General features: G+C 38.2%; 3 protein-coding genes and 2 long non-coding RNA genes across 10 annotated transcripts in view; 3 read left to right on the top strand and 2 right to left on the bottom strand.

The window, feature by feature from the left end:
- Positions 1-19121, top strand: part of LOC132101326 (uncharacterized) — a 963607-nt gene extending 944486 nt beyond the window's left edge. The window contains exon 6 of the long non-coding RNA XR_009423158.1: positions 18817-19121. This is a non-coding gene — a long non-coding RNA (uncharacterized LOC132101326). The remainder of the gene's footprint in view (positions 1-18816) is intronic.
- Positions 19122-67950: 48829 nt separating this feature from the next.
- Positions 67951-78416, top strand: LOC132101320 (hepatocyte nuclear factor 6-like). Of its 2 annotated transcripts, none has more exons than XM_059506192.1 (2): positions 67951-69275; positions 73177-78416. In XM_059506192.1, the coding sequence occupies exons 1-2, from the start codon at positions 68201-68203 to the stop codon at positions 73467-73469; spliced, it is 1368 nt and encodes a 455-aa protein (XP_059362175.1). In that variant the 5' UTR covers positions 67951-68200; the 3' UTR covers positions 73470-78416. The 2 variants fall into 2 exon arrangements, with proteins under 2 accessions (XP_059362175.1, XP_059362173.1); XM_059506190.1 differs by having other exon boundaries at positions 67951-69290.
- A 4224-nt stretch (positions 78417-82640) lies between these two features.
- LOC132101319 (atos homolog protein A-like) lies at positions 82641-114365 on the top strand. Of its 4 annotated transcripts, XM_059506189.1 has the most exons (13): positions 82641-83435; positions 106846-107030; positions 107390-107592; positions 107678-107803; positions 108711-109894; positions 109928-110277; positions 110415-110531; positions 111394-111482; positions 111672-111768; positions 112013-112171; positions 112376-112444; positions 113059-113249; positions 113542-114365. In XM_059506189.1, exons 1-13 carry the CDS (start codon positions 83324-83326, stop codon positions 113693-113695), a joined length of 3036 nt encoding a protein of 1011 aa, XP_059362172.1. In that variant the 5' UTR covers positions 82641-83323; the 3' UTR covers positions 113696-114365. The 4 variants fall into 4 exon arrangements, with proteins under 4 accessions (XP_059362172.1, XP_059362171.1, XP_059362170.1 ...); XM_059506188.1 differs by having other exon boundaries at positions 106852-107030; positions 108711-110277; XM_059506187.1 differs by having other exon boundaries at positions 106849-107030; positions 108711-110277.
- A 3322-nt stretch (positions 114366-117687) lies between these two features.
- LOC132101881 (uncharacterized) lies at positions 117688-118976 on the bottom strand. 2 transcript variants are annotated; one of them, XM_059507109.1, is made up of 2 exons: positions 118894-118976; positions 117688-118789 (listed from the first exon to the last, which is right to left on the bottom strand). In XM_059507109.1, exons 1-2 carry the CDS (start codon positions 118904-118906, stop codon positions 117882-117884), a joined length of 921 nt encoding a protein of 306 aa, XP_059363092.1. In that variant the 5' UTR covers positions 118907-118976; the 3' UTR covers positions 117688-117881. The 2 variants fall into 2 exon arrangements, with proteins under 2 accessions (XP_059363092.1, XP_059363093.1); XM_059507110.1 differs by having other exon boundaries at positions 117688-118786.
- Positions 118977-129334: 10358 nt separating this feature from the next.
- LOC132101880 (uncharacterized) lies at positions 129335-130454 on the bottom strand. The gene is made up of 3 exons (XR_009423227.1): positions 129710-130454; positions 129466-129667; positions 129335-129366 (listed from the first exon to the last, which is right to left on the bottom strand). It is a non-coding gene; the product is annotated as an uncharacterized LOC132101880 (long non-coding RNA).
- Between the last annotated feature and the right edge of the window lie 6199 nt (positions 130455-136653).

Genomic DNA, 136653 nt, shown 5'->3' with positions numbered 1-136653 from the left:
AAGAATCAGTTCGTTCTTGAGTCAGACACTGCTTCTGCGTGTCAGAGCATGTGATATATTATAAGATGTATCCATATGTTTTATGAAATGTAGCGAAGTAAAGAGTACGAGCTTATGCTTTGGAATGTAGTGAAGTAAAAGTAAAAGTTACTAAAGATAAACAACTCCATTAAAGTACAGATACTTGAACAATTTACTTAAGTACAGTAGCGAGGTAAAGCTACTCCATTATTGTCCACCATTGTTCAGAAGCATAAGGACTATTTGAAATGCTGACATGTTCTAAACATTCGGTTGTTTAGGTGATGTGAGTCTCAACAACTCTAATGTGTTGTAATAGCACAGATGTGTCTGTGCATTCATATGTGTGTGTGTCTGCCCTTTTAAACTACTTTGACTGGGGTCCATATTTAGCAGCTCTGATTGTTGGAAGGGTTTAAAGCTTTTTGATGAAAGTTTGATCAAAGCAACAGCTCAGTGTATCAGAGCAGAGCGTTATGCCATTCAGTCAATCTGTACTGCACACACACGTCTACACATACATGACCATATTAAAGGCCACGTTCACTGCATGGACATTCTCACTCCAAATACTAATTATAATGGCTTATATTATTGCAGAATAAAGACATGATGCAAATTATGCAAAAAGTGCAGACTATTCTAACTGTTTACTACTAGGGCCACAGGGAATGTTTTGTAAACTGAGTGAAGTGTAACTGTTTAATTCTTAACAAAATCATCAAAGACTGATATTATCTAATTAACTATAATTACTGAAGCACAAGCTGACAGTCAGTTAAAATTTACAATAAACATTAATTTAATGTTTTCAGACACTTAATTGCATGTTAATTGCAATTCAATAAAATTATATTATAGCTTAAATTTATATTAAATGTATAAATTTCTTTTTTCTGTTTCTTTTTTGAAAATACTTAAGTACATCTTAAGTAAATCTTTATATTTCATAATTACTTCTATTGTCTTAGAAACATTGTGTGGTTTGAGTGCACTGCCAAATGTCATTTTATTGAATTATGAAAAGCTGAAATAGACTTAAATGCCATTTATATTCAAACTTGTATTTCATGCATTTAAATATATTTGTAATTACACATTTTTAATGGTTAAGTTGCAATTCATTTTACAATTCTGAATCTGTAAAAGCATTTCTCTGTGGATGTTTCTCTCTGTGTGTGTGTGTGTGTGTGTGTGTGTTGTGTGTGTGTGTGTGTGTGTGTGTGTGTGTGTGTGTGTGTGTGTGTGTGTGTGTGTGTGTGTGTGTGTGTGTGTGTGTGTGTGTGTGTGTGTGTGTGTGTCTCACTCACACATGCACAGTTTTGTCTCCCTCTTCTAACATTAGTCGGCTTGTTATATATAGCAGCCTATAATCAGATAATCTCTCATTAGTGTTAAGCTGATTATTTCATTTATCTTAGTAACAGTGACAACAAAGGCTGCTTTTAATTAAGCAGATTGCCAATTAGTTGTTATTTTATTGGCTGCTTTAAATGTGTCCTAACGAATAAGCAGTGCAACGCTGTAATGGAGATCTGATGAAGAGAGAAGCTACAGCACTGCCCATGGTGTGTTCTACAGCCTTCTGTATGAGTCTGTTGCTTTTTCATGATAGAAAGCAGAATAGATAGCAAAATTGGGAACTTATAAAGATTTACGTAGTAGTGTGACATTAGCTCAGATGGTTTTTAAAATATCCCAATAAACTCTCAAGAGATTTTGAAACTGATTGCATTTTAGCAAATTTGTACCATGTAGCAGTAACGGTTCATGCTCTCATTTTTGTTATAACCAGGAATGAATACAATACAAATTTTATAAAATTGCAACTTTATGTTTTATCATGAGATCAACTTAACTTTTCCAATATGTTCATTTGGATCCATGGAACACAGAATATATTTAGTTATATTGCATTAATGTTTTATTTAATTCTGCATTGTTTTATTACTATCTGAGTTATACATTTATTTGAAAGGATACTAAAATATATTGCTTCATAAAAATCAACGTTGCCAAATGATTGAATTATGCAATTATGAAATATATTTCTATATGAACTGAAACTATATTCACATTTATTGTCTTTTTACCATATTGTTGTTGTCACCACTTTTAAGTAAAGCTAAAAATTCACTCAAGGCCTGGCTTTGCATTGATTTTAATACAGTCTGCTTGCTGTCATGCCTAACAAATCCCCTTAACCATAGTAAGATCTCTGTTACACGCAGCTTATTGAGTCTTATTACTTGACTCTCATACTTCTATATTTACATAAGGACTTCAAAAGAACCCACAAACATATTGCTTGCCTTAGCTATATGTGGTTTTAACCAGTCAGCAGTCTTTGATGTAGCGTGTGGCACATTGTATTAGTAATTAATTGTTGATTTTACAGAGTCTTTTAAAAATAGTTGAACTTTGACCCTTAAACAAGGGAGGCAATGCAGCATGACCTCTCAAAAAGAAGGGGGATGGATGATTCTATTGCAAACATTATTGTGTGAATTAGGCACACACTTTGCAGCCTTAAGAAAAAAAAAAAAACTAAAAACTATCATCAAAAAGAAGCAGTTCACAGGAGAAATTGGTGGGATTAAGTTACAATACACTTTTTAAAAATTGTATGTTAAAGTTTTAATTTAAAATATATATTTGAAATAGCTGATCTAAGCTATAACTTTAATTTGATAGATTTTCATTTAGGTATTCATTGCTGTTGATACATTTCTTGACACATTTATTTATTTTATCTACTGATAGACTCACACTTCTTTGATAATCAAAATGACAAGTTTTTTTCCCCACCTGAAAATCAAAATGAAAATAATTTTCCCCGGAAAATAACATGGAAATTAATCCTGCTAACCCTTTAAATCTGAATATTGCTCAAACCCTCCTCACTAAAAGAATAATGACTTGTATAGTGCATAGCAATCTTTTGAACACGATTGCAACATGTTTGAGTAGATTTCAACAAAAGGAATCCCCATTTAAAAAAAAATGGTATTTCAAGCTTACCTGTAGAAAATGTTGGTAACACTTTATTTTAAGGTCCAATTCTCACTATTAACAAACCATTAAGTACAACTTTTGTCTCAATAAACTCATAATTTGCTGCTTATTAATAGCAAGTAAGGTAATTGTTAAATGTATGTATTGGGTACGATTTGGGATGGAGAATATGGTCATACAGAGTATGTGCTCTAAGTAGGCCTACAAGTATTAGCTATACAAGTATTAGTATAAGCACTAATAAACAGCCAATATGTGACTTTGGACTACAAAACCAGTCATAAGGGTCAATTATTTTAAAATTGAGATTTAGCTATTTTATGGAAGCTAAATAAATACAGTTTTCATTGATGTATGGGTTGTTAGGATAGGATAATATTTGGCCGAGATACAACTATTTGAAAATCTGGAATCTGAGGGTGCAAATAAAAAAAAACTGTAGAGAAAATCAAATTTAAAGGTAGGGTTAGTGATTTCTGGTAGCCAATGTTGATATTTCAAATCACCAAAAAAAAAAAACACCCCTACCCCACAAGGGTATCGCCCCTATTTTGATAGCTTTGCCCCACACATACATGCAACCCAGCCAACGATATGATACACGGTATGATGTCATCAGTAAGTGAAAGCAATGTGTGTTACAATGGTAATACAGGTCAAATGTTTTGGTAGTAATGTGTGTTTTAACATGCATATATGTGTTTTAACAACATATATTAGTTCTGTGAAACAAAGCAAAACCAATCACTCACCTATCAAGAAGAAACAAAGCAACTTCAGCATCCGATCACAGGCCTTCCTGCTCCTTGAGTTCAGGGGCGGAGCCAGGGGTTGGCCAGTAAAATTATTACTCAAAATAATTTTTTGCAGTTTTTGTCCCTTTTTTTCCAGACAAGAAATGCATTTATTAAGATGCGGAACTGCCGTATCTCTTTATGACCACATCAACAGGAAGAATTTTCAGACGCGCACTTCAGCTTCACCTCAGCATCAGGCGTGAGTCAGCATGAGCTTCACTAGAACAACTGTGAACTGCGAAGAGTTGTTGTTAGACTATATATCAGTAAAACACACTTTCTTGTCCCATCAACCATTTTCCTGTGCTCACGCCACACACTCTTCAACGGTACGCAAATATGTGGCACACGCTCTATGTCACTTCATCATAAATAACCCGCACAAGAAACTATGAGCATACCTACCTAGTTCTGTCATCAGCTAATTAATGAAATCACCAAAATGGTGATTAAAGCTGAAAACTGTGCATGTATACGCAGCACACAAGAACATCTCTCAAATGCATGTACTAAAATACAAACCCGATTCCAAAAAACTTGGGACTCTGGACAAATTGTGATTAAAAAATGACTGGAATAATTTACAAATCTCATAAACTTACATTTGATTCACAATAGAATATTGATAACATATCAAATGTTGATAGTGAGACATTTTGAAAATGTCATGCTAAATATTGGCTCATTTTGGATTCATGAGAGCTACACATTCCAAAAAAGTTGGGTCAGGTAACAATAACAGTCCAGAAAAGTTAAATGTACATATAAGGAACAGCTGGAGAACCAATTTGCAACTTATTAGGTCAATTGGCAACATGATTGGGTATAAAAAGAGCCCATCAGAGTGGCAGTATCCCTCATAAGTCAAGGTGGGCAGAGGATGACCAATTCCCCCAATGTTGCGCCGAAAAATAGTGGAGCAATATCAGAAAAGAGTTTATCAGAGAAAAGAGTTTGAAGTTATCATCATCTACAATAAAATCACAACATGGGCTCAGGAATACTTCCAGAAAACATTGTCAGTGAACACAATTCACCATGCCATTTGCTGTTGCCAGCTAAATCTCTATAGATCAAAAAAGAAGCCATATCTAAACACGTTTCAGAAGCCCAAGCGTTTTCTATGGGCCAAGGCTCATTTAAAATGGACTGTGGCAAAGTGGAAAACCATGTCATCCAGACTAAAAAGGACAAGGACAACCCAAGTTGTTATCAGCACTCAGTTCAGAAACCTGCATCTCTGATGGTATGGGGTTGCATGAATGCGTGTGGCATGGGCAGCTTACACATCTGGAAAGGCACAATCAATGCTGAAAGGTATATCCAAGTTCTAGAACAACAAACTGTATGCTCCCATCCAGACATCGTCTCTTTCAGGGAAGACCTTGCATTTTCCAACATTACAATGCCAGACCACATATTGCATCAATTACAACATCATGGCTGCATAGAAGAAGGATCCGGGTACTGAAATGGCCAGCCTGCAGTCCAAATCTTTCGCCCATAGAAACCATTTGGCACATCATAAAGAGGAAGATGCGACAAATAACACCTAAGACAGTTGAGCAACTAGAAGCCTGTCTTAGACAAGAATGGGACAACATTCCTATTCCTAAACTTGAGCAACTTGTCTCCTCAGTCCCCGGACGTTTGCAGACTGTAATAAAAAGAAGAGGGAATGCCACATAGCCACACATGGCCTTGTCCCAACTTTTTTGAGATGTGTTGATGCCATGAATTTAAAGTCAACTTTTTTTTTTCCCTTAAAATTATACATTTTCTCAGTTTAAACATTTGACATGTCATCTATGTTGTCTTCTAAATAAAATATTGAAATTAGAAATTTCTACAGCATTGCATTCTGTTTTTATTCACAATTTGTACAGTGTCACAACTTTTTTGGAATCCGGTTTTTATATTCTGCAATTCAAGATCACAATATAAGGCACAAGCTGATATGTATTTTTTTATTTGTAATTATGCACAAATAAATGTGAGCACAGTGCACTGATACTAGAAAATATGTGAAAATTAAACCATTTAAATGCATATAATAATTTTATATTCTGGCATTTATGTCTACTGTTGACTTCCGGACTTTTACACATTTTTATCACTATCTGCATGTCTCATCCATGAGTATACAATGTTGGAGAGCAGCCATTTGGAAGTTTTGAGAAGCTGAATGAGCAATAACGCTATACAAAAACTGTCATGTTCACTAAGTATTACTTGATCTAATTCACAAATATCTCAATTACAGTTAAGTAGAAATTAATTGTACTCATTTGTGTTTTAGGCACTAAAACATTCCAGTAAATTATAATCAAACATATTTTTATATTAAAATAATGAAGATTTTTGTGCCACCCCGGACTGGTTGCGGGCCCCTCCCTGGCTAGCCATATGAAAACATCCTGGCTCTGCCACTGCATGAGTTCTCTCCAGCGCTGGAAAGCTGACGCAGTATTTACAAGGTTCCCACTTCTTGCCTTTTTGTAAGCCTTCTTTTGTTCCATAGATATTTTCCTATTTTGTTTTTTATCCGCCATCTCTATCTCTATAATGTCCATCCTGTGCACTGAACGCTCTATGCTTCACATCGTGAGTGCACATGCCCCTTACTGCTGATTGGCTACTTAGCCCAACTCAGTTTTCTCAAGGGTTTTTGAAAAAATACATACCCCACCTTTAAAGTTGTCCCAATGAAGTTGTATTGCTACAAATATACCCATATGACTTAAGACTTAATATTTTTTTTTTTTTTTTTTCACAAGGTTTTATGGTCCAGGGTCACATATGTTAATAATAGGCATGTTTTTTAAGCAACTGGTAATTGGTCCCTATACTAAAATGTTACCAAAATTGTATTTATAGATTTTTATATGTGTGTACTTGGAGCTTGAAAATTATGATTTATGAGTCTACCCCAAACAATTGTCTATACCATTGAAAATATCCATGCATTTCATAGAATGGGCTTAAACAGCTTACATATTCCTGCAAATTTCATTTACAAATCACGTACAGTTAAGACCCAAATATGATTTTCATTTGCATAATTGAGTATAAAAATTCCGCATTATAGTAACTTTCTTCATTACTTTGGATCACTGAATATGTGAATTTCTGACATAAGAACATCTACAATAGGTTCATCTATCTATCTATCTATCTATCTATCTGTCTGTCTGTCTGTCTGTCTGTCTGTCTGTCTGTCCGTCTGTGTCTGTCTATTTAAATGAACTGATTAAATTGACAGTTCTGTTTTTGTTAGGGTCTTCTAATCTGTTCATGTGTTCTGAATAAAAAGAGAGTAGAACAGTTGTGTAGTGTAAACCACAGTTTAACCTTTTCTCCCAAAATGGGGTTTGAGAAAGTATTTTAAAATCCAAAGCATTGCACCTTTAAATTAACCAGAGCATTGGAAAATACTTTTCTAACTGAATATCTCCACTGTAATTCCATTGAGAGCACCAGCATGAAAGACAGTCTTCAGTTTGTAGTTTCTCTCTATTTGTGTCTTACGATTTGGAAGGAGTAATTTCTCACAGACAGACACACTGTTTGGGTTTTCTGTCTTTCTGACCTTAAACAACATGATTTCAATTGGCATCCACTCAACCCTTGTGTATGATGTGATTTCGTTATAAATGTGTGTTATTGTGTTAGCAAAGTATGCGCTGTTTCTCTTTAAACTCCAGCTGAACTCTACATCAATGGGGCCTGTAGTTTTAAACACTGACAGGTAGGAGCCTGAAATTATAATGAAAAAGGTCTAATTAAAACATTATTCAATAAACAGTTGCTTTATTGAGAAATATGTTGGCCGAGGGAACTGTTTACAGTTATTTTCTCTTGTTGTATAATGAAATCTATTTACTGTAAGACATATGGTGAGTCACTGGAAATATACAATATAAACACAACGTTTGCATTAATTCAATGGGCTAGTTTGACAGTGTCTTCTGTGTATCATCCCTAAAACAACCATATATTTTTGTAATATTGTATTAACCTATTGGAAAGTTCATATTTAATACTTGTAGGAACAATAATGCTTAAAGAATCTGAACAAATTCATTGCGGCATTTACGAAACCAATTAAATTAACCCCACGGTGAAGGCGCACTACTATGACATTGTGACCAAGTCAGAGACATATAGAAAGATAGATAGAGAGATAGAGAGAGAAGCTTCCTGAATGTTCGGACAGGAAATTCAATTAGAAAAGCTTTTGAATCCAAATTCCCACTCAGTACTCTATATGTCCTTTGTGCCCCTGTCTAAGAAGGTTAGCGAAACGTAACGGGAATGTTTGGACGTGCAGGTCTAACATAATTCTGACAAACAGCATCTGTGCGAATCACCAGGACACACAACTGAACCGCTGAATGATCTTCTTCACCTTTTGTGTATTTAAGAAACCAAATTGTTACTACATATATATCTCAGTATGTACACAGAAATGACAGGGATACATAAGGACTTCAGGCTCCAAAAACGACATAAAACAGCATAAAAGGATAATAACATTGCTCATTGAGCAATATAATCCAAGTCCTCTGAAGTCATAACATAAATTTGTGTGAGAAATTTATTCAATGACAATCTCCCCTTCCAGTGAGCAGTTAGCTATGATGGCTCAATGTGTACAGTAAATGTTGTGACGAGTCAGCTGCCTCCTCCCTGATTGACATCGGCACCTCGTCCTAAATCGCCGCCCTTCACCAGGCTCCCGACTGGAGTGGGTGTGTGAGAGGATGGGTGCTAGACGAGTCAGGGCTGGCGGCGTGTGATGGGGCACACCTGAAGGAAATGGAGCCTCATCACCGCCGCTGTCATCCTGGCCCGTCGGCCGTATAAACGGGTGCGGTTCTCATCCGGATCGCGGGTCCGGCAGCTCAGGTCTCTGGTGGCGCGGGAGTCCCTCAACACACTCTTCCTGGACCCACGAGGACACCAGTATGCATGCACGGGGAAGAGACCGGTCTCCCAAGGAGAGGCGCGTTGGGCTTTTAAACAGCGGTACGGGGTGCCGATGATAATCAGGAAGGAGGCAGCTGACTCATCACATTGTACATAAATAGGAGCATCCTTAATTTAAGCATATCCAACCGGAACTAGATGTTGTAGGCGGAAGAGATGGTATATCGTATATTCTGACTCTTTCTCTACCCCAAAATGCAGACAAAATGCTCATTTCATACGTAAGAGAACGTTTCCCACTGACATTTTGGAATAATCTGTGGGTTTTAATAATTCAGTATTACAAATCTCATAGAACTCTCTAAGTGGAAAACATGGATGTGCACGTTTTTGGTGTCACCACAGGGAAATAACTTAAAATGATTTTAGATAAATATCAGTGTATTTGGGTGCATGTAAACATCCTCAATGATCATTTCAATTTATGAATAAATCTTTCAGACAGGTTTTGTGAACTATCCATCCATCCATCCATCCATCTTCTTCCGCTTATCCGGGGCCGGGTCACGGGGGCAGCAGTCTAAGCAGAGAACCCCAGACTTCCCTCTCCCTAGACACTTCCTCCAGCTCTTCTGGGGGGACACCGAGGTGTTCCCAGGCCAGCCGGGAGACATAGTCTCTCCAGCGTGTCCTAGGTCTTCCCCGGGGTCTCCTCCCAGTGGGACGTGCCCGGAACACCTTCCCGGGAAGGCGTCCAGGAGGCATCCGGAACAGATGCCCGAGAACAGATGCCCGAAAACAGATGTTTGCTCCTTCTGCCACATTGGTGGAGAATGCAGGCAAGGTGGAACCTAGACAGCACAGTTGGGCAACACCTGATGACATCATCCCCTCTATCTCGTAAAAGTTTGGGAAAACCGACACTGGGATGGAGGAATGATGGAAATAGCCTACCAGCCACAAAAGGGGTAAGTGATATTTCTTCTACTGTCACTTACCCTGTGGTTGGTTGAGGCTGTCGACTAAAACCCACTTTCTCTGTCCCTGTTTCTGCGTGATGTGAGAGCTTCCAGGAGAGGCATCCCGGCCCCGCCCACTCCGACAACTGGAGCCTAGTCAAGGAAGGTAGCACTCCCGTGTAGATGGCTGCCGTATGATTGGGATGATGCTTGGGGGAGGATGTGACAAGTCAACTGCCCCCTCTGTAATTATAATCATCACATTGGCCCTTGAGGAGGGGCGCAGAATAAACTTGTTCTGGCGGCATGTGATGAGGCAAAACTGAAGCAAATGAAGCCTAATCATCACCGCTGTTGAAATGCTGAGCACTCCTCTCCTCGAGAGAACATTCTTTTCCCCCGTGCATGTACGCTGATGTCCTCATGGGTCCAAGAAGGGAGAGCTGAGGCATCTACGTGCCAAAAAAAGAGGCAAGGCGCCGGACCCTTGGTCTGGACGAAAACTGCATGGCCATTGGGCCAGGATGCACCCTGGGCAAAGAAGGATGATGCCGCTGGAAGAAGCTTTCACACCTTGCACCCTGGGCCGGAAATGGGAGCACGAGCGCCCACTGGACTCCGCTCCTTACCTGGACCCTTCCTTCCCAAAAACTGCCCCACCTTCACGAACCCCGCAGTACAACAAGGACACCAGATCCCCTGTTTATTTTGAACACTATTTCCCCTTTGGACTCTTTATTCCAGGTTTTGGACATTTTATGTTGATTTTCTGTTAATAAAAGCCTCTCTGAGGACACTGTGTCTGTCATTTGCATCTCCCGCCATACAAGACATTATTCAGGTTGATGTCCTCAATACTTTTTTTTTGTAGAATTAATTTCTTATGCATCTCATCCAACATCTCCTGATTCCAAAATGACATTTTAGACCTAGTAACAAAGGCTTGAGCCGTTGATCGCAGACTAATGCAGTGATTAATGAAATTGTTAGATAGAGAGAGAGCAGTCTCTCAACTAACAGCGAAACTGTAAGTTTAATTGCTCCAACAACAGAGGCAAAAAGTATGTGCTTTTTAAAGGGAGAGAGCGAGAGTAAAAGAGTATGTGCTTTTCATATAAAATAAAATGTAATTTTGTGGCAAAAACATGAAAATAATTTGTAATTTTTAACCGATTTTTCATTATATTAATTTGCTTGTTCAGTTTTGTTGTAGGTTTTGGGGTTTTGGTTATTTTGTTGAATGAGGCTGTAAGGACTTTTGAAATAACTGATTTTTATTTTATTTTTTTGGCAATGAGGTCAAGACCTGTCTGGAACCATTAATTTGACCATTAACTTCAGAAGTCATATAGCCCACATTTATGATACTTTTATGGTGCTGTGTGGGCTTTTTGAAGCTTTAAAGATGCAATCTTCATTCATTGCAACTGCATAAAAAAGAGCAACCATCACATTTATTCAAAATACTTATGTTGTGTTCCTTTTGGATCGACATGAGGGAGAGTAAATGTTGATATAATGTTCAGTTTTGGGTGAACTATTCCTTTAATGATGACTGTAGCTGGTGAAATTCAAGCGGTTTGTGTCAGCGACGTGAAGTCTGTTAGGCTTTTGTGAACAGATGTCACCCATGGCTGCACCAAACTAAAAGCAATTCAGTTATTGATCATCTGAAAAATAACTCTTGCCGAGCTCACCGAAAAAACCCGGAGGATTTGAGATAATATACATAAATTTGATGAGCTAATGACATTCTAAAGTATTTATTATATTATTAGTAGCATGGTCCAGCGTGAGGCCATGGAGATGGTCAGATGGAGGACAAAGGGGTCAGGCAGATTATTAAGATACAGCACCTCAAGACACATCAGCGAGACAACAACATTTATCCATCATAAAAAATCTGACTAGTACTAAACACACAGCAAGCACACATACTCACACACATACTCCACATGACCACACCTGCAGGAATAGTCCCATTGATCGGACAGCTTTTAAAAGGCTGACCTTTAAAGAAGGGCTTTGCTTTTCGGTGATAAATCTGAAATATGGAGCCATCTGTGGAGCAGAGGAGATTGGCAGGTGGACAGAGTGCAAGATATTTGGCCACTGCCAGGGTACCAGAGGGACTGTGCGGCCCGTGACCTTATGGCAGGCGCAGGGTCGTGCCTCTCTGTAACATGAGAAAGCGCAGGGGCTAGGGCGGGGTCGTCTGTCCGTCTCCGTGGCGACTGGAGCCTGGTCGTCACAGCGACCCCTGTGCATACTGGTCGATGGACAGGCTGGGATGTGGAGGGATGCCACTCCTGGGGATGAAACCAAAGACCAGCTCACACACATACATAAACAATGTAGACTCTGAGTCACAAGCTTTGTGTCTGTCCTTATCTGTGTGATTCAACCCTCATCCACCTCGCTATTTATTTATGCAATAGCTTTTCATTTGGACTGTGTATATGCGAGTCTGTGCATATTTTAATTACAGTGATTATAGTGTCGTAGGATACACCAGTACATTCCCAATATTGAGTAAAATTATCAATAACGAACTAAATGAAAATGGTCACACTTTAGCTTGGTGACTACATGTCACTTTTGAAGGGTTAGTTCACACTAAAATTAAAATTCATCCATGTTTTTCTCACCCTCAAGGATTAGGTGTATATGACTTTCTTCTTTCAGATGAATCCAATTGGAGTTATATAAAAATGTGTCCTTGCTCTTCCAAGCTTTAGGATGGCAGTGGGCAGAGAATGGCTTCTGCGTATGACAGTTAGTGGAAGTGTGAAAAAAGTGTTTGTGATATTTTAAATGTTTTTTTTTTACAAAAATGCATCAATTCACTACATTTTACCCCCTTTAGGCACATTAGGTGCGGTTTTATTATGGATGAATGTGCTTTATTTGACATCTTTTGGACTGTTGAAAGATAATTTTACTACACTTTTATTATTAACTATGACTTTTGCCTCAATAAACTCCAAATTACACCTTATTAATAGTTAGTAATGTAATTGTCAAGTTTAGGTATTATGGTCTTGCAGAATATGGCAAAAATATGTGCTTTAGAAGTACTAATAAACAGCCAATATGCTAGTAATATGCATGTTAAGAAGCAACTAGTTAATACCGAGAATTTGTCCCCAAACTAAGGTGTTGCCATGAAAACTGATCCTCAATTTCTGATGAGTTATCTTTCCTTGTATTCAACAGAGAAAAAGGTTTATTATATATTGACATAAATTTAATTCTGCTATTTGCATAAATACAATATATAACTTAAAGGTGGCATAGAATGCATTGAGACAATATTTTAAATTGTTCTCTGTTGTCCCCAGAGTGTGTATGTGAAGTTTTACCTCAAAATACCCCACAGATAAATTTGTATAGCTTGTTGAAATTGACATTTTTAGGGTATGAGCCAAAACGCGTTATTTCTGTTTGTCCCCTTTAAATGAAAATGAGCTGCTTCTCCCGCCTCCCTTTTCTGATGAGTGGAGCTTCAGTGTTGCCAAGTCCATGGTTTTCCTGTGGGTTTAAGTGACCCCAATAACGTGATATTACCACATTCCTATTTATGAGCATTCTGTTAGCACATAAAGGCAGCATTGGTGAAAACGGGCAGAGACAATGGTAGCTTTAGCAACATTAGCCTTACAGAGAGCCAAGAGGCTCTTTTGAAAAACAAAATATGATGCATAAATTACTTTGTCTATAGTCTGTATGTTTGCGCACAAAGCTTTGGTACACTTAAAAAAATGCTGGGTTGTTTTTTCAACCCAAATGCTGGGTTGAGACCGCTGGGTAGGATGTTGGGTTGTTTTAACCCAAATTTGGGTTGATAATTGGTCTCGATTATAACCCAGCGGCGCTGTGTTGGGAACACGGACGTGAAGGAGAGCATGCATGTCACGTTAAAATCGTACGTCTCCAGTGCGAGAAGCTGCCATTTTCTCACCGTGAAAGAAGCGAGAAGTGAGTGAAAGACATTATGGTAAGTAAAGATTCAAAATGTAAAGTAATCATTCATTGTTTATGTCCGGGAGTATTTTGAGGTATCGTGAAAGGCAGAAATAAAAGTGGTTATATTGTAAAATACGCAGACGCGGTTTTTGCCTCAGAAATGGAGGTCTTAACGGCCTCTTTTACTAAACGGAAGAGGTAACGTTAACATTAATTTTAATATAACATCTGTGAGTATTACTAAGACTTATGTCATATTTACATTTAGATTTTACAATATCTGCACTTTTTGAGGTGTTAATAGATGGTTGTGGTTACAGTTACACTCATGGTAATTTGTTATCTTATTTTTAACTGAATGTACTTTAGTTTCCTAAAGGAAACGGCGTTGTGTAATAAACACTAGCCTAATTATTTTGAGGCTGTTGAAGTGGTAATTGGTAAAAGTATATTTCACATGTAATATTTCAGACTCTCTCACGCCGAGAGTTAAAGACACAGAAGCCTGCTTGTGTGAGGAGGAGGCAGTGTGATCAGCTTTTTCAGAAGAGAGGGAAAGACAGTTTAAATTAAATTTAAATTAAATAAAAAAAAATTTAAATTAAGTTTTAAATTTATGCATTTAGCAGACGCTTTTATCCAAAGCGACTTACAGTGCATTCAGGCTATCAATTTTAACCTATCATGTGTTCCCAGGGAATCAAACCCCCAACCTTGCGCTTGATAACGCATTGCTCTACCAACTGAGCTACAGGAACACTTTTTTTTCAGTTTAAGGCAAGTAATGTTAAACTTCAGAATTCCAACATGTTATCATTTTTTTTTACTAAGACTAAAGGAATGTTTGTTTTTGTAGATGTTGAAATCCAGAGACAAGATAACTTCATTCTTTTGAGACTGATATGAGTTATTTTTAGAAAATAAATGTTTCTGTTGTTTTCTGCCTGTTTACTTCATTTTGATGCAACAACAGTATAATTAAATGTCCATATTTTAACTATTGATGTCCCTTCTTTCTTAGCAGAACTTAAACTAACTGTGGAGTTAAGGACATAGAAGCCTGCTTGTGTGAGGAAGATATTTTCTCAGCTTCTTTGGAAGAGATGGAGAGACAGTTTAAGGCAAGTGAACTTAGGGTTGGGTAACAAAACCCGGTGCCAATATGGCACCCATGCACCGAACCCAATCAGAACGCAGATTTCGGTGCCTCATATCGGTGTCACTTAATGCCTGAGCGATCGACTGAAATATTTGTCTGGTTCTCCAAAAAGCGGGGCTAAAGCAATTAGCTCCATAAACTGTATACAAATTTGTGATTGCCCCAGAGTCAGTCACTTAATTTCATATGAAAGTGCATCAAACTTCATCTCCTCACTGTCTTTAAGCATGCTCTTCAATCCGCAGAGATTAGAAACAGAAGTAGAAAGGACATAATTTGTGGGTTTATTACGGTTAAGATTATAATATCTGTATCTGTGCAGTTCTTTTTCATGAATAAAGGTCAAAAGGTCATGAGGGAGCAGTCAGTTTCCCATCTACTGTAAAGTTTTCAATGTGTTCTCGTCCCATATTTAATGGTAAAATTATGCATTTTGTCCTGTATTTTACAAAGGCCAACACATATTTTAATAAACAAAAAGTATTCTGCACTGTTTATAATACTAATAACAATTATAATGAAATCAGTTTCATAAGAAGAGAATCTCATTTGTGCGTGATTTTGGTGTCTTTGTTTCCATATCGACGGAGTCTCCCGAGCCCGTGCTGTTAATACCCTTTCACACAAGCGCAGCATCCGGTAAACATACCTGCACAGTTTAAAACATGTAGAGGTCACATCTGCCCTTTGAACACAAAAATCTCCAGATGTAGGACTGAATGGGAAAGTTATCAATTTGCTGAAGGTTGGCAACCCTATGCTCATCACACCAATGCTGTTTCTTCCTCCAGCGAAAATTTAGCCCTTAACACATATGAACGCATACTTTATAAAACGATCATGTTGGTATTTTCATTTGAAATTGCAATATTTAATATAAAACGTTTCTAGGTTACGTATGTAACCCTAGTTCCTCGAGGGAACGAGACGCTGCGTCAATGCGCTTTGGGGAACGCACCCAGCGTGAGCAACTCTGAATATTGTGTGTAATCAGTCCAATGGAAGAGCGTGACGTCACAGGCGGGGTGATGTAAGTGAACAGGAAGCTATAAAAGCACGTGCCGCGCAGCTGGCGTCAGCTTCGAGTACCAGCAAGAGCCAGCAGGGGTGCTGGGGGTATGGCTCCGAGACGCAGCATCTCGTTCCCTCGAGGAACTAGGGTTACATACGTAACCTAGAGGCGTTCCTCTTCAGGAACTCGAGCTGCATCAAATGCGCTTTGGGGAACGAGTACCAACGCCGCCAGACTATCAAACCCCTGCCTAGTGTGTATCCGAAGAGCACAGCTTAGGATGAGAGGACAGAAGCGCCTGGAGTGACTGGCATGTCTAGGCCATAGAATTAAACAAACGTAGAAGGCGTGGACCACCCCGCAGCATTGCAGATGTCCAGCATGGATACACCTGCTAGGAAGGCCTTGGAGGCCGCCATACCCCGAGTAGAGTGAGCCTTTGCTCCCGACAGCGGGGGACGACCAGAGGACTCATATGTGGCGTTGATAGCCTTGACTATCCAACGACTAGTCTGCTTAGAAGCAGGAGAACCCCTTTTGGGGGGACCGTAGCATACAAGCAATTGGTCAGTTTTTCTCCACAGGGCAGCTCTGTGGACGTATGTGTCCAGCGCTCGAACTGGACACATACAATTTAGCTTCGCTTGGTCGGGCTCCCGAAAGGGAGGAGGACAGAAGGTCTGCAGCAGGTCGTGGTGTAACAGAGAGAACCTTAGGAACATATCCCGCTCGAGGGTATATGAACGCTTCGGTCATGCCAGGTGCAAACTCAAGATAAGTGGGGGCCACAGAGAGGGCCTGAAGATCTCCTACTCTCTGCAGAGAGGTGATAGCCAACAGAAAGGAGGTTTTAAGTGTAAGATGTCTGTCTGAAATATCTTGAATAGGTTCAAACGGGGGTTTGCACATTGCCTCTAACATCACAACCAAGGTCGACGGGAGAATACGGGACCGTACTGGAGGTCTCAGCCTCAGCGCACCGCGGAGGAAACGTGTAACTAGGGGGTGTCTTCCCAAAGACTGGCCATCGAGAAGGGCGTGGTAGGCCGCAATGGCCGCCACGTAGACCTTCAGCGTGGAGTGGGTCAACCCTGCAGAGAGCCTAGCCTGTAGAAACTCCAGAACTGTATCAACTGGGCAGTTTGCTGGGTCTAACTGGCGGTCTCTGCACCATGAGGTGAAGAGTTTCCACCTCAGGGCGTACAGTTTTCTCGTTGAGGGAGCTCTGGATTGGAGGAGGGTCTCAACAACCTTGGTTGAGAGACCAGCTGCTAACAGTTGTGCCCCCTCAGGGGCCACATCCACAGCTTCCACAACTCCGGGCGAGGGTGAATTATCGTACCCTGTGCCTGTGAGTGTAGGTCTGTCCTGATCGGTATCTCCCACGGAGAGCCGTCGAGGAGCGAGACTAGATCTGCAAACCATACTCGGCCCGGCCAGAACAGGGCTACTAACAACAGATGGACCCCGCCCCGGCGTACTCTCGCCAGAACTCCCGGGAGCAGAGCAATAGGGGGAAAGGCGTACAGACGAAGCCTCGGCCAGGTCTGTACCATAGCGTCCAGTCCCAGAGGAGCTGGATGAACAGAGAGAACCAAAGGGGACATTGTGATGTCTCTTGAGTCGCAAATAGGTCTACTTGAGCCCTGCCAAATACTCTCCATATCTGCTTCACCACCTCTGGGTGAAGTCTCCATTCCCCGGGCCTCGGCCCCTGCCTCGACAGTATGTCTGCTCCCACAGTATGTCTGCTCCCACATTTAGTTTCCCAGGAATATATACTGCTCTTAATGAGAGGAGTTTGCTCTGGGACCACACCAGGATCTGGTGTGCCAGCTTGTACAAAGGGCGCGAACGCAGACCTCCCTGGTGGTTGATGTAAGAGACCACCGATGTGTTGTCGGTGTGCACCAACACATGGTGACCCCTTAGGTCTGGGAGGAAGTGCTTCAGTGCACGATAAACTGCTAGCATTTCTAGACAAATGATATGCCATGTTATATGGCGACCACTCCACAGACCACGGGCAGGGTAGCCACTCATAACTGCACCCCAGCCGGTGAGAGATGCGTCCGTCACTAGTATTACACGGCTACAAGGAGCTCCCAGCACCGGGCCCTGATTCAAGAACCAAGGTTTCTTCCACATGTCTAAGGCACAGAGGCAGCGCCGCGTGACCTTGATAGTGCGAAGTAGATTGCCCCTCTGGGAAAATCCCTTGATCTTGAGCCACCACTGTAGGGGTCTCATGTACAGCAGGCCAAGAGGTATCACGTTGGACGCAGCTGCCATCAGACCCAACAATTGTTTGACATTGAGTGACTGGCCTACTCTGACTCTCTCGACTGAGATGAGGATCGACTCGATACGAGCAGGGGTCAATCGTGCCTGCATCGCGGTCGAATCCCATACTACGCCTAGATAGGTGGTTCTCTGAACCGGAGAAAGCACACTCTTCCTGGCGTTCAGTCTCAAACCCAGCTCCCCCATATGTGCGAGAACGACATCTCGATGCCGAGCCGCAACCTGAGGACAAAAATTAAGAGAATATTTAATATACTTATTTGTGTTCCAAAAATTAGCAGAGTTTGTATGGGTCTGGAACAACATGGGGGAGAGTAAATTATGACAATTTTAATTTTTTGGTGAACTAACCCTTTAGCAGCCCTCCACATAAATGAACATTTGTGAGGTATGTGAATGTCATGCCTGTTTTAATGTTTCAGTAAAGAAGTAGCTTTCTGAAAGCAATATATTCATTCAAACAATATCACATGCCCTCACACTAGTGCTGCCATTATAGCATTCTAGAGCGCTGTGGTGGACTGAGACATTAAACAAAAACAAAGTGTTGAAATTATAAAACAGACCTATCCTTACTGATGTGAATACACCTCTATCTGAAAATGGATAGTTCAATTAAATGTTTTCTCTCTTCAAATGTGTTTCTCTTTTTAGGCCACTGATGAAGAGCAGGTGGTGTCTGGGATGAATGCTGGTCAAAGAAGAGAATATCCTTTCCCCTAAACTGATGCACCAGTGGTTTTAAAGGAGGACGCTGCCCTGGATGATGTAGAAGATGTCACATGCTGTGCTGATGGGGCTTCTTCATGACTTCATCAGTTTTGGTAAAGAGATGATGAAAATTGACAGTGATGCATGATCTGTATTCATGGACTATGAAACAAGCTGTAAGTGTTTAATTTGTAAAAACAAAATGTTAAATGCTTGTTCTGTGTTGTTTGGTAGAAATGGAGTGTACTCTGTCATTCATACACATGCTCAACTCTGTAGCTGTTAATGCCATACTTTTCTGCATTTCTTCTTACATACATGTTACTTTTTGACTGTTTTTAATAAATATTTACCTTTTGATAGTTATTATTTGTGTGTAAAAGTGGTTTTAAAATGAACAAGATTTGTAGGTTTAATGCCTAGCTTAATTTGGGTTCATTTTAGTCTAGAAATGTAGTAATTTTACACCATTAAAAAAGCAACCCAGCATTCTGGGTTAAACATAGTAACCCAACTGGTTGGGTTAAAATAACCCAGCATTGGGTTGGTCCCTTTTTGACCCAGCGCTGGGTTGCCAAAATAACCCAAATTGGGTTGTTTTCAACCCAGCAGTTTTTAGAGTGTATCAATCCCTATTTCATAAACAATTTTTGCACAACTCCAGTGCTGAACTAACCCTCGTTTGTGAGGCAGTCCGGTGTAAAATGTTAGCACAAATGTATAGGACTTTTCCATTTTTTTTCCAGGACATTTCCTTCGAAAATGAATGTTAACCACCGTGTCCTCAGTGGACTATGGAGACTCCTATGTTCGTTGGTACATCCCAACACACAACATTTTTAATGGCTCTTTGGTGCTGGCATTTTAGCTCTTGCAGCTAAAGCAAGAAAACAGTAATGGCGGACCGCAGCTTCTCACTCAGGGCTGTGTATATGCAAATAGGGCATAGAGCGTCACAAATGGGCGAGACATTAACCGACTATGTCGTCATAGTAGTGAGAAACCAAGAATGGTCTGGCTGCAGACTTGCACTTGCACTTTCAGCTACAGACTTGCAATGCATTCTTGAACTTGCACTCTCGGACACTTGCACTTCCACTAGTGACATTACTTAAAGTCTTTTTTTTTTGTTTTATTTTATTTTGAATCTCTCAATATTTTACCACAGAAGCCAGGTGGTGAAAACAAGAAAAAAGAAACTAAATTACAACATCACTTGCAATCGACACAAATCGTGCGTGTTGCCAATGAAGACAAGATGCCGTGGTGGTGATTAAATTATTAAAACTAATTTAGTACTATAATGTACAGGGTCCTGCAAGAAAAAGGCAAGACCCACAAATCCGCGGCCACAGAATGTCAGAATATGAACGCAATGCACAAAGTCTCTCAGAAGCGTTTTCCTCCTGTAGAAAAACATAAACACTTAATATGGATTAATATATTAAGATAGGCATACATTAAGTGCAATTAAAAGATCAAATTTGATATATAGTTACTATTTAATGTACTACAAGGCAAGCAGATGGCCATCAACACAATGCGCAAAATGTCCTCCCATACAGAAAAATGCTTAATGTGGCATAATAACGGACTAAGAGATTCAGTCAAAAAGTAATCAATAAACAGAACAAAAAAAAAAAAGACTGTGAGTGATGTCACTAGCAGAAGCGCAAGTGTCTGAGGGTGCAAATCTGAGGATGCAAGTCTGAAAGTGCAACTGCAAGTCTGCAGCCAGACCCTCTTGGAGGAACCTGTAACTGCTAGTGTGGAGAGACTGTTAATGAATTATTGGGATTATAAAACAATGAGTGGGTGGATTTTGACTATTATAGGCTGTTTGTTTTTTTTGTGGGTGTGTTTTTTTTTTTTTTTTTTTTTTTTTTTACACACTGCGGCCACACAACTGTGTTCAAACACCTTATAAAATTGATTTTTGTATTCGATTTTGTATTCTATTCAGAACCTTTCAGGAAAACTTAGAATATGGAGCCATATGGACCAGTTTCTGTCCATTCATAATAACCGAATGGAAAATAGAAAGCAGTAACACTTCAAAATAACTCCTTCAGTGTACAATAATAAATTGAAAATCATATGGGTTTAGAATAAACTGAGGTTGAGTAAATGACAAAAATGGAGAGTGATCTGTTGCTGCAAGAAGTGTTTTGGTATATACTGTACTATTAAACGATGTTAATCAATATCAAATGCTAAACAAAATATGTTGACTGAGGACAAGCAACACTTGATTTATACAAAAATATTTATCAGACAATTTTGTGTGCTTTGTATTTTATTAAATTATCATGTTGCTATCTTAGCATCATGCTAATGTTGAACTCTAATGAAATCAATTGTAGAGTCGATTTGTATGACGTCTATGTAGAGCATTCCAAATTAGTCACTTATAAGGTTATATTGCATTCAAGATGCTGGATTAGAGGGTAGCTGCCTATTTGAACCAAAGAAAGTAACTAGAACCAAGCTAAAAAGTGAGTGACAGAAATTACTTTCTTGATTTTTCACAAAACGAGCTGTAAAATCTTTTGCTCATTATTCCAGCTTATTCAGTCCATTTAGCCATGTGGTTGATGTTTTGGAAGAGCCCTGTGCCACTACTAGCTGGAAGGACTGGAGTTTATAACATCTAAAGGGTAATTTAATGGGGCATCAATAAAAGCACTTAATTGCACAATCACTATTGACATCACATTTAAACAGCCCCGCGTACTGCCGAATTACCTAATGGAGATTGGATTGGCCAGCTTGCCACTTTTCAGAGTATAAATTGTGTCTGCTATTGACAGCTCATCACTCCGAACACAGAACAGAGGAAGAGTTTCACCCACATGTGGTTTGAGCCCCCTGGTTATATATTCTTAAACATAATGCTTCTTATTAAAACTAATCAATTTGTAGACTTTTGTTTTGTTTTGGCATACTAGTGATAGCTCATCTAATTTATTCAGTTTTGGAAACTTGTAATGTGACCATATACCCATAGGTCATAAAAAACATCAAAGTAGTGAGTACTTTGTTTATGGAATAGTTCACACACACACACACACACACGCGCGCGTTTGTTTCTGTGAATTTTGGATAATTTCCATAGTCTTATATTACTTTATACTGACTTATATTTACTAAATTATATTTTTATCCCCTTACAACCCTAACCCTAAACCTACCCCTTACAGGAAACCTGTTTTCATTGTTACACATACCCCCCATGTCTAAAATTTCATGTTTTACTGTCCTTGTGGGGACATTTGGTCCCCACAATGTAGCATAAACAAGTACACACACACAAATTGTCATTATTTACTCATCCCCTTCAGGTTAGATATCAATGGCGAGACGGATTAGAGTGATGTCTGATGTTATGGACCATTTGAGAGCTATGTTCAATAGTTTCATGGTTCCAAGCTAAACTTTTTTAGAATTTTTGGCATTAATTTTGATGGTTTTGATATTGTATGGTTTAAAAGGGCTTATATATATATATATATATAAATACTTTTATAGGGTTTTTTTGTTTTTATTTTATTTTTTTAAGCTTGACAGCCCTTGGTCACTGTACACTGTTGCTATGTAGAAAGAACTTTATGAGAATGAGTAATTGATTACAGACTTTTTGGTACAGTTTAATTTTATATTCCCTTTCTATATGTTTGTACTATGTACTCATTACTACTTACTTATGTACTTATTAGTACTTACATGCAGTAAAAGATACTAACCCTGAACCTAAATTTAAACAACCTTAACTCATATTAAGTTCATTATCTAATATTACTCAGTACTTTCATGCGCAAGTACACTGTACTGTAAGTACTTGTGTTGTCTTTGTGATGTCTTTTTATTGTGATTTTGAACTTTTACCCAATATTTAATGTAAACTGTAGAACCTTGCTGGAAAAACCAACTGCACTTCTGAACATAAAGCATTTTGAATGTCCTTAAATGGAGGCTTGTTAATGTGCCATCATTTCTCTCAGGTCTGGTAAAGAGGGCCATTATACCGATAACTACAGCAACCACAGCTGAACCAATCACAGTGAGTGGAGGTGAAGCACCAAGTCACAATAGTCAGTTATAGGAAAACGGTAATCCATACCATGCTTTGAGGAGCTGCTGTATGTTCCAGAATGATTCTAAAGACTCATTCCTGGCCAGGTGTCATCAAACCAACCACAAAGAGCAGAATACTAAAACAGTCAATAATGCATTGATCCAACAGGGTGTCCAGACTGTACGATTAAATATAGAATGATAGCGTGTGTGTGTGTGTGTGTGTGTGTGTGTGTGTGTGTGTGTGTGTGTGTGTGTGTGTGTGTGTGTGTGTGTGTGTGTGCGTGTGTGTGTCTGTGTCTGTGTCTGCGTGTGTGTGTGTGTGTGTGTGTGTGTGTCTGATGACATTTAAGTATGTTACTTTGCAACATTACAACAATTAAAAAGTCAATAAAATTGTACTAATGTACTGCATAATTTTTGTTTATACCCTTGTGAAAAAGAAATGCGCATAATTGTATTAAATGTGCATTTGTTGTGGACTTTGAATCTTAAAAGTGTATTAAATATATAAAAAAACACATTAAAAAGTACATAAAGTGCAATTGTTCAACTAATTGCATTTAATATACATTTAACCCATAACACATTCTTATTTAATTGTAAATAACATTCAGTTAAGTGTCTGAAAATATTGAATTTAGTTTGCACTTATAAGGTTTATGCTTTTAAATTTGATTATTTCCATAAGTGCTCCTTAGAAAGGTATGCTAAAGTGTACTATTTCACAAAGGTGGCACACTGTGTGGAAACAAGTTACTTTATAAGTTGAGTGCAAGGGGTTTGTTCAAATTGGTAATGGCAACTTTTTTCTGCCATTAATAAAAAAACTGCGCTCTTCATCTTTATTTGATTGTACATTTCATTAGTTTTGCTTTTTTGATCTTTGGGCTATTCAATCTTGCATTATGTGAATGTTTAATGCTCTGCAGGGACAATGAATTAAACACAAACAAAAATAACAGTTAACAACATAAAAGGTTTAATTGATTGCCTCCTGGAAAACAACCGGCCTATTGAGATGAATCATTAGTTATGGTTGTGAAGAAGTGTGTGTGTGTGTGTGTGTGTGTGTGTGTTCTTAATCTTAAAAAGACTTCAAAACTATTACACTTGCCACTGCATGGCTCACACATTCAAACACACACACACACACACACACACATACACGTTATGACTATTCTCAACCCTACTCCTGATAAATAAATAAATAAAAAATAATATATTTTTTTAGAAAAAAAATATTTTGTTATTATTATTATTATTATTTACCTATTATTTACCTTTTGAATCATCGTCAGCATATGTGTGAATCACGAAAAGATAAGCTTATCTGTGAAGCAATTGTGCGTTTATTTTCTCACCTGTCCAGTTTGTTTGTTTTTCCTGTTTATCTCCACAATGACGTAACATTGGTTGTTCTCATTGGAATCTGTCAACAATGTTGTGATTATTTAAGGATCTTCAAAGGAAAGATAATTGTGGAGTAATCTGGCCCCAAAAAGTGTTTTATCTTTCCAGGTAAAAATTCCACAATGTTAAACATTCCATGGCCAACACTAATACAAACAAACAAAAAAAGCTTTGTAAAGCACATGCGCTCTTTATTTAATTTAACAACAAATCAGAGAAGGGTCGTAACTTAAGTATGCATTGCTTTATTTCTATTTCATTCAAGCCAACCCTTACAATTTATTTCCTGAAAAACCAAAATTCCCTGAAGCACTTTTGGCTTTTTTTTCTTTTTACTCCACACACAATATCCCAGTAGTTGTACATGACCTTGAATGTCATTGGATGATGAGTCTTGACTGACAGCTGCCAGCATTGGTCAACAACCCCAGCCCAAACATACACGCCTTAAATGATCATCTTTCCGGACAGTTTCACAATTTTCTCCGTCTGAGTGACACCCTGTGTGTTAGTGTGTGTCTCTTTGTGTAAATGTGTCCAGGGCCTGTCTGGTTGTTTGTGTCGCCAGTACCACTTCTGCCCTAGTCAGGGGGGCTAGGGGGCAGTCGGCCTCATGTTGCCACTTGGGGGTCTTTGAATAGAGTCGATAGAACATTTCTGTCCTGTCTGCATGCAGACAGCCACTAGCAGACAGACAGTTCAGCTCTCTTTATCTCACATGGCAACCATAGTCGATCATTGAAGCTTGTTGTAAATATTAAGTAACATTAATATTTCCGTTTCCCTTTTGGTGTTTCATAAATACTGAATGATGTTACCCTGGTGTGTCAATAACATTGATGTCATGTCAATAACACAACTTGCCCTATTAAGAGGGAATAAAGAATGTTTTAACTGGTGCTGCTTCTGATTTGAGTGATCGATGAAAATGATTTGTATTGCTGTATACATTACATGATGCACAGAAGTGACTCTATTGATCCCTTTATGAGTTGCTTATGTTGTAATGTTAGTTATTAGATATACCAGCCGATAGAACACAACTCATAATTTGTTATTACTACAGTACTTCTGCTTTATTAATAGTTTATTACATTGTACTGTTATTTAATTATTATATTGTTATTATCACAAAATCTGTGTAATAACAACAATGTAATTCTTAGAAATTTAAGTAGGAATGTTGAGTGACCATCACACTCAAGGTAATAGTATTCCAGTATTGACATAACTTGTTGTCTGTTTGACTTTTTTTCTCGTTAAAATTTCAGTTCATATGTATGATTTATATTTATCAACAGAACCAATTTCCAGCATTTAAGCAGAATGATTTAGACGGTGAACAGTTTTTAAGATCATGAAAAGAGCGTTGCCATTAGCTTTTAACAGTGCAAAATTAAACAAGGAACTCATAATCTAAAGGCAAATAGCCGAATGTAGGATTCTGCTTGAGGGAGAAGAAGGGGATAGAGAGGAGAGCAAATGAGGGAATCCGCTCTAAGATGACGGGACCAATCAGGCCGTAAATGAGATTTACCGCAAAACACTTCTCCCAGATTTCCACACATGAGAGAGGGGAAAAAAAATCTCAGACTAAGCTCATGAACTTTCACCTTTCACCCCTCTGCTGACTGAACCAATGAACAGATTGTGAAAAATCAATATGTCCAATCAATAGGAGAATTTTTTTTTAGTCTCTAACTGGGTAATCTGCTGTAAGATGGTCTCTACGCCGGCCGTACAAAAGAGCAATTGCAGAAAATATTTATTGCAAAGAGTGAAAATAACATTTGCTTTATTGGTCCTCTGTGCAAATGTTAATCATCATTTACTGCATCCAGCTTCGGCATAACAGATCACACTCGGGTGAGGAGACCATTTTGAAGAGGTTTCTGCTGTACTATTTCAGATACAATACAAAATGGAGTCTGTTTCATAGTGCAGAGATTTGTTACTAGGTCTGTGGATATATTCTGCATATTAGTTATTCATTTTTTTGTATGTGTTATTGATTTACCTTTTTTTATTTCTTTTGTTGGAGCATTTTGTTTTTATTTTTAAGTTATTTTTATTGATATACTCATCTTGCGACCCTACACAGAGTGGTGAAAATGTGGTGAATGGACGATATGTTCATAGTGTTGTGTTTCTGGTTCATTGGCATGTAGATTATTCATGAACTCGGCAGGTCCTCTGACAAACAGTGTGTTCATATCCCAGACAAAAACATTAAATCATTTTTCAATTACTAGCAGAAATACAGTAAGGAAGCAAGTAAGGAAAGGTCTGTAAGAAGTGTAAAGGTCACTCCTCTCTTTAGCTCGTCTCGGGTAGTTAGTCATGTTCTTAAAGATAATCAAGACTAATGATTGTACTAGATGCTGGACCCAGACTAAAGGCTTTCTGATGATGAAAAATGTCTCAGACAGTACAGTCGAGACACCAGCAAATGTTTTTATCACTTTTGCACTAAATCAGTGAGGATGGATGATTTTAATGTAAAAAAATGCAGTTACATGCATGTCGTATTCACATGGGTCACAGGCATTTGTGATCTTCTGATAATTTGATAAAAAAAAAAATTCATAATTTACATTGTCAAAATCATAGTGTAAGTAATATTTTATGGTATTTACTTGAGATAGAGTTCTCCCAAATAGTAACACTCTGTCACCACTTACATGTGGTTACAAACACATAAGCACAAAAAAATAAAAAATAAACTCAACTTTTTATCTGTATTATGAAAGTAAGTGAGTAAATGACTTTCATTTTGGAGGGATTGTTCCTTTATATGCCTCATAACTTAAGTTATATTATTTGCTACATTTCAAGAAAAATATTCTGATTTGTGTAATCAAATAAAATGGTTTCTATTATCTATTATTGTATACATTACGCAAGTGACCCTATTGGTCACTTTATCAGATGATTATGTTGTAATACCAGTTATTTGACATTTAATAATTTATATATATATATATATATATATATATATATACTCTAATACACCATCCAAAAGAAATTAGGACTCACCATCAATTATTTTATAATTGTTACTACTATATTACTACTTTATTTCTATTTTGTTACTAAATTATATTATTGCTATATAATTTATTATTATTACATCAAATCTGTGAAATAACACAAATAAATGGTATTTAACATATATATATATATTATTGTTTTCCGCAGAGGAAAGAAAATCGCACAGGTTTGGAACAAAATGGGTGAGTAAATTATATTTATTTTTGGAGGAACTGTCCCTTTAAATTCCTGCTAATTGATGCTATAATATTTCAAGAATGTGTTTATTTAAAATAAACTAGAGATGTGTAGTCGTTTATACAAACTGAGCAGAAAGTCTCAGCACAGGCTGAAAGCGATTTGCTCTGTGCAAAGGAGAGAGAAATGAATGTGTGTTTAAATTCGATTGAAAAGTGCATCTCTCCTCTGCTCTGATGTCATGCATCTTAATTATGAGGATGCAGGGGTCGGCCCCGTGTGGACCGCCAGCCCTGTTATCGCTGATCTAATGAACACACTCCAGGGCCCTTCTCTCACCCACACATTCACACAGACATCTCTCCGTTTTTACTCAAACTATAGGGTTTCCATTTGCTGAAGACTTGACTCTGTAAGGGGCATTAATTTGGACTGAAATAAATTAGATGAAAATGAAATCCTAAGTGAGCATTCTCATGTCTTATTTTTTACAACAACAGTTTGCCAAAGCAGCCATCATGTCTGAAATCACTACACAAGTGTATTCTACATTAATCAAAGGTCTATACATGGTTTATGAAAACCAACATGCTGTACCACTTAAAGAAAGATGCTACTAACATCATCTAAAAAATTTGTTTGTAATCAGTGATGTGTTTGCATATATGTTCAGGCCTTTACAATTGCTTTGTACCCTCTGTATTACCTCACTGAAATGAGTGGTGGTACAATTACTGAATATGTATATACTGTAAAACAGAAAAAAATGAACTATATATATATATATATATATATATATATATATATATATATATATATATATATATATATATAGAATGCATTTTTTTCTGTTTTTTTCTGTTTTACAGTTCATATTCACACCACAGTTTTTCCAATTTACTTCCAGTTGCTAAACATACAATTTAAATTGAAATAAATGTTGTATTTACATAAACTCCAGATTCTTTGCTATTTCTTTGCTAAACTAAATGATGGCAATAAGACAAAAGAAATCTAATTTAATATGGATATATTAAAATTAAATGGGCATTGTAATATGTGCATGAACATTTACAGCCTTCAAATGATGGTCTTTAATTGTTTATTTGTTTGTGTATTTATTTGTTTGTTTATGTTCTTATTATTTGTAACAATGTGGAATGTTTATGTGCAAATAAAGCAATTGTAACACATAATAAGATTGTACAAGTAAATTCCAGCCCCATCTGCACTGCAGGACTGTGCTGTAAACAAAGGGAAGGCCTTGAGAAACATCAGACCGCTGTGCTAATTTATCTGCCTCCTTAGCAGAAGGAGAGAGCCAGAGACAGAGACAGAGGGCCCAGCGGCAGGCTGAGGAGCCCAGAGCGAAAGAATCGATGCGGCCGCAGGGGGAGGCGTTCAGAAAGCTGGACGCAGCCTGAGCTGCCCCACTGAGCCCCTGCCTCAATGGGTCAGCCACAGAGAACAGCAGGCGCAGAGCTCACCACTACCAGCCCTACAGCCACTGAGAGAGACAGACACGCAGAGAGAGAGACAGACAGAGACAGACAGTCAAATCTGAAAAAAAAGAGACTTCGGTGAGGGAAGGGAATTATTGAGAAAGACGAATAGAAATGAGGAAAAGAGACTGGGAGGGTGAAAACAACATGAAAGGAAAATGTGGAATTAGGAACGGATGGGTCAGAGGGAAAAGAGAGAGAGAAGGAGGAGATTTAGAGAGATTAAGTACAGATTGGAGCAGCGGCGTATGTTTCATTTGAATTGAACATTTCTTCCAAATTCTTGAAGAACGATGAAACCATGGAGTAGCAGCACATGTGTCGTTGGAACATGCATCAAATATCATTTCATTGACGTTAGAGACCTCTGGTTATTTATGTTCACATATGGAAACTGTGAAAGCCAACATTCAGTTCATCTTTTAAACAATCTGTCCGGTCTGTTATGCTGTACTGGGACTGTCAAGAGACTTAAATCAGCTGCTTTAACCCTGCATAGCCTAACATATGAAATAATATCTATTTTTAATAATAATTAAACAGTTTTTTTAAACCCTGATACAAAAGAAAAGAAAAGAAAATAAAATAAACTAAAAACGTTTGCGTATGTTTTTGTAAAGTGTATAGGCATTTATGACTCTTATAGTATGATGTGGAGCACATTATCAGGAAAGGGGGAAAAACAAGTTTTTCCAGCAAAGTTTTTGTTTATAATTTAGAGAAACTTTAGAAAATGTGTATAAAAAGCAGGCTTTCTAGGGTTGCTGGCTTTTGTGAATTACAATGTATAATTGTACAATGTATAATAACTATAATGCACAGAAAACTGGATTGCAGGTTGTTAAGTTAAATAAAACATTGTGAAATAGCATTTGGACAGGTTTTCATGAAATGACAGTTTCGAAATATTCAGTGCAATGTTTATTGACGTACTATAGATTTTTGCATGTCTTGCTTAATTGTCTATGTCTATTAATGTCTTAAACCCAACACTTGTTCAATATTAACCCCTTGATGTGCCATCATATCAAGTTCAACATCGCCTGCATGACATGACTCTAAAAGTTCCTCTGGAAGGAACATTGTAACAGTCATCATTTTCTGTCATCTCACAATCCGTTCTTTTTTTACATTGATTTAAAAAAAAAACAACAACAACAACAACAAAAAACATACAAATTATTATAGGAGACAATCCAAAATGTGGGTATGTGATAGGTAGGAGTTTGAGAAAAAGATATTCTCTCTTCCAGAGAAAAGATGGACTGACAGAGAATGGAGAGAGATAAAGGCGGTCTTCAAAGCGGAATATCATGGTCTATGCTCCCTCCATCATAAAGTGTTCTCACTGTGTACTGAAGGTGAGGCTGACCTCTGACCTCTCATCTGACTGCCATCCCTCCATCCATACATCTGCAGCCCGCCTCCCTGTTCTCTCTGCAACCAACCAACATTTCTTATTGATTTATTGATTGCTGTCGGCCCATGGAAGCCAACCAGCGCAGACTCGATGTGCTCCGGCTGCTCGGCTGCATAGATTTTTCTCCTCTCATCTCAAGCTGAGGGAGCAGAACAGGCCTGGACTGGAATTAGACCAAGCGGGAGCCCAATTTGCCAGGAGAGATCACCAACTCTCACTGCCACTCCTCCCTCCTATATCTGCCTCTCTGTGTTTGTTGTTCACTCTCTGTCCCATGTTTTCCTGTTTTCCTTCACTGAGTTTGAATGTTGAATAGAGTGCTTATAGAGTGCGAATAGAGAGTTCTCTGGTCTGCATAGTTCTGAATTATTCAAGTTCCCAGGCATTATGACACTGCTCTGTTGCAGGGTTAGTATCTAAATCCAAAACACAAAAATTTAATTGCTGAATAAAATGAAAAAACTTATTTAAACATCCAAAGGAAACATTTCTAATTTTCACTTAGTTGCATTTAGTCAATAATAATACACATTTAAAATAGAATATTTAAAAATGACAAAATGGAAATGCAGTACGTGTAAAAAATAAAAACTGCTTCAAGCTAATAATACAAACTATAATTGTTACTAAAATAGCATTGTTCTCTTGATGTTACTTTTATGATTTGTTTTCATCTTTTGCTTCACACAAATGTAATGTTATTTAATTATGAAGAATTTTTTTTTTTTTTTTTTTAACAGTTCAACTAACGAATTGTTAATAATTAATTTTAAATAATATTACATAATTTAGATGCCTAAATTGATGCATTCATCTGCTTAATGTCCAGTCATACTTTTATAATTTCAGTAAGTCTGTTTTTTATATTTTAACAATGTTATATAGATTCCTTACAATGAATTCTCACCATGTAAAATCAAACTGACAGTATGTAATTTGCTGTATGTCTATTTAGATTTATAGAAGGAATTATAGAAGAAACATCTAAGAAAGTTTAAATAAAGTATTAGCGAGAACTCTCCTGAGCTTCTAAGTTTCATGTCCATAGCAAAGTTCCTCATCCATGTTGAAATTCTGGTTTGAACTCCTTTATGCTGATGGTTGTTGATATTTTCACACACTCACATCTCAAAGAAGGCATCTGCAGGTCCAGAAAATTGGATCAGGAGGATGGATCTGTGGCCACCTCTGGTCATGCTGACGGCAAGAGTGATGGATCAATAAAAAACACAACACACGCAGGGTTCCAGCGAAACGATTCTCTCTCAGAGTGACGCCTCCAAACTCCCTCATACACTGTCTTTTACTGAAGAGCTTTACTCCGCTCCTCATATTCACCCAGAGAAAGCTATATGTAATTTACCACTGCTTCAACTCCACTGACCAGACCATCTGACTGACAGTCCTATCAGAGGAGCCGGCAGGACAAAGACAAAGGGCTTCTGAAAGTCAAGGTGAAATCCAAATTCACTTTACTTTCTTTAAAACTGTTCCTGGTCTTTCCGTGCACAGTTCATCAGTAGGTGTTATTTCAGAATCGTTCATCAATGTACAACTTATGCCTGTAAAATTACTTCATGTTAAATCAAAGCCATGCAGACTGTGGAAAAAATTATGTCTTAGAGGAATGTTGTATTGCTCAGCTGATGGAGGTCTCAGTCATTTGTGTTAGATGTTAAAAAGAAACAAATGAGTAACTCAACGGCTATAAAATAAATGTGGATATCACAGCTCAGATCATTTGGTCTTGGAAGAATTGGGCAAGAAATTTACTGAGTTTAATGAAATCTACTTTCATTGAAGACTTTGGGATGATGGATAATCTGCAGTTTGAGACATTGTTGGCATCTCTTCTGAAACTCTAGAGGAGATACAAAGTTTCTGAGGGCAACTCAAAAGTGTTTATTTAAAAAAGTTTTTCCTCCCATCTCATTTTTTTGGCACCATCTCCCTAAAGAGATCTCATTTGTGATTGTTTTCTTTCCCGCAACATTACCTAAAAATAACACCTTTTACGGTTGAATCCCAAATGAAAACGTAACAAATTTCACACTCAATATTGCTTCACTCACAAATGTGTCACAATCAACTGTGTGGCAGATGCAGTTTTATGAAACCGACTGATAAAGTTTATAAAGCTACACAGTATCTTTTGTTTGAGGTGGTACATGTGAATCGTGCCTAAAATGAAACACTACCAAAAACACTTACATATTGAGTTATGCGGTAAACATCTTTTGCACACAGTGTTAATGTGAGTTTTAGAAAAGCCTGCAGCCTCAGCACTGCGGTGGCTCTGTTAAGGTGCTGCGGTCTACAGGGAGAGCACACCTTTCTCTCAAGTACACGGAGGTTTGTACGGATCACTCAAGCGTGGGGTGGCACAGTTTTCAGCTTTCTCACAGTAATGCATGTACGCAGGAAGACAGGAAGCCCAACCCTGTCCACAGAGACCAAGCGGCATTCAGAGGTGTGAGGTGTTTGGCAAAAGCTCAGAACTCACAATTTATTTTGCATCTCTTCTCCAAAAAAGTCCAGCATTTCCAGAGTTTTTGAGATGACATCATGCCGTAATGTGTTCGTTCAACTATAATTGCTTTTTAATGTAATATCTTTTGCTCCCTCTAGACTTTTACCTTAATGGTTCCAGCATAGCAAATCTAATCTTCTCTCCACAACACCAACTTCAAACAAAGTCTAATCGCAATCTTACCAAAAAGTATGTGTTTTATGTTCTTTTGAACTCAGTTACAGGAAAGGAAAAAGTAATGATTCCACAGGAAAATGTATATATTACCTTTGATTCTGTCTGTTTTCCTGCAATATGGGATGCTTTAGTGGGATAAAAATTGATTTTTAAGCTTTTTGTGCATTAGCTTTTACGTTTGAAATTTTATTTGCCGGGGCCATTTCTGATCAATGAGCAAAACCCGAATTTATAACACTGATGCAATAAGAGCCAACCGCTATGATCGAAAGAGATGGAGAGAGAGAGAGACAGAGAGAGATGGTGGGGGAGAGATTGCAGCATCTGATGCCAAGAAAAATGTTAGTTTTGCTTTTTATCTATAAAATCGTGCCTTTTTTCTATGTTTTAAAATAGATGGTTTTTAAATTTCCTCAAAATCTTAAATTGGATTTTTATGACATTTTCCAGTACCATAAAAACACCATTTGGCTTTTTGAATAAGGTCTAAAATGTTTAAATGTTTCATTTTCAAAAATGTTGTTAAATACCAAATGATGTTAAATGCTGTTAGAATTGCAACAACAACAACAATAATAATAATAATAATAATTATATATATATATATATATATATATAAAGTGTATAATGAAATGTGCACTAAATAAATAAAAAAATATATTAATAATGACAATTTCTTGCATGTATTACTCAAAATAATTTATCTCATGGATCCTGCTGACTGTTGTAAAATATTTTAGATAACTATTCAAATGTATATAAATATTAATAATCCTGAAATCTTATTCTGAACATGTACTTTGTGTCTGGAGTCAGAAGTTTTGATGTTGAATGTAGAACATGCTGACTCTCCTTCTGTATGAATTCCTCACCCTCGCTTCTGACTTCCCATGAGTCTTAGCGAATACAAAGATTCCTGTTCATGAGCTCAGCTAAAATCCTTCTTATTCATCTTTTGTGGTGAATGTTAAAAAAGATGTTACTGTGAGAAAATATTTCCAAATATTTGGCAGAGCTGTAATTTTATATTCACATTAGCTCATAGTTCTGTAAAGTTACTGTATCTCAACAGTTTGCACATTCACGTCTCATTTTTCCTGAACGAGCAAATAAACATCTGCGAAGTTGGTGATTAAATGAAGCATAAGTGAGAATGAATTCTTCTGAGCTATGAAAGAGCAGTAACATTTTTTGCTCCAGCCATACTGAGCCATACAATGGATTGAATTTCTTCATAGAGAAAAACTTAAATAAATATTGATTCTTCATATCTGTATCTAAAGATTTACTGTCCATTTTGTTGCCTGTTCCCAGTCTTCAAGAGTTCAGAGATCTTACACAGAAGTGACATGAGCAACCATCCTTTCTAAAAGCATATACAGAGTCTTCCTGTTCTTTGCACAGAAACTTTTCCATCAGGAAGAACAGAGATATTCGGAAACAGGCCATTTCCCTCTCATCCCTCCATCCAAATCTGCTTCCTTTAATGAAAGAGAGTTTCTTAATGCTCTAGTCTCACATTATGTCTGTGTCATGAGCTGAAGGGCTCTTCAGAAGGACGTGGAGAAAGGGGCGGATGAATGCTGTCTTCGATTTTCTTCTTTTTTGTACCGCTGCATTTCTGCTGCATTGACTCTGAAGCCTTGGAGAAGGATGAAGACTCGTCTTAAAAGCCTGAAGGAGCGTTTGGAGAGGGGGAGAGGATGGAAAGATGTGTGGAGAGGGACTGAAAGAGACAGCGAGAAAGACGGACGAGTGTTTTGAGAGGCGAGGAGACGAGATAAGAGACCTAATGGCTCTTAGCTGCCTGAGATGAAGAGTCCTGAACAGAAGAGCGCTCTTCACATGCCTGTAAGGCCTTTGCGTACCTGTTTGCTTTTATCATTAGAGCTGTTGGCAAAGTTTTACTGAATGTGTGAATTTGTTCACCAACACCAAAACCTGTGTTGTGGCTGTGCTTTAAGTTGTGAAAGACTTTTTTTGAGATTCCAGACTTGAGAGGGTCAGTGTGGAGTATTGATACTAAGCCAAGAGAAATCCAAAATGGTACTAGTTTTCAGTGTTTCCACACCTGATGTATACTTGTTATAAGGACAAGACCTTTGACAGAGCTTAACAAATGAATTAACTTCATCAAGACCTTTTTTTTTTGGTTTGAGGTAGAGAAAAAAAAAACTTAAGAAACTTTACATATTTACACCTACTAACAATATACAATGCACTACGGATTGATGAGCTGCTGGGTTCATGAATATTAATCACGTTGTCTGATTTGCTGAAATCAAAACAGCCAATGAAATTTCCATTTGCACATTAGCTCCGCCCACTACTGGAGAAACCGGCATATCTTCTGCTTGTTCTAAAAAGCTGAATAATTCCAAATGAACTCCATTATTGTGACAGAAAGAGACAACAATGAATATAGTTTACATGTAGCACAAGTGATTTACTCGCTCTCTTTGCATGTGTGAGAAACAGAGATCAATTGAGATGAATTGAAAAAGTACAGATTGCTTGATGGAGAGCGAAACTCTGAAGCGCTCAGTCAATGTATAGCGAGTGAAAAAATATATATGTCCTAAACATATAATAGCTTTGAACACACACACTGGCGAGTAAAATCTAAGATTTTATTAGCCAATGGCTAACAATAGACATCATTTAGTCACCCAGAGTAAAATTTAGTCTCCTATGATGTGAAAATCCTTTGCGTTTAAAGCAGCTTCTGCCCTAAGTGCACTTGCACATAGTTTTTCAGGTATACTTTGAAGGTAGTTCTCTCGAAGCGTCTTCAATTTTGTTGTATTGTGGAGATTTCATTATGTTGTGCAATACTGGGCCACCAAAAGCATTGGTCCATGGCGATTAAGTAATAGGTAGGTTTGTGCTGTGGCTTCACCTTCTTTGACATAAAAAAGTTCTCCACCTCAAAATGAAAATTTTGTCATTAATCACGCAAGCAGCTTATGCTCTTCTGAGTCAGCTGTGACACAAGGATACATTTTCTATGCGTATTTACACTTGGATTTGAATGAAAACAGTGCATCTGTGCAGCGTGCAGTGTCTACTTACACAGAAGAGCATACGCTGCTTATGCTCAGCGGATATTCTCCAAAATGGTGCTACAGTAATGCGGAGAGACACAGAGGAGACAAATTGTTGAATAAAGTAATTACTTTTGTTTTCTTCACATACAAAAAGTATTTTCGTCACTTCATAACGTTATGGTTGAACCACTGATGGCTGATGGACTATTCTGATGATCTTTCATACTTTTCTGGACCTTGACAGTGTAAGTTAAAAGACAGTCAATGTGAATGTCACAAGCCTCCCGGTTTTCATCCAAAATATCTTAAATTGTGTTCCAAAGATGAACATAGCTTTTACTGGTTTGGAATAACATGGGGGTAAGTGATTAATTACAAAATTTTCATTTTCATTTTGAATTGGAGAACTGTTTTATAGAAGAAATAAAGAAAATAATAAATTTTAAAAAATTATTCTGAAAGTGACAGTGATATGTTGACATGGATATTGCTACCCAGACAGCAACCAGTGTCAGCCCAGATCCGGCCCACATCTGGCCTGCATGGATTTCACGTGGGCCAAATATGGACCTGATCTGGGCCAATACTATGTTGCTGTCTGTGTATGATGCTTTCTTAACTGCTGTTTTCTCACTGCTGTCATTTCTGTTGTGTTTATTCTTTTATTTAGAGGAAAGCTTGCAACACATTTTTGCTTATTCATCTAAACACATTCATCATGGACAGCACTGGGATATTTACTGTATACCACTGCTCATGTTCCTTAAGGGGTTAGTTCACCCTAAAACGAAAATTAGACTGTGTTTTACTCACCCACGAGGCATCCTACGTGTAAATGACTTTCATCTTTCAGACGAATCCAGTGTGAGTTATATTAAAAAATGTCTTTCAGCATTCAAGCTCTATTAGTCTCTTCGCTTACAACAGTGAGCGCAAGCTAGATTCAATTGATTATTACATTTTGAATATGGATATTTTTCTTGCAAAAACACATCTATTCACTACAGGAGGACTTTGTTCACCCCCTAGAGCCATGTGAGACACTTGTTTTATGGATGGGCGCTTTTTATTTAACTTCTTTTGGACTGAAGCAATGCAACGACCGCTGAGTGCAATGATAGATCTTGAAAGAAAAAAGACCATTTTTAATATAACTCTGATTGGATTTGACTGAAAGATGAAAGTCATATACACCTAGGATGCCTCAGGAGTGTGTACAGCACAGCCTAAATATCATTTTTGGGTAAACTAACCTTTTAAATTACTATTTGTCTCCATGTGAAGAATGAAAAATAACTTTGCTGTAAAAATAATAAAGAAGAACATAATAAAGCATAAACAGTTAACATATAAAGTACCTTTTGGGGTCCACCAACATACCATCAGGTAAAGTACAAATGGAAGAAATGCAAGACCACTGTTGATGTGTCCAACAAAAACACTCCAAGAGCAAGACATTTAATATTCCAGGAGATTACAAAGAACCCCAGTGTGAAATGTAACAATCTGCAGGCATACCTTTCATTTGTTTAGGTTTTCATGAGTCCACCATTAGACAAACACTTAATGAGAATGATGTGCACTGCAGGACAACAAAAAGGAAGCCACAGTTTTCCAAGAAGTACATTGCTTCCTGTATGAAGTCTTCCAAAGACCACACGGATGAGCCAGAAGACTATTGGAAGAATTGTTTGTTGATGGATGAGTCCCCAAACATTTTAGGTTTAAATGAGAACATTACATTTGCACTAGAAACAGAATACACTTTCATTCACAGCATTTGGTTTAATAAACAATTGAAAAGGCAAATGAAGTGTGAAAACGTACTCAGTTACTAAACGTAACCTCGGTTCTCTCTAGAAGAGCGAACGAGTACTGCGTCTTAGCTAAGACGCTACGGGAAAAGTCTCTTTTCACGAAATACTGAAGCAAAAAATTATCCTTAATTTTGTATTTTTGTAAAGCGCATTTGCAGCAGTACACAGCCATAGGCGAGACGGCTCGTTCGCTCATTGGCTTGTTCTGCGGCAACTGCACAGCCTATCGAGCGCAGGCTGATGCAACATCAGACCAATGAGGGTGCTTCGCGCCCTTCTTGCCACTTACCGCCGAAACGGGTGTGGCCCAACCTATAAAAGGAGCTCGAAAAGGCTGACTCACCTGATTTATTTCATCGCCGAAGCGAACCAGAGCGAATCGTACGCACGGCAGAGAACGCAGTACTCGTTCGCTCTTCTAGAGAGAACCGAGGTTACGTTTAGTAACCGAGTACGTTCTCTTACGAGAGCTCTCTCGTACTGCGTCTTAGCTAAGACGCTACGGGAACCCAATGTAAAACGCCGTGCGCGCAGGGATCACACACCAATAAACCTGAAGCAACGCCCACGCCTGTCTGGACCCAGATTCTGCAGTCCAGGCACATGCACTGTACTCAGCGAGCGCACGTTGCGCTGAGCCCAAACCAGGAGGCGTTCCGTCAGCCAGCACAGGTTTCGGGACCCGAGACCGCCCTGGCGATTTATGTAGGACACCACGGACATGTTGTCCGAACGGACAACGACGTGGTGATCCTTGATATGGGGACAAAAGCGCGTCAGCGCGTTCTCCACTGCCAGCATTTCCAGGCAGTTGATATGATGGAGCTTTTCCCGTTCTGACCATAGGCCAAAGGACGGTCTGCCTTCGAGCAGCGCTCCCCATCCCGAAGTGGAGGCGTCCGTCGACACCATTTTTACACTCGGGGAAGTCCCCAGGCTTACACCTGATCGGTACCAGCCGTTCGCTGTCCAAGGTGCTAGAGCCGCAACACAGCTCTGATCGACCTTGAAATGCAGCCGGCCAGACACCCACGCTCTGCGCGGCACCCGAGCCTTCAGCCAGAACTGCAGGGGGCGCATGCGGAGCAGGCCCAGCCGCAGAACCGGAGATGCTGAGGCCATGAGACCCAGCATCTTTTGACAGTGTTTGAGCGACACAGTCGCGCCGCAGCGGAAAGAACCCGCTGCGCGCTGAATGCCCATCGCGCGCTGTGGTGACAGCCGCGCCGTCATGGAACACGAGTTCAGAACTATACCCAGAAACAGGATCGTCTGACTGGGGTTCAGCGAACTCTTTGCCCAATTGACACTGAGGCCGAGCTTCTCGAGGTGATCGAGTAAAACGGCCCTGTGGTCCACGAGCTCCGCTCGTGATCGGGCCAGAACCAGCCAGTCGTCCAAATAATTCAGCACTCGTATGCCTCTGAGTCTGAGAGGAGCGAGCGCTGCATCCATGCACCTCGTAAACGTACGAGGAGCTACGGACAAGCCGAATGGTAGGACTGTAAACTGTTATGCCTGGCCCTCGAAGGCGAATCTCAAATATCGCCTGTGGTTTGACGCTATCTGTATTTGAAAATACGCGTCCTTCAGATCTGTTGACATGAACCAGTCCCCTCTGCGAATCTGCGCGAGGAGCTTCCTGGTCGTGAGCATTTTGAAACTGCGTTTCATCAATGCCTTGTTCAGCTGTTATGGGCCTTAGACCCCCGTCTCTCTTGGGCACCAGAAAGTATCTGCTGTACAGCCCCCCCTCGCTTTGAGCTTCAGACACAGGCTCTACAGCCCCTTTGCTCAACAGTTTTGATATTTCGGCACGAAGTATGTGTGCTACTTCTGTTTTGACCGTAGTTTCGACGCGCGCTGATAAGCGCGGTGGGCGTCGAGAAAACTGTAGCGAGTAGCCTCTCTTTATAATGCCTAGCACCCAATCCGAAACCCCTGGAAGCGCTGACCATGCATCTGCATGAATGGCTAAGGGCTGGATGCGAAATGCGCTCTGTTGACTGGGCAACGGCGGCGCTCGAGTGTGCTGCGCATCTGAGGCGGGGAGCGCGCTGATCACAGCGGGCAGATCGCTCTTCCTCGACCCTGTTCCGGCGCTTAACCGACTGGGGGGAGGCTGAGCGGGTCCCGTGGGACTCGATATATCTGCGAGTAACCGTGGGCTGCATGTGTGCACATTTACCACCTTCAACTCGCTGTCTGCCTGTGCATAATGTACGTGCACGGGCCTCGTTTTTACAGAAGCCCCGCGCCGTATGTGACATAGTGTATGTGGGCACTGGGAAGTGGGCACGTTTACTATGCGGCGCGCTCGACCGATCTGTGTCGATCTTATGTGCGCTAGCCCTGTGTGCAGGGCTGTGCTTACATGTGGAGATGGGCACTGGGTAGTGGGCATCGTCACTGCATTTATAGCACCATCAGCCGTGGCCGGACGAGCGTGCACGGGTTTCGTTTTTACAGAAACCACATGACGCGTGTGACACAGGAATTGAGGGCACTGGGGGTGGGCACGCTTACTATGCAGTGTGCGCGACCGACTTGAGTCGACATTATGGGCGCAGGCCCTGTGTGCAGGGCTGTGCTTACATGTGGAGATGGGCACTGAGGAGTGGGCATCGTCACAACATTTATAGCACCGTCGGCCGTGGCCGGAACACCAGAAAAAACTCTCTTTTTGTGAATTATCTGGGTAGCCGTGATAACGGCTTTTGTGTGCAGGCAAGCGGGCACTCGTGCAGGCTTGCGCATTGCAGAAGACACTGAGGCAGTCACAACTCTTGGAACTGCAACATCGGCGCGCTTGGGTGAGAGCTCGGCCGCAGCGGAACTCGAACACCGGCGCTTTCCCAGCAGTGCTAGGATGCTTTCGGGGCTTTTGGCTTCACCGCAATCCTCTGCCGCGGCTCCCGCGGCGCGGGGCGACGGCTTGAAGAGTGAGAACGGGGTCCCGAGCTGCGTTGCTGACGCTGTCGCGATGACGCAGCAGGAGGTGGTGGGCGTGACTGAGAGCTCTGTGGGGCCGGTCTAGAGCGGCTAGCTGCAGAACTGGAGCGCTTCGGCAAGAAGTGCTTGAACGCCTTCGAAGCTTTCTAGTCCTCGGCGAATCTCTCCACAAACTCGTTGACGGAAGATCCGAAGAGGCCGGCAGGAGTTAGCGGCGCGTCAAGTAACGCAGCGCGCTCAGACTCCTTGATGTCAGAAAGCGTCAGCCACAAATGCCTCTCAGCCACCGTAGCGGAGGCCATAACCCGTCCCATGGCCTGCGCAGCGGACTTAGTAGCGCGGAGGGAGAGATCCGAAGCACTCCTCAGATCCGCAAGACAGATCGCTTCAGGTCCCATCTCATCCAGCTTGCGGAGAAGATCGCCCTGGAAAATCTGTAGCGTAGCCATGGTGTGTAACGCAGACGCAGCCTGCCCAGCAGCAGAGAATATCCGTGCGAGCAGCGATGACGTCATGCGGCAGGCTTTGGATGGCAATGCCGCCTTAGTCCGCCGTCCAGCAGAGGGCGGGCAAAGGTGCGCTGCTATAGCCTGTTCCACCGGCGGAAGTGACAGGTAGCCTCTGTTCTTAGCACCGTCCAGTGTGGAGAATGCTGGCGAAACAGATGAGCGGATTCTCGCCGAGAATGGAGCGTCCCAAGCTTTCGCCACTTCTTCGTGAAGCTCAGGAAGAAAAGGGGCATGCTTTGAGCTTGAGGTAGAGCGCTCATCCGGAAGATAGCTACCATCCAGCCGGGAACGTGAAGGGGGCGCTGGTGCAGACCACTCGAGGCTGAGGCTCGCCGCGGCCAGCAAGAGTACACGCATCAGCTCCTTATCGATATCACCCCGTCTGCTGGGCCTCTGAGCGGCGCTTCTTACGGCGCTGCGGCGCAGGGGATGATGCAGGCTTCGAGAAGGATGCCAGGCGAGTCCTCAGAGTCACCATAGGCATACACTCGCAATGAGGGCATCCGCCGTCAACGAGCGCGAGTGCTGCATGGTCCTCACCCAGACAGGAGACGCAGATGACGTGACGATCTCCTTCGCTGAGCGGGGCTCTGCACAAGCCGCACGAGGGCATCTTTAAAAAGACGCAGCTCTTTTGTGAATGTGCATCGCAGGGCGAACACACACACAGGATATAACAGAACAAGGATGTAAAGGATATGGGCGCCGGATAGCGCAGCAGGAACGGCGGTGGAAGGCGGCGATGCCAGCGGCTTCAGGATGGCTCGTCCTGCTGATATGCTCTTCCAGACGGCGCTTGCTTCCTCGTGATCCAGCGATGCGTGAGCTTCGCTGAAGAGATGAAAAATCAGGTGAGTCAGCCTTTTCGAGCTCCTTTTATAGGTTGGGCCACACCCGTTTCGGCGGTAAGTGGCAAGAAGGGCGCGAAGCGCCCTCATTGGTCTGATGTTGCATCAGCCTGCGCTCGATAGGCTGTGCAGTTGCCGCAGAACAAGCCAATGAGCGAACGAGCCGTCTCGCCTATGGCTGTGTACTGCTGCAAATGCGCTTTACAAAATTACAAAATTAAGGATAATTTTTTGCTTCAGTATTTCGTGAAAAGAGACTTTTCCCGTAGCGTCTTAGCTAAGACGCAGTACGAGAGAGCTCTCGTAAGAGAACCATAGGTAAATGGAATCCTATGTTATCTTGTTTTATGTTTCACACTGTTCATTCTTTGCCTGGGGTTAAAAATTAAACCTAAGTATTCATACGTTGGCTTTTTACACTGTATATTCCAAAACATTGAGTTAACATTATTTGTATATTTGTGGTGTTAGTACTATTGACTGATTACATAATGACAAATTCTGTAAAGTTTACGTACACATAAAATGAAAAGACAGACGTGTCACAAGGTGACGATCTTTAGGGGCGGAACCAAAATTCGGGAAGTTTGGTTCCGCCCGGAAGCGTTTCCGCCCGGACCGGAAAAACAGGACACCGGAACTTCCGGTGGCGCCGTAAGAAGGAAAATCAGGGAATTCGATGCACCTGTGCCTAGTTAGGGACAGCGGTTGGTGATTGGAGGATACGCTGGACAAGGCAGTACTTAAGGCCAAGTTATTTCCCAGTCTGGGAAGCTCTTTTTGGTGTGTGTGAAGCACTGGGTTGTGCCCGTCTTGGTACGCTGCTGGTAGCTGTCTAACTCTCTCTCTCCCTCAGGCTGGAATTGTATGATTGTGAAGACATCGCGAACCTTAAAGGTTGAGAAGTGAACAGATTATACGGCGAACTGAGACGACGTGAAAAAGGGGATTGGAAGTGGCATTGATGTGAGTACTAAGAGCCAGTCGAAAGTGCCCTGTATATTGACCTGGCGTTGTGTAGATCTCTCCAGGAGGAGGAGGGCGGCCCTACCCCTAATATAGTGTGGTGGGAGAGCCGAAGGAATACTTATTGAAGTAGTCACAACGACGACATCACTAGCTAGGCCGCATATTCCATCGCCAGATCCGAACCAAGCGAAGTGAAGGAAGACGGGTGTCCTTTCCGTACACTGAGTGTGGTGGGTGAGTCTTCGTGCTGTGAAAACCTATAATTTTGACGTGGTGCTGTATATTGCTGTGGGCTGCTGTGTATTGCCGTGTGTCCTGTCAGATAAACCCCCGCCTTCACGCACTTCGGCGTGGGAGGACAAGGAGATTGCTGGTCCTAGCCTAGTTCAGTACAGTATATGTTGTGAGCGTGCTTCAGATCTCCGGAGATAGCACGGTACGCTGTGTCCAGCCCAGAGGTGAAAGCCATCCAAAGCAGAGTAACTGTGTTTTGTGTCCAAGTTGATACCTGTGGAGAGGAAAGGAAAGAGAGTGAGTAACACAAGGAGAAACAGAGGAAACCTGTACTTACAGTGCGCTGTGTTCAGCCCAGAGGTGAGAGCCATTCAAAGCAAACTAACGGTGCTATTGTGCCCAAGTTGATATCTGTGGAGAGAAAAGGAGAGAGAGGGAATAACACGAGGAGGAATAGAGCGAACCCTGTACTTACAGTACGCTGTGTCCAGCCCAGAGGTGAGAGCCATTTAAAGCAAACTAACTGTGCTATTGTGCCCAAGTTGATACCTGTGGAGAGAGAAAAGGAGAGAGAGGTGAATAACACGAGGAGGAATAGAGCGAACCCTGTACTTACAGTACGCTGTGTCCAGCCCAGAGGTGAGAGCCATTCAAAGCAAACTAACTGTGCTATTGTGCCCAAGTTGATACCTGTGGAGAGAAAAGGAGAGAGAGAGTGAATAACACGAGGAGGAATAGAGCGAACCCTGTACTTACAGTACGCTGTGTCCAGCCCAGAGGTGAGAGCCATTCAAAGCAAACTAACTGTGCTATTGTGCCCAAGTTGATACCTGTGGAGAGAAAAGGAGAGAGAGTGGGTAACACGAGGAGAGACTGAGGAAACCTGTACTTACGCCGCTGCCTGTGGAGAAAGAGAAAGCGAGTGAGCACCCAAGGAACGAACTGTGTGAACCAGTACTTACTGTGAGCTGTAATCAGCGAAGAGGTGAGAGCAGAACCAAGCTGAACTAACTGTGCCTGTGTGTCCCAGCCGTTGCCTGTGGAGAAAGAGAAAGCGAGTGAGCACCCAAGGAACGAACTGTGTGAACCAGTACTTACTGTGAGCTGTAATCAGCGAAGAGGTGAGAGCAAAACCAAGCTGAATTAACTGTGCCTGTGTGTCCCAGCCGTTGCCTGTGGAGAAAGAGAAAGAGCCCGTTGCCTGTGGAGGAAGAGAAAGAGAGTGAGCACCTCGAGAACGAACTGTGTGAACCAGTACTTACCGTGAGCTGTATTCAGCGAAGAGGAGGAAGAAGGAGGGCGCTACGGATACCTAAGACTCAGGCCGGGGCCCGAGTCCCACGCCCCGGATCCCCGTGGCCCCCTTGCTCCCTGACCTCTTCCCGGCCATAGCCCATCTGGAGGGCCGAGTCAGAGTTTAGTTTTAATTGCCCTTTCCCTATTCCCCAAGCTATTTTTAGATATTTAAATAAAGATTGTTTTATCACTTACTTGTTCTCGTGTTGTTTGGCCATTGGGTCGGGTTTGGGGACCTCCTCGAGGTGGAAGTTGAGAAGGGGTGTGGCTTAGTTAAAGCATAGCCAGCCCCTGGGTGTGACAGACGTGTGTGTGATATTGGCCCTTGGGCAGACACAGTGATTTAGACAGGTGATGCCACAAAAGATTGATCATTCTTCCCTAACTTACACACACACACACACATAGGGTATGCATGTCATTTTGTCAGTGTGAACAGTAACATGTTTCTACATTTATCTGCCCTTCCCTTCACTTTTTGCTCTATATTTCTTTTATTCTTCTTGTGTTCCTCTCTTTTTCCTTCTTCCTCTTTCTGTCTCACTGGCTAGAGGCGCACATTGTTGTATGGAGAGCGATTGATTTTTCCTCCCTTTCCTTCTCTCGCTGGGATTTTGACAGAGTCATAGCTCTATGGAAACAAAGAAAACTGCTCTTTGACAACAGAGGGGGAGGGAGAGCAAAATCTTTCATATATGTTGTGGCAAACGCTGGTGGAGAAGCTACAATAGAATTCATAATCACAGTCTCACAGCTCAAGGTCCAGCCATGCAGGACTAAGTCACACCACAATGGACTCGGTTGGTCAGATCTCTTCATACCTCAGAAACTGACCTAACCTAAACTATACCTATAACTAGCCTTTGAAAAGGGAAAATATGATGTATAAAAGTGGTTGGCTTAAGTTGCCTTTAAAATCATTGATACATGGATGGTTAGAGACTAGAATTTAACTTCAGCTTCTTATCTGTCTTAATGAATCAAATCAAACTTTGTGTTTCTTAGCATTCTCACAATAAGATGTGTGAAGTATTTTGGTTCTTCCTGCAAGATATGTTTTATTGATTGGTTGTGGTTTCGTTTTCCCAGCCTCAATAACTGGAAACTAACCTATGACCTGGGGAACTTGCCTACCTAAACCAGACGTGCTTGTATTTTTGATGTTTGATTGATTGACTGATTGATTGATTGATTGATTTTATCCTTTTAATACTCGTTATGTTATTTTTTTTAAAGACTGAAAGTCTCAGAAATGGCCTTGTGTTGAATTTATGAATTATTTTGTTAAAGGTAAACTCCAACCAAAAAGTACTGTAACATTCCAAAGAAGATATTTTGAGTTTATTTTTATATATATACACACACATACCAAATGCTGAGTGAGAATTTCACACACTTTAAAAATATCACCCATGAATAATAAATTCTTCATCCAGTACTTTATATCACTCAGCTGAGTTTAATATCTTCTTATCAATATTGAAATCATGTAAGAATTTAAATCAATAGCATCTCCAACCACATGGGAGGGTTTTGAAGTTGCCAGATTGTGCCTTTGTGTAATTCATACCCAGAGCCAGTTTGCAGACTTAATTTTCATTGAATTGTTGCTGTAATTTGAATACTGTGGGTGGGTAACATGGCACATGGCAGAACAACGCGGGAACTTCTGAAACGAGACACGAACATTTGACTGGCAGCTCACTCATTAAGTAAAAAATGAAAATAGCACAATTAACATTGTCTTATAATATGAGCTAGCAAATAACTGCTAAATATGTGAGCTTTCTGAAGCAGAGACATATACTTCCTGTCATATTAAAAGGAATATAGATGAATTTACAGGAGTTCACATCCTTTAGCTAGTGAACAAATGGTAGGTTTGTGCCATGATCATCCTGCAGCCATCCAGTAACATTTCCATGTCTCAAGGACAGAAATCAATAGTAATAATTTCTAAGGTCTCTCTGACACACACACACACACACACACACATACGTGCTTCATTGTCCTCCATCTTCCTCCTCTTTGTTCACACTGCTCTTCATGTTATATATTTATAGTTTTATACATCTATCCCAAATAAACAGTGGAGTTAATAATCAGAATTAAATACCAATTGAATTAAATACCAAATTAAATACCAAATGACTACACTGATTAATATATACATAAAATAATAATAATAATAATAATAATAATAATAATAATAATAATAATAATAGTAATAATAATATCTTGTTAAATGGATTCCCCACCCAAAAACTAAAATTAAAAAGAAAAAAAAATGTATTTAGAACAATGCTGCTCATTTTTGTTCACAAAATAAATAATAATAATAAAAACAATATTTTCATGGAAGAAATCAAGTCATATAGTTTGGAACAATATACAGTACAACAACATTTTAATTTTGGGGTGTAGTATACATTTAAAATTGTATTAACCCCCAGGGTTTTACATTTTTCTGGTTTAGAATTTCACTTTATCTTATTTATTTATTTATTTATTTATGTATTTATTTATTTAGTCCTTTATTCTCTCATCCTGTACTCTTCAAAAAATGCTCCAACACCATTTCTGAGAGAATCTGAAGTCTTCATCTTCCAAATGGCAGGCTGGCATTTTGCACTGTATGTATCCCATCATCCCCCTCTCCTGGTCCAAATGTTAATTGTTTTGTGCTATTGAATGTTGAGGGAAGAATCAAACTGATCAATGGTTCCACTGCCACTGTTTCTGTATTAGCTAATCAATCTATCTATACTCTATCGCTACTGTAGTCAATCAGCTGAGTCAAGCACGGATCTACTGCTGCGGGACGGCGTGTGCATGTGTGTGTGTGTGTGTGTGTGTTCATAATCTTCTTTGCAGTATTGTTTTCAAGATGTAAGTGTAAATCTTTTGTGATTACTGTTGATTATTCATTGGCGTATGACTGCTATATGATGGAATGATAATGTTCTAAGGACTACTCGCAGCTCTCAACACATCGAGAATTGCTGCCAGCATGCTTTCTCTCTCTCTACAATACACACTGACTTCACAGACCCCATTACACTGATGAAATCCCACATCTTACCAGCCTAATGTTCAAACCAGCCATCACAGACTGTACTGTACGACTGAAATCAGCACAGCAGCAGAGCCAAAACATATCGCATAAACATCTTTCAGTACCCAGGGTGCTTGTAATTGCACCTACAGTATACTTTGAAACAGTATCTTTCAAGGACCAGAAAGAACTGTGATAGATAGACAGACAGACAGACAGACAGACAGACAGACAAACAGACAGACAGACAGACAGAGATATATAAATAGATAGCAAAAAAATAGAGCATCAGTTACGCAATTTGATTTTGTACACAACCAACACAAAATATTGATTTGAAAACATTCTGTTTTAAATTACGAATTGTTTATTTTCAGATAAAAATTTAGCAGCACACTACATCTGTTCATGGTCACACTGCCGTTGGTCAGTGTGTGTGCATTTGTGTGTCCTTACTGGTCCTATGGTCTGGTCAGTGACCTTGATCCCGGAGGTCATTGGGCAGCAGGGTGACCAGCTGTCCATTTTAAAGATGCTATCGTAAGAGCAAAAGTTATTTTATCTCTACACACACACTTACATACATATAGGCAAACGTATATATAACAATTCACTAATGGCATACACAAACATATCCAATTCGATTTATTTATGTTTCTTTTTTGCTTAATCTTATTTTATGGCTTGTTTAATATTGTGGTGTATGTATTTTATAATGGTTAGTATAAGATTGTAAAGTGTAATAAAAAGATAATTTTGTGTAGAAAGATTTAGTAAAAGACTTGCATCTCTTGGGTACTTCTGAGCAAGTATATATCTCTCTCTCTCATATGCGCGTGCTCTCTGTTTCCCCCCATCTTTTTCTCACTCTCTGATTGCACATAATGTTTTCTCATTTCTCTCTGGGTCGCTATAAATGCAGCAGATTACTGTAGCATGCCCCTTGAGCATCTCTGAGCACAGCAATGATTTAATTTCACTGTGTGAGGACCAGAAAGAGTCAGTCACATAGGCCTGATTCTTTTCACTCAAGCTTGTTTTCTAATGCTGTCCTTCTATACCTTCATTCACTCACTCAGCTTCAGCTAATGACTTATAATAATAATGAATTTTATGAAGGGAAAAAATGGCAAATCTAGTGCCCTTTTTATTTCTTTGTTTATTTGCAGGGTCGCAGAGGGATAAAGCCTATTTCATCATCTTGAGCCACAGGCAAACTCCACACAGAAAGTTCTCCTGGCTGTGGGACTCTGAGGACACTCTTGATTTGGGCCAACACTGCCACAGAGTGCCACTCAGTCACCGTGCTGCCAGATTTGGCAATGCAAGAATTTAATGTATACATAAATATCTGAACTGGAATTGAGCTGAGTCAAGAATTTCCCCACCATTGGAGCTGAGGACACATGAGAACATTCTGAACATGTTAACACTCTCAGCTCGCTCTCGGGGAGGTGGAGCAAAGAGGTCACAACCCTGATTTCAACGTCACACTACACTGATAAGAGCTCATCCCTACAGAGGTGGAAGAGAGGAGATGAGAACCTGCTCCTCAACACACAAACACACTGAATTGACTTTAATTGGACAGTCCCCAGACTCTTGAACAAAACAATATATTGTCCACTATGATGCACAGTGTTTTTAAAGGTGCCATGTATATTTTTCAATGTAAATATACTTTCTTCTTTCTCTGATTAATGTGAAGGCAACTTAATTCAACCACACACTACACTACTCAAGCTTGTCACAGCTTGATGTTTTGAGTTGTTGATTAGAATGACAGGTCCAGGATTGATGCTCCAATTCTGCAGCCATGTAGTGTGTGCACCAACACGACTGCAAAAAATGTTGATCACTGTGTGCTAGATGATGGTCTTCAGTGCTGTAATGTTCACTAGCCTATGCTAAGACATATATATATGCTTCTTCCAGAAGAATGTTATCACTACGATTGTGACACTATGAAAACCTTGCTCTGTATATTTAAGCAGTTTATCATATTAACTCTTTCTTCACCACTGACAGATTTTTCCATCATTAAGGACACAACACATTCTTCTGGCTTTTTCACTGTTATGTAGTAGGAGGCACTTACACATCTTCTCTGTCTCAAATGCAAGTGTAGAAAAAGCAGAAACAATCTTGCAATCTTGTATGTAGAGATGCATATGTAAAATAATGTGATCATAAAACATAATTCAACATATAAATCAAAATACCTAACATTACCTGATGAAATAACAACCCAGGAAGTGGTATATGACTTTGGACGTGATCTACTCCATCTGTGTTCTGATCATCGTTCTATCCTTTCCTAATGTTGTCTCTGACAAAAGCTTTTTGTTCTAAATGTTGCTTTTTTAATGGAACTGACCCACATTCAAGTGTTGATTAAAAAACAAAACAATGAATGAAGCTAGAATAAATCTAACTTTGTCACATTCAGTGCATGAGTTTGAGATGGGACTACCTTTTCTCCAAACAATGGAAAAGGGGAACGTGTTCAGGAGACCTATTTGGCCACTATTGGACATTTTCCCCATTTTGTTTTGGTGATGCTAATGTCACAGAAATTTTTTTTTTAAGCAACTTAAAACTCAACATGAAATGCCTTTCACAACCCATTTTACTTATTTCAAAAACAGGATTTTAAATGATAAAAATATTTATACAATAACATCCAACCAGTCAAAGTAACACCACTAAAAAGTTAATAAAGGCAAATGTGAATTTTATTTATTCTTTTTTATCTAAAAGTAAATATACACTCACTGTCCACTTTATTAGATACACATTGCTAGTACCGGGTTGGACCCCCTCTTGCCTTGAGAACTGCCTTAATTCTTCATAGATTCAACGAGGTGGTGGAAACATTCCTCAGAGATTTGGTATACACTGACATGATATCATCATGCAGTTGCTGCAGATTTGTCAACTGCACATCAATGATGCTAATCTCCCGTTCCAAAACTTGAAAAACCCAAATCAAAGCTGCTGTGTTGGATTGAGATCTGGTGACTGTGGAGGCCATTTGAGTAAAGTGAACTCACTGTCATGTTCAAGAAACCAGTCTGAGATGGTGACTGTGGAGGCCATTTGAGTAAAGTGAACTCACTGTCATGTTCAAGAAACCAGTCTGAGATGATTTGAGCTTTTTGACATGGTGCATTATCCTGCTGGAAGTAGCCATCAGAAGATGGGTACACTGTAGTCATAAAGGGATGGACATGGTCAGCAACAATACTCAGGTTGGTTGTGGCATTTAATCAATGCTCAAGTGATACTAAGGGGCCCAAAGTGTGCCAAGAAAATATTCTCCACACCATTCCACCAGCCTGAACCATTGAGACAAGGCAGGATGAATCCATGCTTTCATGTTCTTTATGACAAATTCTGACCCTAACATCTGAATGTCACAACAAAAATCGAGACTCATCAGATCAGGCAATGTTTTTCCAGTCTTCTATTGTACAATTTTGTTGAACCTGTGTGAATTGCAGCCTCTGTTTCCTGTTCTTAGCTGACAGGAGCGGCACCCGGTGTGGTCTTCTGCTGCTGTAGCCCATCTTTTTCAGGGTTCAACATGTGCATTCAGATGGTATTCTGCATACCTTGGTTGTAACGAGTGGTTATTTGAGTTACTGTTGCCTTTCTATCATCTCTAACCAGTCTGCCCATTCTCCTCTGACCTCTGACATCAACAAGGCATTTTCATCCACACAACTGGCACTCACTGGATATTTTCTCTTTCTCTTTAAAGCCTAGAGATGGTTGTGCATGAAAATCCCAGTAGATCAGCAGTTTTTGAAATACTCAGACCAGCCCGTCTGGCACCAACAAAAATGAAGTAATGCTGTTTTTAGGTTCAGGTTGTGTTTTAAGCATGATCATTTGCAATTCCAGCTTCTTCCTCTGGTGGAGATAGCAGGCTATCCCAAGACTTGAGATGTAAAGAGTTGCTGTGAAGAACTGAATTGTTCTAGAACTTTCAGAGATTAGCATTTCTGGAGTGCTGTTAGATGTGTAATTGTGTAATCGGAAGGAAGCGCTCTGTTGGCAGGAAGACTGAGCACCGCAGGGACAGCAGGAAATAGATGGGCTTCTTCAACCCGCTCAGCATTTCAGTGTGTGTTTTGCCTTTTTATTGGCCATGGCATCATGATAGATAATCACAAAGGGGGTTACATGGACTTTTTGTGAGAGATTTATTTGTTGTTCCTGGTGTAGTTGCATCAGGGCCACAATAAATGATGCTGCACTAACAAACAAACAAATGGGTTGGTAAAGAAATGCCGCAGGCTGGTCATTCTGATGATTAATGCAGTTTTTTCGACAGATGGATATCTTTTCTCATCTATTCTGAACTTCATTTACAAACAATATTGTTAAAGTATATGCCAAACCCAACAGACACTCGTAAACAATTCCATATTTCCCCTCCATAAATATTGGAACAGTAAAGACCAAATTGCATTCTCTGCTGTGGAGTCAAGACATTTGCAAATATGATTAAAAGATGAATATGCAACAAAACTACAGAATGTCACATTTTATTATTAGGTCTTTCAACACATACATGTTTTACCAAATAAAAAGGACAGCACTTTTAGAGTCCATCCCACTATTTGATATGAGCATAACTATTGGAACAGTTGAATTTAAGGCAGATGTAAGAGATTAAAAGCTAATATTTAGCTAATAAGCAGATCCCTTGCATCCAATCAGAGCAGTGAGTCTGCAACCCATAGACATCACTAGACTCTTGGTCTTATGCTTTGAAATGCTTTTCCCCAGCCTTTAATACAGCCAGATCCAACTATTGCTTGTTTTGGGAAGTTTCTGTTTTTAGTTTCCTCTTCAGCTGGAGAAATTAATGTTCAATCGGATTTAAATCTGGAGATTGATTTGGGCAATCTAAGAATGTACATTTCTTTGCCCTGATAAAGTCCTTGACTGAACTGACAGGGTGTTTTAGGTCATTGTCCTGATCCAATATGAAGTGCTTTCTAATGAGTTAGGTGGCATTTTCTTGAATATTGTTAGCCAAGATGATTTTGTACCTTCCCAAATTCATTCTGCTACTGCCATCATACATTAAGTCATCATTAAAATTAAGAGGTCCTCTTCTAGAGACAGCCATGCATGCCCATGCCATGACATCACCTCCACCAAGTTTTACAGATGAGGTTGTACGCTTAGAATCATTTGTAGTTCCCTTTTTTCTCCACACTTTTGCTTTCCCATCACTTAGATAAAGGTTAATCTTTGTCTCATTGGTCCATCAACTCTACTGGCTCACATTTGCCTTTCTTTTTTTGGTGCTAATCAGAGGTTTGCATCTTGCTGTGTAGCTTCTGTTATTCTGTGTCAAATTCTCCTGTGGACTGTAGATTGACACAGCATCACTTCAGCTTTCTGGAGGTTGTTGGTGATTTTACAGACATGTATTTTAGGGTTCATTTTCACAGTTTTTATGATTTGTCTGTCATCAACTACTGTTGTATTTCTCAGCCAATCTGGTCATTGTTGGTTGTTGATGTCGCCGGTAGTTTCCAAACTCTTCATTTCTCCATGCCCTTTGTTTTTCCTATAGTTCTAATTGACTTCCTCTTTTCTTTAAGCATGCAAATTGCTTGCTTTTCTTTCAGAGCCAGCTTACTTGTCTTCATCCTGGTTTGTGTGTGTCATTATTGAATGCAAGACTTAGAATGCAAAAGCAATGTTTAATATCTGAAGAATAAATGCAATAGGACAGCTGAACACTTAAAAAGACCCGTGAGGCAACTGTTCCAAGACTTATGCTCACATCAGAATGGGACATTAAACACCAAAAGTGCTGATCTTCTTAGCTGGTAAAACATCTTTGTGTTGAATCACCCAATAATACAGTTTTTTTACAATCACTTTGCTACTATTTTCAGAACCTTGATGTAATTTTTCAAAACTCTAGACACAAAACTCAAAACGGTTATCACTTGTAACACAGGCTGTCTAATGTTCAAAACATTGCCTTGCGCGTTCACATCTTTAAAGAAATCTTGCACTTGCACAATCATTGGTTCAAAACACAACTTTACTGTGAAATACCATTGAAACATAACTATAGATCACCCACACACAAGCAACCGATAGTTTCACTGTGTCATTGTTCGTACAATCATTAAATATTGTAGAACAAAATAGGTGATACAGGTTTCATTATGGTACTACATGTACAGTAAATACATCTCTGTAAAAGTACTGCAGTAGTAGAGAGAATACTACAGACACAGTGGAATCATTGAACAAAGTTTGTAATATATTGATGCAAAACACTACAGTACTGTACAATTACAACATAGGTTTATTTGAATCAAAGCAAAAATGATTAGCTATGAAATTGAAACCCACCACACCATCTTCTGATATAGCCGCACACATGGTAATGTTAGCCCCACGTTGTCCAGGTACTTGGATGGTTTCCCGCTGGCCAATGAAATTCCGACCTGTCCTCCTTGTCTTGGCCAGATTAAAACCAGCCTCATCCAAATATATGAATTTGTGATGGTCATCATCAGCATCCAGCTCCATCACCCTCTAAAAGTACATTTTGGAAAGAGATTTAGAGATTACTGTACAATGTAGAATTTTTGGGAATGTTTTTACAACAGCCATCTTGAAACTGAACTTACCTGAACATACTCAGTCCTCAGTTGCTTAACTCTGTCTGCATTTCTTTCAAAAGGCACACGGTATAGTTGTTTTATAGATACCTGGTGCCTTTTCAGTATGCGTGCAATAGTCGGCAAACTTATGGATCCCACATTGTTGAACATGTCTTCATTGTCCAAGATATGCTGGCGAATTTCTGTAAGGCGAATATCATTTCTGGCCCGAACCAAATCGACCACAGCCTGCTCTTGTTGGTCAGTTAGAATTCTGCCTCTGCCTCCACTATTTGGCCTGGTCACAAAAGTACTGTCAATCCTGTAAATAGTCTGAAAAGGTGGTACAGTATTTGGGGCCATAGACACAGTGTCTGATGAAGCATTATGATAAAAGATTAGGCTACATCCATGGATATTGTAGTCTAATTGGTTCATGCTCCGCGCTAACTGGTCACAATGAATCTCGTTATCTTGAAACGTTCATGATTTACAGTAAACATGGAAGATTGTTTGTGTGTTTCCATACTAAGAGTAATGCAACAGTTACTTATCATTTTGAGCAGTTGTATCAATTGATAGTTAGAACATTGTAAGGAAATGAATAGACACTCATTTGAAATGTAATGTGTGAATTGCCTTTTGAAATAGTAGCACTTTGATGTTAAGTTGTGTCATATTGAACAGGTGATTTTTGTTGAATGAACAAATGATCTAAGTTTCATGTGTATTGTATCCAAGCAATTGAGAAAAGGGTTAGAGTTTTGAAAAATGTGCATTTTGATAATTGGTTGTGAGTTTTGTGTCTAGAGTTGTGAAAAATGACATCAAGGTTCTGAAAATAGTAACAAAGTGATTGTAAAAAACTGTAAAATGTGACATTCTGTAGTTTTGTCTCATATTCATCTTTTATTTACAGATTTCTTAACTCCACAGCAAACAGAACCATTTTGCCTTTACTGTTCCAATAAATCAGGATAATTTCCAATAATTTCCAAGTATTCCAATTTCCAATACTTATGGAGAACACTGTGTGTGTGTGTGTGTGTGTGTGTGTGTGTGTGTGTGTGTGTGTGTGTGTGTGTGTGTGTGTGTGTGTGTGTGTGAGTATTGTGTGTGTGTGTGTGTGTGTGTGTGTGTGTGTGTGTGTGTGTGTGTGTGTGTGTGTGTGTGTGTGTGTGTGTGTGTGTGTGTGTGTGTGTGTGTGTTAGTATAAGTTTATCTCAAACGTATACTGAACTAATCCCAAGGCTATCCAAAAATTTTATCTCAAATACCCTACCCCAACTCCACCTCAAACACATCCAAAACAAACCTCAAACTCCATCCATTCTCCTAATGCATGATTGTTTTACCACATTTACCTCAAACTCAAAATGAATATCAAAAACAAAAATTATCCTGATTTAAGTTGAATTTATCCCAACCTTATATCAAACTTGTCTTGAAACTATCCAAAAACCAGAGCTATTCAAAACTCACTCATCCCAGACTTCTTAACAAAAATATATTCACAGTACTAACCAAAATAGATGCATTCATTCCAATTAAAATTTTCTTATTACATATTTAGTGTAATCACTACTTCAAATAACAGCCCAAAGGCTTCTGAGAACCAGGTATATTTAAAAAAAGATAATAATAATGAAAAAAATTATTTAAAAAATTTACCTGCAATCAAGTGTTGCAGTCTGACCATACTGAAAAATTAGAAGCAAAAGTAACTTTAATTCAGTAATTTTAATTCAATAAACTGAAAGTCAGCAAACAATCTTGCACTTTGTTGGTTATTGGTATAGGAACCAACTTTGCCATTCTAAAAATGGGTTAATAAATTATTTCTGCTTCATGCCATTTTTTGTTTAATGTAAAGGTTTTGTGATTTTTCTTCATTGGAATGTTTTACAGTGCTGCCTATGTTACCGCGTTGATCCAGACATGCTGGTCCACCTCGATATTCCAGTGGACTCTAGACTGAATGCCTGCAGGCTGGTATGCGTGTATTGATCGCTTTATCATCCCTTCTGGGAAAAATAACATCTCTGTGGCACAAAGACACACAAGCTGTGCATGTGCGCCTTAATCTCAGAAAGCAACATACATCTATCTGTCTCACAGGAACGCAGGACATGCAGTATCATTTAACTCTGTTCACACTATTCTATAGTTTATTTTAAAATGAAACGTTGAATCTCTGATGGTGATTTTACATCTGACAATGCATTGTGTCATAATCTGTCCAACACTGAATGCAGAAGCAAACATTAACAAAGAGCAGGAAAAGTAAAAGCTAATTGCTTTACTTACCCTCATGTCATTCCAAATCTGTATGATGCTATTTTTCAATTAAACAAAAGGAGAACTTTTCAAGAAACTTCATGGAACACTTCACCTTCAATCCTCATTTGAGAAACAGACAAAAATTTAAAAAGTGAAATTAAAGTAAATATTCGTCCACTTTAAAACATAGACATTTAGCATATGGCTTCAGCAGACAGTTAGGCTATGTAATGATGAGCCGCTGGAGCTTAACAGCATCCCACATTTTCCAATGTATTTCTGTGGTGAGAAATGGATGCATCAGCCCTAATTGAGCGCCGTGGGGGCAGAACTATACATTACCTTACATTAACCTTCCGGACCCGTCAACCTGCTTCAACAACAAGTCTGCATCAGTTCAGCAGCTAATTAGTCAGATTTTGAACACATCTGTTCATCTTTAACAGGGGCAGGAGGATAGCTGTGGAACTAATTTAAAATCATTTAATTTGAATGTGCTAATTGTGAATAGCCTTAAAATCTATTCACGATGTGTTTGTTTAATAGTTATTTCGACAATCATTATTGGTTTCTTTTCATCTCCCAAATTTCTTCACAACTTCCAGCATTTTAAATCAACAAAATTAAATACTAAAGCATTGTGAAACCCAATTTCATATTTTGCCACACAGTATGGCACTCATAAATAACATATTTAAAAACAGCTACAGAATTTGGCCCATAAATGTTCTTTCTTATGCTCAAATAGTGTTTATACAAATTTATATTTCAGCCAATGCCCACTTTCAGTCTTAAGCGTGCATTTCAGGACTTTGGCTGGCAACCAGCTTGCAATCACAGCTACTATGGAATTTGTGCCAAATACCCACACTTGCAGTCTTGGCTGCTTGAAAGCGTGTGTACGACAGGTAGTAAGAGCGCAAGACTGTCGCAGGTTTTAAAATATATTTAAAAAATAATTTTGTGGAAAAACAAAATGCTGCACATTTTATTGGTGATAAGATGAGTAGCGGTGATATTTATTTTGTACATTTGCAACTGCTTTTCATCACTTAATTAGAAGCACCACAAATTAAATTGTGTTTAGGAACTAAATGTTATAGGAACTACTGAACAGATATTTTAAACGCAATGTATTTAAAATAAAAATGAAGTTATGGAAACACTTGCATTTTTACAGCACTAAGTGTGTCCCATCAGATAATGAACAGTTCTACACACACTTGTGGTCTTCATGCTCATTTGAACACTTGGGCCAAATACAGCAAATATGTCATATAACTAGTCAAGTTGTCAAGTGCAAAGATTACAAGTTTGGGTATTTGGACAAGGGGTGGCTGTTTTACTTAGTCGGTGGGACTTTTTCCTCCTTATTTTCTCCCATCCATAGTAATATGAGTGTTTCATCTTGGTTCTCCGAAAGTCTTTGGCTGTGTCCCAATTCAGAGACTGCATCTTTCAAAGGATGTGGTCTTCAGGAGTCTGTGAATGCGCACAGTTAACATCTGAACTGCTTTAAAGTTTGTTTGTTTTTTTAAGTAAGTTGAAACCCAGCATCTAAGTGTAATGCTCAATTTTCTGTCATTATTGGCAAGCAATGAGTCTTGGGATCATCTGGGCTGTGAAGGATCCAATAGTTGCATCCTTTGTGGCCCGGGAAATGAAGGATGTATTTCAAGGCTGCAACTGAAGGGACCTTTGAAATGGGACAGTCTTTGTCGTGATGCTGTGATGGTCTTCAAACGCAGCCTTCGAAGGATGGAGCCTTTGAATTGGCACGCAGCTTTTTATCAAAGATGATTTTTCAAACAGTTAACTCTGTACTCTCAGCTTGCATGTTCCTTTATCTTTCTTCACTAATCAGTTGTCCAAAAGTTGGCAACACATTCCGTGTTGTTTATAGAATGTCCTCATCTTTAATGCAACTCTTAAATGAAGTATAGTGTAGTTAGACAATCAGTTTGACACTGTGACTTTTTGGTTACAGGATTCACAAGCACCTAGTTCCATAATTACCATATTCATTTGGATGACTTAAATTTCAGTCCAAATGTTTTCTCAGACAAAGCTGTCATCATGTAGTGCAGAAATGTATTATAATAACAGTTTTAGTAACATAATTACCATTAATTTACATTAAGGTTCCCTTTGTAAAGGCTTTAGAAATGTGTCCATAAATGACTAATAACTTATTTACAAATGAATTATAAATCACTGATAAGAATTTATAAATGCATGAATAAAAATGGTGGTTTTAATGAAATTCCTTTTAATTTGGGCGAATACTTTTTGGTACAATATTCTTTTTTTCTGAATTGTTTAATGAAAGTTTACTTGTATAAGCCACTTTCCATGTTAAGTTATGTTGTTTTAAGTTTAAAGTTGTGTTTACTGATATATTTCATCAACAATAAAATAAATTTCACTGAAAAAAAATGTATATATGCATTCATTAACATTTATGTGTGTCCACTTTAACATGCACTTTTACAGGTTATTAATGTTCATGACTCATTAATAAATGGTTCACAGCTGTCCACTTTACATTTAGGTTTACTTTCACAAGTTATTGATGTTTATAACTCATTAATTAATGGTTCACAGGTGTCAGGTTACATTAAGGTTCACGGATAACTAATATTGGAATTCAAATTTTCACTGTTGATATTTGATTAAGTCATTGTTGTGCTTTTATGTCCGCGCCACTAGTGCCTGCCACTAGTTGTTTTAGTAATGCTTTAACCACCACACAGATTAGTTGAACAATGGAAAACAATGAATGCTGTGATAGCAGCATTTAACAGGGTGTGCTCAGAGACACCTGTGGGCAGAGCTGAACACTCACATAAATTTGAGGATGTGTGCTGCCGATGACAGATCCATCAGAGTCTCGTTTTCTCAGCAGTAAAGTTTTTGCATGCAGGCGAGCGACCGAGTGATAATTTATCTCCAGGGTTTTGTAGGTAATTGTTTGGAAAGCTGATTTTCTAAACACTTTCGGTTCACAGGAATACTCTGTGGTTTCCGAGTGCTCTGCTGTGAGAGGGAATGAAAAATGTCCTTAATCACTTTGTCAAAAACAATAAATTCTTCCTCTTGTCCTTTTTTTGTGCGTTTATAATTTGACTTTTAATTGCATACTTAGATATCCTGACATATATGAGCACTGGTTAATGTTAGAATAAGATTATAAGATTTCTAGAGGCAATGTGAGATTTTACAAGCTAGGAAATTAAGCATTTGCTCTTTTTGTCACGTTATAACTACAATGTAACTTGTAATTAATCCAGGAAATAAGTCTGATTTACAGGAAATGCAGCAAATCAAACAGATTTATCGATATAGGTATGTGCGTAAGTACAGAATGTGTGTGTGTTATACCTCTGACACATTACACATAGCTCACAGCAGTGGCTGAGATAGCGTCTTCACTAATGAAGGTTATACTAAACAGAGATCTATACTCTGTGTGTGTCAATATGTCTATAAATGGCAGTCAGGTGGCTTTGAAAGCCCTTCAGTCTCTTTTTAACAGACATTGTGTGCATCTGAGCACCATATTCACTCACCTGAGGCCATGCTTTTCAAAATAACCTTCTCAATGTTACCAAAAATATTTTCCACACTATAGTGACCCTTAGCAGTTAACAGATCAACAAGTATCTATCTATTTATCTATCTATCATCTATCTATCTATCTATCTAACACAATTAATAATATAGTTCAGGCATTTATGTAAAAGTTCTTGAACATTGCCACTGACTGTAAGGCTGGACAGAGCTGCTAAATTAAGTCTCTGTACAGCTCAGGCACCAAGCTGTCTCCTGTTAATTAAATATTAATGATGAAAGATTATCATGGCCAAAGCCTTATTTATCAACAAGCTCTGGTCTGCTCGGAAACCGCACTGTGGTTCAGAAACAGCACCGGTATCAGCTCTGTGACCAAATCTGAATAATTCAAACATTGTTCAGTGTGAGTGGGCTATAAATTTCCCCTAAATCCAAATTTGGATGCTACCTCAATCCTTGCATGCAGTAGGATTGTGAAATTGCTGTGTTAGTGATTAACATGTAGTGTATTCATATGAATGATTTAGTAAAACAAGCTAACTTTTAAGATGACCATCAGCATTAAATTAAGCAGAATTGGGGACTCGGGTCCAATGGAGTGACCATTAGTTGCCATTTGAACCCTGCTAGTGACCCTTGACCCATCATCCTCAAACCCATCTCAATGGCAGATGGCCTGCAATTCCAAGATGAAGCTCAAATGCATGTAACAGTTCAATGTTGGGTTGGACTCTGTGTGTTTGTTAGTCATATCAGTCCTCAAATGCCATCCACTCACATCAAAAAATCAAAAAAAGAAAAAAGAAAATCAAAAAAGTACAATTTATTACAATATTATAAATGCATGATACATTATGGCCAGGGGCATCACACTATTTAGATTGCTGCATGTTTCCAATGCATTCAGCAAACTTAGAATATATATATATATATATATATATATATATATATATATATATATATATATTAAATGTAAACATATTTATTCTTATTTATTGTGATGCACAAAATGTATGCATTACAATCACATTTTTCCTTTTAATAAAGAAGCTAAATAAATAGATAGACATATTATTCACACAGTATTTGATTATATAGGGGCAGATGGCCTCTTCTGAAATATAGGGGTTATATATAAATCTAATCAAATTTTGAAAATGATTTTTAAAAAGGACATCAGAAATAATCTATATAAAACATTTTTTGCTGTGCAGGTGAAAATTCATCGTATTGCTTGTTTGTTTTATGTGTTTCTTAACAAATGAGTGGATTGTAACAGAAAACACCAAGAATATAATTATGTTATCTGGTGTATGGGATAGATTGTATAATTGAAAACGAGGCTAAATGTATTGTTTTGTTGTTCTTGTGCGTGTACGTGCTCTGTTTTACAATAATCTGTTTGCATATTTTTGAGTCTTTGCTGTACCATTCTCCTTATAATACGTTAAATAATAAATATATGATTAGATGATGTCTTTAAATATTTAAATACGTTTAAAACACACATTCTAAAGCAGAACGAGTCATTTCAGCCAGCATTTTATTTTAATCAATAGTACGTTGACAGATTTGTGTTTTGTTTGTTTGTTTGTTTGTTTGTTTGTTTTTAGTATACAGCCAATATTTAAAATGTTTATTTAAACACACACACACACACACACTGTTATGTTCAGAGAAATATGCTTTAAGAGGGCTATGAATGTGAAAGAGAGAGAGAGCGAGTGAGAGGCTAGTGCGCAGATCACAGATCGAACATTTCGATTGTTACTGAAATAATTTGCATACTGATTCCCTTTCAGCCCGAGCCGGATCCATAACTGCTCGCGCGGCTATTCAAATGCACGCGCATCTTTAAATGCACGGATAAGGCAGAATCAAGAGCCCAGAGACAAGCAAACAACGCCGACCGAAACGGAGTTTTTGCCCGTGGATGCTGTGACTCGATCATGGAAACGGTGGAAAAGCGATTATCCTGCTGGACGAGACCCGCCGGATGGATGCGGGATGCGCCGTGCATGCGGAGCTGAACACTGAACAAATTACGCACTAAAGCAAACGATTGCTTTCAATGACAAACTGTGGATAACACAGAGAACTTACAGGTACATGTCTGTGCATGGTTTGGCAATGATAATATATTTAGCGACGGAACTGGAATCCTATTGTAAAGAGCGCGTCGTGTCGGTTGAAATGGACGGTGCGTGCGTGTGTGTGTGTGTGTGTGTGTGTGTGGAGAGAGAGAGATAGAGTGAGAAAGCAAAGTATCACTGCATGATGAGTGTATATGTTGTTTTACTGGATGCAGTGACATTTGGCGTCCTGCGGAGTTTACTGAACTTGAAAACAAGGTTAAAGTCATGGGTCACTTTTATGCACTGTCAAATTGCCCCAGTGCTGTAAATCATATGCCATGTCATGATTCCCATAAACTTGAATGAAAATTATGACAGTATAATCATGTCAACATTATATTTAGCACTGCATTCATGCATAGAATTGTGTTTGCGTACTGTATTGGGTGTATCCGCAATGTGGCACACACAATACGTATCTGTTCTTTCATATGGGGTAGCCTACTTTAATATGTTTATGTTTCACTGCCCCCTTATAATTAGATCATAAACAGCATGATGCTACCCTCAAAATATCTGACGCACTGAAGGTCAACTGTTATTCTAATTAATTATTTGAATTAATTATTAAGTGAAAGTTCGTGTGTTTATGTAGGCTCTATGATTGGATGCAGGGCTGTCTTTCCCCGCCCATTTTACGCTATCATGGTGACCTTACTGTAAGTTTCATAAAGTAGTTAAGAGTTTACTTGAATTATTTTCTTAATGCAGAATGACCATCATCGTTGCTGATCCTCCTCAGTTATGCTTCCCAAATTTAATAAACTCATTTAACAGTATTTTTTTATTTTTTTATTTTTATTTTTTTGCCACATATTGTCGAACAAAATATATTTCGAGCTTGAAAGGTGAACAAGCCCTTTCTACAATCTATCCTCTTCTATAAATATTATGACATGAAATAATCATAATGTATGTGCTGCTAGTGTTATCACAGTCGCTCTTTGGCTCTTTAAATCACACACACGTGTATTTATTTAATTTATTATTTTTCAATGAAAGGCTAACCATAGTCCTATAAATAAAATCGCATATTTAAATGGCATAATTACAATTATAAACATTAAAACAGTAAAACATTATGTATCAATAATTTTACATTGACGACACAAGTTTTGTTTAAATGTTAAACCCCAAAGTAAACCTGCTGATGCTCACAAATAGAAACTATTTGAATAAGCTGGAAAGTGGGCTCAAATTCAGTTCTTATATAATCATGAACGATAACTAGTCTCTGGTCATTGTAAGAAATTATACATTTGCTGTAGAAATGTTCAATCAAGTGCAAATAGGGGTTTTGTCTGTTTTTAATTAATCGGTTAATGGTTTTAACATGATTACAGCAGTCAGTCATCTTAACAATTGTTTAATTCATTTTTTCTGTTATTTACGGATCAATTAAATAATAAGTCCAAATTTAGTCCTTAAGACAGAGCAATGAGAAATTCTATGGCGTTACATTTTATGAGACTCTTTGGCTTTTTAAAAGCAACCCGACTTTTATAGATGTTATACATATAGGCTATATGTAATACAAATATAATTTTTAAAAACTATTATTCATTTTATAAAACGTAGGCCAAATGCTATTACAGGCAACATCTCGACTTCCTGTTGTTGCGTACTTGGCTTAACACTTGGAAATGGAATAAACATTTTAATCGATTTATTGATCCCACGCGTGCAGAAATTGGTGTGTGTGTGTGTGTGTGTGTGTGTGGTGGGGGGGGGGGTCCTAAATTAAAATCGGCATGCTGGATTTGTTACTGCTTTGGTGGACACACTACTTTTTAAATTATATCCAACTGATCTTCTTAAAACAATCAATTAACACTTTTAAGCTACATATTTCATCCTAAGTGTAACTGTATCTTTTCACTCTACTTTCAGTTTCAGAAAGAAACTGATCCGCTAATGTTATCCAGAATCGATTGTTGCATATTTCAATCATCCCCTGCGCAGAACGCTCTGAGATCGGTAAGTCTTTGATAATAATAATAATAATAATAATAATAATCTATTTCTTAGTCAATATCTGAGGCCTTTTCTGAGGTTTGCCTGAAAGGTCATAAAGTACATTAATTCGTTTATTTTTATGATTTTATGACAAATCTATTTCGGCATTAAACAACATTCTTAGGCTATGTATAGTAATATATCCGTTCATAAACGTTTGAGATCCAGAATTCTGGAGCAGGGATAATATTATTCGAAAAATGGTAATAATTATTATAATTATAATAGGCCTACATATTTCAAAATAAAATAATATTTTATTTAGATCTGTTTAAACAGTTGCATTTTAACCAAAACAGCTTTTACAAATGTATGCCTGCATAATTGAAAATTGGATAACACGGTAGGCTATTTGGGAGATATTTTAAAATAGCTACTATAAGAGAGTATCGTCACTCACGTAAGATCACATTTATATTCTTCACATTTTACAGTATATGATATTTTAAAACCTTACATCTGATTACATAAATTTTTTCTGCTTCTGCTGCTGCTGCTTCTTTTTTTTTCTTTCTTTTTTTCTTTTTATCGAACCATGTTATTTTGGGTAAACATTTAAATCGCTGGTTTATTACTGAAATGTCGTTGAAAACAAACTGCAATTCTGATTATTTATAAATTACCATCAACCCGTCGTGTTAATATTTGACTCTGCATTGATCTGTGCTTCGTTTCAAATAGTGGCATTAGTGCTGAGGTTTGCCTTTGATTCACGTCTCAAGTAAAAAGGTTCTAAAACTCTTCTCCACATATAAAAACACAGTTGCCCAATTAACGATTTGAGGTAAAGTTCAGGGGCAAAAGTCTTTAAATAATTGAATATTCTCTTTTGCTACCTTTGTATGCTTCAATGAGAGTAAAATGCATACAAAACAAAACTTATGAAATCTTACTTTGAGAATTGAAATTAGTTTTATTTGTATTTCTTTTTATTTTATTTTGCAGATTACTTTGCATATACTTTTTTATGAATTGTACTTTTATGCGTTTAATGAATTACTTATCAGTTTCACATGTAATTCTAGGTAAAACAATTATTTATAACAAAATATAATTTGATATTTATACATTTAGATGACTGTAGTTTACATGTTCCCATGCGCATTTTTGTGACATAGATTTCTACGCGTTGCTTTTATAATGTTAACTATCTTTCCACCACTGCTGTATATAGTTTAAAGATAAACAAACTGGTTTTATAGGCAAGGAGAGACGCCTAGGTAGGCCTCAACCGAAAACCCCTCCATAACCCCCCACATACACACACACACACACACCGCTGCGCACGTCACGGAGACAAGAGTGCGAATGAAAAATATCGACCACTATGAGAATGTGCGCAGATGTGGCTGGCTGCTAAATTTCGTGCTTGAATACGATCTTTTTTCATCACATTAATGGTCGATGGTGATAACGCAAAGTCTGTGACCTGCAGTGTATGGCTTGCCGTTTTTTGTTTATGTGAAAATAAATTATAACGTGAGCCAGAGAGTTTGTTACCACTGTAAATTCATGAATTCATAATGAGCTGTAAAATATGTATTGTTTTGCATGTGATTTTTATTATTATTATTATTATTATTATTATTTCTTGTTATATTTCAGCTGACATTTTCACTTCTGGTTATTTTAATTACGAATGCTTTCAGCAGTTAACAACAACAATAACAATATGACTATTGGTATTGGTACTATTATTATCATTAAAAGTATTATTATTAATATTACTCATCTCTTGTTTCGTTAACCACTTGTCAAATCCTCACAAGTGATCCGAGTTGACTTCTAATTTGTCATAACTTAACTTGCTCATTTGTTTCTGTTCTTCTTAACTTGTTAATCCGGATGGCATTGTTCTTGACCATGACAGATGTATGTGTGTTTTGTCACTAAGCAGGTCGCTAAGAAACAAGGAAAAGTCTGAAAAAGTTAATCTCTCTCCCTCCCCCGCAGCTGTTAGCTTCAGGAGTCTTGAAGCGTCACCTTTGACATGTCCCCTATATGCGCACGAGCGGGGGCCCAGGGCTGGGGGCCCCAGGACTGACCACTGCAAGCTGTCAAGCTGTCGCCCCACCCGGGCTTGGACGCTTTCGCCGGGCTCCTAACAGTCCAGTTATCCCGTTCTCTCGCTTGACTGGACATGAAACTGACTTTTTGGAGTCGATTTTTAACTATAAACAATGTGAAGTCGTGCAAAGTGATATCTCTTTAATGTATGTGTGGGGGGTGTGGTGGGGGATCTTGTAACTGCCTTGGTAATTTTTGTCTTGCCATCCAAAAAAAAATATATATATATTGGTTCTTTTTGTTCTTTTAAAAACGTCTGTGTGCAAATTCAGCATGGACTAATTGTGTTAGATTTTGATCTGCCTCCTATCTTTTACACAATCTGCATTCATTGTGTTTATATAGATTTAATTTGTAAACTGTAGGATGTCGGATTGAAACTTTTTTTTAAGTCGTCAGTAAAATCATTAACTGTACATCCCAAAAAAAACGTATTTTTGTAACTTTGATTTGGCATAGAAATGGGTTTTGCCTATTCATTTGTGTGCAGAATGAAGTTCACCCATGAAACCTAGTGTGCTCTGTCATTATACTGCCAGGCCGCGGAAGTGGGACACACTCCTGATGGCTTGGTTCGTTACTCTTAATAGCACAACAATAGAAACATCTGTCCCGCCTTTCTCTGCCTATTACCCGTCCGTCTGTCGTTGATCGCAAAAAACTGCTCTGCATGGTACAGGATGACTTACATTCAGCAATCTGTATACTTTTTTTTTTTTTTCATTAAAAAAAAAAATTTTTTTTTTTTTTTACTCTGTGTGTCAGACCTTTCTTATTTCAACTGAATGTCATGACGATTTTTAGCCTATATAAATTATATTGATATATCTGCAGTTATATGTGCATGCATAAACATTTCTCTGAGTTTGGAGCAGGAACTAATGTAGGGTATATGTATATTAATGCAAGCAGAAGCCCCCAGGTGAACCCGGATGTTTCACACAACCATTGCATTAAGGGGGCTCTGCAAAACTAATTGTATTTATTCATGAATTATTCACGCGTATTATGAGACTTAATATGGTCCTCTGTTGGAATTGTTGTAATACAGCATCAACGGTATAACACGTTATTCCATTAAATTCCTTCATTTTATTAGTATCATTGTTATTTTCGGTATAACAGTTGCGTGAGGTTGGTCATGCTATACATCCAGAAAGAGGCATTCCTGATTAATAGCAATGGGGTGCAACTTCCTTAAAAAGTGACGTCAAAGGAGCCGCGATCAGCGCGCATGCGCGGCAAGCAGAGCGGCAGCCGCAGCGCGGAGCAGTGCGCGAAACAACAGCAGACATGGCAAGAGATGGCGAGGGACGCGAGCACACTGACACCATGCACTGCTGAAGGGACGGGGGCCTTAATATTTCAAAAAAATTACAAAACTTTATAAAACATAGAAAAAGGGAAGAAAACAAATCAGGAAAGAACGCAAAGAAAAAATACTCAAGATAACAGCAGAACTTTTCCAATGAGAGCACTTCTGTGGACACTGCTCCGCTATATCAGATAGATGATTTGTCCACACGCTTGCACGTATAATGAACGCCCAGCTGTCGATGGAGAACATTGGCGATCTGCACGGAGTGAGCCATGAACCCAGCGCGGCGGATCTCATGATCGGGGACAGCGCTCATCACAGGAGCCATCGGAGCAGTCTGTCAGCCCATGCGCGCTCCATGGGCATGGCATCAATCCTGGACAGCGGCGACTATCATCATCACCGGCCCCCGGAGCACCCCGGGCTCGCCACGCACCTGCACCCGGCCATGAGCATGGCGTGCGAGGCTCCCCCCGGGATGAGCATGAGCAGCACATACACCACACTCACCCCGCTGCAGCCCTTACCGCCCATCTCCACCGTCTCCGACAAATTCCCGCACCACCATCATCACCATCACCACCACCACCACCATCACCCACACCAGCGGATCCCGGGGAACGTCAGCGGGAGCTTCACCTTGATGAGGGACGATAGGGGTCTGGCCCCGATGAACAACCTCTACTCTCCTTATCACAAGGACGTGACCAGCATGGGACAGAGCCTTTCGCCCCTGTCTGGATCCGGGCTTAGCGGCATTCACAACTCCCAGCAGGGACTGCCGCCGTACGCGCATCCCGGGGCCACCATGCCCGCCGAGAAGATGCTCACACCGAACGGATTCGAGGCACACCACCCCGCGATGTTGGCTCGACACGGGGAGCAGCACATGAGCGCGTCCTCGGCGAGCATGGTGCAGATCAACGGCATCCACCATCACCCGCACGGCCATCTCAACGCCCAGGGTCACGGTCAGGTGCTGGGCTCCACTAGGGAGCAGAACCACTCCTCTGTGCTCGGATCGCAGCTTAACAACGGCAGCAGCTCGGGACAGATGGAAGAGGTCAATACCAAAGAAGTGGCCCAAAGAATCACCACGGAACTGAAAAGATATAGCATCCCGCAGGCTATCTTCGCCCAGAGGGTGCTGTGCCGCTCGCAAGGGACGCTTTCGGACCTGCTTCGGAACCCTAAGCCCTGGAGCAAGCTCAAGTCTGGCCGGGAAACCTTCCGCAGGATGTGGAAATGGTTGCAGGAGCCTGAGTTCCAGAGAATGTCCGCGCTCAGGCTCGCAGGTGAGAGAACAATAGGTAATACACTTCTTCTCTTCTCCTCAGTATATCACTCTCATTTCATTTCCTTCAAATGCATTTCACGAGTGACCAGCATTCGAAGTTTTTTGCGCTTTTTGGAGGTTTCCAACTAAGCTTACTTTTTTGTTGTGGTTGTGCGATTTTATTCTGCGCTCCTTGTGCTACTTTGATTTACACTGATACCTTCAAACTTGAGGTTGCGTTCTCGATGTATAATATTGACCGCCTAGGTAAAGTGATCCAGCACAATGGATTTGTTTTGTTCGGCTTGTTTGTTTTTGGGCTATTTGATTGAGCAATTTGTTATCTTCAGACTAAGTTACATGGAACCAACAGAAATAGTCTGATCCAAAATATCTCTAAGCCTCGGTAGCCACAGTCCCATTTTGTCATGCGAAAATGGATGCAGTATCCCAGTGTCCACTTGCCTTTGCAACACGTTTATGACCACTGATCTACATTTTATTTTAGAACATTACCACATGCTGTAGTGAAACACGGTCACGTGTATCGTGGAGATATTTTGTTTTTGAACTAGTGCGCGTAAATATGTTGCCGTGTTCGATGCGGACTACAGAAATGGACGCTGAATAAGTGTCGCAATGTGTGTTTGGGTTTGTAAGAAAGGGTCACGATTTTCTTCTTCAGTCTCCTCCAGTGACGTGTTCTCTGTGTAGGTTTTCTTAATTAACTGATTGGGGCTCCATTAATTTGCCTCACGAGAATTAGAATCAATTGGCGCGCGGCTTTGGAGGCCACTGATCCGTTCAAAGCCAGCAGTGAGGGGAAAAAGAGAGAGCATCTCAAATGCGAGTGTCTCTCTTTTAAACCAGTTCATCATACATTTTATCACAACTATCAATAATTCATTTATGCACCTGAGGGGGAAAGTACTTTGAAACAAACGTTCTTTCCTGAAAATATTTTTTCATGGCAAAAATCATTTAAATGAGAAATAAATATTTTTGTCGATTTTATATTTAAGCTCTCTTTGTGTGTCACTAGTCTTGTACCCTCAAAGCAGTTTACTTTTATTTTACCCTCTTACGCCCGATTTCTTTTTTCCTGTATCGAAGTTTCGTTTTTATTATTAATATCAGGGTATTATGCAGTCATACATGTACAGTATGCTGATGTTTGGCTGGTGTTTGTTTGGTTTTGTTTGGTTCAGACTCGGCCTTGCTTTTTTGCTCCACGTTTTTGTATTATTCATCATCAAATATGAATTTGCATCATACCATTTTATTTCCGCGAGTTTCTGCAAAGAACAGGATAAAATGGAATATGTATACGTATTTTTTTATTTTTTTTTTCATATCGTGTAGGCTATTCGTTTTTCTTTTGGTTGACATAAACTAAAAAGAAATCCAGAGAATGTTTGGATCTTTATGATTATTTTTATTACAATATTATAAACTACTGCAATTCTAATTATGACAGTTAGATTTAGCTTATTTTGGTTTAGTGAGATTATTTTCTTATTCAGTTAAAGGATATTGAAATTAGTGAAGGTTTCAGACACAGTGATGTATATTATTGATTGAGTGCACATGGTTGAGGGTATGTGATCGGCCTACTGAGAGGTATATATAGAATTGGTATATTGATTATTCAAATTCAGTTCCCTTCTCCTTTTCCTTAGTAATGTAAGACAGTAGACCATTCAGCAGTCTTGCACAACACTGCTCTTTTACACCTTTTACACACTCGTGGTTTTTATGCCGTAAATTTGCCATGCTCGCGAATTTTGTCTCAGCTCTTTATATTTATATTTCAGCATATGGTTTCTTATGAGGAGGGCTTAATATGTTGTTTGTTGAAAAGTTATCGTCTAATTTTAATAGAAAAGAAAAAGAAAACTAGAAGAAGAAACAAACAAAGAAGCAAACAAAAACTGTCATTCGCTGTTTGTTTGTTTGTTTATTTTTATTATTATTATTATTCTTATTATTATTATTATACCTAAATAAGTAGTATTTGCGTAATTTTGTAATAAGGTAATAAATTAAAATAACCTTTTACTTTGATCAAAGCGACATGCTTTAAGCTGTTTGTCCATAATTGTTAATCATTTTGCGATTGACATTATTTTGGGAAGAAATTACTGTACTATTATAAAAAATAATAATAAAAATTGTTGATATGGAAGTATATATACAAATAATATATTACAGATTGTCTAATTGTACATCTAAAATGTCATATAAAAAGCTAAGAGACATTTTGTTCAGGTATATATAGTCATTTCAAACTATATCTGAACCCAAATGCGGCTTAGCTAAACTTCATAACATTAGGCTAAATCAATAACTGATAAATTATTATTAGGCTAAATCACAAAACGCGTAACAGACCAGTAGTTGATGTACCTCTAAATAGGAATGTAACGAAACGGAATTTTCATAGGCTGTCTATTCATATTCTATAACCGATAGCATGTGTAAACTAAATTCCTTATATGTTATTATATATTAGAATATTTTATAGGCTCTATATAACTATATGGTAGCCTGAATAATGCTAAAGTCTTTTTGGCCTGAGCGTAGATTAGGTTCTGTTTTGTTGCTGCATGGAGCCAGTGTGAAATGAGTGACCGTGGGCGAGCCCTGGCCTCGTGTGCGCGCTTATCTGGCGCCTGTCTAATGATTTGCAGACAAACAGTACCTATGTGATGATCAAATGTGCTGAAGGATAAAGAGGTTCGCACTTATTTCCCTGGGAATCTGCGTGGATCTCGTCACAGTGGCCTTGTGCGTGGACACAGTTTTAATTTATGACACATGATAGCGAGCTCATTTGCCTTTTGTTAATATTTACCCAAAGTTTCAAACCCTGTGCATAGTTTCGTTCTTCTTTTACACGAATGAACTTGCGTGTACATTAAAGGTTTATTCACGTTATACCTCTTTACATTATAAAAACGACACTAGGCTATTGGCTTAAAACTCTTAGGATATTTATAATTTAATTAAATACATATATAATTTGTTTAAATATGATAAATAATATTCAAAATTTACGCTTAATACATTTCAATCTTAAATATTAAAATACGTTTTTATGGTGTGCTACTGCATGTGAAACGGCAATGTGCTATATAATTGGCGATAGAACTTAGACGCAGAACTGTGCTTGACATATCAATGATATGAGCCGGTTTATTTAAGAAAAATAAGTTAGCTGGTAACGAATCGTGCGCGCGTGTGCATGCGTGTTACGGTTAAAGTAAATACCTGCTTCAAGCGGTTTCGCACCGTCTTTTTGCGCCCTCTTGTGGTTTCTTAATACCAGAAATGCCGCCCACTAGGATTTTTCACAAAGACATAAAACACAGGCCTTTTTATTTAAATACTGCTTAGTTTTGTTAAACAATTGTTGTTGTTGTTGTTGTTTTATTCATTGGCTGGCAGTAAGTGATTCTATTTGTTGTGATAGTGTATCTGCAATGCATGTGGTTGGATTTAAGCACCACGGACAGTTCCAGAGACTTCATTTGTATAGTGAACATATAGTGAAATTTACAGTACAAACCCTCCGAAAAGCATCAGTGTTTCTATTTTGTTTTGTCTGTTTCATGTTTTTAACTGATTTGCTTTGAAAACAATTTCAGAAACACTACTTTAATGTGTCCTTGTTACATTGTAATTATACATTTAATAAAAAGTATTTATTAGGGTTAGGAATAGGGTTCAGTTTAGGGTCAGTTCCATGTAATTATGCATAATTTACTCTTAAGGATACAGTAAGTGCATGTAGCATGGACACTGTAAAATAAAGTGTTTATCAAAAACTCATACTGTGTCGTGACAAATAAGTCTGTTTCTTTTACATGTTACATGGCATTTATCTCTCACTGTTTCATGTGAATCTTTTGTTCTTTCAGCGTGCAAGAGAAAGGAGCAGGAGCATGGTAAATGTGAGAGAGGGAGCATCTCCAAGAAGCCCCGGCTGGTCTTCACTGATGTCCAGCGTCGGACTTTACATGCAATATTCAAAGAGAACAAGCGCCCGTCCAAAGAGTTACAAATCACCATCTCTCAGCAGCTCGGCCTGGAGCTCGCCACCGTTAGCAACTTCTTCATGAACGCACGTCGACGGAGCCTTGATAAGTGGCTGGATGACGGCAGCTCCAACTCGGCCAACTCCTCCTCCTCCAGCACTTGTACCAAAGCATGATGGAGTAGTGGCTGCATTATAGGAAAAGAAAAAAAAACTTCGGTGGAAAAGCTTTAAACAAAGAAAACTTAACAAGAGACAATTTTAGACAGCGTTTGCCCTTAAAACTTGTACAGTACCGATATTTATAATATCCAAAGAAAAACACCAAAGACTGCTTTGATCCCCATTTAGGAATTTCTTCGTTTATGTCTGACATTCTGCAAAAAAAAAAAAAAAAAAAAAAAAAAAAAAAAAGTTACACTCCAATCACTGGCCGTTCCTCATCTCAACACACTCCCCTAACTGGAGTCTTTCTTTCTCATGTGATTGGTTGCTTTCAAAGACTTTTTCTCATCAATGATTGGTCATTAACGTTGAGTGATTGTTATTCACTCTGATGTCAGATTCCAGATTTTGCGACGTCAGTGAGGGGCTTGATCAGCAGGTGTAAAGCCTGACGTCACACATTCACCTCTATAGTCATCCCAGATGTTGCCAGGGATGCCAAATATAACTAGATAGTGTAGAATCTTGACAAAAGTTGCCTGAATGTAACCCTCAGGATAGTGCTTTCTTCCTAATTGCTGGAAAAGTTACATAGAAACCTAAAAAATACATGTGAACTTGCCATCTTCACTACTTGTCAATCGCAGATGGTAAAACCAAAGAAACACATGTATTTTTTTAAGAATCAGAATAATCTATATTTATTCCTCTTAACAAGACCCCATGTGACCGTCCTAATCAGGTGACTCAGTAAATTTATCATGGGCTGTGGTTTCCATAGCCATTTAATGTATAATTCATTCTCTTGTTTGTCCTAAAACAACCTCAATCACTAGCCAAACATGTCTCTGTGTGGACACAGCTGTACCCGCACCCCATTCCTGCCTCAGTCCTTTCTTGTGATTATTTCAGGGAGATTTTTGCTAGCTTTAACCTGCCTTTTTTTTAACCTGTATTTTAAATATTTCAATGCCAGTTGCTGTAAACCAAAGACAAACTTACACAAACCAGCACCCTGTCACTGTTTCATACCCACATCTATCATTCAAACACAGCTTATTTAACTTAGTTTCGCAGACTCTCATCTAATGAGGCTGAAGAGACTTCTCGTTTATCATTATTAGCTTTGTCTGGGGCTAATGCACACGCTTTTTAATTGTCATTAGAGGAAGCAGGAGGAAATTCAGGTTGTTTTGTGTGACATTTCATTTCAAACTTTCATTGCATATGAACAGCTTTCTCATGCTCAAAATGATAATGTACAGAAGAAAAAAAAGTTCGATTGACCGGTGGCTGTCAGGATGCTTTCACAAACCCATAAGCCATGCACCGTCATATTAGATTCATTGGGTTCATTTCCCATTTAGCTCTTGATAGAAGGCTATTTCATTGTCTAATGCATTATTTTCATGGCATTGACCATCAACACCACCGCAGAGTCCCCATTCGGGCCCGAACCCAATACCCCAGTAAGAGAGAGGGAGCGCATTCTATGCATTTCACAACTAGGAAGAAAGCATTATGGAGACTGAAGCAAGGTGATGTGTTCGCTTCATATAACAGACTCACTCAAACTCACAAGATATCTGGCCTTGTTGTCTCTTGTGATGTGTTTTAGCTTTAAAAATGTATTTGGTATTTACGACTATTACAACATCGAAGCATATATAAAAGAGCGCTGCTTGCTCATGTAGAAAAGAAGACAAAAAATGACAAAAAAAAACATGTTTAGACCTGCTGATATTTTAGTGTGAACCAAAGATGCTACCTCAGTCCGTTTCCATTTGTGATTTCTATCAACATAATGATACCAAAGAATACCAAAGATTTGTTCTCTTTGCACGGCCTAAATGAATGATAAGGTGGATGGATAGATGGCGTGTTGCCCCTTTTTCTTCCTCTCCTTCACTCTAATGCTCTCTACCACTCATCCGTGCTTATGTAACAGCGCCCTCGGCAGACATGTGTTAAAATCACAGGACGAGTGCCTTGCTTGAACCAAAGTGTTAAACCGCCGTTGACCTCTTGACTCCCACCTTTTAACTCTCGGAATACCTCAGCCTGTGGAAGGGCCACTGATGAAGAAAAAAAATGGAATATTTCTTCTCTCTCACCGTGGTGCTTTTGCCAGTGCAACCATGCAATGAAAACATACCAAAGGAATTTCTCTTGCTTTCTCCAACTCTTGCTGATAAACCAAAGCTCCTGCCACCTCGCTTTGAAAGGCCCTGCCAAATCTGCCACTTGCCCCGACCCCTCGCCACGTCGCCCATGGGTGCATCCACCGATTAGGCCGTGCACGTCTTTATCAATATCTAAATACCTCATAGTAATAAATTTTCACAGTTCTGTTGTATAGAGAGTTTATGTGATTAAGGCAGAACTGAACTAGTTTGGTAATCGTTGATGTGACTTCGGGGAAAAAAAAGCTTTATGAGTATTTATTTTGACGGCTTTGGCTAAAGTGCTCCGTTTTGGTTACCAAAGGCGAGTTTCTGTGATAGCAGACTGAAACTTGCAGGAAGGAAAAAAAGCGTATTTTTTATTAAAGCCTTGTGTTATTCCGATACTCTAAGGATGTTTGACTATTGTTTTTTACAGGGTAAAACCAACTGCTGTGATTCTGTGTCTATTCGTTCACTTTCTTCTATTACTGTGTTGTGATTTACGTTAATTTAATAGCATTTTTGTATCGCTTAACCTATGTTTTAATTTATGTATTTGTAGAAAATATAGATTTGTACATAGTAGGTTTTTTGGAAAAAAACAAAACAATAACAAAACAAAAAAAAGTGGACATTCGTTTTATTTTACAGCTTTATGTCTGAAGTGTAGATATATTGATGAATTTCAATTCCTCTGTGTTTGTATGTTAGATGCCACTTTGGTCCATGTACTAATACATTGCCAGAGATCCGAATGGTCCTACAGAGACCTGCGAAGAAAAGCAGTGTATGATGTTTTTATTTGCCCTTTTTTTATGTTATTTAACTGTCCAGAATGATTTTGTCCTTTGTATTTCAAATCATTGTTTTTATGGGTATTGCTGCACATCCAAAGATTTTCTAACCAAACCAAAAAGTGGGAAGGGGGGGAGGTGGGGACGAAAGAAAGTAGTGTAATTTTTGCATAAGCACTGGCGTCTGTGAGGTCTTTTGCTGTCTGCACGGGTATGAACATAGTGGGACAATGTAGACGAGCTTAGTTAAACTCATTGGAGGCATATACTGCTAAACAGTACAATCTGTGGCTTTTGGGACGGAGGGCTACAAGTCCTGCTCACTTTCCTGTTTCGGACACTGAGTGGGTGGAGCGTGGGCGGGGCAGCAGGTCTGCCATGGGCGGGGCCACGTCGCTGGGTTGGTTTTTAATTGACGTGGCACTGCTGCCTAGATCCATCTAATATGTCAATTTTGGTTTTCGAACATGTGTACTGACTATGAGCAAAGGCGAATAAATCTGTAAAGAAAACAGGAATTGGTCTGTGCATGTATGGGGAGGGCAGAAGTTTGAGTCTAATGGTGACAGTTTCATTTCTGGTCCATTAGCGATAACAAACAGAATTGCTGAATGGTTTTCAAACAACTTTAAAACACTTCCATAATTGCCAATCTGCCATAGTTCAGATTAACGACTATGGGATTCTAAATTAGTTTGGTTATTGGCAAAACGTGCAATCATATCATGACAATTTTACCACTTATATGTTGTTTTGTCAGAATGTGCACCTACTTTTAAACTATATTTGAATTTTGCATAAGGCCACACTGTTGAATCTGGACCCCCTGCTTCAAAATCACAGCATTGTTTGAAGCTGTATTATTTCACCAAACTGATTCCCTTATTGTTTGATGCTGCAAATGGCTCGGACATTATTGGCTCAAATTGGGTGCTTTGTGTGTCTTGATTGGAAACACCATGACAAGAATGATGCAGTCCCTTAGCAGGATTAAAGAGAAGGCCCATGACAGCAGAGGTTTTTGTCTCGCTATGCTGTACAATCAGAGTTGTTTCTTGCATTAGGTTTGCTGGCTGTGGGATTCCTGTGGTTCACATATGGGACGTCAGATAGATGATCCAGGTGCAATGTTTAGGATTTGTTTTGTATGGCAGCATAGACTGGCATAAATCTAGCCCTACTGCCCAGAATCCCTCCTACATCACAGCGTAAGCTCTCTGCATCAGAATTCTCACCCCTTTTCTTCCCAAACCCTGCGCTCCGTCTCGACCCACCCCTCTAATGTAGTTTCTAGCTTAGATAGCTCGATGTATGTGAATGTTGGGATTGCTCTAATCATTAATTCCTATCCCAGTTGGTTGTCGTGGAAAAGGAGTTCCTATTTGATAGAAAGGCTTGGCTCTGTGTGCCGTATAATACTGAGAGCGCCTAAGACAATCAGCTGGAAAACAAAATCATGTTTTTCATTTTTTTATATTTATTTTTTTGTAGGTCCAAGAGGGACTACTTCCAGCGATGATTATTATAAAGAAGGAGGAAGGTTTTGATAAACTGAAAAATAAACTTGCTGACATTTTCTTTCACAAACATATGGCTTGTTTCCATTTCGAACAGTGCATCTTGAATCAAGCTGGTTCTGTTTTTACACTTTTCTTTTTTCTTCTCTTTTTCTCTTGACCTGTTTTCTCTGTATGTTGTGTCTGTTTCAGTGGAGGAATGCAGTAGGTATTACTCTCAGGTTGTAATGCGTCATGCTTTTCATTTTCAAATCTGATCTACAATTTTTTTTTCATTCATTCTTCTTTCCTGATAGCTACTGTTCTCTATGCCGTGCAATATCATCTTCTGTGTTTGCTACGCAAGAAAAAAAAAAAGGAAAAAAAAAGACGCAAGTGATGATGTCACCATGCTTTTTTCAGTGTTAAAATGTTTCAGCATTTCTGTAGTCACAAAAATGTAGAAAATAAAAAGGTTGGGTTTTCCAGCACATCACAACCAGATTTATTGGCTTTCTTGTCTTTTATTCAATCTTTACATGATATTCAACAAAATGTGGTAACAAATGTAGCTATCAGTCAACAAGAAATCAAAACATTCTAATGTTTTTGAATGAGTGCTTACGTGCCAACCAAGCAACTGCCATTCAGATAAATGATAATTCTGATGGACAGTTTTCCCAGGTATTACACACCTCAATGGAATCTATGCAATGCCCAAAATAAACATTTACATTGACCAAAATGTGCACCATATATATCATAGACAATACTGTACACCACAATGCAAAGCACCTGAATCTTGTTAAATGCTGCACAGCATATACTTTATAAACTGTGCAGTAAGATTTAATAAAGTTGTATTTCAAATATATTTCAAAAAGTAATGTTACACTGTTATCACATGACCTAACATGTTGTGCAATTTAATCTTTAAATTAAATATATGGTTATTTTGCATTATTATTTTGATTTAAAATGTAAAATATATTGCAGACAATGTTTAAACTGCATACTGCAAAACTAATACAAAGAATATGGTGAGTTTAAAATCCTTTGATTGTAGGAAATGGCATCATACTTTGGATTAGAAATTCATAAGTGAAATATTAAACATGATTTATTGTAAAGCTACAGAATTAGATTTTGAATGAGAAAAAAAAAATAATTTGTACAAATACACAATACTACTGTGACAACTCGAAATCGAATTATTCTGCTAATTATTTTCTTCCCTAAGTAAAAAATTAAATAAATAAAATAATAATAATAATATATTATTTTAATAAGATGTTTAGATATTGTATTGGTAAACAAGACCAAAGATACTATTTTGTGGTTAAATATTTAATATGCTATAACTTTACTGATGATTCATGATAAATTCTCATTTTTGCTGATCGAACAAGAATGAAGTAAAAAAAAATGTTAACAACATTTTTATGTAAAACTTATTATTGGCTTTTGAGTAAAAGTAAAAATACTGTTGGTTTGACTTTTTTTTTTTTTTTTTTTTTTTTGTATAAAACCACTCTCAGAAAAAAAAATACAAAATTGTCACTGGGGTACTTGTCACCTTTGGTACTTATATGTACCATGTACGTAGTTACTAATATGCACCTTTGCGCGTGTCTTAATATTTTTTTCATTGGTTAATTTTTGTACCGTTTATTTGCTGCAACAATCACACAGTTAATTATACTGCCAATTAGCTGATTAATCACTGAACACAATATTATATGTTCTCTAAAGCAATTAAATAAATGTTCTGTATTACAGAGAAGACCGCACACCACTCCAAGCTGTGATTCTAAATAAAGACCACTAGATGGCACAATACAACTGTTAATATTGAATCTGCGCCTCTTGTGTCAAGTAAAAACACTTCAACCACAAGAGGTTTTGTAAATCTGGCCTTATTTGGCTAAGCAGGATAGATCTCGACATGTTTTGACTGAAATGCTCTTGGTACTCTTCCTGTTTGTCATTGTACATAGTTATTCGTGACTAAAAATCAAAAGACAAATTATGTCAATATTTGATTGGTGGGCTCTTTCTAAGGTAATATTTTTAAAACATGAGAAAGTGTGTTAAATCACATGAGGGTGTGTGTAAATCATAAGTCTCCTTATATCCTTATATGTCATGTGCTTCAAAAAGAAAAAAAAGAAAAGAAAATGAAGGTCAGCTTGATCCTCTGAGTATTCATTTGTTCTTTTATGCAAGGAAGCTCTATTCCATCAATCAACCATGACCTGTGTGCCCTTATCTAATAACGTGAAAAGACAGTGGAGAGTTTTATAATGAGGCCTGCACCTCTGGGAGAGATTAAATTTAATAGAGATTAAACATGGTAACATTCAGCTGGTATTCACTTGAGTCTAAATCCACTTGTACTAATTATTACTTACTAAATAGTGGAAAGACGAAATAGAGCATTCAACAAATTGTTGAAAAATGAGTATGAATTTAAATTTGTTGTTTTCTTGGGCAAAACTTGATGATTTTTTTTTTCTTTTTTTTTTCAGAAATCTAAATTTTTACATAATTTAAATTCTAAAACCTATTCTCAAAGTGGTCTCTGCATGTATTTTATATAGACATTTATATAAATTAAATAAATAAATAAAATATTTTGAAATTTATATTACATTAATTCTATAAAATTATTTAATCTCATAATCATTTTTAATTGATAACTTTTTACAAATAAATTGCTTTAGCAAATAGCAAATAGCTTCCCTTACGAGAGAGAGAGAGAGAGAGAGAGATAGAAAGAGAGAGAGAATGCAATGCACCTGACTTGACACTATCTTACATCTTGCTAAATGCTGCACAGTATCTACTTTATAAAATTTGCAGTAACATTTAATACAGTAATATATTAACTATATTTTACATTTTCTTTATTCATATACAATTAAAGTCAATGCAAATACTTAATTTTTTTGCAGTTGTGTGTATTATTTTTGCACTTTAAGCATGCACTGGGGAAAACTGTCAGTGAATTGGATTGGGTATTGGTATTTTATTGAACACATAATGCAAATTAGGTGGTGCATGAACAACAGGTGAATGATCCCTGTGGTCAGTTCTATCTGCAGTCGCCTCTGTGATGGACTGGCCATCCTTCCAAGGATTCCCTGACCTGAAATACTGATTTAGAGGATGGGTAGACATACTTAAAGTGAAAAATAATATATAAACAGTAGGTATGATTTTAGGTTCAAGATAGATTGCAATAGCCTATACTTGTGATACAAAAACTAAAAAGTATATTAAACAAAAAATACAAATACATAATAAATAAAATAAAATAAATACTAAAAAACTAGTAAATTAAGCATTTAGATTTGTCCTACCAGTTGTGTCCTCAAAATGTACTATTGAAACGTACACAAGTAGCCTATAGCAGGGGTCTCCAACCTTTTTGTGAGTGAGGGCTCCCTGAAGGGATAAAATAGTCTTGAGGGCTACTTGTTTGATATAGGCACACACACGCGCACACGCGCACACACACACACACACACACAAAGTTTCAAGTTTTGAAAAATACAACAACAAACAGTAATATTGTTAAATATTATGACAATTGAATATATAATTACCGTACCCGACTTTAAGACAAGTTTTTTTGTCCTAAAAATAGGCTGAAAAATGGGGGGGTCGTCTTATATTCGCAATATGGACAAAATCACGGGGGGAAAGGGAGAAAGAACAACGGCATAAATATGAAATAGTGACTGAATGATTTCGGCTATACTTGCATGTAAAATTAGAAAAGCAACATAATATCTGTGTTTAACTAAATTAAAACGCTGCTCCTCTGCCGCGCGATACGCAGAGAGAACAAGAGAGGTGCGCGCACGAGACGCAGAGCGAGACGCAGAGCGAGAGAGAGACAGAGACAGAGAAGCGCGCGCGCGAGACGAAGAGCGAGCGAGAGAGAGAGAGAGAGAGAGAGAGAGAGAGAGAGACGTGCAGATTCTAAATATTTTTAATTATTGAATTATTTTATTATGTTTTAATGGTATATGAGATGTCACCAATAGTTATTTTCTAATTTTATGCTATTATCATAAAAACAAAACAAAAATGAAAGATTACAATTCAGGCTATTTATAGAACGTGCTCGGCGGGCGACTCAGAGACTCCACCCGCGGGCACCATGTTGGAGACCACTGGGCCTATAGCCTACTCTCCTAAACATTTTAGTCCCAAGCATACATAAAATATACCACTAGTACATTGATACTGTACTTTACTTTGAAAGTATACCTATATAATAAAATGATGGCTACCGCTAATATACATATATATATGTTTTTTTTTTTGAGAGTAACTTACTCTCACTAGCCTATGGACTGTAAAAGTCTGATGTAACAAGACATGCAAACTTGATAGCTAGATAGATTTTATTTTTATTTTGTGTAAAGGTACAATAAACTGACTTCAGTAAAGGTTAAATAAATTAATTTATGCATAAATTAACTTTTACGGGTTAATTTATGCATTAAAACAAGTTTCAGACATAAACAAAAGTGGGCTACAATAGACTTGATAAAGCTGAAAGTGTTAAGATAAGTGGGTTGCGCTCATGCGTTGCTGCGGTAACGAGTTCAAGCCAGTGCCGCGGCGCGGAAGTGACGTCTACCCTGGGGGCGGGACCGGGACGAGCTGTTGTTGGGACACATGACTTTAGAGGCTGTCCTCCTGCATTTGTTTTGACAAGCAAAGAGAGAGAGAGAGAGAGAGGAGGAGAACATGAGCTTTGTCCCTGCTGATAATTTAATCTCCGAGATATCGTTTAGACAGCTCGAACACCTCGGTGTGGAGGTTGTCATCGTTAGGTTAGGACAGTCGCTTCGTGTAGATAGTTTGCAGAACTAGTTCATTCAGTCCTTCCGTCTCCAGTGTTTTTATGCGGAGGGTTTATGAGCCAGTGGTCGAAAAGGGGGTTTAGAGCTATGAGCCACTTCTTGCCGGCTAAAGTCAGATTTATCACAGCCACGTAACATTTCTCCAGGAGGAGATGCTGTTGGTGGTTCTTTGGTAGTGTCTGATCTGCCTGTCGGTAGGTTTGGTGATGATGATCCAGGGGATCCCGATGCGTCTCGTGTGGCTTTAATTCGAGCAGATCAGTGGCACTGATTTGAGCAGAGACTGGTGTGTTGGCACTGGAGCTCGTTTGGCATCGGCAATGAGTCCACAAACAGCGGGGGTTTGGGATATTTAGCTAGATCGAGACGAGAGATGCTCATTGCTTGCTTGTTTAGGTAGAACTCTGGTGGTGTTTCGATGGACTAGTTCATCAGACCGCCGGTCTATAACACACAGTCGCGTGTAGATCTACGTTTGATCATAGAGCTCTCAGATCAGTAATGGCTGTGTGCCAGATCGATAGCTAACCGATGTCTAAGGGACGAGTTTTAAAGTCTAAACAAAGCTCGGAAGACGGAAGACGGACCGCAGGCATCCTGGAGGGGATCACGGTGTCTGTGACCAACATGAAACCTGACAGAGGTAAAATAAAAAAAGAGAAAATGCGTGATTACATGAGTGTTTGAATGCCATCGGTCCCTTGCTCGTGACATCACGGCGCTGCAGTGTGTTTGTTTCATTGTTTCATGCATGTGTTTTGATAATGTTCAGATGATATATTGCAACACGGTCTTATTGTTGCTTTTAACGCATTGGTTGTCGCTTTCTGAGTGGAACAAAGCGTCGTAGTTCAGCTGTGTGTGTGCTGTATGTTGTGTTTGTGTATGTGTTTTTTGTTTTCGCAGACATACACAATACACTATCTTTAGAATTGTCCGCTCTATTATATAAGAGCGTGCTCTATATTCACTACAGTTACTGTAACGCGATTGTACGTACATGTTACTTTGTTACGTGTTGATGTTTTTTGCAGGCACAGATTTAATTTCGTTGGATATGGGTTTGAATTGGTTGGGTATAGTTTGTTTTTGTTGGGTATGGGTATGTGTCTTTGTTGGGGTTTGGGTTTGTTTTGGTCACTTTTTGTGTCAGGTACATATTTGCTTTTGTTGTGTATTTGGGTTTATGTTGTGTACATGTGTGTTTTGTTTGGCTACATATGTTTTAGTTGGATACATTTTTTGGGGGGGGGGGTAGGGCTGTTAAAGCAGTTAAAGCAAAACCATTATGTCAGTTACTCATCTGATTTATTCATTCTTCGGAAATAAATAACTCAGGAAAGAACAGCTGAAAAAGTGAATAGCATTACAGTAGTGACTAGGTATTCAGCCTAGATTTGCATGACATTACCTGTCCTCACTCCCTCCCCCAGGCATGTCAACTCTTTGTCCCTCTTATTTCAGATAAAAGATAAGAAATGTATTGCATACCGCCCTCAAAGGTTACTTGTAACTGCACATTTTAAGATCGCTACTATGTCTAGATGAAAGATATTTCTAACTGCTGTACTCTTCTAAGCTTCCATGTTTGGACAGGCTGAAGACATGTTTGGATGTAATTTGGCCCCTGTGACTGTGGTTTGCCCTACTGCCACTGCCAATTTACAAAAGCCAACAAACAGGCCTGACTAGCCAGATATATTTTTGTTGGAACACAAAAATTAACTTTAAAGTGGAATGAACTGGTTGCATTGCTTAGGTGCTTTCAGATTCATTTCCTTCTATTGGATTTATCTTCATGGATTAGAGACCTCTTGGTCTGTCTGGCTTTTAGAGTGAGAGTTGATTACCGACAAAAGACTGTTATGGAGTAAATATGACATCCCTTCTGTGCTATTGTTATTTGGAACATACTGTTCTATTGATGGTAATAGCAGGTTGTTCACTTCCACTAGCGCTCTCTTACTTTCTTTCCCTTTTTACTCTGGAACTTAAAACAATGCACCAAAATAGTTCCATATTATTTGGAATATCTCTTTAAAGAGCTCTCTTTTTAAAGGTGACGTTTTTGAGCAGGGATTCTGAGATTCTCTCTTGTTTCTGGCACTAGGGTGACACTCGTAATAAACTCAGACATGTAACAGGATCATGTGGCTTCCTCTGGACTCTATTGCGGCTGAAAATCAATTAGTCTGGAGCTGACACCAATAAACATCTCTTGTTTGACCTGTTTCCTTTTTAATCTTCGCTCACCATTATTGATTCAGCACTGATCTTTAGTTGTTTTGATCAGTTTGATTTGACTGTTTAAGGCATGGCTGGCTCAAGAAATGCTGTCATCACTTACTCACAACAGTATAATTCTGATCCATATCACTTTCTTTTGTGAAACACATTGGTTTTGAAGTTTAATAATTCTGCTACTCTGAAAGTGTTTTTTTTTTTTTTTTTTGAGAAAGTCTCAGAAACAGATTTCAAAAATTTCTTGGGTGGGTTATTATTTTTTAAGAGATCATGCTGGATCTCAACCACGATTAAAAATCCATTCCATCTCATACAAGAGATTAATGGTATAAATTATTCAGATGTTCATCCTGAGATTTCTTGATCCATTATGTCATGAGGTGGAAAGCTGCTTGTAGATCCAGGAACTTTGAGTTGTGAAGGCCATGTGGAAACATGTTCTCTGGAGAAATGGTGTCATATGTTTGTCAGTGTTCTGGAATAACCAGTTGGAGCAGGTCTTCTGCAGTCAGCTGGGAGAGTTTGGAGTGTCTCGCCTTGAAGTTGAACAGCTGTTGATTATGACACAGTTTCCCTAGAGCAGGGCGGTGCATGGATGTGTGTATACACCCTATGCAATGGGAAATTATGTGTGTTAATAGTTTCTAGCTTGCACATTGTTTGCATCTTTGTTTTGGCTTACCAGAGGTTGGATTATCACCAACCAGTTTTGAAATCCTTCGTAAGAGCAGTAGCGTTGTTTGAAAAGTTTTTAGGCAGGTTTCGCTAGAAGCCAAATTATGCACGACACATCTAAACCTAGAAAACTTGTCCAGGTCACATTCCAACCAAAACTTAAAAGGAAAAACAAAATTGGCATAAAGAAAAGAAGAAGCATTGTATGTTTCAGCACCAGTAGCTGCACCCAACAACAGTGCTGCCCACTTTTACCATGGGTTTGTTACCAAAAGGATTCCAATAATAAGGTGAATTGCAACATTACAAACTTTAATTTGAAGCAAGAAAAAGTATAAAAAAAATTGGACCAAAACATTCAAGACTTGTACTTGAATGGCTTTTATGAGGAATCCCCATGAAACATAAAAAATTGCATAATCTATTTAAATGTAAACATTTTTCATTGAGCTTTGTTTTGTATATATATAAATAATATAGTTTAAATATATATATATACATATTATACACTCACAGACACCCAGACATTTATTTATTTTAAAAGCATATCAAGGCCAAATTGACTTTCATAATTTTTGGTGTATGAGAGTAGGCATGCCAAGGTCTTTTAGCTCAGTTTGCCCGCCATGACTCTGATTGTTGGAATTTTTTTCACAGCATCGTGAGTAATGTAGTTTGTCAACACAAAGACTGCAGTTTTTACACGATTCTTTAAAAAATAATTGAAATAATGTGAAATGACTTTGCTCACAACACACATCTCTTTAAAGATTTTTAAAGAGTTAAAAGTTATTAGTTAAAAATTATTGATAAAAATGACCCTGTGGATATAATTAATATAATTTTTGTTTCCAATGACCTGACTGTTGCAATCTGTGCTATACTAAAATCTAAATTAGTGGCAGTACAAGAAATTATTTTATTTATTTTTGAATTGCATTGCATTACAGTAAATTAATTGTGTGTTATAATGCAAATAATGTCACAATGAAAAAAAAAAATATATATATATATTAAAAACTTATTTTTCTTTTAGCAATATGTAAACATGAGAGCCTATATAGTTCCTTTAATTTTAGGCGAAATATGATTCGAACATGTCCTTAACAGGTTTTGTGAGATTGACCCAAGTGAGCCATATTTCTGCTGTTCTCCACAGTATCAGACTTTGTAGTGTGAAAACAGTCAGAAGACTTGCATAACCTCTCTCTCACATGGCCATTTGCTCTTTCAGCTGAGGGGCAGGCAGGTCCGATGACATCAGTTCCTGTGTGCCTGTGATCTTTAGTGACGACAACTATGGCTCAGCTCACTCTGACCGCGTGAAGGACAGGTTCAGGAAAGTCAGACTCAGAACTGTTTCTAGACCAGTGCTCTCACTCAAATAGCTGCACACACAGAAGACCCAGTGTGAAGAGAGGGGGCCATCTGGACCTGTAGCTTTTCTCTCTGTTGCTGTAAACACTCACCGTCGGCGTTTCTATTATTGGAATATGTACAAGCTGTATGCGTAAACACAACCCGACCACACCTGAGCACCTCGAGTGAGCTAATAACTCAACAAGTTGTTCCTGTATGGACAGAAGAGCAGCTATGCAAATAAAACAAGTGGCATCTCATTTGCATTTGCAGTGGCATCTCGTTTGCATTTTTGAGTTCTGTCATGAATTGCATGAACTTTTGAGAAACACTGGACCCGTCACACTTGTTACTAATAACTGTCTAGCAGTGCTGATATGATCATAAACTTTGATTCTTTTTAACACCATATTGTATCAGTATATTAGATCCAGTAATTCACTTATTTTTATTTATTCACAGTGTACATAATGAAGTTTCTAAACAAACTAAATCTAAAAATTAAAAATAGACTGATCACGCAAACTGAATCTCTGTTGGACAAGTTGGGTCATTTTTGTGTATTTGCTGCAGTCCAAGTATGATTTCATGATGCCTCATAGTATGAATCATAACACGTGTCGTGATGAGTAGAATATTATTAGGTGTTTGGCAAAACCCAGCCTTATTCTTTGTCATTCACTTTTTTATATAGGGATGAATGCATGTGATATGCACTGGTCATCAGCCAGTCATGTAAAATTGCAAAAAAAAAAAAAATTTTTATTGGTGTAGATTTTAGTATTTAACCTATTGGTACAGACCAGAAGTTTAATATCATTAAAAAAAAACAATGTGGTTTACTATAACTAAAATAAAATACATTAATGCCTTTAAAACCCTCAAAAATTGTTTTATGAGTTCAGTTTTCCTTTTTTTTTGGTTATGTGTTTCCAAATTAAAAAGGCCATTTTTAACCTTATATCACAGTCTTAACTATTATTTGTTATTTGCTCTAACTATTTAAGTATTCGTAGGAGGGACATTGTCATTCTAGAGAGGATTTGCTTGGTCAGCTGGATACTATTGTTCTATACAACCAAACAAGATAATCAATATCAGTGGTCCATTTTGAAACAAAGGCTACTCTTTTGGAATGTATATATCTACTAAAAGTCTGTTTGTTAACCTTTAGGACTGCATAAGCATATAGATTGTTAAATCTAACAGACATGGATTAAACGCTTCAAAATACTTTTCAAATTGGTTTTCAGGGGTCCTTAAAAGCTCTCAACCTTTTATTAACTTGGCAAACCCTTCATTATAACCTTAACATGATTTAATACTGCATTTAAATGAAGCAGTATTTTGAAAGCAGAGAATCCGTTTAATGTTCATTTTTCAGCTCAGTGAGTGCTTTTTGGTAAACATCTTTGGTTTACGGTGAGATTTTCCACCCTCTGCTACACTTCTGTTGCTCTCGTTTGAAATAAGCTGGCGTGAAGCAGACGGGGGAGCATGTTAAGAATAAGTGTGAGGTTGTCTTTCAGGCATCCTGAAATTCATCTGTGATGAGCTCTTGTGTGTTCAAAACATTGCCTTAGATCTGCTGGATTAGAGTTTAGAGATTAAAAAAGCTCCTTTTTTTTTTTGGCAAATATAGAGCTCTAAACCTGTCCTGTCACTGAACACAGATTGGGATCCCTAAGTATCCCTATCACACATGTGGTTCACCATCTTGGCTGTTTTTCTCCCATTCTGTGGACCTGAGGGTATATCTCCTTTCTCAAATGACCAACAAGTGATCATCCTCTGATACTCAGTGCTGCAAAACACCGTAAAAGCTGATCCGCACTGCTCTGTTCACAGTGTTTACATTTCCTCTGTTGCTATTGACGACAAGGATCAGTTGCACTGGTGGCCTGGTTTGTCCACATCTCAAATACTCACTCCAATCAGCTGATCAAGTGCTCTGGAAAATATACACTTGCTCCCTTGACAATGGGTCACTTTAAGTGTGCCAATATGTGGCAGGATATTTCAACACAAAGCATAAATGTGGACATGCATGTTTTAGCCAATAGTTTTGAGTGTAGTTTCAGGCACATATTAAAAGTCTGATCCAGCGCTCTGTGGTTTTCATATTAAATAGGTTGTTATTAATTATTTGATGCTTTTTGGTTTTGTTAACCTGAAGTCCTTCACTGCTCAGCTTTCTAACGTGAAATCAGAACTGAACGTTTACTTTCTTGAAACATGTTCCTGTTATTGTGAATTGATTAATTTATGCATTTCAAAAAATATATATTGTTTAATCTTTCAACAAATTTCTCAGCTTCTGAAACATCCAGACCAAGCTAGCTATTGGTTAATGTTACCCAATAGCCAAATAGTTTATACATAATTTAATAGCAGTTAAAGCAACACTATGTAAATTCTGGCACTCTAGCGGTTAATAAACAGAACGTATTTTGAACACAGAAAATGTTACATTGTGTTGCTTTGATGATAATAATGCTATAATAGCAAATAACACTAGATTTAAAAAAATCACCGCCATTGGGATGTTTTGAGATGCTTTAACAAAAAGTTTTCTCAAAGGTAGAAACTTTCCATGATCCAGTCAGTTCCCAGTGGATAAAACAAACCCCCACCCTGTACTTTTTTGCTAAAAAAAATAGGTCAAATGCCATTCCATATTGACTTTAAAGCCAAGACCTTTTAAAGTCCAGTATTGACCAAGTTTCAAAACTGATCATTATTTGTTTTGATTTCCTATCAATTTTGAATTAAGGGCAGATTTTAGAGGGCATAGTTCAGTTGTCACTGTTGGTGAAACAGGCTTCTGTTTTTCATAGCTGCACGAAGCATTTGTGTGTCTGAGGACAGGTGTGTGTGATCTGCTGTAAAGCTCCGTGTAAGCTGATGGGTCCTGCAGGCTGTTTAAGGATTGAGTTCAGGAGTTTGGTGTGTTTTTTGAGCTCATACTGATTTGGGGCATGTTTGACCTTCAAAACTCTAGGGCTTCACGTGTGGGTACCTGCTGTACAGTTCAGATATTTAACACATCAATGTAAACCGTCTCTCTGAGAGCGACTGGAAGAGAGGGGCGGGGTCAGCAGAGCTCATTAACATTTAAGGGAAAATGATACAAATAATGCATACAAAGTTTATGATAGCTGATGTGCTTAATTTCTATACTATATGTGAACCTTTCATTTCATCATATGAAGTAATAATTTCTCATTAAGAATACTTGATTTAACTTTAGATTACTATTTAGATTACTTATTACATTCATACAGATTACTTTTATGTTTTATGAAACATTTGAATGAAGGGTTAATAAATGCTCAATGGAGAGACCGAAATCTCTGAGATTTCATTAAAAGTATCTCCATTTGCATTCTGAATATGAATTGAAGTATATTGAAGAATATTAAGTAATTTGTTTTAGAATTACATGAGGGTGACTAAATGGTGACAGAATTTTCATTTTTGGTGAGCTATCCTTCTAACTGTGAAGTCGAGATCCAAACCATATTTAGGGAGCAGTGATTAAGGTTTTTTTTTTTTCTCTTGACATACACAGCCACCTAGCAACCACCTAGAGCACCTTAGCAACTGTTTAGTTTCATCCTGGCTGTCACAGGCTACCACCACTTACATCTTGTGTAGAAACCTTCTGCATTTCAGTGTCTTTTTTTGGGTTTAGGTTACTTAAGCCCAACGACTCAACTGAGTTCAACAGTTTCATCACTCCCCTTGCATTTATCAGTCACACAATGAAGTTTGTGTCATCTTCCTCAGGCACTCTTTGTCTCATACCCACAGCTTTTGTGTGTTTTCTTTTGTCTGGGTTTTGTTGTTGTCAGTAAGTGTGTTGTTGATTGATCCTGTTACAAACCCAGCGCATGAAAGATGTGATTCATTGTGGTATCTCACACAAGCCCTCAGACTGCGACGCTTGTCTCCATTGTCTCTTTCTCACCTCACGTTTTCACATGGCAGGGTCACGCATCCACTCAAACTCTAAATGCATGAACAAGTTCTCACAAAAGCGTCTTTGAACGCTACAGCTGGCCTCACTGACTCAAGGTTAATGTCTGAAAACAGATAAAAGCAGTGTAATATATATTAGAGTTCAAATGTAGTCAGATGGTGTTTTACATGTTACACATCACATGTTGGGGTCGATGATTGTTTTTCAGATTCCTGCCTTTGTGGAGACCGTTAAAGCCCTGGCAAAAGGCCATTACATGTGCTTACATTTTTCTGTTCCTTAATAGGGTAGTTCACAAGTGGAATTTTGGGTAAACTCCTGTTATATTCTTAAGATTTCCTCTGTATCACCTCCTGAGTGGAAGTCTTTGGGTTCTTTGTGTACTGGCTGTTCTTTGATCCACAGAATTGTTCAATTATGTAAATAAAATTGTGCGGTCCTCAGAACCCTGTACGTAATGTCCCTGCCGACTGTTTGCAAGCATGATTAAAAGCTCAGGTTAAATAGCTATGGTAGAGAACAAATTGTTTTCAGCTCACTGTAAGTACACAATAAATCTTAGTGTGTTTGCAGCCATGTTTTGATGTGTTTGTATGAGTTTATGGAGCTTTTTTTTTTCGGTTCACTCTAGCCCACACCCAAAAGTTTAACATATGTGCTCAAAGTATACATTGAGAAACCGCTGGGTTGCAATCATCTACACAAAGCCTCCGCATCTTTCCAAAACAGAGTGTGTGTGTTTGCTTTCTCGCACACAGACACTCTCTGGCCCAGAGACAGGAAACTGTATTCACGGCTTGGCAGGAAGCCACCGTCCAATCACAGCACAAGGCTTGTTGCTATGTGAGTTTGGAGTCTGCCCTCACTGAACTCTGAGAGGAAAGTTTAGTGAGGTAAATCTGAGGGGTAAAGGTTCCTTATGCACGTGTTGAGGTGATTTTTAGTGTTTGCTAGAAAAACAAGACTTAACTGCAGGTTTCTCAACTGAAAAGTGGGACGAGGCAGGATATTTGTGGCAGACTGCAACCATTCAACAGACAAAAACAGAAGTAAAGACAACATTTCAGCTCCCATGAGAAATAAGGCCAAGTAAATAGTCAGACTTCTGATATTTGTGTAGGATTTGGTATACAGGGTGGATTGGTGAAAAGCAGGCGTGGAGAGAGTGCAGAAGGCTGAATGGATAAAGTCTCTTTGTACTTACAACAGAGAACAAAGACGCCATGGCAGGCATGGGAAAAAACTGCCCTGACAATTACAACACACTGACATCCATCCTTCACACACACTAACTCTGTCCCAAAACCTTTTGAACTGCCTATTTAGGATAATTCAGAGAGCATATTTATTTTAGCTTCTAAGATACCTATCATCTAAAGTAGCCCCATAATGCAAGTCCCATAATGCAAGATTGCAGTGAAAAAATGCATCCATAATTGCGGACAGACAAATAGTTCAAAGTAAAGATGTTGATTAACTTAAATGGATTAAAATTCTGTTTGTTTTATGTTAGCATGTTGCTAAGCTAACAACATGATTCTCGTAAAAACACTCTTACAAAAATTAACAATTTAAACAAAAACAAAAAACATGGTTGCTACACTTTTACTACAATAAAACCATGGTTAATTTTCATAAGGCCTGAGTACACTAATATTAGGGATAGTTCAACAATGTAATTTTGGTTATCATTTATTCACATTCATGTTGTTTCAGAACTCTATTACTTTTTTATTCGGTGGAACATGTTTAAGATATTTTGAGAAATGTCTTGTGCATTTTTGTCATTGGCCATCAAAACAGTTTACCAATATGCTTCTAAATAACTTAGTTTGTTTTTTCTACAGAAGAAAACGGCGGTAAGGGTGAGTGAATAATAACAGAATTGTAATTTTAGGTAAGTGTTTCATGCTGTTAGCTTTAGCAACATGCTCAAATTATTTTGGAATCATTTTCAGTGAGCTTCAAGTGAGGTGTGCTATTTGTGTGACAGAGTTGCAGCCATGTAGAGTATTACAAATCAGTCACAAGGTTCATGCTGCCTTTGAAGGTAGCTGCGTGTGTAGGCAGTAGACAGCATGGCAGCTCACTAGGGTTTATAAAAAAAAGAGGCTCTGTTTCTCAGACTGCTGTAAAGAACATCATGGTGTGGTCGGCTTCTATTCATGGCCTGTTATAGGAGGTAATTATGGGGATGCATTTAGATCAGCAAGTGAAGTTGACCTGTCTGTCTACCGTCTTGTCTTTCTTTCTCTTTCCATTTCTGTCTGGTCATTTACTGCATCAGGCAAAATGTACCATGATGCTACCAAATTTTTTTGCACATTTGTATGCTTTTGTACAATCTTTCTATAGACAGTTCAGTGCCACCAATGTAAATTCCACATCAATATGTAGGATTATTTAATATCATATATATATATAATATATATATATATATATATATATATATATATGAAATGACCATCTGATACCATCATTGTTCACTGTTGGAGTAAAAATGGCTATATAAGGCTAAAACTTGCATCCATATTGTTTCATCATAGCTGTGGGTTTTTGAGAAATTATTTTTGTGGAACCTGATTGCCCTTCACACCCTGGCATCCAGACTCTTAAAAGGCCCCTGCCGTCCATCTAGAGCATTTATTAACAATGTACTTCAGACAAATTACTTCATTTAAAATGTTATTTTATGTCTTAAGGTCAGTGAAGTCTAAAGCAATGCCACTTTGTGCCAGTCAGATCAGTGCCAGCGTCCTTTAACGTCTCCCATGGGTGACACACACTGCAGTACTCCTCATCTGTTCCCCACTCACACTAAACTGACATCATCCTCTTCTTCTGTCCCCTCCCAGCCTTTCCCCCCTCTACATGATGGATTCCTCTTGTCTTCTGTTCTGACCAACAGATGCAGTATTGACTAAAGTCACTTGCATCACTGAGACATTAAGAAAGACAAATCTCTATGAAGGGTCTGTTCTGCTTTTAAGAACAACATCCCTCAGAGAATGAAGATGCCATGCTCAACTCTCACAGTTTTGATGTGATACTGGTATCTAGACCAAAGCTTTATAATTCTCAGCCGAATGGGCCTAAATGTCCCAGGATGTAAATGAGTACGGCTGCTTTGATCACGATCGGCCGATCGTTATGCGCATCTCGTCAGTAAAGCCGGTTCTCTAATCAGCGGTAAATTCCCTCAGGTGCGTGATTTCACATTTTCTTTTCATGGCTTAAATTATAAGGACATTCTAACTGTATTTATTAATTCTAACAGGCTTCATTGCGAAGTGGATGCAAATATGTGAATAAAATATTGGCTCATGTGATTTGAAATTCCTTTAGTTTTCATTTTATTAAAATTTAAAAAACGTCCCAACTTTTCCGGAATTCGGGTTGTATAATAAAGAAATACTGATAACAGATAGAATAGAAAAGGAATAGAGCAAGCTAGAGTTAGAGGTCTTTTTTGCCTTTGTTAATTGTATAATAAAAAGAAAACCGATAGAATACAAAAGATTAGAAAGCTTAATATTATTCTTTTTTTTTTTAAGAATAGTGAGTGTTAAAGTTAGAAGGTCAAATACATTTGGAAGAGATGTGTTTTAAGCTGATTATTGAAGATGATGGATAAGGATTGAGTACAGACAATCCAGTAAAGATTTACCCAAACGAAGGTCTGAGACTACAGAATATCCTCAATGCAGAAAGCACTCTCCTTCACACACACACACACACACATACACACACACACACACACAGTATCAATTTTAGTGATGTGGTGGAGAACAAATAGTTTATCATATGTTTTAAACATTATATATTTATTAGCCTACTTATTTATGTTATATATATATATATATATATATATATATATATATATACTACTTATATAATATATGAAAATACAGGTGTTTAGATTATAATTCAGGTTTATGTTTTATTATTTTTACAAAATATAGCTTTTAAAATGTCTCAATACATATAGCCTATATTGATTGCAGAAAAAAGTTAACCATGCATTCATAAATTTGTAATAGGCAATTATTTATAATTTTACTGAAATATTTTAATAAAAGTAAAAAATACACTGTACACCTTTCTGAATATTTAAATATAATATCTAAATATTCTTTTGGATGCACTATAGAAGTCACTTTAATTGTAATATTCGGTCTCTACTCTCTACATTATGAGAGAGTCAGTGGTCCACTGCGTGAGGAAAGTGAGTCGCCAGCTGAGGAAAGAGAGTCGTTCGCTGCTAGAGGAAAGTGAGTCGCCAGCTGAGGAAAGTGAGTCGTTCGCTGCTTGAGGAAAGTGAGTCGCCATCTGAGGAAAGTGATTTGTGAGGAAAGTGAGTCGTTCGCTGCTAGAGGAAAGTGAGTCGCCATCTGAGGAAAGTGAATTGTGAGGAAAGTGAGTCGTTCGCTGCTTGAGAAAAGCGAGTCTGTGAGTGTGTATACTGATGCACCGCCGGCCTATCAGTGGTAAACTCAGTGGCTACTGGCAATTGTATGGTGAATTCCAGCGACAAGTCTGTAACCTTATTTTAGAACTGGACCGCACGCCATCCTAGACGGGACCGCCTTGTGGCCAGAAATCTGTGCATCCTCTGTTTGCGTATCCTGTGCGCTTTTGTCATTGGCGGAGCAGTCGGTCAATCCCACCTTTCCAGTAAATACGTCTTGTGATTGGACTGTACGTCAGCAGACAGCAAAGCATTGGCCAAGAGCAGAAGGCCCTCCCTCCAAGCTTTTTTTTAGTTGCGAGGTTGCGAAGCTTCATTTTCGCTCAGTCTGAGTTTCAGAGCAGAGCTGCGTGACAACGCTGCCACAAATCACGTGAGTCGCAAGCTCGCAACTGTGTGGGCATATCTCCACAAAGTGGGTGTTGTAAACTCAGCTCTGAAAAAATAGTCTGCAATAGGAGTGCAAATGTAATGTAATAAGTTTCGCCCTTTCGAACCTCAGTTTTCAGAGTTTCAAAACTTTTTTTCACCTATTGGCACACCAGTTTTCAGATCACTATTTACAAGGTTTCAAATCTTGAAAACAAACTATACACTGGGAGAACAGTGACAAATTAGAAACTCTGAAAAAATGATTGCACAACACCATTAAAAAGAGTGTTGCACTTCTGAAGAGGGAAAACTCAAAAACAAAATTATGTTTGAAGAGATGTAATTTTTTTTACCACTTGCAAAGCTCTGTTTTCAGAACAGTGACAAATTTGAAACTCTGAAAAATTCTTTGCGCAACATCGTAAAAAAATGTTGCAGTTCTGAAGAAGGAAATCTCAAAAACAACATAATGTTTGCAGAGATATTTGTATTTTTTTTACATTTTGCAAGCTTGCAAATCTTATTTTTCGATCTTGCAAAACTTTTTTTGTTAGATTTTGAGTTTTCGAACACTTAGTTTCAATCTTTCAGAACTGTATTTTCAGTTTTGAATCATGGCAGGATTTAAATCCCATAGAGAACCGGCTTTACTGACGAGATGTGCATTAACGATCGGCCGATCGTGATCGGAGCACCCCTATAAATGAGACATTCACATCACTTTATGGAAGCAAAATAAATTGCAATTTCTATTTCATGTTGTTTTAAAGGTACTGCCTGTCCAAAGAAAAAGTGTGTGTGTGTGTGTGTGTGTGTGTGTGTGTGTGTGTGTGTGTGTGTGTGTGTGTGTGTGTACCAAATGTTGTGGTACCAAATCAGGCAGTGAGCTCCTTTTCACCCCCACCAATGTGTCCTGACAAGACAAATTTAGACTCTTGACCCCACAAAAACCCAGCCAACATCAGATCTCTCACCTCTCTGTGTGTTTATGTGGCAATGTTTGGGTGCATGTGTGTTTTTGTTTTTATTTGTGTGCATCCATTTATGCATATTTAAATGTACATACTGTATGAAATGTTAGACAGGACTAGTATTGGGGATTACATTATAACTTCATATACACTACCAGTTAAAAATTTAACTTGAAGTCTATTTTGCTCACCAAGGATGCATTCATTTGAATGTACTATTGTGAAATAGTATATATATATATATATATATATATATATATATATATATATATATATATATATATATATAATAGTATAAATATATATATATATATTCTTGTAAAGGCAAAATTTAATTTTTAGCATGAGTTCAGTCTTCTCTCTTATTTGATGCTCAGTTAATGATAGTCATTCATATTGTTATCAATGTTGAAAATATATTATCAGTGTTTTATTTGATAATAATAACAATAATGTTTCTTAAGAGTTAAATAAGAATGATTGCTGAAGGATCATGTGACACTGAAGACTGGAGTAGTGGCTACTGAAAAATTCAGCTTTGCATCACAGGAGAGCAATAGCACCAAAGCAAAACCTCGCACAGCTGAGAGATATGAGATTAGCTGCAGGCAGCACTGGATAAAACCAATAAATTGTGCAATTCTATTAGTTAGGTGATGTGACTGGTGTTTTTAGGTCACTGGGACATGTGCGTCAACTGTGTGTGGATCCTAGATTGACTCACGGGTTTTTTTGTATTTTATATCTCAATGGCATGATGGTGTTAGATGAGATGAATGCATGTTAATGCAGTAAAACCTGTTTTAAACATTATGTTTCTTAAGCGTCAAATCAGAATATTAGAATGACTTCTGAAGGATCATGGGACACTGAAGACGAAACATTTTACTGCAATAATACCGTATTTTTAAAAATGCGGCTTTGGTGATCGTTAGAGACTTCTTTTAAAACCATAAAAAATGTTAATATGAGCAGTGCATTTTAGATCTCTAAGTGTCTTCTGGAAGAGTCTTTAGGAAACCAGGAATTGAATGGACAAATAAAAGCACATTACAACCATTGCAATTCTCACACTGGTTAATTTAGCATTGACAGCTAACATTATTATTATTATTATATCATAAAGATCCGATACATCACCTGATGGTATTCCATGTGTATCTCCAATGCTGGTCTTGGTGCAGTTGAAGGTCAGTTTTTATACAAAGTTATTCTCAGCTCTTCACCTTTGACCACAGAGCCTTATCAGTGCACACGGCCTCATGCAGAAAAACGTGTTGGCCTAGAACTGTAGTTTTTAAACTGATCTCTCTGCTGATCTCTCTACAATGTCGGAGTCATCTGTAATCTGCTATTGCACCAGCAGTGCATGTGGTCTGATAAAACCTCTTTTGCATACATACTTGTGCAGGTACAAGTCTTCACAATCAATTCTTTCATCCGGCAGTGCAAAACTGTGACTGACAAAATCAGCATTGTGTAGAAGAAATTAATTCCCCCTGACCGTGTGATGTTCTCAGATCATGGCAAACAGGATTCTTCGTGCTCTTTTGAAGGGTTTGATGCATTATGTAGATGAACTGTAACATTCACAATCACAACTCAAAGCCAAATGATAATATAAGTTTTTCATGCATTCATATTTTTGATGCAATTTTTTTATTCTAAGAAATTATTACAAAAAAATATGCAAGACTAAGATATACAATGTACAATAAAGATATCATGACAAATTGTACAAACCCTTTTTTTTTTTTTTTTTGCTTTTGACAATTTTAACTTACTGATTTCATCTCCATTTAACTCATTCATTTCTTAGAATTGAGATATGAATTGAGAATTCAGCTTTTTGTGCAGTGTTATTTACGCAATTTTGGCTTTTCTTCTCAAATTTCTGGGTTTACATCTCACAATTCTGACTTTTTTTCTAATTCAAGTTTATATATATGTCAGAATTGTGAGCTAAAAAGTCGTAATTCCCTTTACATTTTTTTTTTACTTATTTATCCCATGGCAGAAATAAGCTTCCATACTAAACAGCTAAAGGTGAAGAGAGACCCAAGTCTTAATTAGCCAGAAAACAATAGAATCACAGGTGGTGGGATCTTTTGACTTGTATCCACCCACACTCTAGCAACCGCATAACAACACCCTAGTATTGTGGAGGGAACTTATGGTACACAGAAAAGCTCCACTCCCTGCTGTTTTCTTCTTTATAGACTGTATATGTGACCCTGGTCCACATAACTGGTCTTAAGTGTCAATTTTTCAAAATTGAGATTTATGCATCATCTGAATTTATGCATCATCTGACAATGTTTGGCCGAGATACAACTATTTGAATATTTGTAATCTAAGGGTGCAAAAAGATCTAAATAGTGATAAAAATCGCTTTTTAAGTTGTCCAAAATGAATTCTTAGAAATGCATATTGCTAATCAAAAATGTTGTTTTTATATATTTACGGTAAGAAATTTACAAAATATTGTCATGGAACATAATATTTACTAAATATCCTAATGATTTTTGGCATAAAAGAAAAAACTATCATTTTGATCCATACAATGTTTTTTTGGATATTGCTAAAAATATACCCCAGCGACTTAAGACTGGTTTTGTGGTCCAGGATCACATATAGCAAATAAAAGGTGAAGATTTTAGTCACCTTTAATGGACATATTACACATGTTAGCTAATCATTTCTTTATGACAGAAAGATAGAACTTTATTGTAATCTCATTACAGTCTCTTTCTCTCTCCCTCTTGCTTTCTTGTCAGTCATCAGGATTGCAGTGAGGGGTGATGGGACATGAAATTGTCCTCATAATTACAGAACATTGCTCACTCTGATCCCAGCTGCCGTTAAGAGAAATTTCAGTACAGCAGAAAATTCCCAGAAATCTTTTTTTCCTCCTCTGCTGCCGCTGGTTATATAAATGAACAGCTTAACTCTCTCCTGCAGTGCCGGGTTAATCTACAGCAGGAGAAACCAGGCAAGCACCCACAATGCCATCTGGTTATGCAGAGAGCGGGAAGAGTCTGCCGTAAATGTGGGTCAAGACGGGTGTTTCTGTAAGATTTGAAGAGCTGAATCTGTCAGCAGTACTGTGTTCTGTGCTCACTTATTAGTGGTGTGCAGTTTGTAGTTGTGTCGGTTTGTTTCTTTCATCTCATATCATGGAAAACTGGATAGCTCTTTATGGTTTATTTTTTTCATTTTTTTAGTTTTTGTTGTTGTTTGTTTGTTTTCCAGTCTCATTAAGCTGACTGATTTTATATATTTATATATATATATATATATATATATATATTTTTTTTTTTTTTATTGCATGAGAGAATAAGTTTAGGCAGTTCATAACAAAAAAAGAAATCTTTAGGGTGCTGGTAATTTATTCTTCCTTTGTGTTGTATTTTTCTGCCTCTCGTTTGCTCCTCCTCCCTGTCTGAACCCAGTGTTCTGTCTTTCCTCCCCTGCTGAAACTTTACCTTTAACCTACATGATGGAAATACTCTGGCTCTGTCTTTCTCTCCCCCTTTTTACTCCTCCCTTTCAGCTGGCAGTTTCAACCCCCTTCTTTCTTTCTCTGTTGTCTGTGGTTTCTCCTCATGCAGTTAGCACGTGGGAGGAGTTCCCTGTAAGAATGTGTGTACACAGACGCATATGGAAATACATACTGCAACAGCCAGCCAGTCCAGTGAAAAAACAGGCCTGACAAATACACCTCCCGCTACACAACCTAAAAAGCATTGAGGTTCCCCAGGCTCTTATAAGATTGCGTTTATGTAATGCTGACGAGTTTATATGTAAGCATGGCTTTAATAAACAGGAACAAACATCATTATCTGCTGTCAGGGTATTGCCAGCACAGACTCGGTCAGAGATCTGGCTCTTTGTTTCACAAAGTCACGCGAGATTAACTATCAGCTGTTCGCTGGGGGTGACGCTAGCACTACATATAGCTTCTCTCCGCCTTCTGTGCTCCTTTTGTGATTGGCAGGAGCTTGTAAAGTGCTGATTGGGCAGAAGTTTTCTGGCCCCTCCTATTGACTCAAGAACTGTGTTTGTGCTAGAAATGTGGACAACCAAGAGGAGGATGATGTCATGAGTGTTCTTAATGCAGGCAAACATAATGTCCCTTCCCTTGCTAGAGCTCTACATCTTAGAACCTTGGTTTGTTTTTTGGTGTTTTGTTTTTTGTTTAATACACATGTAATGTAGGATTTCAAAGATGAGCTGAATTTCAATAACTGGAAAAGAGAAGTTCCTACTAAGGTTTTAGCACTGTCCAAAACGCAATGTCTCTGACAACAACAATTTATCGTCATTACTGAATAAGATATCATTATTTATGAACTGACATGCCTCTAACTTGGGATTTTGGGTCAAGGAAATCCAAGTTTAATATGAATATGACAGTTTAGACAGTGTTCATCCACTCATCTCATAATAAAATCATTCTGACGTGACTTTAGAAAAGACTTTTCTCAGTCTAACAACTCCAAAATTTAAGTACCCTTAGCAAAAGTCCTGTATGGGCTTTTCCTGTAGCTTTTGGTAAACTGTGCTTTTAATTTCATGAACAAATGCCAATATATTGAATAAAATGTTTATTTTAATGTTTGTGGAAGTAGGAATGAGAGTATATCAGTTCCACAAAAGTGGTTTATAGAGCAGTTCTTCACAGAATGTTGTTGTTTTCCTGGTCTAATAGTCCAACAGCTATTCTGTGTCTCCACCCATTGGTTTTTCTGGATCCTAATTGGTTTGCATAGTATTATTTTTCCCACAAAGAAACCATTTTGTGAACACCAGCTGACATGTTCTGGCTAAAAGTATCACCAGTATGTAACTGGAAAAAAGGTTCATTCATGCATGGTCAGCCAGACACCATAAGAGCCCTGCTGTGAAACGTGGTTTCCAATCCACTGACAGATTGGTGTAACAAAAAGATTCCTGAAATAGACTTGAATGCATCAGTATTGTTTTGACACAACCCTACCAAAAACTATGAGCATCAATAGACTCTTTCTCTTTGCAGAGATATATTGAGTGTACTCCACCCCATGGATGTATATGTGTATGCTGTGCCTTTTCAGCCTCATGTAAAAAACAACAACATTTAGATAAGAACATGTAATACTCTGTCATGAGAATGATATTTAACAACTACATTTCAGTTGCTAGAAAGTATATTCATATGTGGCATAACAACCAACACATCACCAATGATTTTTAAATGAATTAATTAAATTAGTTTAGTACTTAAATTACTAATATTTAACACTCTTCTCACACACACATGTTTGTTTTTGTGATAGGCGTAATGGTTTTTATACTGTACAAACTGTATATTCTATGGCCCTACACCAACTCTGAACCTAACACTCACAGGAAACTTTGTGCATTTTTACTTTCTCAAAAAAAAAACTCATTCTGTATGATTTAAAAGCGTTTTGAAAAATGGGGACATGGGTTATGTCCTCATAAGTCACCCTCTCCTTGTAATACCTGTGTCGTACCCATGTCATTATACAGAGTTGTGTCCTGATATGTCACAAAAACAAGAGTACACACACAAACATTTTAATCACATTTCCTTGGCAAAAAACTTTTTGTGTGGAATGCTGTGATATGATTTCATGTCATTTCTGTGGAATACTGTTTTGGTTTACAAACTATGAAAACACACACCTTTAGATGATAACAGAGAGGGAGAGAGAAGACTGTGCATTCAGGGAAGGGACAATCTCTGTTGGCCCTGTTGTCCTGGGAGTCTGATGCTATGAGAACAATAGGCCCATTGGCCGACTGTAACGGACCTCAACTGCCATGTAGGCGCTTTTGTTTGCAGCTCAAAGCTGTGGATAAACCTACTTAAGTGAATCTCAGTTCTATCTGGTTCTCTGCAAACTTGGAATAATTACCAACAAATCTAATACTGTGAACTGCTCCGAATGTGTAATATCAAATTATGTGGACTCACCTGCACCTCAGGTTTTAATGGATGAGTATGACCGCAAATGCTTTACCTATTTCGAGTCCTACTTTGAATTGTCAGCTTTATTTTTCACACGTATACACAATAGTGTTGGAATTCAAACAGGTTGTGTTAGGGCTGGGTATTGTTCAAAATCTTTCAATCTGGTGCCAATTTCGATACCTCAGTTTCGATACCGGTTCCTAACGATACTTTTTTCGATACCATATGTTTTAAAATCCATTTCAACATCAACACAAATACATTAAACACAAAACTTTTATTTTTCACCTTAATTAAAACAAATTCTGGTAACACTTCACACTCAGGATAACATTATTAATACTGTTAATACATTATTAATAACTGGTTTTGCTTTTTGGATAGGGGTGCGCCATTCAGGGTCCGGACTGGGACCAAAAAGTTGCCCTGGACTTTCTGGCCCACAGCAGCCCACCACATCATAATGCAAGTTAACAGTTTGGGGATTTTAACCAATAGGGTAACTGATCCTCCGTTAAATAAAAAAAAAGGACAGCAGCTGTTCATTTAGCGACACCTAGTGAGCGATACATGCTCATCAAGACAAAAACATTCTTTTAGAACTCACACTTTGCATTCAGTTAGCAGATCCATACGAATCATACATGAAATAGAAGTTTATAAACTCAAACGATAGCTTTATGTGCTTTACAGATGAACTTGAAGTCTTTATTCATTCGAAATGTTCAATAATAGATCATCTTTGGCTCGGTAATACAAGCTCATGACCCGATTAGTGAACCGATGATTCTTTTGAGTCAATCTTTTAAAATAATAATTTATTTTGTTTAACGAAACCAGTGTTTCACAAACTGGATAGATCTGAGGTGCAGGGCTCGCAAAATCGTTAGCCCCATGTCCCGGGGATATTGTGCTTTCCAGTCAGATGGGCTATCGTGAATAGTGATGTAAAATTCCTAACTTGATTCGCGTTGTTCACTTGCTTCACTAGCTGATCGTTCGAGCGCGTTCTGAGCTTGCGCTCACTCATTCAAAGCACGCGCTATGAGCAGCATTTCAGACAATGCGCGTACAGAGAATTAATTCATCTTTCGCGTATCGTAACTTCTGAATGAACACATACACACACAATTATATCAAAATAATTGTCACTGCAAGTATTCTCAAAACATAGTCGGTTATGTTTTAAGTGAACGTATACAGTGGCCTGCTGCTTAGAGAAATTCGCTGTACCGGATAAATCTGTCTGTCTCTCTCTGTTTTTTACAAGTACTCATCGCTGCAGACTGTAGCGCGGTGACGTCTCGTATGTACGTCACGTATGTAGGTGACGTATGTGTTTACCGCGCATGTGCAGTAACGTATATGTATTTACCGTAAATACGATTGTGCGCCGTACTGACTGTCATTAATGAACATATCTAGGTTCATTCACTTCCGGATGTTCGTAAGGTATGGTGGATATGAGATATTACTTTTGTTTTCTTAAAAATGTGCGTTGTAAGAATGCTTTGGTCATAATCATAGGGAGTGTCATTGCAAATGTGTGCGATTTCAAACATTTATGACATGTTTTATGATATAGTATTCGAATGCTGGTCTTTCAAAGTCTTATTTCACCTAAAAAGAACCATTAAAGATGTCTTAAAATAGAGCAGAAAGACTTTATTAATGTAAGTAATGTCACTGATGGTTGCATGCATTGCAAAACAAATATCACATTTGTAATCTTTTTCATTAACATTATCAAAGATTAATAGATACTGTAACACATGTATTGTTCATTGTAAGTTCATGTTAATTAATACATTAACTAGTGTTTACTAATGATAGCTTATTGTAAAGTGTTACCTCTTAAATTGACCTTCATATGTCTTAATATGACTTTTTGGGGACATTGTCAGTGAGAAGAAATTCAGAGAAGAGACCCACTTCATGTGGCTAGAGTACTGTAATTATCTGTTTTTCTTTCTCTGACATACTGTATAGCCCTCAACTGTAAAATTTTCAAATTGAAAAAAACTTCAAACTTTTTAATTTAGTTTAGTTATTTATTAATTTAGTTAATGCTGGTTATAAATTAAATCTCTTAGGTAGTTTACAGACAAAGCAAATAACACTTTTTCTAACACCATTTAAAATATTTTCCTTGTATGGCTCTTCTGCCTTTCTTCAAAATGATTTAATATTGCTTTAGTATTGTTTGTTCTTTTATGTAAATTAGATGTCGTGAACTGGAGTGCATTGTCTGAACAATACAACCTGAGTTCCGGGCGTCATGTTCTCTGACCCAGTGCATACTGTGCAGTGAGATATTTAAAGACTGTCCACCTGGCTGTGTGAGGAATCGCAGAAGCAGAGTCCTGTGTGGGTTTTATCCATTCAAAGAATTTGAGGTCTACTGCTTGGCTTATTGTTTTATCAGTGATGGAGGTGAATTTTTTTTCTTGTGTCAAAAGCAAAATAAAAATTTCCAAATTTATAGTTAATAAATAGATAAACAAGAACCATAGCAAAAGAAAGATTAAAATAAGAAAGGCAGTGACTATTTACACTAAGTTCAAATGGCTATAGATTCTATTTATACTATGTTAAAACAGCAGGATTTTCTGCTATTTATATTACTTATTGCAAATAGTGGCAATTATATGCACCTCAGTAGAGTAGTACATTATAAAACAGTATGCAATAATTACTGAGTGTAAATTATAATTTTAATTCAAATCATTAAATGGATGCAACCATATTAGGACAATAAAGCCCTCCCTCACAACTTTTTGATTATTTAATTCGTTTTTATTTAAAATAAATGCTTTTCTGATGTGATTTGGAATTTGAAAAGGGAGAAAAAAACTGTCAAAAGGCAGATTCGGACCCAGATCGATTGCAACAAATTGTGAACAACACACGTTTTACCATCTGCACTATTAGAGCCGACGACTGAACTTTATCTGTTGTAATTTTACGTACATTCGTGACGTACGTACATGATGTCACCGCGCTACAGTCTGCAGCGAGGGGTGTCTCGTTTTTTAGACGACGTGAAAGGGGCCGTGTTTCAAGATACGCAATGGAGTAGACCAAGCTAAACAGGGAAGGAGGTCAAAACACTCATCCAAACAAATGCGTCATTAAATTGGTGGTATTGCTGGCTTTGGTTGCAATACTCTTATCGCATATGTTGCACTTTGCTGACTCGGCATCCACTTTTATAAAGTATAGCCACACTTTAGACCTCTTTGGCATTGTAAAACGGAAACGTTTTGAGAAAAAACAACTACACTTGTGTTGTGTGACTGTGAGTATCTTCAGAAATCCTCCCCGTCACGTGGTGGTGGACAGCCAATCACGGCGAATGTAGGTCCTTACATGCACGTATGCTACAAGCTCACACAGACACAGCCGCTTGGCAAAAAAAACAAAATTAAACCCGGCCGCTTGGCTTTTGGACCCGATATTTGGCACCGAAAGATAAATAATTTTTTCTTTCGGTGAATAAATGAAGTTTTTCGTTTGATACCATAAAGGCATCGAAGTTCGGTACCCAGCCCTAAAATCCAGCTGTGTTTTGGAATTTCTGACTCAGAATCTGGTGTGTCACATTTAACACACATTTCTACATTCCATTTAAATCCAGACAGCTGGTTTCTTATTAAACTGTTGATCAGGTATGTTTTGTTGCTGGAAAATATGCTGGTGAATGTATGTTTGCTTATCCCAGTTTTCACAGCTGGTAAACAGAGCCAAGATTGTTTGCTATGCATAAACAGTGTTATCTTCTCTGGATCTGTGAAACTGGTTATGTGTTTCTGGATGTATGAAAACAGAAGATAAATCTACTTTTAATGTTTCAGTAACCATTGTTAATAAACCACATTAAATCAAAATGAAATGAAGTTTTGTGGGTTTCTAGTTCATTTTCATTGGCTTTGAGGCTATTCAATAGAATGAAATGAAAAATCAGTCACTAACTTAAGCGATGTCTCACCTCTTTATTTTTAGAAGCAGCAGAGGAGTTCTTTGAGTATGATGCTGAGGAGTTCCTGGTGTTCCTGACACTCCTGATCACAGAAGGACGGACTCCGGAATGTTCCGTAAAGGGGCGGACAGAGGGTGTTCACTGCCCACCTGCCCAGTCTGCTATGCCTGTCCTTACCAAACATGAATGCAGCGACAAAATACCACAGGTGGGTTTACACCTTTTTTTATTAACCCACAATTTGTAAGAGTAAAATTCAATGTTAACAAGCAGTAAATTTTGTCCTTATGTTGTCATCTACAGCTGTGTATCTCTGACATTATCTTTTCAACTTGCTGTTCTTTATTAATGAGGACAGAAAGGGATTTCTATTTGGAAACCTATTTGGAAACAGTCAGAATGTTTGCTCATGAGAGAAAATGTACGCTTCACATTTAGGTTAATGACTCACAAGTTGTTGTGCATAATGTTTGTTATTTTGCATCTTAAAGTCACTAGAACTCTATAAAAACCAGTTACGGGTCAGACAGTTTTATTTAGTAACAACAAACGTTTTCCCCAATGCAGTGTCGTCAGGCAAGAAGAACAAGGTCAGAGGTCATGTTACTTTGGCGCAATCACATCCCCATCATGATAGAGGTGATGCTACTTCCTGACTGTTGCTATAGCGATGATGGTCCGACCACAGACTGCACAGACCTAAATGATCCAGCAATAAAGCAAGATGCGCTCTTACTAGAGAGATGGACTTTACAGCCAGTGCCCCGACAGTAAGACTTGCTTTTTACAGAACTTCCAATACACATTCTTTCCCACAGGTCTAAGGAATTGTAACAAAGCTTGTGTTTGTTACAGGAGTGGAGATCGATTTGTTGAGGAGAAAACCTTGCTTTTGGCTCTGCGTTCATACGTGTTTTTCTCGCAGCTCAGCGCGTGGCTCAGTGCCTCTCACGGACTTGTACCTAGAAACATCCTATACAGGTAACATACTCTACCCACAAACACTTTCAAGGGTAGGAAGAAATTATGACATTTTATCCTTCAAAAAGCTTGCCATCTTTGTAAAGGATAAATGTTAGGCTACATTACATTTTGGTAGGATCCTAGGTAGGATTCAATGTGTACTGTAGGAATGTTTCAGAAGAGACAGGAAGTCAGGGAAGTCAAGAGAGAAAGGAAGAAAGACAGAAAGTCATACCTTACATTAGGGTGGCACGATTAATCGATTGCGATTGTCATGCGCATTTTGTTAGTAAAGCCAGTTCTGTAATTGGCATTAAATCATCATCACATGCTTTCAGATGAAGAGTTATTTACAACACAGAGTTGTAGTTCACTGACGAGTTCTGCAAAAAAATTGCAGACTATTTTATTATATGATTATGAAATCACAGAAATCTTTGCGATAATGAAAGCTGTTTGTGTAGCTTCTCAGTGAACTATGGCTCTATGTAGTAAATGCTGCTCCATCTGAAAGCATGTGAAAATACCACATATAATAACATATTTTTACTCCAAACTCACTTCAAAATGTCAGTCAAGTGTTTGAAACAAATCCTTCTGTGAGATGATGTGGCTTCTTACTCAGAATGAGGCACAACAACATATTTCATAGTATTATAAGCAGTGATAAAGGCACTGCATTATAAATGTACTTTATTTTAATGAAATTATAATAATACTAACTTTAGATGGAGATTTACTGCTGATCACAGAACGTTGCTTCACTGAGATATGAATGACAATGGCAGCTTCTGTCGAAACGCTATTTCGATTCCATTCCGATTAATCGTGCAGCCCTACCTTACATACATTGTATCAATCGATTCAGTGCAACAGTTTGCATAAGAATGGATTTATCAACAATCCCATTTGCTGTATTTTGCAGAATAAGTGCAGCTGATGAAGAACTGATATGGAATTTTTCACAAACACCTTTTGAACATGCTTTCCCTGTCCCGAACGTGTCCCATAGTGTCGCTCTCAAAGTGCGGGTTCAGTCTTTGCCTCGCCAGCCCAAATACCCCATACTCAAATGTAGCATCCACTCAGGTATAGCTTTTCTGGGCAAGAGAAACTTGGAGCGTGGAGAAGGTAGGAATCAACCTGGAGAGAATCACAGTTCCCTCCGTCTGCCAGGATCTCCACTCTTCTCCAGGCCTCTACGCCCTTCTCCACCTCCTCAAAGCCCTCTTAACACCCGTAAATATCACCCTCGCCCTGAATCCCCTCTCCCACCAGGCAAAGCCATCAAGTGGCTTTACTCTCGGGTGAACGGCGGTGTGGACACCCCCCCTACAGAGGCATATAACTCATGTACTGATGGGGCGGAGAGCCCAAAGACCTCAAGAGTGGAGTCACCAATTCGTGGTTTTAAATCCCTCTCCATTACTGACCCTTTAGTTACCCCCAGCCCAAGTCTCAGCTTCATCTCAGGTGAAACCAACCCCCTCATTGGCTCTCTGCTTCAGGAGAGACAGGAAGTCATTGCTCGCATTGCTCAGCGACTGAATTTATGCGACCCTACAGCTCCCCATCTCCCTGATGCTCTCTTCACTTCTCAAGAACCGCCAGGACACAAAACAACCCGGAACTCATCGCAGGATAAGGAGGGCTTGAAAAAATCCAAAGAGCCCCTCTTTCCAGTCCCCCAGCCTCAAAACCACAATGGAACCAGTCCAGAAATCCCTGAGAGGAGCCGGTCTTCTCTCTTTGACACCCCCTTGAGCCCTAGAAGCAGAACACGGCTGGACAGAGTCGACCGCGAATCAAAAACTTCGACTTGTAGGCGCCTGGTATTCGGTGATCAATCTGCTGAGGGTTCTCTGATTGCAGATGCAGTCCAGGACATCTCGAGGTTGATTCAGGAGCGACTTCAACATTCCTACAGTCTCCTGAATGGCACCTGTAAATTGAAGACCTCTCAAACTAAACAGGTTGAGACAAATCACGGAGCACAGACAAATGGCTTTGTGTCATCAAGCAATGAGAAGTCTTCAAGTGCACCCAATGGTGAGGCAAGCACAGACCCTCGTATTTCTCAAGCAACAAAATGCTGCAGATCTCCTGACTCTCATCCCAGTAAGCGAGACTGTTCCCCTAGACCACAAAATGTGGCTGATTTAAAACTTGAAGACCACAGTGTCACAAAATCACAGCCTTTAATGGCAACTAATAAGCAACAGTATGCCAGTAGAGAGTCCTGGACCTCCTTGAATAGCAACTCTAGCCATGCAAGCTCTCCTCAGGAGAATGGCCTGACCCGAACTGGATACCTCAAGCCCTTCAAGACCCAAGAGGCAAACCGTGAGAAAGGAGCAGAAAAGGATGTCTGGAATGGGTCCACAGGTCCTGGGAAGGATGAGAACCAAGAGCCCTGGGCTTCTTCCTCTAGCACATCAGCCAACTTAACTTGCAACACCTCCAGTCCTGCCCCTGTCCAGAGCAACCACACTGTGAGCTGAATGTCTCTCTTTTATGCATTTTGTGTAAATGTCACGGTCAAGTGGGTTTATAGAAATGCATTTGTTTCTTGTTGTGTTTTAAAACCTTTATTTGTAACCCACTGCTGAATTTCTCCTTGTATTAACAGAGACCCTCCCCATTGAAGTCATGCAGTAACTGGAAAAAACAGAATCGCCACTCCATAGATGGAACTGCAACAAAAGCCTTCCACCCCTCCACAGGCCTCCCTCTCCTCTCCAGCCCGGTAAGACTATAGATCTCTCTGTCACTCTCCAACACAGAGATTGTAGCACAGTTTCTTACTGAAAGGGCCCCAGGGTCTTGGTCTGTGACTCATCTACTCTCACATCTGAATCACTTCTTGTTTGTCTCAAATGCTGTCAACAGAGTTTCTATGCCTCCTGGATGACATGCTAATTAAGTCTTATGGGCCATAGACTTAATATAACAACTTCTTTCAACTCTTTATTAATACTTTCCATTAATACTCTTAGTTAATTAAGTCATGAGTGTTTTCAAATCATACCGATGGCTCAGACACTTCTCTGTGTGTGGGAGTTGGGTGCTGTTACTCCAGATGAGTGGTGCTCTTGTTCCCTAGAGATCCACTCAAATGAAATTCTCACACTTTCTATTGGTTTTCATTAAATGTTACAAACAGCTAAACTCTTTTGATCAGCATTTTCTGCAAGACATGACCACTCTAAAACAAAAAGGGTACTATGTACTGCTTTATGTACAAAATTCCTCTCCAGTAAGATTAGTTTAATTTTTATCTGATTAAGAAATTAAAACCTTTATCAACTTTTTTTATAATTTTCCCATGGATTTTTTTTTTTTACATAAAATATAAATGTTTATTAGACCCTAACCCTAACCATAAATATTTCAGAATATTTGTGGCTTTTAAATCTGTCTTTGATAGATATGGGAACAAATAGATCCTTGGTCTGTTTTTTTATTGATTTATTTTATAGTTTGCAAATTAGGTACAGTATGTTGTATCTGTGTAGATATTTATATAAAGTACAATTGTACAATTGGTCACAAGCTTGCTTAAACAAAGATGTAAATGTGTTCATCTGCTTCCTCCTTCCTGCCCTCAGGTTCCTCAAAGAAAAAGCCAGACGGGATATTTTAATTTAGACACGTCTCTGATTCATTGCAGAGGTGTTCCATGGGTGGCCAATAAGAGGTATGACTTTCTTTCCTCACTGTATTTCCTGCTGTAGTGTCATTGTTCCATATTTCACTGTGCCATTTCCTTTACTGAGGCTTTCCTACATACACTGCCATCTGCTGTGCACACATACACTAGAATTATCCCTAAAGCTCAGACTGCCTAAAATGGCTGACTAAACTTTGGGTGTGTGTGTGTTTGCAGGGTTTTGAAAAGATCACAAGACTGTGATGAGTCTCAGCATCAGATCCTTAGTGCCAGCGCTCCACCGGCCAGCCTCAGCCTTTTGGGAAACTTTGAGGTAAATAAACAAATAATTTCACTCACACACACACACACACACACACACACACACACACACACACAATTAGTGAACAATCTTTCTATATCTGGTCTAATGCTTTATTGCCCTGCTCATACATTTGCCATATGCCTTAAAAATGTATACAATTTCCATGTCAGTAATGAATGTTAAAACTACACTTAATTCACGTAATTTCAACCTGATTGGATTAATAGATGTTTCTTTGTTTTTCTGTGTGTAGGAGTGTGTTCTGAATTATCGTTTGGAGCCATCGGGCACAGTCGAGGGTTTCACAGCAGAGGTTGGCGCCAGCGGAACTTTCTGCCCCAGTCACATGACCTTACCTGTTGATGTGTCATTCTACAGCGTCTCTGATGATAACGCACCTTCTCCCTACATGGTAATGACCCAAGCTGAGTTACTTGGATATTTTGTGTACTTGTCGTGGGTATGTTACATTTGTGAAGTTTCTCTAATTGTTTTCTCCCCTTTCTTTGTTTAGTACAATTGTGTAAATACAGAAATGTAACACCTGTGAGTCAAACAAATGTTATGTTACTTAAAAGACTCATACTTGTCTTGATTGAATTCTGTTTCTCTTTAGGGTGTCATAAACTTGGAGTCTCTCGGTAAAAGGGGATATCGAGTACCTCCTTCAGGAACCATTCAAGTGGTAAGCATCAACTTATTTTATACATCACATAATTAAATGCTTACAAATTGTGTGTCATGGTCATGACACACTTTTCCAAATGAGTAATAACTACTCAGAAGTATGTGTAAAAAGCTGACTGCATTGTGAGAACAAAGAAAAATGTCAACCGTTAAAATAATTCACAGATGCGCCCTCTACTGGTGAATGTGTAGGAATTAAATTATTTAAACAGAAGAAAAGAAAGAAAAACGACTACTAACCTTTCCAGTTTAGTCCTTTCATAGCCTGTGTAAAAAAAAAAAACAAAGAGCTGGCTTTTTCATGGTAATTGACATTATAACACCACATGTTTTCAGTACCTGTGCTTCGTTTAAGTCTTTGATTTGCATTAGTCACGAACCAATCACTCTGATGCAGTGTTTTTAATGAATGATTTTGGACGATAGTAAAATAAAACTGTTATTTTAATAGCGGTTTTAATGGATTTCCACCCACTCCGATAATTAGCATATGTTTCTGATTAAATGCTCACTGACTGCATCTGTAAATGTGATTGGAGTCATGCTTGTGTTTTCCGTTTTCTGTAGCTTTGACGCTCAGCGGATGTTTTGTCTTCTTTCTCTGTGTGTCAGACCTTATTTAACCCCAATAAGACAGTGGTGAAGATGTTTGTGGTGATGTATGATCTGAGAGAAATGCCCGCCAGCCATCAGACATTCCTGCGGCAGAGAACCTTCTCAGTCCCAGTCAAACGCGAGTTCAATGGACAAAACAACAAAAAGCCAAATCAAGGACGAACCCTCCGCTACCTCGTCCATCTGAGGTGGGTACCATAATGTGAAGCTGACCACCTTGAGTGCTCACTTGAGGATTTTCATTCTGGAATACAGGGCTTAAATGCTCATTGTTTGCTGTCAGATGATGCCGTCAAGTGCTTTTGGTCCAGACCACACTTGCTTAACAGACCACCCCCACCCACACACACCTTGAGGAAGACAAAAAAACTATCATTAGCAAGCTGTGTTAGCAAATTATGTCTGATTAGTTCTTTTCTATGCATTAGTGAGCCTTATTAACTGTTTGCCCTTTTTCTCTCTTCCATCTGTCTCTTATAGGTTCCAGAGTTCCAAATCTGGAAAGATCTACCTCCATCGGGACATCCGGCTCCTTTTCTCCCGTAAATCCATGGAAGTGGACAGTGGTGCTGCCTATGAGCTCAAGTCATTCACAGAGTCACCTGCCGATCCCCCTTTCTCTCCCAGATGCTAATTTAATCTAGTCTAGCCAAGTCTATTCTGGTTTAACCCAGCATAGGGGCTTTACTAAATCAAAATCTGTCATGTGCTTGTATGGGAATTAAAAATAGAGAAGCTCACTAAAGTGCACATGCACAGACGGACTGTTCACATGAATGCCCCCTTTACTGAAATACCCACAAATGAATCTTCAGTGCTACACATTATTAGGTTTAAAACAACTGATGGTTGGGAGTTTTCATTGAGACTTATTTCCAAACATTCAGCATGGCGAGAGCAGATATGATGCAGGAAAAACAAAATCAACGGACCATTAAAAAAAAAAAAAGTCAAGTAACTGAATAACTGCAAGGATGTTTGAAGAGCACTGTGTTTTCCCACCAAAACTGGAAAAAAAAATTAGTTTTGTTCAATGACTTTTTTTTTCTTTGTACTGTTACCAAACCACTTTAATCGGAAGTGTTGCAATAGAAAAACAAATATCTTACTAGCTTAGTGTTTACATATTTACTTTTTTGTCATCAGTTATTTAATATTTAAATTGAAATTTCATTTACTGCACATGTGATGCCTGTTGTGCAAAACATTCTGATGTAGTGCAAGTTATGTTTCAATCATACCACATATTTTTGTCTTTCGAATTCAGATCTTAAATAAAAGAATTATATATTATATCTATAAAATTACCATACATTTGTGCTGTTTTTGACTGCTTAAAAATGCAAACCGCAGTGTGTGTGTGTGTGTGTGTGTGCCTGGTATTCCCTACATTTTTGGACCTTCCCTGTTAAACAAAACACAAACTAAATACAATGTATTTCAAGCAATAAGATGACTCTCTATCTATTCTTTTATGGCAAGTTATATAAAAATTCAAGAAAAGACGGCAGAGAATATAAAGAGAATATTCCTATTTTTCACATGTTCATCACTCCTATTCAAGAATTGATTATTTCTTTATTGATAAATTCCTCCTCCCTTCTGTTGGACAAATTGAATATTTACCTATTATGGAATCAGACCATGCTCCCTTGCAATTAGACCTTAATTGCAATTTGAGGTATTACGAACGGCCTATGTGGACACTAAACACGGCCTTGTTATCGGATCCTGCATTTTGTACATTTGTATCAACAGCTATAGATAATTTCCTATTACATAACAGGTCCGAATCTACAGCATCTATATTATGGGAGACACTTAAAGTAGTTATTAGGGGAGAAATAATTTCATATACTTCAACTCTCAATAAAAAACATAAACAAAAACTAGACGACTTAATTGATTCTATAAGAAGGGTAAATTACCTCAATTCCACATCTCCCTCACCTGAACTTTACAAAGAAAGGTTGTACCTTCAAGTTCAATACAATCTGTGATCAACAAATAAACGGGACGACTTCTAGCACACCAGTTAAAATCTAAAGCCGCCTCTCAACTTATACCTCAAATTTGTAATAGTAATAATGATTTAATAGTTAATCCAATTGAAATTAATAACATTTTTAAGAACTACTTCTCAAAGTTGTATACTTCTGAAAGCCCTGATTCTAACTCTGAATTGTTTAAATTTTTAAACAATATAGATATACCCACCCTCAATTCTGAGCAGAAAACCTTTCTGGATCAGCCCATACAAATAGAAGATATTTTAAACTCTGTCACATTAATGCAGAGCAAAAAATCTCCTGGTCCTGATGGCTATCCGATAGACTTTTATAAAAAATGCAGATAAATTAGCCCCTATTCTTCTTGATATGTTTGTGGATTCGTTTGAAAAGGGTAGCTTGCCACAAACCTTGAATGAAGCAAACATTATACTTTTACTAAAACCTGGAAAGGATCCTTTGAAATGTAACTCTTACAGGCCAATCTCTCTCTTAAACTCTTAAAATCCTCGCTTTACGTTTAGATACAGTAATAGAGAACTTGATTTCAAAAGACCAAACAGGTTTTATCAGAGGTCGACATTCTTTTAGTAATATCCGGAGATTGTTAGGGGTAATACACTCCTCTAAACTTTCTCAGGACCCTGTCCCTAAGGTAGTCAACTCATTAGATGCTGAAAAAACATTTGACAGGGTGGAGTGGAAATATTTATTCTTTGTGCTGGAAAGATTTGGATTTGGTAAATCTCTCATTGGTTAAGTTATTATACTTTTCCCCTAAAGCATCTGTAATTACAAATAGATTATGTTCAAAGTATTTCCCCTTATCACCGGGTACAAGACAAGACTTAGTCCTTTACTCTTTACTTTAGCCATCGAGCCCCTATCTATAGCATTAAAACACTCACAACATTTTACTGGTATCAGCAGTAGGGGCATAGAACATAGAGTATCCTTATATGCAGATGATATGCTGTTGTATCTCTCAGATCCGATAGGTATTTCACAGATAGTTAAAATATTGAAACAATTTGGAACTTTCTCAGGCTATAAACTGAATTTTGCAAAAAGTGTTTGTTTCCCCATAAATAGTAAGGGCCTCCATATTTCAAATACTGATATACCTTTTCAGTTTTCTTTATCAGGTTTTAGATATTTAGGGATAAACATCACACAGGGATTCCCTAACCTTTATAAAGAGAACTCTGTTCCCCTAATCGACAAGTTAAAACTTGACTTCAAAAAATGGAATTTGTTATTTCTCTCTCTTGCAGGTAGAATTAATTGTGTAAAAAGAATTTTCTACCAATTTTCTTGTTTCAATGCATTCCAATATTTTTAACAAAATCCTTTTTTCAGAACTTAGACACATATTTCATCATTTATATGGGGTGGTAAAACACCTAGGATTAAGCACTTCCTAATTTCAGGTATTATTACTGGGCTGCAAATATTTCAAAAGTACTGTATTGGGTACAGAACCCCAAAGATGTCTGGTGTATTTCAGAGCCAAACTCCTGTACTTCATCATCCCTTCCTGCTTTAGCTTTATCTAAATTGCCCCTTTGCATTTCACTGTATACTCAATGACCAGTCATCGCAAACACTCTCAAGATTTGGTTTCAATTTAGACAATGTTTTGGTTTCAAAGACTTCTCCATAGCCAGCCCTATATGCAAGAATCACATATTCCTTCCAGGTCAATTGGACTCAGTCTTCAATCAGGTCTTGTCAAATTTAGCGATCTTTTTATTGACGTTTTTTTTGCCCCTTTTTCCAATCTCTCCTCAAAATATAACCTGCCAAGATCACACCTTTTTTAGATATTTTCAGGTTCGTCATCTAATACAAAATCATTGTCCCACATATCCATCCATTCCTCCCAGTACAGGATTGGATACAATTTTAAACATTCCCTTACATTTGAAGGGAATAATGTCTAATGTATATAATACTTTAATGTCAATAAAAAATATTAATCTAGACAAAATCCGGGCAGAATGGATAAAGGATTTCGCAGTGGATATATAAGAGGAAACCTGGAATAATGCATTATTTAGAGTGAATGGAACAACTTCCTGTACTCGCTTGGGTTTAATACAGTTCAAGGTCCACCACAGACTTCATTACAGCAAGAATTGTCAAGACGCATGCGCTTTTGCATGTCTTTTGGCTCGGAGAAGAATATTTCTTGATTGGAAATCAAATAAACCACCTTTAGTTTCACTTTGGCTTAGTAATGTGATGCTGTTTTTGAAATTGGAGAAAATTAAATATTCTCTTAGAGGATCCATTAAACGTTTTTATTCAGTATGGACTCCAATGATTTCATATTTTGAAAAGGACGCAACTCTTCCCCCAAACTAAAATATTTTTATTAAAAGGCCTGTGCAAATTGGAACGGATAACGCAATTCAACACAATGGGCTAACAATGATGTAAATTATTTTCTCACTGTTTGTAATACAAGAACTTCGAAATACTGTTTTTCTTTTTTTAATTTTATTTGTTTATTTTATTTTTATACATTTATATATTTTATTATTATTTATTTATTTTCTATGTTCAGTGGGTGGGTTGTGGGGAATTGAAAAATTGTTAAAATAACAACTTTGTACATTAGTACACAGAAGTGACATTAGTAGCAAAACAATGACTTTACAATAATAGGAGTAGCCTACACTGAATTCACAACAATAAAGGCTAAAAGAAATAAGCTAGGCCGAAAGGATGACTGATGCAGGTGAACAAAAGTCCTTAGTTTCTCTTTTTGAGGCTTTTATACTGGTTCGCCTTCTTAATGATCAAAGATCAGTGCCTTTCAGAGCGGTAGCACAGCAGAAACCACAGGAACAGGAAGAGAAACAGCAAGCAGCAACATCGAAACACACCCAAAGATGCAACAAGAAAACAAAATAAAACCAAAAGTAAAAAAACAGCAGTCGGTAACATCACATCTGCTCCTTGAATCTGCTGCTGGTTTGATTGTCTTCTCCCATCTGATCCAAAAATTGCTGCTCCTGCCGCAAGTAATAACACAAGTCCCAATAATCCTCCAAATAATCCAGGTGCTAGTCCTATTGCTGCTAATCCTGATGCTAATGCTATTGATGCTATTACTCCTGCTGCTGCTGATCCCGATGTTCCAAATGATGCTAATGTGTCGAATGCTTTTTTTGCTGCTTCTGTAATCCATTGTGCTGCTGCTTTTAATTGGGATACTGCAAACTTTATTAGATCTTTTACCCATTTTATTGTATTTCCTACCCATTTTAATAGAGTTCCTACTAGTTCTACTAGAGCTACTCCTACAAACAGTGTCAATGCAACTATAAAATACTTTGCTTCTTTTATAACCTGTTGTAATTGTTTTTTCGCTATTGCAACTATTGCAGCTCCTGCTATCGCTCCAACTATTGCTGCTCCTGTTAGTGAACGTTCTCCTACCATTGATCGCAACATTGCTGCTGCTATTCCTGCTATGCCTCCTGTTACTCCCGTTACTACTACGGCTAGTAGTCCTGTTCTTTCTTCTTCTTCCCATACTGAGTGTAAAATGCCCACTCCAGCTGCTGCTCCAGCTGCTGCTCCGACTATGCCTTCACCTCCTCCTGACATAAATACATAAGCTACTACTACAACGGTCACTATTGTAATTGTTAATGTCAGTGGTGACTGTAGAGTTGCCCTTGGTTCTTCTGCTGCTGCTTTCTCTGCTGCTGAAACAGAATAAGAATGTTTACTATTAAATGTCACCACATTATAAACAAATAAAATATATTCACTAGCATGTATATGATGTTGTTATGCTATTATAGTTTACATTTCTTAGACATGTTGTTTGATTTCAGTTTGCCCAGATATGATGGCTCAGGTCTTCTTTAAGGCTGGAAGAACCTATGGACTGATGTCCTGAGATATGGACAAAGCAAACACAGTGTATTAACATTCAGACATCTGTTTCCACATCTCACTATATGAAGATCCGGGAATGCTTCTTTCTTACCTATGCTTCCTTCACATATGTCCCACTTAATTCCCTTTACCCAGTTTACTCAGAATGGTCAATGGCAAAATATCATCTGCATGAATGCATTTGATATTCACAGTCATGTTTGGTATCTTTTGAAATGTCTCAATGCGACAGGTCTAATGGTCTCATTCTTATAAGAAGTGAAGTGCTCACTGAAGAGGGTCTTTCCTATCCCACTGTCTTTCATGCAATTTAGCATCTGTCCTCAAAAGGTGTAAACTCTCTATGTCTAGGCCTTGATCAGTGCAAAAGCTAAAATAATGACTTTATTCAACAATTTGTCTCCTCCGTCTCTCCCCATATCACTGTAGCACCATTTTGGAGAATATGAGCTGAATGCAGGCAAGGATACGTTTTCGACATGCATTTACGCATTGATTTGAAAGAAAACAGCGCATCCTTGTGGCGCAGCTGACACAGAATAGCGTTCGCTGCCTGCATTCAGGTCATATTCTCCAAAATGGAGTGATACAGAGGAGACAAACTGTTGAATAAAGTTATCATTTTAGTTTTCTTCTAGTACAAAAAGTATTCTTTTTTTTCATAACCTTACGGTTGAACCACTGATGGCAGATGGACTAGTCTGAAGATGCTTTTGTAGCAGATTGAGGTGTAGCCCCAGTATGATTGGCTGGCATGAACCAATCAGTGTTTGTGCTGCATTTTGATTGGTCAGTTGGGTAAGTTTCATGATCCTATTAGTGTCTGTGTTGTGAATATAAAAGATGGTACTGTCCCTTTTTGACATGTGGCTCTTTGAATGAGTGCTAGCAGTTGGGTTATCCTCAAGTCTGTCGTGTGTGCTGGCCAGTGATGCCTGGGTCGATGTATTAATAACCCGCACCCGATCGACGCTTTCAACTAACCCGCGCTCAACTCGGAAACCAAAAAAATAAAAATAAAATTTGTACCCGACCCGCTTCCTGACCCGCATTTTTTAAAAGCAGTAAATGCTCATCGTAGCGTCATTGGGCCATACATACAGACGGTTGATCTGGGAACGCCCCGTCACGTGATGTGAATTTAGCCCGTGGGGGAAAACATTGCCTTGGCGCCAATTGAAATACACGGGACAATCATGCCGAAGAGTTGTTGTGTCGTTTTCTGTACCTCCAATAAACTAACAAATTATTAATTGAAGTTCTACATACATCCTAATAAACATACAGAACCGGAAATGATGACAAAATGGCTACAGCAATAAATTGTGAGGATGAAGGGAAGTTGTGGAATCTCAAGACTAAGCATGTGTATGTGTGCAGTCGGCATTTCATCACAGGCAAGCTACGTTAATATTGTGTTCATTATTAACGTTATCAAAACTGTTTTGTTTCAGAAAGTGGCATGCATATACACTGAAAAAAAGGAAAAGCAGTTTTACTGAATTTACTAAAACAATACACTTACATACTACTTAATACATTTATGTTTAAGATGGAAACATAATTTTATTGTTTAAATTCTAAATGAAATTCAACGTAATTATCAAAACATGATATAATCACTTTGCAAGAAAATGTTCAAATTGTTTCAGATTTCAATCAAATGGTGTTCATGTAAAATGATTTTTTTCTGCTGTTTGATTTATTTAATTAAAATAGGCCCATGTCACACAATTACTTTGTATTTTCTTCTCAACTTAATTCCATTGTGTAGGCTATAATTAATCTAATTCAGGTTTGTGAAATACATCGTTTGCGCGGGAGCAACGTGCGCGAGAGCGTCTGCGCATGCGCTTTGAAATCCAGACCACACCAGGACCGTTGGTTTGGAAAGGACACATGAGGGGACTGACTGACTTGTTTTCAAAGCTCATTAAAAGGTAAGAATTTCAGTATCAATCGTATGATATATTATAAAAATGCAGTCATTGTCAGATTAAATGCAACAATAATGTTTTAAGATAACCCCACATGCTTTTAAATCATGTCGATGGTATATTTCGTCGAGTGTTGTCGCAGATTTTTTTTTTCTTTTCTTGGGGCGGGTAACGTTAACGTTAAGTAAACCTTAAATATTACTGGTAACATTAGTTTATCAAACGTCTACAATCCGATTAAACAATTTACATATGGAAATCAAGTTTTCATCAGGTGAATAATAATAACATGGACTTTAGGATTTGTGTGGGGGAGGGGTTCGTAGCCGTTGTCATATCACTGCAATGGGCAAAAGCGCTCGCTCAATGCTCTGTCATTCCATGTCTTTGATTTACCAACGAATAATTGAGTTAAACATACAGTATGTTTTTAGTGCAGTGACCTATTTTATCAAGTAAAGGAATACTCTATAGCCCCGCCCTCGCCCCATAACTCACAAAAATCTCTCTCAGGCAGGTTTTTAGATTACAATATTAGGATTTCACATCTAAGTTAATAAAGTTTTTGTTGGCTAACTAACATGGTTGTCACTTTGAGATGGATATCATAATTACTATAAATGACTGCTGCAATAAAGGTTATTTTATGGTATGCTATAAATTGTTTTTTAAAGTGAATGTTGGTTAATTTTCTAGTATTTACCATACATTTTGGAAAAAATTAAAAAGCCTTTTTCCAAAAAGGTACATCTTAAAAGGGGGTAATATTATAAATAGCTTTGTCTTTAATTTGGAAGAGTACAGTAAATTGTTACTTAAAATCATTAACTGTTGTTGTTATCACTAATTTCTGCTCGTTCTCTCTTTACAGTGACATTTGCTGTACATTTGGAATTTCAAAGCCTGTTCAGACAAATTACGAGCTAAGTCAGTCCCCAACAAAGGCAGTTAGCCTTGTAGAAATTAACTGATGAATAACCCTTGGCTGACTATTTGATTGGACATGTGCAGATGGTAACGTTAAAGAGATCGTTGTCTTTAGAGAAAATTGAACACTGCTTATTCCTGATATAAAGCTGAAGTCTTGAGGGGTTGGTCCAAAAAATTGTTCAATACAAGGTCTATGTCACAGACAGAGAGTTTGAACAAGTGGGAGAGGCACTCATCAAGAAGCATCCATGTTTAACAGAAAAGGGCTCAGACACTGGGTATGGGAGTTGGAAAGTGAGCCTTAAGTACAAATTATCTAACTATCGCACACATCCCCGAAAACTTGGATGTCCTTAAGTTACTGTAAATTCTTTAAAGCACAAGCCAGATGGAAAAAAAAGCCCTGCCTACAATGTAAAGACGCCCAAGAGAGGTGAAGTGTACTACTGCCCCTCCTATTCCCCTGGAGAGAACAACCATACTCTGTAGATTGCAAGAGTTGAGCTTCTTTCAGATGTGAAGAAAAAAAACAATAGAGAGACTATTAAAACTAAAATGCAGAGAACATTTGCACTTAGGAGACAAGAAGTGCTTCGTTGTGCCCCTATGATCAGCGACTTCATGATGAGATGGCCAGCTCTCTTTGATGTCAATGAGCTTTGTGATAGATTTCCAAAATTGGTTGAATATGTCTTACAGAGAGTCATATCTTATTGTTTAAACTAATTTATTTTTGTTAACATTGTGCTTTCAGGTGAATGCAGAGTTCAAGCGAAACACAACAGTTCCTCTACAGTCAAAATTTCTGTCACAGCTTGACCTTCACTATGAAGCACTATGAAGGTTTTCTGAAGGTGTTTGAAAGGCGACCAGGGCAACAAGACCGAAAGCTGAAAGAGATGATGTCAACTGTAGTTGAAGTAAGTGAGCAAAGTTGCACTTGCATATGGTGATCACATCAAAAACATTCATATAATCCCCTTTAACGAAGTCTTTTCAGAAGGCTTTCTGAGTCGCATCCATAGACCGCAACATAACTGACATTTGAGGCTGTGTGATATGGACAAAAAGAAAAAGACATATACATTTTAATCACGATTTTGACACACAGACTATGCTTTACAGTAATAAATACATTCAGTATGAATTTGAAACATTTCCAAAAGAAAACCAATTAGAGCTTTATCAAAAAGTTGTAATATGTCTCTAGAACAGACATAAGTCAAAATAATCACTAAGTAAAGATGTAACAAAATGTCTAGACGTTTGCAAAAAAATATAAATAAATAAATCCTGTGTCCAGGGACTTTTTTTGTCATGTATTGTTCATAGAGCTCATTGTAGCGAAACCAAAAGTAATTAGCTAATAAAATAATTTGAATCAATATATAATTTTTAATTACTTACTTATTAGGTAAGTAGCCATGTAATAAGCAGGGTAATGTACAGACATCTGGCTGTTATAACTGAATAAACCTCTTCAGTGTGATACAAGACCCTCATTCACGTCGGGTCCTGATCACACTGTCTGGATTTATTCTTGTGATAACGGCTGATTGCCTGTAAAAGATCCCTTTCATGTCACACACTTAACCAAAAATTATATAAAGTCATAAGGTATTTTACAGTCTCCAGGCTCACATAATCTCTTACATCAACATTTGTTTAAATATTGACAGATTATAGATAGAAATAGATTTTAAAGGTTTACTAACGTATATAGTTGGCTAATTGCATATGATGATGCTGAATTAGCAAAAACCCTCTCTTTGTGTTGAAATATTATTAAGTTTCACTATGAACATGAATTTGGAAATTAGTGATCAAAAAGGCACGGACAGTTATTTTTGCTTTATTGAACTGATTTTAAAAAATGCATTGTTTGGATGTCAGGTTAGTACACTATAATTTTTTTTGTTTGTTTGTGTGCATGTATTCACACTCTATTTTTTGTAATTGATATTATTAGCATTAGGTAAGTTGCATTACATCTCACATAATAAAATCAAGCTATTATCTTTATTATATTTCTCTAGACTACAACATATTTGCCATACACATACATTTTTAGGAACTTTTAGTGAATGAGACCCATTGTGCTCTTTTGTTTAATTGTGATTTGAGTAATATCTTAAACTAACCTTTCTTTTTCTGCTTTGGCTTATTTTTAAGGATGACATTGATGCAGCTTGTGAACTTGCCATCAGAGGACTGTGTATCTATCTTAATGAGGACCCTAAAGATCTCATTCAGGAGTATGTGGTGAGTAGTTATAGCTTAACTGATGGAATCTGTACTATGTTCAACAAGCAACATATTACTACATCTAAAAACCATGGTTTCATCAAATATGCACACTGCAACATAAATAAAAAAATAATAATTTTATCCACTAGACATGTAGCATTAATTGTTTAACTTCTAAATGTTTGCACACATATTTACTTATTCAAGGACAACACTGGTAATACCGATATCACCGTTGGTGTGTGTGTGGGGGGGGGGGGTTCATTGGAGTTTCCCTCTTTTCTTCGCTTGGTTTGTAAGTGGCGTGCTCATTTTACTTTCACTTTCAAATTAGCAGCAATTGAATTGTTGCCATTCGGCGTCAAGCAATTGTTCGAGGTTTTCCTCTTTTCCTCTGATTTCTTGGCTTTCAAATAGCTTGAAAAAGCGCCATGCACTTTTTACTTTTAACTTTCACAAGCAACAAATACATCAAACTCAGAACTTTTATTAACAAAACTAATAAAAATACAATTTATATGCCTAATAAAATAACAAATTACTTAGGCTACACAAAGTTTAAATAGGTATAAAAAGTTGAAAATCAGCAAAACACTATGGAACCAAATAAATAAGAAACATAAATTTGAATAGCAAAATGAATAAGAATGCTTGGAGGCACGGCATATACACCTTGATATACAATATATTTTATTAAATACACAAAGTTTAAATAAAGTAATCAGCTTACACTGTGGAACAAAATAAATAAGAAATGCATGTTTGAAAAAACATCCAGTCAATAGGCTTTTCAAAATCTAAATTATAGCCAAACATGTGCCTTTGCATTTCCTTTCTAAACAGACATCTGCCGTAGTCTTCTCTTTCTCACCTCACTCTTGTCAGTCAGGTTGACTCGCTTTCCTCACGTGATAAATAAAATCTGTCTCCTGCCCTGTGGTGCACTGACGTTCATGCACGGTTCAGCATGCTGCATTGAGCTTTTAGTTTTTAAACATGTCTGTCCTCTAACTGAACTAGGCTAAATTATTTTTGTTACTATTAAAAAAAATCTAAACATTGGTGGGGGGGGGCGGTGCCGCGGTACAAAAAATGATGTATCCAGTGTTATGGCTTAACACTAGGAATGGGCGTTTTCCGCAAATATCACATTCGAATATTTTAGCTCACAAAAAACGAATATTCGAATATTCGTTTATTTAAATTAAATTTCATGAGACAGACGTTATTTTTCAGTAACATTTATTGTTTCCGTCATTTTTGAACAAGCTTATATGCACAATAAGCTTAAACATTACACTACATCGTGTTTTGTAGCTGAAAACCTTTAACAATGTTTGCAAACAAACAAAAAAGTACAGAGCAAAAAAATAAAATAAATAAAAAATAAATAAAATCACGAATTCCAGCGTGTTGTGCAAAGGGAGCAATTAGGCTATTGTACAGAACGTAGCCTAGGCTATATTTAACTTTTAAACTTTTAGCAAATCTTTTTTGCTTTCTTTCTATTGTTTTACATGTTCTTGTTAAGGAACACAAGCATGTCAACATGATCGGGGGAAAGTCTGCTCCTTATTCTGTTAACAATAAGTCCGGCTGCGGAGAAAACGCGCTCTGACGGCACAGACGTTGCCGGGACTCACAAATAACGGTGTGCTAATTGACTAAGTTTCGTGAAGCGCTTGTTTTCGTTCCACCACTGAATGGGATCCTCATCTGGTGGAATACATGGCTCCAGCAAGAACTGTTCCCACTCGTCTCGGCTGGACTCTCCGTAATCATCGCCGAAGAACTGGCTCAGCCTTTTCCGACGGGTGGGCATTGCATCCTCTTCATCGTTGGTGACGGCAGCTGCATCCGTGCCACTCGCATCAAGGATAATACTCTGATAATGTTCAAAGAGTTTTTTTCTTACTACTTCTCTCATGTTTTCGTAGAGGAACTGGAGATGTTTGTGCCGAGGGTCTAGGGCAGAAGCGAGAAGAGGAGTTTTCCCTGCATTCTCCAAGTTAGCGGTGTTAATTCGTTGCTTGAGAGATGCCCCAACAATGCTTTTGAATTCGGTCACTTTCTGTGATTCTCCACGGCATATTTGAAGATGTCTGTAGACAAAAATTAATTAATTAATTAATAAGAACTGCGGATTTATTTTGTAAGTGATCTTTTAAATAAATCATGACTGGAGTCACTTATCAAATTAATGTAGCTGCATTTTATTCGTTTGAATTTATTTGCTTATATTTAAAAAAAACTAATTTAGAAAAAAAAAGAGAACCATTTAGAAATAAAAATCAGTAATCAACATCAAAGGAATCTGAACAAATTATTAACTTATATTCATTCATTCGTTAGAACTAGACGAACCTGCACAGAAGGCTTTGCACAAGTGGATACACCATGGAGACTGACACGTAGTTTTCGCCACCCAGTGCTTCACTTGCCGTTTTTAGAGACTGGAGCACAGGTAACAAATCCTCAATTGTCTGCCAGTGATCGTCGATTAGCTCCAGGGTTTTAGCATCCGCCAGTTTGGTTACAGTCCTGTCAGAGAGCACGGCGGTGATGGCCCAGCGCTGTTCATGTAAACGCGCGAGCATATCAGCAGCCGAATTCCAGCGTGTTTTGCAGTATTGCACGAGTATGTGCAAAGGCAGTTCTAACTGTCTTTGTTTTTGCTTGAGTGCATTTGAGGCGATCGTGCTGTGGTGGAAATGTCCTACAAGTCTACTACATGCACCAATTAGTCTATTCATGCTTGCAGCTTTAAATCCATCATTGATGGCCAATTGAAGTGTGTGCGCGAAACAAGGTACAGATTCCCAGTTCACGTCTCTGTTCGCGGCTATCATATTACTTGCGTTATCGTGCACGCAAGCGACCACTTTGCCGTCCAGGCCCCATTGCTCTACAGATGTCTTCAAATAATCTGCCAGGTTCGCAGCCGAGTGTTGCTCTTCCATTGCTCGGGTTTGCAGGACATAGCTGTTCACCTTAGTGTCAGCAATAAAATGGCACGTTATAGTGACATAGGACTCTGTGGTTAATGCTGTCCAACTGTCAGATGTAATGGCCACGAAGTCTACTGTCGCCAAAGTAGATTTTAGTTTGGAAACCGAACTCTCATGTTGAAGCTCTATTCTTGCTGTTATGGTTCTCCGTGAAGGAATGTCATAATCTGGTTCAAGAAACTGCAAGACTTCCTTAAAACCTTCCCCCTCGACAAAACTTAAAGGAAGCATATCTCTTGAGATCATTTTTGCTATGAGTTGAGTGGTCTTCTCGGCTCGCTCGGGGGTACATCTCCGCCTACTTGAAGTCGTGAACATGGTGATGGGCAGCTGTGTGTCTTCATTATTAGGTTCGTCAATTATAATATTTCGGTGTTTGCACTTAAGATGATTCCTCATTGTAGAAGTGCTGTTGTGGTAACTCAGTTTCGCTTGACAGATTTTGCACACTACGTGATGATCATTCTGATCAAAGTATTTCCAAACTTCGCTACGCTTAGATGCAGAGGACGCCATTTTGTCAAACACTATCAACTGGTTTCCACTGCACGCTCCACAGCGCCACCCAACGCATATAGGCTGTTAGTTTTAGTTTGCGTGCTCAGGTTTTATTGTGGATTTTTTTTTTTTTATATAGCGAAATTCGATTAGCATTTTTATTTATCGAATAATTACAGCAGACCGAATATTCGAATGTTCGAATATCCGTGCACACCCCTACTTAACACCAGTATAACTAAAAACACTGTCTATTGCAGCAACCCTATTCCCTATAACCCTACTGTGCATATTCAATACCATATGCCACATTACTTAAAAACCAGCACATAGCTAGTATCACATGTGGGAAACAAATTACATTTCTAATTTCTAACAAGTCTAATTATATTTTTCTTATTTCCTATTCTTACTGTGTTATGACCTAAAGCCAGGGGTGTCAAACTCAATTCCTGGAGGGCCGCAGCTCTGTACAGTTTAGCTCAAACTTTAATGAAACACACCTAATTCAGCTAATCAAGGTCTTTAGGATTACTAGAAATCTCCAGTAGATCTCCAGGAGCAGGATTGGCCACCCATGATGTATATTTTACAGATGGTGTAAAATTTAACGGACATTTATGTGCTAATTTGCAATGCGTGATGTCAACACGGATGTTTAGGGTTCTAAAAAACTAACCCAATTTTAGTAGTTCTTAAGTAAAAAATATAATGGAGGGAAAACATTGTGATAGTCCTTTCTTTAAGTAATATTCCATTATGCTACCCCTCATATTTCTTGTTCATGTGTTAAATACATATTCATCTTTTTTTCTGTCTTTAGGACATGGAAGAAGATCTTTTACAGTGTGCGATTGAGAAGACTACCATGGGCATCTTCGTGATAAAGCACACTGCAGACAATGAAGCCCATGATGTAGGCATTGTGCTAGAGGGTGTAGCAGTGCTTCAGGACCTCGACAGTGTGGATTTAGCAACTTCAATGTTGTTTGGTCTAATTTATACTCTTAACCTGCAGTACCCCACAAAGTTGCATTTTACAACTGAAATTTTGCAAAAACTCATCATGGAGTTGGATGCAGGTGAACTCTATCAAGGCCCAACATTTCAAATCTGAACTCCACCAGTGAGATAGACTGATTTCGAATGACTACTGAGACTACAAACAATCAACCTCAGAAAATTTCAGCAGCCTTCATGCAAGACCACCGCAGAGGGTAAACCGTGATCTTGTTGTTTAGACTGTTCCCCTTTGCCTGCTCTTGTTTCTTTATCTTTTTTTTTTGTCTGAATTTGGCCCTTCTTTGGACTGGCTCAGAAGTTGATTGATTAGAGAGCTGAATCTATGACACATGGATGAACTAGCATAAATAAGATACATTGTTTAAAGTTTAGGTAAGGGTCAGATACTGTATTTTCACATTATTTTGTAAGGTCTATATATAATTATCTTTGAAACGAAAGTGTTTTTTCTTGAAATAACAGTTCCAGGTAGGGCTGCACGATATTGGGAAAAAATGACATTGCGATATTTAATTTTTCTGCGATAGTATATATTGCGATATGAAATCTAATAAAAAATTTTCTTACAAACAAAAATGGGGTGAGCACACTTACATTCTCATTTTAAATGATTTAAACGTCGACACCATTGTGTCAATTGATTAATATGTGCGAGGGAGAGAGAGCTCGTGTTGTTTAAAGACGGTGAGCGTGCGGCCGGGGCTTGCTCTCTCTCCCTCTCCCTCTCTCTCTCTCTCTCTCTCTCCCTCTGTTTCTCTCGCGCACGCTCTCGCTCTCTCTCCCTCTGTCTCTCTCTCTCTCTCTCGTGCTCTCTCCTGTGCTCTTTCTCTCTCTCACTCTCTCTCGCGCGCTCTCTCTGCCCTGTTAAACTGACAGGACTTAAAAACACATGTAAATGGTAAACTTTCACTCTATGATGGTTAAGCTGTACAATTAATCTGCGAATCACATTCGTCAAGAGCCGGGGAGCAGCTGGCCCGTACTGTTAATGAATAACGGATCAACTACGACAGCCTACATCGCACATCCTGCGATGTGACTATCATGAATTCGTACATCGCGATATCGATGCTTAAACGACACATCATGCAGCCCTAGTTCCAGGTACTGGTGTTCTTGGGTACAGTTTTAAGGTTTCTGAGAAAAATGAAATAAATTAGTGTTACAATGTTTTATTAGTTTTTAAACACACAGTTACATGCAGTATAATGTTACTTATGTTTATGATCTTGTTTAAAAAAAAGAAAGAAATCTTGTAAAACTTATGAAGGTTTACATATATTGTTGATCTACATGTTATGCTTACAAAATGAACTGTCTTTGTTTTTATACTAGTCTAATTAAAACTGATATGTATTTTTATTAAATTTAATCATCAGAGAAGTCATTTATGCTATGCTTTTGAAAGCACAATGTTATTTAGACATGCCATTTAAATTACACATTGTTCAAATTATTAAATAAAGGATTTACAAAAGGTTTTTGTGTTACATGAAATGAAACATGCGACAACAAACCATTGAAATGTGTATTAAAATTTTATTTGAGTGAAGTTATTAAAATTATGTTAAGATAACTTGATTTAATTGCACAGAATTAACATGATTGAAGCAGATATCTGAAATAAAATAATAATGTTAAACTAGCATAACAGAATTATGTTAGTATAACTTGAAAAGACTATGTACACATTACTTTTTGAAATTGCATAGGATTAACACAACCGTATTATAATGAAACCACATAAATGCATAGGATACTTTGAACTCGAACGGAATGTGTGGAACCAATGTCCATAATTCAATTGAGTAAATCCAACAAATCTTTTTTTTCAGTGTATAATTAGCCTTATCATTCTACCTGAAGCAAAACTATTTAACGTTATGCCTAGTGTTGAACCTAAACTCGCATGAAAACGCGTCTGGTAAGAGGTGTAGTCTACGTGATACGCCGTATTCCTACTAGAAAAGGCCAAGGATTTCCACTTAAAAAAGTGTGAGGATACGTAACAAGTTCGTTTTGTGTCAGAACCTTCACTCATAAATGCACCCGTCTGTGTTTGCGACTAACATATGCAACTATCGGGCGATCTGCTTGTCATTGCTTATTTTATTAATATAATCTGTAAATAATGTATGTTAATTAATCTATTACTGAATAACTGAATGTCTGTGTCATATACTGATATATTTACTACTGTTTTCTTTGTATTTCTTCTGTTTATAGACCACATTTGTGTGAAGTAACATATCAGTCTATGATTAAAAAAGTTAAATTGGGATCCTCTCTCCTGTTTCTCTAACCGGAAACACACACCACCATCTTAATTGGCTGCACTACACATGAACCCACTGAGCGTCTCATACGCTCGTATAGTAGGAGTGTACAATGAATCAAATATCGAAATGGACTGTGTATATGAATATTAAAGTTAAAAGAGACTACAATTGTTCTACGTGTCTCTGGGAATGATCGCTCAATATGTGCATTTTTTTCATTCAAATATTCGCTGTTTTCCCCCACGCCGACTCCGCCTTTATCACGCCCCCAACTATGACTAGATGCCGACTGTATGTATCGGAACGTAGGCAAAACTAGGCTAAATAAATAAATAAAAAACAACAACAACAAAAAACTTGATATATTCTAATTTTGTCAAGAATTATAAAAATAGTCAATAAGCTCATATTTTGTACTAAAATAGTCTTTTCTGGCTGTGTCTATTTTTACGTTTCTGCAAGTTCAGCAGACAGTGAGGCTTGGGTTTGTTCCGATCAGAGCTTGTGAGCGCAGAGCGCATTTCTAAATATCCCGATCCGCTCGCTCATTCCGTGGGGTCTCGCTCAACCCTGAGTGGCCTGCTGGGTCGAAAAAATGCAAGGAGTCATTTAATTTTTTTAGTAATAAACTGGTGTTTTCTGTGTCGCTGCAAATATGAACGCCAGAGAGAAATGCACATTAGGCTACATAATCAGAGAGTAGCCCATTTATTTTGGTCTGAATATTTTCGTTTAAAAGTAGACATTTCAAGATTTCTGTAATATATAGCCCATATTTCTCAAATCTGTGAGGCACACGCCGAGTTTCGGCGCCCTCCAGTTCACAGTTGGCGTCAAATCAATGACAATATTATCCAAGCGCACAACTGATTCTGGCGTGCTGCGCGCAATACTAGCCCTCCCACGCGCATGGTCATTTTCCACATCCTCGCGCTCGATCATCTCACCTCTGCTTGCTCGAACAATTTTATTTTTGTAAAAGGGCTTGCTGTTTTAGTTGTCATCTCAAATGTCATTAGTTATTCCCCTTTTCCTGAAGTCAGTATTGGACGCCTGTTAGAAAATTATTAATAATTCACTTGACTTGACTCATGACTTCATCAGTGGACCAGATACATGTGAGTTATCATTTCATTTGCTTGTTTAATTTATTTTTGTCTTTAATGTAATTTAATGCATTGTTTATAGAGTAGATCTTTTCTAGATACTTGATTAACTGGAATTCTTCTAATTGCTAGAGATTGCAGTCTTGTAATAAGAGATACACATATTTTACAGACTGTAATGATGTGCGCGCACACACACACACACACACATAAAGCTAAATGAATGACAGTGAAGTGTTTAAAAAGTGTTTTATCTTTAATCTTTTAAATAGATACATCGTAATATTTAGTTTAGTTTAGTCTGTGGTTAGTTTAGTCTGTGTTCCTATAAAACACAGGTTTCATCATGACTGCATTTGATTTACAGTGTTACTAGTCATCTACTATCAAGATCAGTCCATTCACTATGATGTTTATGAAAATTGATTCCTGTTTATTGAAAAGAAACTTGTAATACATTAAATCCCAATTTACTTATGTTCTTTTTGTTGCATTATTTTTTCCCCTTTGTAATTGCAGGGCGTGTACATGAATGCAGCAAATAACTGGGCCTTGACATCCTACCAATTATTCTCAGAAGCAGTCCAGAAATTTGGCATACTGTCAAGGCAAGTACAGTAAAGAAAAAAAGCATTTGAATTTTATTTATTTTTAGAAATGCATTGCTTTTTTTTTCTCTAATCAGGGTCAAGGGAGACCAAGGACTGGAGGATGTACAGATCGCCAGGTTCATATTTTCTTCAAGAGGCACAGACCAAGATAGTTTCATATCTGGTAAAAGTGTCCATAATCAAAGGTAAAGTACAGTTGTCTGAAATTTAATTTAGTCCTAAATTAAGTTATCTGTAGGTGGCTTTTTATGTCACTTTTATGTAACAAAATATCTTTTACAATTATTAATAAATAACTGATCTGTTTTTAAACCTGTTTCTAATAAGATACATCTAATAAGAACATTTGGTGTGATGTCAGAATCAAGGACTCAGACATGCTGCACTTGCTGGAGGCCTAAGAACTGCTTGACTTATTGAGGACCTGTTTAGTGTACAGTACACTTTTCTCTCAGGCATCCAGGCAGACTTGGACACATTTGCAGAAGCCTGGACTCTTCATGCACTCTTCTCAGAATGCAGTCGAAGCTCAGAGCAGCTGTGGCACACTGGACTGATATACACAAAATGTACTAAACTGAGAGATATGAGGTATGGAGACCCTGCTTCCATTACTCTGTCTTCACACTGCTGTTCATGCATATGTCCAAGGGGATTTTTAACTATGTATTTAACTGTTAAATCATTAAGATATTGAAGAGCTAAATTTAGATGTTGACATAGCAGCATGTGAAGATGTATATTTCCATTTAGTAATTTAGCAGACACTTATCCAAAGTGGCTTACAGATAAGGACAATGGAAGAAATTAAAGTCAACAAAAGAACAATAATACATAAGTGCTATAACAAGTCACAGTTAGGTTGATGCATTGCACATAGCAAGTTTAAATATATATATATATATATTATAAAAAGAAAACAGCTAGAATAGAAAAAGAGTAGAACAAGCTAGTGTTAGAGGCCTTTTTTTGCATTTTGTCATCGGAGCAGTTGTTCAAGAATGTTAATTCTCTAGGAGTTTGGATGGGTACACTCAAACACCTGCTGAATTCAACTGGTGCTAATTTTCCTGTCAAATAACTGAATTTGCTTTGTCAGGTTTTTTTCTACAAATATAGGGTAAAAAAATGTATTTAATAAAAACAATAAATCACAGCTATGACCCAGTCTAGATATGGCTCTTTGATGTCCTGAAGATTTAGCAGTTAAATACATAATTAAAAATCCAAAGATTAACACACAAAAAAAGGTTACTGAAAGGGTAACTAAAACACGTCACCGTACCTCATATTTATTTACCTTTGATTATGGAAACTTTTACCAGATATGAAACTATGTTGGTCCGTGTACGTTGAAGAAAACATGAACCTGGCGATCTGTACATCCTCCAGTTCTCGGTCTCCCTTGACCCTGGTTTAAAGAAAATTTAAATGCTTTTTTCTCTACTGTACTTGCCTTGACAATATGCCAAATTTCTGGACTGCTTCTGGGAATAATTGGTAGGATGTTGCTGCATTCATGTACATGACCTGCAATTACAGGGGGGGGGGGGGGGGGGGGTAATGCAAAAAAAAGAACATAAGTAAATACATTGGATTGAATGTTTTACAAGTTTATTTTTTAATAAACAGGAATCAATTTTCATAAATTCATAGTGAATGGACTGATCTTGATAGTAGATGACTAGTAACACTGTAAATCAAATGCAATCATGATGAAACCTGTGTTTTATAGGAACACAGACTAAACTAACCTTCAAATATTACAATGTATCTATTTAAAAGATTAAAGATAAAACACGTTTTAAACACTTCACTGTCATTCATTTAGCTTTATGTGTGTGTGTGTGTGTGTGTGTGTGTGTGTGTGTGTGTGTGTGTGTGTGCATCATTACAGTCTGTAAAATATGTGTATCTCTTATTACAAGACTGCAATCATTAGCAATCAAAAGAATTCCAGTTAATCAGGTATCTAGAAAAGATCTACTCTATAAACAATGAATTAAATTACATTAAAGACAAAAATAAATTAATCAAGCAAATGAAATGATAACTCACATGTATCTGGTCCACTGATGAAGTCATGAGTCAAGTCAAGTGAAAAATTAATCATTTTCTAACAGGCGTCCAATACTGACTTCAGGAAAATGGTAATAACCAATGACATTTGAGATAAAAACTAAAACAGCAAGCCCCGGCCCACGACTGACAAAAATACAATTGTTCGCACGAGCAGAGGTGAGATGATCGAGCGCGATGATGTGGGGAATGACCATCTGCACACGAGGGCTTGTATTGCGCATAGACAGTAAAAGAAATGGACACAGCGACCCCACTGGATTCAACGGAGACAAGTGAAGTCAATTAGAAGCACGCACTTCCTGGGGGTCGGGCGTACTGCGCAGATTCAAACTTAGCTTGATGACGTAGATGTCACGTGAGCAACCTGTAAGTATTCTAATCGATGTGCCAAGAGAAATCTGAATCACCAACCGAATCTTCCAGAGAAGGCGAGCGTGAACAGGAGGAAATTTTGGTAAGTATTCTGATTAATTATCTCCCTTGACTTTATTCCTTTCGCGTCCCCCGATTGCCTGATAGACACTAAAAGATTCCCTGCAAGCTTCTCCTCCTGTCAATACGGTAAGTTCTCTACTGTGCGACAGAGTGTCGCTGGTTATGACGCAACCGTTAGCCTATTTTTTTTTTTTTTTTTTACAAAAACTGCTTCTACGGGACCATAACGTAAGATACAAGGTAATGGAGCCTTTTATACATTTTCGTGTTTCTTTAGAAATAATAAATGGACAAATGGAGTCTTTAAACGCCTCAGATGTAAAGTTATTTGCAGTCAAAGTGACGCCAAAATCAATGGGAGTCAATGGAATGCTAACAGCAGGTGGGGGTCCGCTAGCCAATGGCGGTGCCCTAGAGTGCTTCAAAAAATATGAAACCCTGCCCCCCTGGTATTGCGCGCAGAGTACATGTCACGCGGGTGCGAGAATTTGAAATGAGATCGCGGGCTCCCGTTTCTTCGGGTCCGATTTAGTTTTCCTCTCGCGGAAGCGATTTAGCGTGCGCGCCAGCATCAGTTGTGCGCTCGGATAATATTGTCATTTATTTGCCACCATAGCAAGTGATTATTACATTGTCTGCTATATATTTGCTTCTTATTGATTAAATACAGGCAACTGATTGATAAAACATTGATCAAAATTAAGATACAATTTATACAAAATGAAAATCTTTTAAAAAGAGTTTTCTATAAAACAAAACTTAATTAAGTCGTCAAAATCATGTTTTACCAAAAACAGTGACGTTGCTCCCCAGTCTTCTTTACTGCCTCCATCTCTACCTGTGCGTCATCTTCGTGCCAGTTATTCAGCCAATAAAGTATAGGCCTATGTATTTAAAAAAATGTGTCTAGTACTATATAAATTACAAAGGTTTAATTGGCATTTTTATTTCAAGCGACCCGAATATCATTAAAAATATTTTTGGATGGCTCGTAACCGCGGGTGACCGCAGGCACCCGCTCATTTTGGATCAACCCGCGCATCACTGGTGCTGGCTGTTGGCCAGTTTTCAGGTTAGTTCCTGGTTTAAAAATGATTTTTGCCTGTTAAATGGAGAGGCTTACCTTGTTTGTTTTTAGTCATGGGTCTGAAAGTAGCTCTAATAAAAAAAAAACGTTTTAAATTCCAAGATCAACTCAGATGCATAATGAAGGAGAAATAAAATCATACGATGGATAATGAAGGAGAAAACAGTCATCATATCTATTATGTTTTATTGTCTTACAGTTAAGCTATTTTCGAAAACAAATAAACCAAAAAAATTTAAAAGTGCCGTAACGTAACGTTAGTACTCTAACATTAGGCTACTTATCTTTTACTGTAAGTTTAACTAAAAACCAAACATGGTTATTGACGTCCATGGTAATCACAAAATAATAATGGGTTTGATAAGCCACTCACATTCAGACAGGTACCACAGTGCTCCTGTTCTCACCTTTTACTCCTCAAATAT

Source organism: Carassius carassius, chromosome 23 (assembly GCF_963082965.1).
Source record: "Carassius carassius chromosome 23, fCarCar2.1, whole genome shotgun sequence".
In the NCBI taxonomy this organism is placed as follows: Eukaryota; Metazoa; Chordata; class Actinopteri; order Cypriniformes; family Cyprinidae; genus Carassius; species Carassius carassius.
The sequence above is the reverse complement of the archived record's forward strand: the minus strand, read 5'-3'. Positions and strand labels throughout refer to the sequence as shown.

What these genes read in the sequence shown, in the direction of transcription:
- LOC132101320 (XM_059506190.1), top strand. Translation starts at nt 68,201, where the DNA reads ATGAACGCCCAGCTGTCGATGGAGAACATTGGCGATCTGCACGGAGTG. An exon ending in CGCAGGTGAGAGAACAATAG is followed by an intron (nt 69,291 to 73,176) that starts GTAATACACTTC and finishes TTGTTCTTTCAG; the next exon opens with CGTGCAAGAGAAAGGAGCAG.
- LOC132101319 (XM_059506186.1), top strand. Translation starts at nt 83,324, where the DNA reads ATGTCTAAGGGACGAGTTTTAAAGTCTAAACAAAGCTCGGAAGACGGA. An exon ending in TTACAGCCAGTGCCCCGACA is followed by an intron (nt 107,593 to 107,677) that starts GTAAGACTTGCT and finishes TGTTTGTTACAG; the next exon opens with GAGTGGAGATCGATTTGTTG. An exon ending in CCATGGGTGGCCAATAAGAG is followed by an intron (nt 111,483 to 111,671) that starts GTATGACTTTCT and finishes GTGTGTTTGCAG; the next exon opens with GGTTTTGAAAAGATCACAAG.